Below are 144,179 nucleotides of genomic sequence, written 5' to 3'. Positions count from 1 at the left end.
GATTGCTGCTGCTGCCGTGCCTCATGATCTGCATCTCTCACGCCACTTTGAAACATTTAAAGTCTATACAGCAGCTGTCCTACTCTTTGTCTTTTATTTCCGGCCCCGGGCGTGGTTAAATCTTTTGGCACAAAGTCTCGTCTTGCGGGATGTGAGTTCTTGATATTTTTTAGTTTATAATTTAAAAACAGAATAAGAATCTGAAAATCTAACAACATCACATTAAAGTTCGATAAATTCTGAAAAGAATGATACCAAACATATACAGTGCATCCGGAAAGTATTCACAGCGCATCACTTTTTCCACATTTTGTTATGTTACAGCCTTATTCCAAAATGGATTAAATTCATTTTTTTCCTCAGAATTCTACACACAACACCCCATAATGCAAACGTGAAAAAAATTTACTTGAGATTTTTGCAAATTTATTAAAAATAAAAAAATTGAGAAAGCACATGTACATAAGTATTCACAGCCTTTGCCATGAAGCTCAAAATTGAGCTCAGGTGCATCCTGTTTCCCCTGATCATCCTTGAGATGTTTCTCCAGCTTAATTGGAGTCCACCTGTGGTAAATTCAGTTGATTGGACATGATTTGGAAAGGCACATACCTCTCTATATAAGGTCTCACAGTTGACAGTTCAAGTCAGAGCACAAACCAAGCATGAAGTCAAAGGAATTGTCTGTAGACCTCCGAGACAGGATTGTCTCAAGGCGCAAATCTGGGGAAGGTTACAGAAAAATTTCTGCTGCTTTGAAGGTCCAAATGAGCACAGTGGTCTCCATCATCCATAAGTGGAAGACGTTCAAAACCACCAGGACTCTTCCTAGAGCTGGCCAGCCATCTAAACTGAGCGATCGGGGGACAAAAGGCCTTAGTCAGGGAGGTGACCAAGAACCCAATGGTCACTCTGTCAGAGCTCCAGAAGTCCTCTGTGGAGAGAGGAGAACCTTCCAGAAGGACAACCATCTCTGCAGCAATCCACCAATCAGGCCTATATGATAGAGTGGCCAGACGGAAGCCACTCCTTAGTAAAAGGCACATGGCAGCTTGCCTGGAGTTTGCCAAAAGGCACCTGAAGGACTCTCAGACCATGAGAAAGAAAATTCTCTGGTTTGATGAGACAAAGATTGAACTCTTTGGTGTGAATGCCAGGCGTCACTTTTGGTGGAAACCAGGCACCGCTCATCACCAGGCCAATACCATCTCTACAGTGAAGCATGGTGGTGGCAGCATCATGCTGTGGGGATGTTTTTCAGCGGCAGGAACTGGGAGACTACTCAGGATAAAGGGAAAGATGACTGCAGCTATGTACAGAGACATCCTGGATGAAAACCTGCTCCAGAGCGCTCTTGACCTCAGACTGGTTCATCTTTCAGCAGGACAACGACCCTAAGCACACAGCCAAGATATCAAAGGAGTGGCTTCATGACAACTCTGTGAATGTCCTTGAGTGGCCCAGCCAGAGCCCAGATTTGAATCCGATTGAACATCTCTGCAGAGATCTGCATGTGTGAAACTGGCCAAGGATAGGTGTGCCAAGCTTGTGGCATCATATTCAAAAAGACTTGAGGCTGTAATTGCTGACAAAGGTGCATCGACAAAGTATTGAGCAAAGGCTGTGAAAACTTGTGTACATGTGATTTCTTGGTTTTTTTTATTTTTAATAAATTTGCAAAAACCTCAAGTAAACTTTTTTCACATTGTCATTATGGGGTGTTGTGTGTAGAATTCTGAGGAAAAAAATGAATTTAATCTGTTTTGGAATAAGGCTGAAACATAACCAAATGTGGAAAAAGTGATGCGCTGTGAATACTTTCCAGATGCACTCTATATGTAGGTTTTAAAATAAACCCGATTTAAATTGTGACAAAAAATGTGACATAAAAATGTCATATAAAATTGTTGCACTTTTAGGCTTTGGATTTTGTATATATATAGTAGATATACGTGCCTTTTCTGACTCTGATAACAGAGTCACAGAATAGAGCACAGAGGATCAAGTGCATCAAATCCTTTTATTGCCTGTTTTCTAAATACTGTATAACGAAATCCAGTTTTTCAGTCTGATGAATTTAGTTGTATGAGCAATCTAAAATAAATAATGAACCAGAATATTTAAATTATGCCAAATAATGTGTAAAATACAGTATTTTTACATTGGTTATGAAGGCTCAAAATAAAAGTTTTGAAAAAGTTATCAACCAGTTCTTGAGACAGAATTACAAAACAAGCCTAACAATTAACAGAACTTGTAGTAAAATTATTTTCATTTATCTAATTATTCCTGCTACATACTGTGTTTAAAAATGTGAATGAATGCTCAATGGAAAGGCAAAATATAATTAAAATAATAAACATGATAAGCAGTTGGGCTTATTAACTCTATATATACTTAACATTAAATTTTTAATGCACACTATTTGGGAAACATTGTAAGTTAAACATTTCCAGCTGATGCAAACTGATTTTTTTAAAGCATTAAGATACAAAGCAGGATAAGTACAAGGACAAACAGAACACTAAATGGGATGAGATAACACAACATCATAACTTATTTATTCAGGACACATTTTCTCGCAGTCATTAGAAAGCTCAGTTCACCTGCTAAACAAAAACACAAACTCAATATGAAAATAAAATAGCCACTAAGGCAGTTTACCCCATAGTTGATGCATGAACATTGAAGAAAGGGAAATAATTAAAAAAAAAAAAGCTATGAAGGCTGCTTTTTTATTTCTATTGGTAATGTTTCAGCAGCTGAGAGCATGTGAAATGAATGGATGAGGACTTACACGCTGCACAGGTGTCTCACTTCCCATGTGATGTGAATTACCCAATAGTGTAGTTATTCGATGACTAACAAAGTATGAATATTTTCTGGGTGCAAGTTAAGTAGGCAAATATGTGCTTTGCAATGCGGTAGTCACTGCAGCTCTTATCTGTACGCCACCGCTGCTTGTCTACCCATGTACTATTTAGCAGAACAGAAAACATTTTATGGAATTTTGATTAGGAGGGACTGTTTTTTCCAGGGAGGCAGAAGAGACAATTGCAGATGCTGCATGTGCCACAACGGCCTTTTCATATGTTGTGTCATGTTTTATCTTTAGCTTCTTTACTGCTTGAATTGTCATCCTGGTTAAAATAAAACAATTTCCAACCTGTAGTGCTAACCCTACCTGTTCTGAATGCTTCTTCTTCTGATCCTTGCTCTGCTTTAATCACACTCAAGTCGACCAGGCAACATGGGTGAAGTCTATGCAGACACGCTTAGAAAGAGCACTGTAGATTTTGTGGATTTTTTTAACATTTAGAAGAAGATGTGAAAAATTAAAAGTACTGAGAATCTCGATATTGGCTTTTGCATATTGATTTTTATTAACAATCTAATGAAATCGAATTTTTAATATCATCAATTTCATCAACACAAATTTCCATTGAAGAGGATAACAATTTACTTTGAGATGTTGAGAAAATAGGCAGATGGAAAATTAGGTAAAAATCCTTCTTTATGACAACACTGCACCTCAAAAAATTGATAGTTTTCTCAAAAAGCTTGAGGCTTAGTTGCTGAAGAGAATTAGTGACTGAAATTGGTATGCCATTCTTATCAGTGTCCAGAGCCTAATGCATCAACAGACATGAATAATAAAACAATTTTGCTTATGTACTTGAGATATGCCTTTCAATATAATCTGCTTGAATATGTGTTGTACGCTATCATTATTGATTAACTCAAAACAGGATAAAATTTTTATAGCATTATCAGGTAAACTGGACTGGTGACACTATGTTGGAGTTTGCACAGAGGGGTTGTTTCCATGGCTGATGTGAACCTCTAAAGTGGCTACCGCCGCCCCAACCCGGCACAGACAGACACAGAGGCACAACTCCAAAGCACAAAGGGCTTTTTATTTTCTTTTTTCCCTTGGGGGAAATGTCTTCCCCGTCTCCCACAAGCACAACAACACAGACCCAAGCACAAGTACAATACTCAATACAATTCTACTTCTTTTCTTTCCCTTTCTTCTCTTTTCTTTTTCTTCTTCTTTTCCTCCAATCCTCCCGGCAAGCTTTGTCTCCCTCCTCCCAACTCTGGCTCCCCAAGTAGTGTCTGCTGGCCCCTTATATAAGGCACCCAGAAGTGCTCCAGGTGTTTGATGACCTATTTCTGGCAGCACTTCTGGATGTGGAGGAAGAGCTGACTCTAGGGGCTCAGCAGCAGCTGCAGCACCCCCTGATGGCACCCATGGATGCCAACAGGGCTGCACCAAACTCCAACTCCCATGAAGCCCTGCGGGAGTCCGAGGCACTGCTGCAACCCATGGGGCTGACATCTAGCACTCCAGAAAAGGTAACGCTCTGGACATGCTTGCTCCCCCAGTCCTACCTTCATGGAGGCGTCCGACACACTGGGTAGCTGTCTGGTTTAATTTCACATATTGAAAAATGTATCCCTAGAATGCGAGTTTATGTATTGTGTCATATGCCAGAGAGTGCTTTGCGCATAAAAACCTGTCTCCTGATCTTAACAGTGTACTGATATGATGCCTGAGTTTCCCCCAGCCGGCATTCTCTTGCGATTGTTGGGTCCCTAGGAGCCCATGAGTTCCATCTGCTCAGCATAGTCGATCTCCCCCTAAGTGCCATTCACCTACATACACAGCCTCTTCACCATAGTACTGTTCCGATTCCCTGATCCTGTTCCCTATCTCTCTTCTATCTATTCCTTTTCTCCTTTTGCTGTTATTCACATGCCTCTTTTATTCCCAGAGAATGTAGTTCTGCCAAGCAAACCACTGAGCCCTGATGAAGGATAGCTGCACCAACTGCTGGCAAGCATGTTAAATGCAATTTGAAAATTCCCTCATCAAGAATCTTTGCGGGCACACGGGTTTTCTCTCATGCATATACACTCATATAGTCTGTGCTGCCTCACTGTTTTTTCCAAAAACTCGCACCACAACAGAAGCCACTTTACAGCAACTGAATGTGGTGATTCAAACTGTGAACCACGTTAAAGCATGAGGACTAAACGTCTGCTTGTTTGAGCAGCCTTGTAGGGATATAAATGAAGAGAGCCAGCACTTGATTTTACATTATGAAATTTTGAAAAAATGGGTATCAATAATATATGCATTGAAATGTCATTTTTTTACTAGTTCTGTGTTGCTGATAATGAATATGATAATATTTTAATATTTGATTGTTTACCAATGTTCCTAGCCCTCTAACAGCCACTACCAGAAGGTTAAAAATGACAAATTTCAAACACAAGCATGTGGGGTATTGTTTTAGACTATTTCAAGGTCAGTGATTCATATTCAGATTCCTTTTATTGTCATTGGAGTTAGTACAATGAAACTGCAGCAATCCTAAGGTGCATTCACATAGGCATATGATGGTTTTTTTGATGCTATTCTAAGGAACTAGCCCTCTATGGAACTCTGGTAATTAAAGGGTTAAAAATGACAAATGTCTATTACAATTGAGACTATTTGGAGCTTAGATGTTTAAACTGAAGCACTCATTTTAATATTTCAAATATTTGACACAACTGGTCTTGTTTATTATGTGCTTCTACCTTATGGAATAGTTGATTACATTTCTTGTAAACAACTTGAATTAGGTGTTTTTTTTTACAGTGCCTAAAATCTCCATTGCTGTCTCCTCTTTGCTACCATCCTCTTTTCCTCACATATTTAACTTTGCTTGTTTTTTTTGCTTTGCACATACAGCATACAATATATCCCTCCAACATTAAACTATTAAAATTTATTTGGAAATGTGTCTTTTTTATATTGGATGTGTTTTTTGTTACATCCATCCATCCATCCATTTTCCAACCCGCTGAATCCGAACACAGGGTCACAGGGGTCTGCTGGAGCCAATCCCAGCCAACACACATAAAAATGGAAGATACTGCATTTTTAGTGAAAGAATCTGTGTTTAAGTCTGCAATTTTTTTTTCATTCTATCTTTTTCTAATAAGTCTGAGAGTGCATCCCATAACTGAGCCTACCTTTTTAATTTGCTTGTTGATTAGGCAGTCCCCTCTTAATATGATGTAACCAGCCCAGCACACAACAGCATAGAAAATTGCACTGGCCATCACAGAGATGTAGATAATGTAAACCAGGGGTCCTCAATCACAGTCATGGAGGGCCACAGTGGCTGCATCTTTTTGTGCTAACCCGGCTGCTTAATTAGAAAGCAATTCTTGCTAATAATTAAAGTTCATGGCTCGTTAGTGTTTTAACTCTGCTATGTCAGGTAATTCTCATATCCTAGATTTTCTTCCCCTTTTTATGTATATAATCTAAATGATTTGAAAATTAAAATGAATGAGTAATTCTCAGTCCTTCACTTTTTTCACTTCACTTTCCTTCCAAGTATTTAATTAAACCCTAGTGCATGATAAACACACATTGGGTGTAAATGGAAACAAGCTAAATGGAGAAATGCTGGTCGCTTTTGTCATTTGCATGCTGTTGCTAATTAGGAGCAATTAAAAAACAAGAATATAGCTGTTTAAGACTAAAATAAGCAATAAGGGTTCACAATCTTAACGAGTGTGACAGCTAAAGTGAAGCAGAAGTGTTACTTGAGCAATAAGTGCTTCTTATTAAGCAACTGGGTTGGAGCAAAAACCTGCAGCCACTGTGGCCCTCCAGGACTGTGATTGAGGACCCTTGATGTAAACGGTCTACGCAGATTAAAGGAGCACAGTCACCTGAAGAAATAAGAGTCTTCTCTGCCCTTTCAGGCCAGTCCAACCTGTCATTAATGTGGACCCCCAAGTATTTATAGGTGGGCACCACCTCTACATCCATTCCATGAACAGTGAGCAGACATAGAGGCTCTTTGATGCAGCAAGAAACATCAGTTCCTAGATGTCACCGATGTTAAGATGCAGACAATTCTCTTTGTGCAAAGATACAAACTTCTCCATCTGACTCTTATACTTTCTGTCATCCTCCTTATCAAAACACCTCATTAGGGCAGAATCATCTGAGAATTTCTGCAAGTGACATGTCCTGATGCTATGGTTCAAAGTGCACAGGTTGAATAGAAACAAGGGACAGGACTGGTCCTTGTGGTGCTCCAGAGTTGCTCACATCAGTATCAGAGACACGGTCCTTGAGTCTCACAAACTGTGGTCTGCTGGACAGATAGCCTGTTATGCAGGACACCATAGGCTCATCCACCTGAATATTTTGAACAGCAGAAGTATTGGGGTTTTCACATGCAACTCTGGCAAGTATATTTAAAACAGGATTTCCTAAACTTCAATTAACTAAATGTAGACAAGTAATAAGACACAAACTGTTCATGAAATGAGACTGACAAAACTTACTCATAGCAACAGGCAGGCTGCTGTCAGTCAGCTAACAATGGTTGTGCCATCAAAGCACATTGTAACCCTAATTTAACTTTTATTTTTAAGGACCTAAAAAATGTTAAAAGGAGAAAAAGTGGTAAATGATTGGAATTTCATTTATTTCCCAGAATCACATTAGTACAGCTATGGATTTGCTATGTTTATGTTGTCGCAACTGTTTTTGTGAATTTGTACAAAGAAGAGTTAATAAAATATATTGGAAAATTGCAATACTAAAATTTAAAAGGGTTATTTGCAGTTTTAAATGTCAGTTCTTCATACCTTAAAAAGGTTAAACATATAAAATGCTACAAAAATCAAACCACATTGTGACAAATCAGTAAAGTCTTACTAGGGAAAGAAATTAATTTTTTGTAACATATAATAGGAAAAAGCTCTGACAAGACATCAAGGCTATTACAGCAAATCCTTTAGGACCACCAACTTAAAAATAGCTATAATGTAATAAAAAAGAAGGTAGAATGAAAATTTGGAGAAATAGAAAGGTTTTACCTTTACTGCAAGTAGATATCAGATAAAAAGAAAATGTGATATTTTTCTGACCACCACCTATCTCTATTTGAGGTTAAGTAAAGGTAAACAGACACAAAAAGAGAAAGGAATATGGAAATTAAAAACCAAACACCATAAAGAATATAAAGTATAGCCAGCGGATATCCTCTCCTCAAAAGATTAGTATGCGACCCAGAGTAGTGAGTGGTAAAATTTTGTAGAATATAAAAGTAAAATTTTCTTTAAAAAAAAGGGGTCATGGAGTTATAAACAGCTAATAAAAAAACAAATAACTCCTAGCCATATTTAAGAAAAAAGTAGTTTTATAAAAATATTAAAAATAGCTAAAATGAAGAACAAAATCCTTTGGGAAAAATATTGAGTGAAAAATAAAATAATATAAAAGGTTTTGGAAATGGAAAATGTCATAAATTCCCAGGTAAGACCTCCCGCTGGAAAAATGCCAAAATCCGTTCCCTACGTCCTCACACAACCTTGAATCTCTTACTTCAGGGGTGATCAACGTTGGTCCTGGAGGGCTACAGTAGCTGCAGGTTTTTGGTCCATCTGAGTTGCTTAATTAAAACCAATTCTTGAAAATAACTGATCTTATTTACTTCCATAATCTTTTAGTGTTTTAACTGTGCCATTTCAGGTCATTCTTATACTGTAGATTTTTCCTTTCCAAGGATATCCACATGATTTGAAGCCTAGAATCCATAGATAATTCTCAATCCTTCAGTTTCCTTCTAAATATGTTATTAGATCAGATTAAATAAACTTGATTAATCCTGAAGGGAAGTTTAGTATATACAGCAGTTGAAACATAAAAAAATTAATTAATCAATCCAGATAGTTCATGATGAATATAAACAGGTGTAAATGGAAACAAGTTAGATGGAGAACTGCTGGTTCCTTTGTCATTTGCTAATAAGAAGCAATGAAAAACAGTGAGTGCAACTGTTTAAGACTTCTTCTTCTTCGTTCGGCTGCTCCGAATATACCCAGCATCCCTCCTCTGCACATGTCCAAACCAATGCAATCTCACCTCTCTGCTTTGTCTCCCAGCTGTTCAACCTGAGCCGACCCTCTAATGTACTCATTTCTAATCCTGTCTATCCTCTTCATGCTCAATGCAAATCTTAGTATCTTTAATTCTGCTACCTCCAGCTCTATCTCCTGCTTTCTGGTCAGTGCCACTGTCTCCAACACATATAACAAAGCTGTTCTCACTACCATCCTGTAGATCTTCCCTTTCACTCTTGCTAATACCCGTCTGTCACAAATTACTCCTGACACTCTTCTCCACCCATTCCACCCTGCCTGCACTGTCTTTTTCACCTCTCTTCCACAATCCCCACAATCCTACTCTGTACTGTTGATCCCAAGTATTTAAACTCATCCACCTTAGCCAACTCTATTCCCTGCATCCTCACCATTCCACTGAGCTCCCTCTCATTTACACACATGTATTCTGTCTTCTTCCTACTGACCTTCATTCCTCTCCTCTCTAGAGCATATCTCCACCTCTCCAGGGTCCCCTCAACCTGCTCCCTACTCTTGCTACAGATCATGATGTCATCAGCAAACATGATAGCCCAAGCGGATTCCTGTCTAATCTCATCTGTCAACCTGTCCATCACCATTGCAAATAAGAAAGGGCTCAGAGCAGATCACTGATGTAATCACACCTCCATGTTGAATACATCTGTCACTCCTACCTCAGACCACACCTCTGTCACACTTCCCTCGTACATATCCTGTACAACTCTTACATACTTCTCTGCCAATCCCGACTTCCTCATACAATATCACAACTCCTCTTGAGGCACCCTGTCATATGCTTTCTCCAGGTCCACAATGGCACAAAGCAACTCCTTCTGGCCTTCTCTATACTTCTTCATCAACAACCTCAGAACAAACATTGCACCTGTTGTGCTCTTTCTTGGCGTGAAACCATACTGCTGCTCACTAATCATCACCTCCCTTCTTAACCTAGCTTCCACTACTCTTTCCCATAACTTCATGCTGTGGCTCATCAATTCTTATCAACAGCCTACCGTAACTTGCTTTCTTTTTCTTCGGTTATATTCTTGAATAAAAGTGCATTTGCTTTGTTATACTTGCACCTTTTGTGTGAAAGTGTTTATTTGATATTTGGACTTCAGGCTTCACACAGCGTGCACTTCATGTCTACATTTTGTCAATTATTACTAAAACATGAAAAAGTTTTCTGTTGTAACAATGTGTTTACATAGATTGTTGTAGACACAGAACACACATGAAATGTATGTATTCCAAATGACAATGTATTATTTACCCTATAAAGCTCCAGGTACTTCACTCCAAGATAAACACTGAGCACAGAGAACCTTCTTTGCTAATTGAACTGCGGTAGTGGGCGGAGGAATGGGATACCAGGCTGCTTGCTGTTTGTGCTGATTGACACATTTACAACACAAAAGATGCTGACAGAGAGGTGCGAACTGATTTAAGGTAGGCCAGGATTACGAGTTTTTTCATAGGCTTTGGTAATGCTAGTGTTAGCACTAGAATTACCAGAGTCTACGAAAAAACTCGTAGATCCGGCCCACATTAAAACCGTTCTCATCTCTCTTTTGTCTTCTAAATGAGCCGATTAAGACGAGCCAGCAAGCAGCCGGCTATTCCATCCCCCACCGTCGCAGAACGTTCACTAAGTTTTCCCAGCTCATGCCTTGTTTGATTATCTGAGAGTGACTGAACTGCTAGAGTTTTAGAGTGGAAATAATAGATCGTTATTTGGAACACACGCATTTCATGCGTGTTCCATTTCTACAGTAATCTGTGTAAACACATTGTTAAAACAGAAACTTTTTCATATTTTAGTAATAAATGTTACAAAATGTGGCATACACTATAGCATTTGTGAAGCCTGACGTCCAAACATCAAATAAACACTTTCACAAAAGGTTCAACGATGCTACAACACCTTCCGTGGCGTAGCAGTAAGATTTGCTGACTTAGAGCTACAGCAGCCTTGCTGTGCATTACAGACCTGAGTTCAATTCCCCGCTGGGGAGGAAGTGTTTTTTTTTCTTTGTAACCTCAAACGGACATAAAATTTATAAATTGGTATGCACTGTAAATCGTTAAGTTTAAAATGTCGATCGCGGTTATTACTGTTGATTAATTCATACTTTGTTACTTAGTGTCAGAACAGGAGCTTATTCAGCTTATTCAGCTTCTGATCTGACTCTAACAGCGCCACAGTATAAATGCACACCCAATCTGACGCTGTTCGTTTTCAAATAATATTGTACTAGTGCGATTATGTTTTCTGATTGGTACTATTCGCGTCGTCATAAAATGATTTCTTCAAAACGTCACATATATTTGTCTCTTTCTTTTTTTAAAATGTGCGTTGATCACCGCCAGCATGTTGTAGCACACAGCAACTGGAACTGCATGTTCTTGCGCGCACTGAATAAGCGCACTGAATAAGACAGCACTATATGCAATCATCAGATTCAAATGTTAACAGTTCACAGTTCACACACACGCAAGGATCGTCTTTCTTACATTTACAACGTGTGTACCTGTTACAATGTACTCACTTCTCTCTATGCTGTGGTTTCTATTGCACACCTGAAAGAAAGACAATATATGTGAAAACATAATCGCACTAATGCAATATTATTTGAAAACGAACAGCATCAGATCGTTTGTGAATTTATGCTGGAACTGGAAATTCTCTGATGTGGAATCAGTTCTGTATGGTTGTGGGCGTGTGTGTGAGTGGTGGACATAACTGGGAATTGCTGTGAGTGTGAATGAATGAATAGAGCCGTGAATTACAGGTGCTTGATCAGTGTAATAAAAACCATAGCACAGAGAGGTGTGTACACTGCAACAAGTACACATGTAAATGTAGGAAGGGTGCTCCTTGGGTGAGCTATAGCGCGTCTTTATGTGAAAACAGCAGTGTCAGATGGGGAGTGTCTGATGATTGCATATAGTGCTGAAGTTAATACTCTTTACTATGCTTTCCTCTGCATGTCCTGGAGTACAAAAGAAACAGCATACAGCAACATGTGGGGACTGGCAAGATTGGGGGAAAAAAAATACGCGGTCGTATGTATTGTGATACAATGCAGAGCTATAGCGCGTCTTTATGTGAAAACAGCAGTGTCAGATGTGGTAGGAAGAATGAAAATTGAATAAAAAAAACAAAAACAAAGCTAACCTTTACAAATATCATAAATTACACTGGCTGTTACTGACTGAAATCAAATGTATCTTTTTATTCTAAAATAGTAAAAATAAGAGCAGTTCACTTCTCAAAAGGGAGTCGTGCAGGATCGAACTCGTGACCTGTTGATCGCCAGTCAGCAACTGATATTGTTGCGCCACAGCGGCAGTCATTGCAAGTAAGTATCAATGTCGCACACTAAGGCGGCTTTTTTTTCTGCAGTTGTATTTTTGAATAAAAGCGCACTTGTTCTGTTATATTTGTACCTTTCGTGAAAGTGTTTCCTTGATATTTGGACTTCAGGCTTCATACATTATATAGTTTATGCCTACATTTTGTCATTTACTACTAGAATATGAAAAAAGTTTCTGTTTTAAAAATGTGTTTACACAGATTACTGTAGAAACGGAACACAAATGAAATGCGTGTGTTCTAAATAACGATTTATTATTTCCACTCTAAAACTCCACTTCACTCCCAGATAATCAATCAAGGCATGAGCTGGGAGAAATTCGTGCACTTTCTAAGTCAGTGGGGGGATGGAATAGCCGGCTACTTGCAGCTTGTACATTTAGATGACAAAAGACGATGGCGGAGAAGTGCGAAAGGATTTAAGAAGCGATTTAAGGTGGGACGGATCTACAAGTTTTTTTGTGGGCTCTGGTAATTCTAGTGTTAAACAAATGCCTCTGAAGACTCTCCTCCTGTGCATATACCTGTACCTAAATTCTTATTGATGGAGCTTCAGTTCAGGGGTCTTTAATGGAACAAAGCTACTACCTCCATGTTCTATTGTAATTCATTATATTGATTGCTTCTACTGTTCCATACTGCATCTCTGACTTCTAACTTATTTACCCTTTTCCCTCTTGTTTTTACTCATTTAGATACCTTGCTGTATGGGTGTACTCAGTAGATGTGTACTTTAATGTTGTCACCTTAGATAAAAGTGTCTGCTAAAAGAATACATGTATTGTGGGATTTCTCATTGTAAATGCCTATGTTGATGGAAAACATATTTGTATCAATGTGAATGTGAATGATGGGGGCAATTCTGTTATTCTCCTCTTTTATAGAGTACAAATAACAGAATCATGAAGAAACTATCATCTTGATGTTTATTTATTATGTTTCTTTTATTGTGATCACCTTATAGTTATTAATCTACATACTTTATATAATAAGCACAACTGTAACATATAATAAACACATATATTAACCAACTTGACTATTCATGTATTACTATATATACACTTGGTTGTTTAGCCAGTCACCACAGTTGGTAGACAGAATGTTCAAATATCATTACAACTGTATAAACAGGAAACTTTTTCATATCATCAATGTGCAGGTTCAGATAGAAGCCTAAGTACGTATGTGAAATATTTAGTACAAACATCAATGTTTCCTCTTCTGTATTCTTGAAATAACAATTGATGCCATGCACATAATTACACATGTTGAGGACAAATTTCCAGGGTCTGACCACAACTCATGGGTTTGAATGGGGTAAGTTTCTATGCAAAGAACCTGTTACAAATCTTCGGTTGCATAACTGTATGTAAAAGTAATTAAGCATTGATTTCATTTGTCATGTAACTGAAGAAAACATTACTAATGCAGGCAGGCAATGTTTGACATTGGTCACTGTAATGATTAGAGCAACCAGGTACATGCACTTCACATCTTGGTGTTTAAATGTCTTTGATTTAATTTATATTGTAAGAATGGAATGCTGTGCTTACCTGAGTGCATATAACATTTTAAATAAGGTAACATCACCAGGGGTACATTTTGCACTACACAGTAATAATTTACACAAAGTTTACATCAATTTCACGAATTACCTCTTTTATATATTCACTCCATCAATGATATCCCTACATTCCATTTCCCTTTCCTTGGCAGCTCCTGCAGCTGTATTGCACCTACAGTGCATCCGGAAAGTATTCACAGCACATCACTTTTTCCACATTTTTTATGTTACAGCCTTATTCCAAAATGGATTAAATTCATTTTTTTCCTCAGAATTCTACACATAACACCCCATAATGACAATGTGAAAAAGGTTTACTTGAGATTTTTGCAAGTTTATTAAAAATAAAAAAATTGAGAAAGCACATGTACATAAGTATTCATAGCCTTTGCCATGAAGCTCAAAATTGAGCTCAGATGCATCCTGTTTCCTCTGATCATCCTTGAGATGTTTCTCCAGCTTAACTGGAGTCCACCTGTGGTAAATTCAGTTGATTGGACATGATTTGGAAAAGCACACACCTGTCTATATAAGGTCCCACAGTTGACAGCTCATGTCAGAGCACAAACCAAGCATGAAGTCAAAGGAATTGTCTGTAGACCTCCGAGACAGGATTGTCTCGAGGCACAAATCTGGGGAAGGTTACAGAAACATTTCTGCTGCTTTGAAGGTCCCAATGAGCACAGTGGCCTCCATCATCCATAAGTGGAAGAAGTTCAAAACCACCAGGACTCTTCCTAGAGCTGGCTGGCCATCTAAACTAAGCGATCGGGGGAGAAGGGCCTTAGTCAGGGAGGTGACCAAGAACCCGATGGTCACTCTGTCAGAGCTTCAGAGGTCCTCTGTGGAGAGAGGAGAACCTTCCAGAAGGACAACCATCTCTGCAGCAATCCACCAATCAGGCCTGTATGGCAGAGTGGCCAGACAGAAGCCACTCCTTAGTAAAAGGCACATGGCAGCCCGCCTGGAGTTTGCCAAAAGGCACCTGAAGGACTCTCAGACCATGAGAAAGAAAATTCTCTGGTCTGATGAGACAAAGATTGAACTCTTTAGTGTGAATGCCAGGTGTCACGTTTGGAAGAAACCTGGCACCATCCCTACAGTGAAGCATGCTGATGGCAGCATCATGCTGTGGGGATGTTTTTCAGCGGCAGGAACTGGGAGACTAGTCAGGATAAAGGGAAAGATGACTGCAGCAATGTACAGAGACATCCTGGATGAAAACCTGCTCCAGAGCGCTCTTGACCTCAGACTGGGGCGACGGTTCATCTTTCAGCAGGACAACAACCCTAAGCACACAGCGCTTCAGGACAACTCTGTGAATGTCCTTGAGTGGCCCAGCCAGAGCCCAGACTTGAATTCGATTGAAAATCTCTGGAGAGATCTTAAAATGGCTGTGCACCGACGCTTCCCATGACCTGATGGAGCTTGAGAGGTGCTGCAAAGAGGAATGGGTGAAACTGGCCAAGGATAGGTGTGCCAAGCTTGTGGCATCATATTCAAAAAGACTTGAGGCTGTAATTGCTGCCAAAGGTGCATCGACAAAGTATTGAGCAAAGGCTGTGAATACTTATGTACATGTGATTTCTCAATTTTTTTATTTTTAATAAATTTGCAAAAATCTCAAGTAAACTTTTTTCACGTTGTCATTATGGGGTGTTGTGAGTAAAATTCTGAGGGAAAAAATTAATTTAATCAATTTTGGAATAAGGCTATAACATAACAAAATGTGGAAAAAGTGATGCGCTGTGAATACTTTCCTGATGCACTGAACGTCAGAAGAAGTGCCAATAATCTTCATTTGCTTTCACCAGTACAACTTGCTCTGGTGCCAAGGAAGGATTTTTTCTCTCTGTTGGTCAGACTTGTAGACCTTTTTTTGTTGGATTTTCAGAGGTCAGGTTTTTAGGGATTTAAGGTTTGACATGAGCACATGTAAATCCAAATGAACCTATCAGGATTGCATGAGTGGATTAAAATTTGGTGTTCTAGAAGTGGATAATCCACTGATAAGAAATTGTGCTATAACAAACTGGGATTTGTTTGAAATCCAAGATTTTCTAACCTCCATTTTCCTACTATCTGTAGGGCTGACAGCAGCACATATACTGTATGCTATAATGATTTAGAGAGCTCATCAGAAATAGTGACAATTTGTTTCAACATAATTATTTTTCCAACCAGTGTGGATTTCTTCTGTTAAGAAGAATGTACAAGTCCTAATGTATTCCTCAGATGTGAAGACCTTTGTTGTAATAAAAGGAAAAAAGTCTTTAGTCTAAAATGGGGTTCATTTTTTTCTTTTTGCCATTATAATAGCCAAACAGCAACCCTGCAACTTATTACAAGCTTATGTTAATAGATTTGTGAGTGAAAAAGTAATAACGATGTGCTCCACTGGAGGCATGTACCAGTGTGTTAGCTACCCTGTCCTTTTTATAACCCAAAATGTGTTCTGTCTGACTAAAGAATAAACCTAAAACACTAAATCACAACAGTTATATCACTAGATTCTAAATCCAAATGCCAAAATCCATTAACAAAGTCAATATCAAAAACTTTAAAAGAGTGAACTAATGTAATCAGAATGAAAAAGGGTAAATCTTAAAGACTAAACAACTGACTAATCCAAGAGCCAAAACATCACAAAGTATGCAAGCATATTTATACAATCTCTGTGCTCCTTTTAAATGCAGGACTCCGTCATATATTTATTGAACACTAATTCACGTTACTGTGGTGTAATTATTGAACACTTCCGAGCACAGAGCAGGTATTATAGACTATGCAAAACCCCCAACTCCACCCCTACCATCTTCCTGGACAGCTCAGGTCTCACTCACAAGAGAAAAAACAATTAAAAAAACATACTAGTCTTATGAAAAATCTGTAAAGTATGTCTCGAGGGGTAGATGGACTCATAAAAGATGGTCAAAAAAACATGAAGGTAAGAGGACTCTGGATACACAGGAAAAATAGACTTAAAACCTTACGTATTACAACTCCCAACTCATTACAGCTTGCCTGTACAACTACCAGTAAAGAAAAGAGTTAAATAAGAGAGATCCATAACATTACTATGCACCGATTACAAAATCTAGAGGACAGTGGCAAACAGAATTAAAGGGAAGCTTGAGGAAATAATAAAAGATGACAAGATGTGCACCCTACTAGAAAGACATAATAAAACCAGCACTGTAATGCAGAGAAGACAACAGCATTTCTAAAGCCTTATTAAATCTTTTGATTTGGAAAAATGGTACAATGTAGTAAAACATGAGTATGCTTGATAGATTTTAAAATAAATGGCAGAAATTAATCCATTAGACCAAAGAATGCTATAATAAGTTAAAAAAAAATGGCGATCACAAATAGAGGAGTATGGCAACAATATCTACTGTTGGCAAACATTTTAAGTATAGAACCTCTGTTGTGAAAAAAAAGTATATATAGAAAATTTAGAAAGGATACAAATATCCAGATAAAATGTAAAAGAAGCTAACAATACTGTGTACATAGATGACTTAACAATTATTTTCCAGGGACACCACATCATTAAAATAAAGTATATCATAATTTTTTCATTAGTACTAAAACATGAAAAATGTTTACGTAGATTGTTGTAGACACGGAACACACATGAAATGCATGTGTTCCAAATAACGATATAGTATTTATAAAAGCAAAAGGTTGACTTCTCACTCTATACAACTCTAAGCAACTGACACGCAGGTAAACAGACTTGAGCTGAGAAAACTGTGCGGCGGTGGGGGAATGTGAAAGTAGGCTGCTTGCCGCTTATCGACACATTTACAGGACAAAAGACGCTGACGGAGAGGTGCGAAGGGATTTAAGGTGGGACGGATCTACAAGTTTTTTCGTAGGCTTTGGTAATTCTAGTGTTAATCATGAGGTTGAACTCAGAACATAAGTTCAGAAGGAGTAGTCCATTTGAGTTGACATTTCCAGCATCTTCCTTTCCAGTCACTCTTCCCCAGAGTTTGAAGTTTCTTCTGACTTGAGCATTGAAGTCTCCAAAGAGAGAAAGTTTGTCTTCTTTTGGAACAGAGAAGTCTTGATAGCAAAACCAACTCCAATCAGTCTTCTCAGCAGCTGGCTTTCTTTTCCAGATGTAGGTGTAGCCAGGTAATTGAGTTTTACTGATGGCTGCAATGTCGGTGTTGAATCTACTGAGTTCTTTAGTTGCAAATGCAGTTCTTCATGCAGGGCAGTTGGTTTCTGTCTCCTTTCAGTCAAGAAGGGGTTAATTGTTCCATTTGCCACAACAAGGCATAAATCCCAAGAGAGGATGATAAGTATCAACACTTCTGTTATGGTATTATCTACAAAGTTGGGAAATTAGTTACAAAGAGACGATTATTCTTCAGATACGATTCTTCTTACGTGTATTTCTTGATGTCATTACTTTCTATACTCTTTCAATGGATTTCAGAGCCTTTTCATACATTCAAAGTGAACAACATTTAGAATAACAACAGCAACACTCATTTCGATCTAATGTACCCTGACAGCTGCAGATTTTTTTATTAAGTTTAAGTTTAAGGATGTACTTTTTCCCCTGTGCTCTGTCCCATTAAATTGAGAAGAATGTGTAGCTAAACATTGTTAACTGAAAGAAGAAGAAATGATAATTCCCAGAATGCTGCTGTTAATGGGCAATTAGACTGCAAGCTGAGCCAACTGAGGAGAAAAACAAAACCAAAACATCACTAGCTGCATATTAGTTAAACTTGGTATTGATCTTGTTCTGCTGTTCACTGAGACAGCATTTACACCTGAAGGTCATCTCCAGTTAGTACTGTAATACGTGGTCTGGTCTTGGTCCTACCCAGTCTGTAACACTGACTGAGGCTAGGTTGCATAAAAAGTAATTTCAGAGACTGCTAAATTAACAAGGTATTTTTATACTCCTGATGCTCATAGCTTCTCTTAACTTTCTAACCCCTGATGGTACACTGAGCACCTGTAATGCAACCTGCAACTTTAATTCATAGAAAATATGTAAGAAAAAAATTGTTTAAGTCATTAAGTCTCAGATTGGCAGATTTTGATAATGCAGAAGTCTGAGGAGTTCAGACTGTTCAATCTAATAAATGGGACGTGTTAATTATTTGATGCATACAACTTTTTAGTATGTACTGTGAAAAGTGAACCTGTAAGATTCTGCACACATAAACATGCTTACATGTTTTAAACAAGTAAAGATAATGGAAGAAGCAGAGGCAAAATGCAATATTGGCACAAACCCCAAAAATCTTTTATTATACTCTATCTCAAAAGTTCACAAAAACACTTAAACAATTCTTTATAAAAGCAAACATAAAAAATGCATATTATGCGAATCTGATTTTGTTCTGTATGCTCTTTTTGTACTTTTCATATACGGTACCTACATATTGGTTCACGTTTTTGTAGGGGTTTCTCTTTCAAAAAACAGTGTGGGGCTTGGGGGAAAATGTGTGCATAAATTAATAAATTTCAGTATCCCATGACTTTTTTGTACTTCACACACTGCATCCATCCACCCATCTACTGAATCCTGCTCACAGGCTATAGACACACTCAAGGAAAGGCTTATGAGATACCTCTTGCTATTATTAAAATTCTTGCAATTTTCTCATACTGAAGTAAAATGTGCAGGAAACCAGTGGCCTCCAGTGCATTTCACTGAATGTCTGAATATTGTTTTTTGTTTTGTATTGATTAGTATTAGTCCTTTGTATAAAAACCACAAGTAATTTTGTTTTTTAAGCTAATAAAACTAGTTACTGAAAATATATCAGTGCCTTTGTTTTTTTATATTGTACAGTAATCCCTCCTCCATCGCGGGGGTTGCGTTCCAGAGCCACCCGCGAAATAAGAAAATCCGCGAAGTAGAAACCATATGTTTATATGGTTATTTTTATATTGTCATGCTTGGGTCACAGATTTGCGCAGAAACACAGGAGGTTTGTAGAGAGACAGGAACGTTATTCAAACACTGCAAACAAACATTTGTCTCTTTTTCAAAAGTTTAAACTGTGCTCCATGACAAGACAGAGATGACAGTTCTGTCTCACAATTAAAAGAATGCAAACATATCTTCCTCTTCAAAGGAGTGCGTGTCAGGAGCATAGAATGTCACATAGATAGAGAAAACAATCTCTAGCAAACAAATCAATAGGGCTGTTTGGCTTTTAAGTATGCGAAGCACCGCGGCACAAAGCTGTTGAAGGCGGCAGCTCACACCCCCTCCGTCAGGAGCAGGGAGAGAGAGAGAGAGAGAGAGAGAGAGACAGAGAGAGACAGAGTTTGTTTTTCAGTCAAAAATCAATACGTGCCCTTCGAGCTTTTAAGTATGCAAAGCACCGTGCAGCATGTCGTTTCAGGAAGCAGCTGCACAAAAGATAGCAATGTGAAGATAATCTTTCAGCATTTTTAGACGAGCGTCCGTATCGTCTAGGTGTGCGAACAGCCCCCCTGCTCAATCCCCATACGTCAGGATCAGAGAAAGTCAACGCAAGAGAGAGAGAAGAGTAAGCAATCTAGCTTCTCAGCCATCTGCCAATAGCATCCCTTGTATGAAATCAACTGGGTAAACCAACTGAGGAAGCATGTACCAGAAATTAAAAGACCCATTGTCCGCAGAAATCCGCGAACCAGCAAAAAATCCGCGATATATATTTAAATATGCTTACATATAAAATCCGCAATGGAGTGAAGCCGCGAAAGGCGAAGCGCGATATAGCGAGGGATCACTGTATATCATTGCTTTATTTTTTTACTATCAGAAAGTGTATCCTTCAATTGTTTAGAAAGACACTGTAAAAGAGGCACAATCAATTTTGTGTATCCCTGCCAAAAAGGACTATAGGCTGAGAATGGATCAAGAACAGCACTGATTTTCAAAAGCCTTTGTGAAAATGTATCTCTTAGGTCACTGCTATTGTGGGTTAATTATAATATGCCACACACTAAAAAATTCAAACAAGTATGTATTAAAGATTTTTAATTGCTAATTCTATGTTACACTGTAATGCTAGCTCATTGATTGCCCAGAAAGTAATATTTAAACCAAACACCAATATAACATTAACATTCTCAAACCTACTTAACTTAATTCATGGTTGCAGCTTTGGAACTATTTCTGGATTGGGTGCTGGCCCATCACTGAGCACCTTCAACTCACCTGAACATTTACAGACCATGGACTAATTTACCATCAATCATCCCAACACTCATCTTTGAGGTGTGACAGAAAAACCGAGGAGTACCTGGGAAAAAAAAAGGATTACATATGCAGAGAAAAAGTTCATTCTCCACACAGACTGAAACAAGTAACAATCCATTAAGCAACACTACTCTGAGATTTTCAACTGGTTTGTTGATATTCTCACATATATTTTTACACTCGGGTTAAAAAACCATTGGGAAATTAGAAATGGATGCCAGATTGCACTGCAGCTTTCCCAGCTGAGTAGGAACTCCCCATAGATAGACCTACTACTTTTTCAGGAACCCGAGTTTTAATTCCATCCCAATAATAAACACAATTTATGTATTAAATGTTTTTGATGAGCATGCAAACTGAGCGGTCACTACTAAAATCAATGTGGCAATGAACAAGTATGCAATCAGTTAGTATAATTAAAAATAATTTTCTGTCATGAGCTTACACAAATAAATTAAAATGAGAAAAAGGGAGGTTGGAAGTCTGTTCCTAAAAAAGGAAAAATTACATGCATGTATGTATGAAAGATACAGCGCTAATTTATATGGTTTCATTGCCACATCATATAAACAGAGTAAATATGACCTCTGTAGCTGATTTTACTTTTGAACACATTTTAAAAAATTAGTATTTCACAAATAATTATCAATGCTATACCTGTCCTATTTTTAACATTTTTTATACCACTAAACTATAGTAGAGAAGTATGTGGCAGTGGAATCCAGAAAGAAGTAGTTTCAACAGGCATGAGAATAGTTCAACAGTTGTGCCGCAGGCAGATGTGGGTTTGAACAGTAGGGCAACTGAAAAAAAAAATCTGCTGCCTTCTAAAAGACAGCTTGGGACATGGAAGGTTGGCAGAAACAGAAACTGACATTACAACACAACTTAAATATAAAATGTCCTTATCTTTCCTCCAACAGTTCTATTTATCTTTGACTATTTAAAAAGTAATATAATGAGATGCTGTCCAGATTCCTTTGTTCATTATCAAGTACTGTGTATAGCCCTGAATTAGCGAGAGACTGAGAGAGCATGTGGAGGGGATGAGGTTTGTGCAGGTTTGCAGCCCTTATAATTCTTTAAAGCAGAGGTGCCCAACCTTTTTCACCCCATTTACCCATGGCATCTTTTTCAAAGTAAATTTTCCCCCACCTTTTGTTCAGTAATTTGAGTTAATACTTCTACCATAATAAAGTAATTGTCAAAGGGTACGTTTTAAGATACTGTTTTTAACATTATTAGTTTAATTTCAAATAAAAATAATAAACACATAATAATATTATTTCGCTAATATAAAAACAACTAATGATGGGCAGATACTGCTATGCCAGAATGAAACCTGCTGAGTCGATGAGAATACATCAATCAGTGAGATGCCTGTTCCTGCTTTCCAACTACAATTTAGGATATTCTTGGTGCAGTTGTTGAAAGAGCAAGTCTCATGTTGTCTTTGGAAACTAACTGAGATCTTTGCTGCTTCAGCTTTTTTAAGCAAATTTGCCCCCTGAGTCGATGACATTAATCCCCTGGGGTTAAAATTACCCCCCCCCCCCCCCAGTTGAGAACCCCTGGTTTAAAAAAAGATAAATAGTTCAAGTTTCTTGACTGAGGAAAAGGGGTCATGTTATAACCAAGGAGATAAGACAATGCATTATTAATCTTCCATTACATCTCCATCATCTGTTTACCATAGGGCACTTAAAAGCTCCAACTACCTCATCAGTTCTTCTTTTCTTTAAAAATACTGTACAAATATTATCAATAATGTACTTCTCTCCACCAAGTAATAATTTACTGTATTTAGCACCTTTCACAGCATGCAGTGTTTAAAGCTTAGTTGTCCATTTAGCCTACAACACATATGGCACATAAAGTCATCTTCTATATTTTGTCCAGCTCTGCATGACAGTGCCATTATGATGCAGTGGTTAGCACTGAACCTTGGACTCTGTACTTTCTCCTTCTCGTTACCCAGCCTGGACTGTATGGTTCCTTTCAAAGACAAATAGCTTACATTGTCACATTAACAATATTACCTTAAACTGGCTAAGTGATAAATTACTATGCAAGATGATAAAAAGGGGGCTTTGGGGAAGATGTTGTCATTGCTTTAAAAATGAACGGAAAAATAAAGACAATAACGAAAGGGCTAGGGCCACCTCTCACTTATTTTTGCTTATATGCAGTATGTATAAGGTTATGAGCCTCAAGACGAAATGGCTCCAAACAAAAGACATCACAGTTGATTTTTTTCCTTTGTTCAAAGTGTATTTATTTAAAATCAGGTTTCCCTTAAAAGAAAACTGTTTAACATCTGCTGGTTCTTACAAAATCCTATCAATAAGATATTTCTGTCATTCTATTGAATATGTCACACCCATAGTGAATGTACTCAATCATTACCTATCTCTCTCCTCCATCATGTTGTCTGGTCCCTACAGTCTTCCCTCTCTTAAGTTTGACTATGTCCCCCACTGCTGCTTGTGGCATCTCCTGCAAGTAATATCACACTGTAATATACAAGCACTCAAACGGATACATTAACTGTCAAGTGATAAAGAATGTTTCTTGCAAATTTGGCCAATGGCGGTAAGTCACTCCAATTATCCTCAATAGAATTGCTTAAACACCTCAGAAATTTATGAAAGTCTTAATTATCCCACTCTGTTTTCCCATTGGCTTGTGGATGATAGCCTGAGATCAAGTTTACTGTATATGTCATTTTATCACAGAAAACCCTCCAAAACCTAATGGTAAACTGATGGTCTCAAGCTGTTATAATAGAGCACGGAAAGTTATGTAAACTATACCATACTGGTGACAAAGACCAGTGCTAATTCTTTCTGAAGGAAGTTTCTTACACAAAATGAAATGTGTATATTTGAAAAAAAAAATACACAAATTGTCATTAACCCTTTAGAAGAAGGGAGATCAGTGACAATGTCCATCAAGAGCACCTCCCATGAATGTGAAGGGCAAAGACTAGGTTGCAACAAATCTACAGGGAGACCCTGATTGGATTTTACCCTACAGCAAAGTTAACATGCCGAAATGTACTCTGTGATGTCTTTTTGTATGTTTTTCCATTTTAAATATTCTCATGTTAACCTAGAGTCTGTGACATTCTCAGTTGTCAGATAGTAAACCCCTTGACCCTTGTAATACCTTAAAACAAAGGTTTGGAGGAGCATACTCAATACCTTTAGCTAATGTGACAGTTGGAGGTTTTGTAGACTGGGCTTCTTGAATCACAGTTTCTAAATTATCTGATGTAGATGTGACAGTAACTCCTAGCAACTTTTCTGGGTGAATGATACATTTCTGATCAGACTGAACTTCACCTGGTTCATAAATGCAGCATAGAGCATCAGCTTGCTATTTCTCTTGGCAGATCTCTAAGACATTCTAAAACTGAAATGATTAAAGAATAAAGCTCAACAAGTTTGATGTGGATTTAGACATTTAATTGACTTCACATACATTACACTCTTATGATCAGTGTTGATTACAAATGAATAGTTAGCATCTTCTAGTAATCTGGTTTAATTCCCTGTAGTCTACAGTATACATGGTCTTAATCCTCCACTCTCTTTCTTAAAAAAGAAAAAATCATCCCCATTGGACAACAGGACAGAACCATAAACCAATTCTGTAATTTTTTTTTTTTGCTAATATACTCTTTCATAGCTTGGGTTTCAGAATGAGTTAATGCATAAACGTCACCCTTGGGGAGGTGCGCAATGCGCAAAAGATCAATGGCAGAGTCAAACTTGCAATGAGGGGGGAGTTCTTGTCAAAAACTGTTTCTAAATACATCCTCAATATCAGAATATTCAATTGGAAGGACATTACTTAGAGCACAAAAAACAGAATAGGCATCTGTAATTAAACATCAAGACACCCTTCCTTACAATTCTTACGCCAACCCTTAATCTCTTTATTTTCCCAATTTATTAGAAGATTGTGTTTGCACAGCCATGGGATTCCCAAAATGAGTTGAGAAATAAATGATGTAATGAAAAAAAAGGTCAATATCTATTTAGGAATCAACCCCAACTGCAACATTAGAGGTGTAGAAATGCATTTTAAAGACCATTTGCATCATACAGACCAATTTCACTCCTGAATAATGATGTTAAGATTCTCTCAAAAATTCTAGCTAGAAGGATGGAGAAAGTGCTGCCCTCAGTAATATCACAGGATCAAACTGGATTTATTAAAGGCCGACACCAATCTTCCAATCTCCAACGCCTGTTTAATGTAATATATTCACCAGCAAAATCAAACACCCCAGAGATATTACCATCATTAGATGCAGAAAAAGCATTTGATATGATTGAATGGAACTACCTTTTCACTGCATTGGAGATAGTTGGGTTTGGCCCGAATATTTGTGCATAGATCAAACTACTGTATACCAATCCAGAAGCTTCAGTTTGTATTAACAACATTTGTTCAGACTACTTTAAGCTAGAACGTGCTACCAAACAAGGATGTCCCTTGTCACCACTGCTGTTTGCAATTGCCACTGAACCACTGGCCGTTCACTGTTGAAATTCTTATCAGATAAAGGGGATTATCAGAGAAGGACTGGAACAGAAAATTTCTCTATATGCAGATGATATGGTTTTATATATATCAGACCCAGAAAACACTGTGCCTGCAGTTTTAACAGCACTCACAGAATTTCAAAAGATATCTGGTCTCAGAATTAATCTGAATAAAAGTATACTCTTTCCAGTGAATTCACAAGCATGTAATATTAGATTGGACACCCTACCTTTTACCATAGCAGATCAGTTTAAATACCTAGGAGTAAATATCACAAGTAAACATAAAGCTCTTTATCAACAAAATTTTGCCGTCTGCATGGAAAAAATTAAGTAAGACTTGCATAGATGGTCAACCCTTCATCTCAATCTAGCCGGAAGAATTAACGTTGTTAAGATGAATACCCTTCCTAAACTTCTTTTTTTATTTCAAAGCATTCCAATACATATCAATAAATCATTTTTTAAGCAATTAGATTCAACAATAACCTCATTCATTTGGAACTCAAAACACCCACATATCCGAAGAGCGATCCTACAAAGACCTCAGGCAGAAGGTGGCATGGCTTTACCTAATTTTCAGTTTTATTACTGGGCAGCAAACATACAAGCCAAAAACCTGGACACAAAAAAATGAACACACACAGGCTTGGTTCGCAATAGAAGTAAAATCCTGTAGTACTTCTTTATACTCCCTGCTCTGCGCTCCAATAAATGCAAGTTATCGCAATATACTAATAACCCAATTGTGCTTTACTCACTCAGAATATGGAACCAACTTAGAAAGCATTTTAAGATGGAAAATCTTTTATCCGTGGCACCACTGCAAGAGAATCACCTCTTTCAACCCTCGCAAACATATCCAGTTTTTAATACCTGGAAAAGTTTTGGGATTAAAATGCTCAGAGATCTTTATATACACAACATATTTGCATCTTTTGAACAATTACGTTCCAAATTCAACCTCCCAGCTACACATTTCTTTCACTATCTTCAAATTAGAAATTTTGTTAAACAGAAACTGCCCGATTTTCCTCACCTCGTACCCTCCACCATGCTGGAAAAAATACTGCTCAATTTCGAGGAATTAAACACTATTTCCGCATTATATAAAATCTTATTAGAGTCCCTACCTTTCAAAGACCCAAGAGGACATTGGGAAGAAGATCTCTTAATCAATATATCAAAAAAGGACTGGAAGGTAGCAAAGCAGAGAATTCACTCGAACTCCATATGCGCAATGCATAGAATTATTCAACTAAAAATTATATATCGAGCTCATCTGTCTCACTTAAAACTGTCCAAAATGTTTCCAGGGCAAGATCCAACCTGCGAATGCTGCAACCAAGCTCCTGCCTCACTGGGTGACATGTTTTGGGCCTGCACCAAACTAACATCATTTTGGACCAAAATTTTTAAGTGCCTTTCAGACAGCCTTGGTGTCACAATCCTTCCTAACCCATTAACAGCTGTGTTTGGTGTTGTTCCAGACGGACTTGAAGTGGAGAAGGACAAGCAAACGGTGATTGCATTCACTACACTTTTGGCACGCAGACTTATTTTGTTAAATTGGAAGAATCCTAACTCTCCTCTGATAAGTCAGTGGGAAACCGATGTTTTATATTATTTGAAATTGGAAAAAATCAAATTCTCAGTTAGAGGATCTGTACAGAATTTTTTCAAAACCTGGCAGGATATAATCAGTATTATTTTGGAATAAGAGAAATAACTATTAACGCATTTATTTCCCTTCTCCATTTTTTATTTACCTATATATATTTCTTCCTTTCTTTTGTTTATTGTTGCCTTATTAAAAAGCCCTAAGCAATTCTCCTTTGGCTAAGCTCTCCTTCTCAAGGGTGGGGTTTGATTTGTCTTCAATTCTTTTTTGTTATAAATTGGTCTATCTGTATGGAATGACTACAATAAAATTAATACATAAAATTAAAAAAAAAAAAATACTAAGAAACCAAGTTCTTCCCGCAGATTCCCACGTGACTTCCACTCCTTTCTTATATCTCTGCTTTCATCTCTAGTAAGGCACTTTGGTTCATCCTGTGTCCCCCATTTTCCTTTAAGTGCATTTATTTCTTTTGCTAGAGAATATATTACCAGACTCCAGTCAAACAATGCAGAAAAAACATCTGGAGTTTGTGATATGTTCAAATACAGAACATTATTTTTATTACTCTTGTTTATTTAGTAGTTTTCATACTCATTATTTCCTTAAACTTTTTAAAAATTATTTAAACCCCTTTTAGATATTGTATTTCTTGTACATTGTTATGGGGTTAATATACTATCCTTGACTATTTAAATATTTTTTTTCCATTTGTTAAATAATAGCCTTCTCCCCATCATTTTTTGATTTTTTTTTTCTCCTCAAACAATGACCAGGTGGCCTCTTGTATAAACCATGTGTGCGCACAAAAAATGTTGCGTACACCTGTTACCACGCTCACATAGCGATGTATAAAAACTAAACTTGGCATAGAGCCATGCACATTCTCATGCTAGCTCAATCCATTGGATACGCACGTTTTCGGCTTGGTTTTGCCGAGCATCAAAGCAGTGCTGCTGTTCCTGTGTGGTTTCTTTATTTTTTTGATTCACATCCCTGACACAGCTTTTTCAAATACACTGAATATAACCGCATATCATTTATAAGTTTAAGGCATCTGATTGTAATCATCCTGTAACAATATAATGGTCCACGGAATGACTATTCCAAATAACACAGCTGCTTTAGCCTTGTTACTTTCAGTCCACCACACTGAAGTCTATTTGAACTTCTCCCATTCGGCAAGTGCTTCAGAGCTTTTCCTGCATAAGCCTTGCAGTTCAGAAACAGTTTCATCCTAAGAGCTATAAATGTACTCAATCAGTCCATCAAGTGTTCCTGGTAGAACTGTTTGTACTTATAAGTACTGTAGCCACCGAAGTATAAGACGAGATCGAGCACAGGTAAAACACGTGCCGAAAGAAATCTCTCAGTCCAAAAGTTTGTTTTAAAAATATTTAGTGAAAGTTAAAAGCACATAATCCACACAAGAATAAAGAAAAAAGTAGTTACACATGTAGAATAAAAGACAAAAAAAGGGGAAAATATATCTTCTCTAAACTTAGCTTTTCTTGAGAAACTTTAGTTATTTCTGTACTTAAAATTTTTTTACTTCTTCTACTGTACGCTTTAAGCCCATTTAAGAAACACGTACTGATAGAGCACATAGATTTTAAGATTAAGTTTTCGACATGCTACTTTAATGACAAAATAAACTACGAGATTTAAGTGGACATTTTAACCTTTTTTCACTGTGTCCCTATTTTTGTTCTTTTCTCTGTACCCTAATGTGCTTTTGTATGACACTCAGATGGTGGGCAACGACTCGCCTTTTGCAGCAACTTTGATATCTGACCACTTCTTTTTAATTTTGGGCACTGTATGACTATCTGAACTTGAACTTTTGAGTTTCTCTGCACTCTATAACTCGATCGACTGCCTTTTTTTGTTTATACCACTATTAAGCTAAAAAATAATACCTTTTTTCTTCCCTCAACTTTGCATTTGCTGAATTTTTTTTTCACATGATTTTTTCAGTGTCTTTTAACCGAACACTGAAGGGAAAGGATTATTTATATTGATTTGCACATTAAAACATGCAAAATTCTGGGAGGAGTCGGGGTGGGGTGGCAGGCATGTGTACAAGTGTTACTTTTCATACTGACCAGGATTTATGTAGCGGTGGAAGTTGGCTTACGCATGGTTAAGTGCATCTGAATTTTTTGTGCGTAAGCACATTTCCACCTTTGTCCGTACACCATGTTTTAGTGTGATTTCTAGACATGAGGCCCTAGGTGTGGGATTTAAACTCGGGATACTGGACCTTTAGACAAATTGTGGTAATTAGTACATTTCAGGGATTATTAATGCAGAAACATGCAAGGGTGTATTTTAATAACATAACCATGAACCATGGTAGTAAAATCCTGCATAGACTCACAAAGTACTGTACATTCTAGTAGGATTATCATGAAATTCTCAACTTCAATGCAATATTCTGAAAAGTTTCAATATTCAGTATAATTTTTGATACGACTTGTGAGAGACTCACAAAAAACTGAAGATCATTTTTTTAAAGATAAACTATATAAAGGTAAGTAGATCTACTTTTGAGTGACTGCCTTGTTTAAAAGCCTCATAGATTGTCATACATACAAAAGTCAATAAAATTCCACAGAAGAACAGCTTTCTCTGAACATTAACAATAGTTTGAAGACTTTAACTTAATGAAAACAATATTGTTCTTGAGGCAGTACACTTGTTCAAAAGTCTCACATTGTCACACATTTACAAGTCTGTAAAATGCAAGTTGTGAATAAAGTAGTGCAGCCTTCTAAAAAGAATACTGTAGCCTAAAACAGTTCTTTCTGAAGCACGGGAGCAACGTGAGTAAACATTTAAGAGTAAGGGCCTAAGTATTGAAGGTAGATAAGCATATTTCATGTAATGATTTGTCCTTTAAATATCATTGGACAGAGTTTTTTGGTATCAAGAAACTAATTATTATTATTTTTAGTACTGCTACTACTACCACTACTTTTATTTTAATACACTTACATATCTCATTATCAATATGTTCCTGTTAGAGAATTTCAATTTATTACACAGTATGCACATCAAACTGGTTGAAGATAAAATTGAACCCATTCTAAAAAGTGGAATTATTCAGTACACTTTCAACAAACTTTTATGTTAGCTTTCAAAGAAAGAGCATCCAGCTAAATTGAAAATAGTTTGTAACACACCTTTTCATATAGAGTATAAAGTCATTATTTTGGCCCTGAAAATTGTCTCTTCTACAAAATGTTCAAATGTGCTGTGATTAACTGAACTTGAACTATGAACCTTTTTTCTATGAAAGTAAATCTTTACTCATTGGTGCTGTGTACCTATAGTAATAATTTATACTTTTATCTATTTTGTTTAGTTTTATACATATTTTTGTCTCAATATATGTAACACATTATTCTCTTTGATTAAAATGACTAGCTAGTTTGTAAATCAGGGACCTGGTGGGATATATCCATTCATGGGAAACTGGATACAGCACAAACAAACACTCTTAACATGGTAAGTTAAATATTTATATCCATCAGTATACAGAAAAGGTGCAGTATAACAGAACACTGAACCAAGAGTAATAGGTGAATTACGTGAAATTTAAAATTTTACTGGTATTTATTACATCAAATATATTTTACAAAAAGGTTTGTGTCCAACCCCAGTATTTTATCTCCAGGCATGCTTTCAAGTGGAGCAGGATAGATGGCAAAGCGCGTGCCTGAAACCACTGCAGGAAGGAAAGAGCAGGGCACTGCGATGTAAGAGGCTGCTGGTAGAAAGAAGACACGCTCAGAGAAAGAAAAACAGATGAAAGTTCACCGCACAACTTACTTGAAGAGGTGAACAAGCATCTAGCACAACATTGTTGCAAACACATACACATGTACAAGGAAAGGAATGTTTAAAATATTGACACAGCACCTGAGTAAAGGAAGATGTGGGGTGTGTGACTCAATGTCATTTTCTATTGATGGCCCCCCAAAAACGTAAACAATGTATGGATATGCCAACATGCCAGCGGTATAACACTGAAGTCCAGGCTGTTAGAGATCACCTTTAGACCAGACTTCAGGCTTGCAGACACTTCTTTACAGCTAAGCGGTGTCACACACGTGCAATTAGAAGGAAGCTGAGAGGACCAAGTGTAAGTAATTATCTGCCAGGCCATGGGGTGGCGGGGTGCACTAAACCTTCTTTTGTTGTCTCTGCAGGCCAAATATGGGAAAACCTACCTCATTCAACAACAACAATGTCATTTCCAGTTTTGGCACCCAGCAAGACGTCACTTCCGGTTCCGGCACCCAGAAAGACATCACTTCCAGTTTCCGACCTCAGATGACATCACTTCTGGTATCATCCTTTCAAGTCGCCACTAAATCAGTTCAGTCTGGAGCTCAACCTGTGCACATCAGTGCCTATCTCAAAACCCTTTTGTAGCCAGGAACAATATATGGGTGGCTGCCCCAAACCTTTCCAGTGTGTTGAGACTCATTCATTTAGAGCGGATAGAGCAGAGAAATGAGTTTTAAAGTTTTTGTATATTAGTGAGGACAGGTTACTTCCAATTTGTATAAACTCTTTGGGTAGAAGTAATCTGTGTTTGTGGGTGCTGTAGCAGTTAAGGCTTTTGTCCACCTCTTGAACCCTCAGGTACCACTCCAAACACCAGGTAATAGTACAATTCTTCTTTATTGTACAACAGTACAGTGCACCAAGCACCCTCCACTTCACACTACTCATATAAATCAACTCACAATAATACTCTTTCCTCCTTGCCCAGACATTTCGCCACCCTACCTCCCAGCTCAGCTCTGTGTACTGGGCTTTCCCAGAGTCCTTTATACACCCTGACCCGGAGGAGTTCTTGCCCAACAGTCCACAATTCCTTACTCCTTCCGGGTCAGGGTAAACAGTCCTTCTTCAACCTGGAAGCACGTCATCTCTCCTGCTCACGTGACCAGAACGTACTTCCAGGTTATAGGGCACACATAAGTCCATGGGCTTCCCGACAGCGACTCCCAGTGGTCCCCAAGGTATCCAGCAGGGCTGTGTATACAAAGTACATAGTCCATGAGGCCCTGCTGGAACCCGGGGCACGTCCATGCTGTTGGGAGAGCTCCTCAAGGCGGCCTGGGGGTGAGGGCCGGAACAGGAAGCCGGCAATCCACCACAGTGCTCACTTTTCATCATTGTCTGTGCATATTTTTTTCACTTTCACTTTTTGTTTTTGTTTTTGCTTTGTGAACTGTCTAAATAAGAAGGAATAAAAAAAGGTGTTTTGTTTATTTTTGTAGGATTTTTTCTCATCACGTTTTTCTTACTGTAATTATTGTGTACAGCACCTGCACTTTATTTTAATTGTTTTTGTTATGTTTATGTATTGAACGTATATATTTACTGTAAATAGTTATTGGTACATCTGGAATAAACCAGAATTCTGCTTTTTTTTCAGAACAGTCATCATTGTCTGTGTCTCTATTGTCCCTTCCTCTGGTCATTTGGTTATGACTCCAGGTGCCCAGAGTCTGAAATTGTGCAACATTACCATTTTATGGGGCACCACAAGAACTTGTTTCTGTTACTGCATTAACAAGATTAAAATACTATATGAAATACATAATTTCATTTTTACAATAAAAACCAAGTGTAACTAATTAAAGACTACGGGTGGCTGGCGCCCTGCCCAGGGTTTGTTTCCTGCCTTGCGCCCTGTGTTGGCTGGAATTGGCTCCAGCAGACCCCGTGACCCTGTAGTTAGGATATAGCAGGTTGGATAATGGATGGATGGAACTAATTAAAGATAAGAAATAGTATTCATTAAAACAATATGAGAGGTAGCTGTTTCAAAAGAGTGCTAAATTGACATACTTTTGGAAGTAGTAATATTTTTCAATGAAGAAGCCAATTAGTCTTTAACTGCAATGTTTAACATGTATCTTGTAAATTCTCTCTAACAAGACCTTTCCAAACTTCACATCGAATATGTAACTGTCATTCATCTAATTCAGAAGGCAGAACATAATGAGAGTTTAGAATGCACACAGTTCAAATTAGGTTGCTATTTGTCTACTGTCACAATTGATTGGAGCATTGTTGGTTTACAAAATAATACAAATAACATAGCTAGTTTGTTACTATATATACCAATAATTGCAATTGTAAAGAAAACAAGCCAACAAATTATGTCATTTTTCAACTATGACATATCTTATATATTGTTATTCAAAAACCCCTGCTGCCTTTGATTTGAGATAATTTTATTAGTATGAAAGGATTTGTTAAATTTTTGGAAACTTAATTAAAATTGCAGTTTTGTTAAAGAACATTTGGATAAATATCTTTTTCACAATTAAAATAAGTATGTAGTATACATTAATTGTTATACAGGGGAATGCATAGTATATCTTTCACACAGAACCTTTCATGAATTAACACTAGAATTACCAGAGCCTACGAAAAAACTCGTAGATCCGGCCCACCTTAAATCGCTTCTTAAAACCCTTCTCACCTCTCCGCCAGCGTCTTTTGTCATCTAAATGTACTGATAAAGACAGGCTGCCAGCAGCCGGCTATTCCATCCCCCCAACGACTTAGAACGTAAACAAGCTTTTCCCAGCTCATGCCTTGATTGATTATCTGGGAGTGAAGTGGAGTTTTAGAGTAGAAATAATAGATTGTTTATTTGGAACACACGCATTTCAAATGTGTTGCATTCTACAGTAATCTGTGTGAACACATTGTTAAAACAGAAACGGTTTACAATATTCCTAGTAGCAAATGACAAAGATGTAGGCATAAACTATATAATGTATGAAGCCTGAAGTCCAAATATCAAAGAAACACTTTCACAAAAGGTACAAAAAAAAAAGCCACCGCCAAAAAAAGCCGCCTTAGTGTGCGACTTTGACACACATTAGCTATCACTGCTTCCGTGGCGCAACAGTATCAGTCGCTGACTGGGAATCCAAAGGTCGTGAGTTCGATCCTGCACAACTGCATTTTGAGAAGTGTTCTTATTTTCATTATTTTAGAATAAAAAGATACATTTGATTTCAGTCTGTAACAGCCGGTGTAATTTATGATATTTGTAAAGGTTAGCTTTATTTTTTTTTTAAATTCACCTTTCATTGTCTCAGTCGCGTTCAGGATACTTCCCTACCACCCCCCACCTGACACTGCTGTTTTCACATAAAGACGCTCTATAGTTCTGCAGTGTATCACGATACATACGACCACGTGTTTTTTTCCCCCCAATATTGCCAGTCCCCACGTGTTGCTGTATGCTGTTTCTTTTGTACTCCAGGACATGCAGAGGAAAGCATAGTAAAGAGCAGTAACTTCAGCGCTATATGCAATCATCAGACACTCCCCATCTGATACTACTGTTTTCACATAAAGACGCGGTAAAGCTCTGCAGTGTACTGAAGTGTCTGCATGCACTTTTCGTGGCATTATACGTGTATTTTTTGAGCATGCCCATGTAGCTCAAACACAGGAACATATGTTGATGTAAAAGTATAACAAAACAAGTGCACTTTTATTCAAGACTATAACCGAAGAAAAAAGAAAGCAAGTTACAGTAGGCGGTTGATATGACAGCTTGCGTGGTGCAATGCTAAGAACTGCTGATTTCCATTCTGTGCTATATAACTGTTAACATTTGAATCTGATGATTGCATATAGCGCTGTCTTATTCAGTGTGCGCAAGAACATGCAGGTGGCCAGTTGCTGCGTGCTACAACGCACATTTTAAAAAAAGAAAGAGACAAATATATGTGACGTTTTGAAGAAATCATTTTATGACGCGAATAATACCAATCAGAAAACATCGTCGAAGTAATGCAATATTATTTGAAAACGAACAGCGTCAGATCAGGTGTGAAGTTATACTGGCGCTGTTTGAGTCAGATCAGAAGCTGAATAAGCAGAAAAAGCTCCTGTTCTGACTCTAAGTAAAAAAGCATGAATTAATCAACAGAAATAACCACGATTGACATTTTAAAGATAACGATTTACAGTGCATACCAATTTATAAATTCAATGTCCGTTTGAGGAAAAAAAAAAAAAAACACTTTCTTCAAAGCTGGGAATCAAACTCACGTCTCTGTAGCACGACAGGGCTGTTGTGCCCCAAGTCAGCAAACGTAGCGTTAAGCCACGGAAGCTGTTGTAGCAGCCTTGAACCTTTTGTGAAAATGTTTATTTGATGTTTGGACTTCAGGCTTCACAGATTCTATAGTTTATGCCTACATTTTGTAACATTTATTACTAAAATATGAAAAAGTTTCTGTTTTAGCAATGTGTTTACACAGATTACTGTAGAAACGGAACACGCATGAAATGCATGTATTCCAAATAGCAATCTATTATTTTCATTCTAAAACTCCAGCAGTTCAGTCACTCCTAGATAATCAAACAAGCCATGAGCTGGGAAAACTTAGTGAACGTTCTGCGACGGTGGGGGATGGAATAGCCGACTGCTCACTGCTCCTCTTAATCGGCACATTTAGAAGACAAAAGAGAGGTGAGAACGGTTTTAAGGTGGGCCGGATCTACGAGTTTTTTCGTAAACTCTGGTAATTCTAGTGTTAAAAAAAAAAAGAGAAACAAACAGTATTATAGTCACGTTTGTAAAATGTTAATATTAAGTGACTTAATTTGATCAATGGATGGAGTGGTAGCTCTGAGGCTAGTGATCTATACCGGCAATCGGAAGATTGATGGTTCAAATCCTGTAAACACCAGAAGTGGCTCTGCTCCATTGGGCAAACTTTAGGGTTGGTGGTAGGATCCAGCCACTGTAAAAAACTCACACTGTACCAGTGTGGTGCTGAGGAGCAGCCACACTCGGGTCCCAATCTGAGTAGTTTTTTGTGTGGTGGGTGTGGCAATGCACTATATAAGCACATGCCCCAACCTAATATGATCAAATGACCAGGCCAAATTCTTTCCTGTTTCCTGTTGTTTTTTTCTTTACTTTTTTCCAGGTTTTCTATAGCAATTTTTGTTGTACAGCTTTAATTTGCGACAAAAAAAAAAAAAACTTTAAAATTCCCTCTTAAATTTGCTATAAACATTCTTGCAACATCTTCTCTAATATTTGCTCATTTGCTTTTTTCAGTAGTCCATATCATATTTTCTGTATTCATAATATAATTTTCTTAATCATTTCCCACTATTCTGAATTTTTGTGTTATTACATATGTACAGATTTTAGCATTTTTTTAATATACTAGACATTTACAAGGAAGCAGCTGATTAATTTTCTAACACCAGAAAACACGATTGAGTCCCTTGAATCCTCATGAGAGATTCAGGTCATGTTGTACAGACAGGAACAAAAGTGCTAAAAATAACTTTTTATTATGAAGTGATCATTTATTATGTTAGGATATGTCAAAGTCACAGAGACAGCTTCAGACTTAAGGTCTGATCCAGCCTGCAATGGGAGGCTACTCTGTTGTAGGGAAATCAAATTCACATCCCTTCTTTCCCAACACAAGGCCAATTTACAGACTCAAATCAGCCCTGCCAGCATTTAGATATGGGAGGACACTAGAGCAGCCCAAAAAAACATACAGAGAATGGGCCTCCATTCAGTGATACAATGTTGATAGTAAAGTAAAATACCAAAAATCAATAAATTTACACCTGTTTTAAGAAAACAACACCGATTTCATCAGAATTAAATTCAAACAAATCAAAATTAACCAAGGCATATATCAAAAGTGTCGTGAGGATTTTGATCTAGGTTAATGTATTAAATATAAATGCAGTCATTCAGTAAAGGCCTGCTGTGTTTGACAATCCCTTGCCTAAAATGTCAGTCTGCCTGATATCAAAATTATTGATATGATTGCAATTTTAATACTAGAATCCCTGAAGCTTAAGATTGTTTTCATTGTCCCTGACCTCCTTAATACTAGAATCCCTGAAGCCTATGAAAAAATTTGTAATCCTGGGCCACCTTAAATTCCTTTGTACCTCTCCATTAGCGTGTTTTGTTTTGCAAATGTATCAAGCAGCAAGCAGCCTGCTATCCTGTTTCCCCCCCCCCCCCCCCCCCCCCCCCATTTCCTGACAGAGCTCAACTCAGGCAAAAAGTTTTCCCATCAGCTTGGCACTGCTAGATCTAAACACTACCGTGACGAATTGCTTGCATACTGAAGTGTTTTTAGCTGCAGGTGGAAGTCCCATTTTACTTATGGTGCCAAGTACAGTTATTTTGCAGTGCAGCAGTCCATTAGCCGGCGAAAGCGCTGTGAAGAAGCTGTCTGTTATTACTGTTCTGCCTTTGTCCAGTCTGATAGTGGTCACTGGACTTTGATTGCCGGTACAACAAATAGTTCTGAGCAGGCATGAATCACAGCACCAACTGTGGCCATCGCTGCTCTTGTGAAAAGAATGGAGATAAATGCCATCAACTCAGAGAAGGGGACGCAAGTTCGTTATACCATGTGAACGTCACTGAGAGAATAAAACTGAATAATAAAAAAAAAGTGAGTGATAACTTTTACAAGTAGCCAAAATTTACACCGGGTGTTACAGACTCAAATCAAATATATGTTTTTATTATATTATAGTACTAATAAGCTCACTACTCAAAATGCTGACACTCGGACTCGAACCGGCAACTATTTGGTTATAAGAATACATATCAACATGTTTATTTGATATTTGGACTAAAGTCTTCACACATTATACACTTCACGTCATTGCTAGTATAACATGGAAAAAGTTTCTGCTTTTGGTATGTGTTCAGCATTTCTGGCCTTACATTTCCTTTCATCCTGCAGTTACACAGGTCATTGTAGACACGGAACCCAAATGAAATGCATGTGTTCCAAATAACAATTTACTGTATTATTTACCCTATACAACTTCAGGCACCTCACACGCAGATAAAGAGCCTTGAGCTAGGAGAACTTTTTGCCTGAGTTGAGCACCGTCGGGACATGGTATAGCAGGCTGCTTGCGCTGACTGACACATTTACATAACAAAAAACGCTGATGGAGAGGTGGAAGGAATTTAAGGTAGCCCGGGACTATGAGTTTTTTCGTAGGCTTCAGGGATTCTAGTTTTAAATTTTCTTGACATACACCAAGAAGGTCGTAGCTCCTTATCACTGTGCTAACAACCCAGTTTTGTTTGTCAAATGTGTGGTTTAGCAGAATGCAGCCTGCTACACACCCCACCCCCATTCAGTCAGATGAAGGCGTCACCCTGCTGAAATCCTCACAGCTGAAGTTTTTGATGAAATGTTCATCTGGCGATGCGTTTGTGAGGAATTATATGCACAATGAAATATTGTAATATTTGTGCTCCGTGTCAACAATGATCTGTGTAAAAATAGAATGACAGAGGAAATGCAAGGCAAGAAATGCTGAACACACAGCTCAAAGAGAAAATGTTTTCATATGTTATAGTAATAACGATATAATTTTTACGTGAAGTGTGGGATGTGTGAAGCCTAAATATCAAAGAAACAAATTAACAAAAGGTGTAACAAAACAAGTATGCTTTTATTCAAGAGTAAAACCTAAGAAAAAGAAATTGCTCAATTAACATGTCCAACTATTAGTCTGTACAAAATAAAAGACGTTCACATACGTGCGTGTTTGATCATTTCATTTTCAACCAGTTGTCACAGTGTTAACGCTGCTCTGTTACGGATCTGCACAGATGGCACAGTGGATAAGCTACCGTTTAATAATGGCGAGGTAAAAGGATCAAATCCCGTGTCTTCTCTGTACCTACAGTGTTTGGCTAACAAACATATTTGTGTCTCTAATAATAACTCTGTGTCCAGTGAATTCACATGTTAACTTCATTGTCTGTCAGTCTTACTTCCACAAACCCCATCATGTCTTTGGCTCTGTCTATAAGTTCACAGTAACAAATAGCTTAATCTTCAGTTATCCTTGTTATTCTGGCAATAAGCAGCTTACTGTTCCAGATACGTGAATGCTCACTGTGAAACACAGGCATATAATGCCCACAGCACAGTACATATCGTTGAGTTGGAGGGCATGTCAAACACAAAGACTGCAGTCACTGAATCTCATTGCCTTGAGTATATCAGATCACTTGACTAGGAATTGCAGGGGACAACAGGTTATGTGATTCACTAACACGTTTTTCAGCACAGTTCCAAATTTCCAAATTGACAGCCAATTAACATGCTGCCTAATTGTGCAAATGTATTCCAATTATGATAAGTATACCCACAGCATTGTCCCGTCTTTTCTTGTTTCCATTCTGTCATAGTAAAACAAGCATGAGACACACAAGACTGTTGTCTGTCTGCATAGTCCAAAACACTTTTCTTTTCATTCAGTCCTTGTGGCCAAACTGTATGCTTCCTACTTCTGGATAAGTACTCTTTAATTCTCATCTCTCACCCACATAGGAGCCCAGCCTTAGGATTACAGGTTTGATTCTGTTGTGATGAGTTGTAGACCACTAAGACTGAATGGCTGGGGATGTCACAATACATAAACAGAGGTCATGGGCATGTGTAATGACTGTCCAAGTCTGACTAAGACTACAACTGAAAATTGCTGGAAAGGTTGTGCAGTATGACTCTTGGGTTTATAAGGTGGAAAATGTTTACAGTACATAAATAGTATAGCCATGTCACACACAGCAATAAGGAAAATAATATTCAAAGGTAGTCAAATGTAACTAAATTTAAAAATGTTATTTTTTCATATAGAATGGCAAAAGAAGAATATAAAGGGGAATTCATTAGCATCACCTTCCCATTTATAAAAATGCATTACATTCAAAGAAAATATACTTTGGCTAGAAGTACATTTCTAGATGCAGTAGGAGCAAATTAAATGGTTTCATGCACAGATGTATAGGGAATTGTTTTGAGTGTATATCTCATTTAGAATATATTGTTATTGTTACCTGCAAGTAACTGTAATTTCTTCATACTTGAAAAATGGTTGTCTTGCACACAGGATCATGACTTGCATAGATTTAAAACTGCTATGCTCAGGTGCTTTTGTAACAGTAAATTAATGGCTACATAATTTATTCTAGTGAAAATCAACTAGCATATTTGTATGAATGTGATCCAAAACCAGCTCTTTTTACAGATTGGTTTGGTCTATACAGATTGTAGCATGCATTCCATGAGCTTTACAGTCTGATTAAAGTATAAACAAGTGAAATTTCTTTTCCCAGGTGCTAAAATGTGTACTTTGTTGAGTCAACATTTCTTGATGCTTTTACACATTAATTGGTTATTGGACATACAGAAAGCAAAATGTGAAGACTAATTAAATAGAAAATGTCCTTGCAACATAATCAAAATGGAAATTCTGTCTAACTTTTTTAATGCTAAAGAAATTTAATAGGAAATTTGCATATTTTTTCAGAAACATTTTGAAGATAATTAGTTCTCTAAACTGAAATTGCATTTAACTCCTTCCCCAAGATGTGATCATAATCCAGATAAAACATCTAACTTATTAAAAAATGCATTTAAGAAATGATATTCATAATCTATATTTAAAAATATTTTAAATAAACAATATTTCTTTCAGGAATACATTTTACCACTACTATCACCACCAAGAGAAAAAGATTTAAGAGGACAACAAAATGGCTGAAATTTCATTCATTTCATTTTGTAGTGTTCCCAGTGTGTAAGATTATTTGCCTTCCCAAAGCTACTTCATCACATCCATTTGACTTTAGGACGAGAAGGATAAACATCTCCAGAAGAAAGTAAGAAGAGTCAAAACACACTTACTCACAGATGTTGAAAAGTGAAGCTTTCCTCCCTGTTCCTCAGAAAGCAGACACTTCTAATAAACTTAATATACACTACAGCAGAACAACCCAAAACACTTTTTTGATGTCTCCGTGCTATCATGTTGACTTAGAATGCTTTGACTACTAAAACAGCTATGATTTGTTTAATAGTTGCGTAACTAGTGTCTTTAAACACTTTAAACAATTTATTTATAATAAAGAGTCTAATTCTTTGCCCTTGTCTAACACTGATTTTGCTAAGTCAGGCCATGTTTCCTGCTTTTAAAAATGAATTACCCTTCTTTTAATATCTGAAGCAGATCAGGAAGGTTGTTGTAAACACTCATAAATCCTCAGATAAAGGTTAAATAAATGGCACATGCAACAATTCCCTTGAAAGAGAGAAGCAATCCTGCATACTATAACAATGTTTCTTTTGTTGTAATATCACTTTATATAAAAAATAGCCACATAAGGCATTCTTCCCCAGGATGTTTGACCTTAAGCATAGATGACCTTAAAGCAGTAGACCAAACTGAAGACAAAGTTATGATCTGTAGATATGTCTTTTTATTCTTGTACAAATTAACCTCTGGGTCTCTTTACACAGTTTAAATGCCTCTTTGGTATTGGTTAGGGGGCAATTTATATGTGTGTAACTGATCTTCAAAGAACACATACAGTACCCCACATGGAATACAAATAAAATGTGTTTTTGACATTACATAATAGTTTCAAATTAAAAGAAAATGGAGAAAATATACAAAATAACCTTTGAAGGTTTGCATAAAACTGGTATTAAAATGTTCCTTAATGTCCCAATTCCATGATGTGTCAAATACAGTTATTTATGGGAATGACTGCCAAGTAATATTGAAAACTTCAACTACTTTTGTACAAGATGGCTCGTCTTCTTTGTATAGGCCATAATTGTACCCATGTTTAATTTGAAAGACAGCAGGGTTTGAATTTAGCACTTTGACTAGTGGCCTACTAGAAATCAGTTTTACCCCACATGTTAAAAGGGTTCATATCAACAGCAGTGCTTCTAGTACCAGGGATTGGGATTGGGATTAGATAAAAGGATAAAATAATAGCTCTTTTAGTAGAATTGGCCATTTTAGGTTATTTGGTGGAAAAAGCACCAAAAATATATAATTGTAATTCAGTAAGTTTTACACTCATTGGTTTAAGGATTTGTATTTAAAGGTGTGTGGTTGGACTCATGTTTAAAATGTGCAAATTAGAACAGAGTGTGCAGTGGTTAATGCTGTGTGTAGTTATATTTTTCAACTGCTTTTGTTTCAATATGTTAATCATTGTTTATTTTTCTGTTCTGAATGCATTTTTACCAGACATTTACTTAAGTTTTTCTGAGGTTTTAAAAATCAGAGAATAGCATGGTATTACTGTTTGCATCCAATGCTTGGATGTGAAAATATTTTCTCTTTGACAGCATTTTGTTTATCAAAGGACACTACCATTTGGTGACACCTGTTGCTATCATGTAAAGTTGGGCTGCCATGGATCAGAAGGCACTTGATGTCATCAGTGCAATAAATTTTAAGCCAGCACCATGTGTTCCATAATGTCCAAGATTGTGGATTACATATACAAAACTTTCTGGTGTGTATTAAATCGTAAAGATCACCTGATGAGTAAGGCATGGTCAACAGGTGGAGAAAATATCAAGTGAAGGAGACAGGGTGTAATGCTTACTTAGTAAAATGTCATATGCTTTACTTTTCTAAGAAACATTGCTTACATTCCTAGGTGTTTATAACTTCCACTTTTCACTGTGCTGTAGCTGAACAGATTTTTCTAAAAACTCACTTCCACTCAGGTACTCAGAGAAATTCCCTACAAGGGTCTTTTTTTGGGAGCTTTTCCTTGACTTCTTAGAAAGTCAAGGCTAGGGGGCTGTAAAGAGTCAGGGCCTGTTAAAGCCCATTGGGGCACTTCTTGTGTGATTTTCAGCTATACAAAAATTAATTGTATTGTAATTAATGTAGTAATGTTTCAGAATGCAAATAAAAACTCTGCACTATTAGTTTGAAATTAATGTTGAATAAAGGCCAAACATACAGTATTTCTGCAATAAATATGGTAGTAAATATATCTCTGTATCTAATATCTAACCTGCAAAGGATACAGTATGTTTATATAAATATTACATAGGTTAAACGGCACTGAATAGACTTTGCATTTTGTATATTAAGATTTAAGCAGGTTAAATATGAAACATATTTGTTGTAGCAAGATTTAGAAGACCTTCATGCTTGCATTACTTTGTAACACACTTTCATTCTGATTAGGTGACAGATGACTGGAAATTATGCTAACCCAACCTGACACCCTCTTCTCTTTTTTTATGGAGGTGTTTTCCCTCTTCTTATGTTATTCTCTCTTAAAGCAGTATCCTGACCTTAACATAAGCATATTTAACTTGATTGCTGGCATAAATATTGGGGTACTCAAGGCAATAATCCTTTTTCAGTTCAGTTTTTATAATTGTTAGCAAATTGAATAATTCTTTATTGATAACAACTTTCTGTATTTGGTAAAACTTTGTAAATATGATTCCATAATAATCTTGATCATGATAAAATCTATTGTGAAGTTCAAAACAACATATTTGTAAGATTTCAGGGGCAGTAGGTGGATTGGTCCATCCATATTATAATAGTAGATGACTTTGTTAATTACGTTTCATCACAAATTATTTTCCTTATTGAAATCTGTTTTACTGCTATACACTCTGCAGCAGCTTTTTAGTAATTAAGACAAATTTCTTATTGTAACTATGAGAGACTGCAAACCACATGGAAAACAATTAACTGATCTTTCCCTGATATATGTTTAACAATATAACATTAACCAAGCCAGATTTTTAGAAAGTAGGCAAAATTTTCAAACAAAATTCAAACCTATATCCTCCAAATCATATTTTACGTTACTTAAATTACTGTATGTTACGCTTGCAATGAGCATACCAAAAGAAATATGATTGTACCACATTAAGTACCTACAAACAGGCCCCAAACATGATATTGGAAATTAGCTAACCTACAATTACAAAACCTTTCATCCAAATCCATTACATCTCTTGTAATTCAAGAGTAAGAAGACCCAGCTTGGCAGCAAAGGCAGCAAACATTCTATGAGGTGAATTCTCACTCTGAAATTACAGATGCTATTAGCATGAGAGCTAAGAGAAATGCCCTCTGGTTCAGATTCTTACTATTTATTCTGAAATTGCAAACTTCCAAAAATGTGTTCTGTCTGTTCTAATTATTTCCTGGTAATTAAATATGGCTTGTAGGTGTGGTGTAGCGGGTCCGCGGCTTCAAAAAAAAAAAAAAAGGCCAATGTTAAATCCATAGAGCCATGTCGCTCTCAGTGGGTATGATTGCATGACCGCAGGGAGTTAATGAGGTAGTTGTTCTCAATTGCTTCATTGGCTTCCTGCGGCGTGTGATTAAGGCGCTGCACCAACGGAGATGTGAGTGTATATATACGGGTCAGCACAAGGAAAAGGGGAAGAAATCAAGGAAAAGTAAAAAAAAAATCAAAAAGAGAGGTTAAAACACGTGAAAGGCAGTCTTAGAAGGACGATCTGGCCACCTGGAAGGAGGAGACAGAATACGAGCTGGGGCCCTGCGAAGGAGCATTGACTATGGCGCTCTTGGGGCTAGTTCGCCCCACTGAATATTCGGGTGGAGTGTGGCTTCCAAGGTGCAACCACGTGAGCCCGAAGGAAGAAGGGAGGAAAGCTGATCTCGGACAGTGTGGCCGTGATGCCTGGAGGCAGCCAAGATGGAGGTCGACCGAAAGGAGCTTGTGGCTGCTGAGTCTCCGCCAGCTACACGAGCAATGGGTGAGCCGGGGAGAATGAAAAGGAGGTGGGCTGAGGTCAGGAGGAGTTAGTCTGCATTTTAACCTTGAATTTTTAACGAATTTATTTATTGATTTTTATCCTCACTTTCACAATGATTTTTATAGATATTTATGTACTTTTAGAACACTGCACAATTGACACTTTTGTAGGTTTTACTTTTGTTTTGACTGGTTTTTAATAAAAGCACTTTGAGCACTTTTTCCACCATCCTCTGGTCTCATCAGTGAATTGTCCTCATATGTCAGCTCATTTCAGTCATAACTATCGACGGTGTGGGTTCAGCAGACTCCCATGTGGGAAGAGGGAGTCTGTAGGGGACCGACATTGTCTCAGTAGGTGGATTTGGAAAGTGGAGAATCCCAATTAATTATTTGATTTCTTGTAAATGGTTTCTAAAATAATGGTACATTTTGCTCACTTATTCTTTTAATTACCACAATGCCATTTTGATGAGCCTGTTGCCATGTAACAATATCCCGTGGCTAAGAGATGCGGCACTGGAAGTCATATCAAGTGATGTCATTAGCACAACAAAGTTTGAGGTCATGCATAATGGGTTACCTAATATTGCAGTGACAAGTCAAGAAAAATGACACCTTTTATTGGCTAACTAAAAAGATTACAATATGCAAGCTTTCGAGGCAACTCAGACCCCCCGCTTCAGGCAAGATGTAATACAGAAACTGGAATTCCCTATGTTTATATACACACTAGGACAAGTAACAACATTGGTAAATCTTTAAGTGAGACATCTTAAATGTAAAAAATTAATAGACCTCTTCAGACCAATATTGCAGATAATTTATAGCAAACCATTTTCATGTGTTCTGACATTTTAAAAGGCTTGCTTTGATGATTATTTTTGATTATCATTTTTTTTGTCTTGGTGAAAGGAAAAAATTGTTCTGGTTTTTACCTTTCTTTATCCTTTAACTAACATATATCTCCGGATTATTTTTCCTACCATTATTTTATATCCCGGAAGAACAAAATCCATCCATCCATCCATCCATTTTCCAACCCGCTGAATCCGAACACAGGGTCACGGGGGTCTGCTGGAGCCAATCCCAGCCAACACAGGGCACAAGGCAGGGAACCAATCCTGGGCAGGGTGCCAACCCACCGCAGAAGAACAAAATCTTGAAACATTAAAAAAAGATGTTCTTTTTGAATAAATATATTTCCTAATAAAACAACAGCAGGATTTACAAGATAGAAAACAAATTGCAGAGTTTAAACAAGAGAAAGCAGCCAGGTAGAAAATTAAACTGTTACTACTGTGGTGAAATAGGTATTTTCTTTTAAACTCTTGTCTTAATTAGTTTATTTGTGTCATTTTAGATCTGGTAAAGTAGGTTCTAGTAGTTAAACCCTGTCCATTAGGTGAAGAGGCTCCAGTTTTCTTGGGAACATGAACAATGCAGGATGATTTCCACAGGACTGGCATTTTCTGAAGCCTTGGGAACAGACAGAACAAGCAACAAAGGACAACACAAAGCTGGTTGGCACAGGCCTTAAGAACTCAAGGACTGACTCCGTCTGGTCCTGCAGATTTCCCTGTGTGTTGCTTCCTCAGTTGTCTGTTGTTCTTCAGTTATGGACAGCCCACACTGATGGTCAAAGGTGGACTTGACTAATCACTGGCCTTTCTATCTGATGTGGTAGGAGTTGTTGATGTAGTAGGGATAACGTGGGGAGACTGGTCATTGTAAGAAGCTGGCAGTGGGAGGGAAACTCTGTTAAAGATTGTGTTGCAGGAAAAAAAATGTATGTATTGTTCTATTTGTAAAAGATCTCAATGTCCATTGTATTCCATTAAAACTTGAATCCAGAATTTTTTCTATTGATGGAAATCCTTTAGGTACATAGGTCTTAGAAAAAAGTAACATCTAGATTATCTATACAAGTGGCTGCTTTACACTAAGTATTTGTGTCATTCTTTATTTTTTTCCTCATCACTATTTGATTTTGAGCTTCCCATAGCTGGTTAATCAAAAGCCATTTATCAACTGTAGGTAAAGAAATACTTTGATGCAATGACTGTAAATTTAAGTGTGTGATACCAATCTCACCCCTACATTTAAGTGTTGTATGGTATAATTACTACCCTGGTGTGATTTTCAAGATGTATTCAACAAGCAAATGGTGGTTTACATTGTGTTGATTATAGAGAATTAAATAAAATAACAGTGAAGAATAATTATCCACTTTCCCTAATATCTTCTTTGTTAAATCAAGTGATTGGGTCAACTAATTTCATGAAATTGGACTTATGACAGGCATATGATCTTATTCATATCACAGAAGGGAATGAGTGGAAGACCGCTTTTAATATCGCCACAAGGCACTATGAATATAAGCATAACACCAAATGGGTTGACTAATGCTTCAGTAGTCATTCAAAATTTTGTGAATTGCATTTTTAGAGATATCCACAGTATTAATGTTTTGGTGGACGACAACGGTTGATTTTTAAAATAGTTACAAGAGCCATATCTATCAAGTTGGAGAAGTTCTTAAGAGACTCAGAAATAGCAAATTGTTCATCAAACTTGAGGCTGTGTTATTCTTAGGCTATGAAATTTCTAGAAAAGGTCTTGATAGGAATCTAACTAAAGTAATGGCTGTTGTGAATTGGAAACCCCTGGATATTATCAAACAGATACAAAGATATGTTGATTTTGCCAATTATTATATTTGATTTATTAAAACTTTAGCACAAATTATTTATCCAAAATTTTCCTTAAGAAAGAAGTGTCATAAGAAATTTCTCTGGACCACTGAAGTCTAAGAGTCTTTTGACAAGCTCAAAGCAGCTATTTATGTCTGCTAAAATTCTATGTAAATTTTGAGTACTCAAGCATTGCTGTAGGGGCTAATTTATCCTTGAAATTTAATGGAAATTTACACCCTTTTGCAGTCTTTTCTAAAAACTTCTCTTTAGTGGTACATAATTATGATGTTGAAAATAGAGAATTTAATAGAGAATTATTAAATTGGCACTCGAGGAATGAAGACATTTGTTGTTACTCGTCATAAAAAACAAATTTATTTGAAAGCAGAAAAACGTATGAATGCTAGATAAGCAAAGTGGTCTTTTCTTCGATCATTTCAAAATTGTTATTTCATTTAGACTTGGAATTAAAATGGAAAAGCTGATACATTATTAAAAATATGAGAAGGCTATAGTGACTCCAGAAAAATGCTTTACCTTCTGAAAGGTTTTTGGCACTACTCAAATCATTAACCCTGCATACCTAATAAGCATAATTTCTTTCACAAATTTTGGTCCATAAGAGACAAGGTGTTGAGCAGGTAGGTCTTTGGAGCAACTGAACTTTTGGGGAGAAGTGTTAGATTGGTGTCACTGGAAACATTTTTTATGCAATTGAATAAAGCAAACTATGGAATACAAAAATACTTCTGGTGGCAGAATATGTTTCAGGATATACGTGTTTACATACTAATACGCACTGTTTATGTTTGCATGAAACCAGTTTCTGGTCTCCCTACTAGATTATTGTAATTCTTTCCACCTACCAATAAACCTTGGGAGTCCATCAGTATGGATTTTATCATAGACCTTCCTCTTTCAGAGCAGTTCAACATTACCCTAGTTATTGCAGACCAGTTTTCAAAGGGTACCCATTTTATCCCTTTAAGTAAGCACCCTAGAACTTAAAAAAACAAACTCAAATTTTCAGGCTGCATGGCTTCTCAGAATTATTCTGTACCGAGGTCCTCAATTTATCTCCTATTTTTGGAAATTTGTTTTTGGAATAAGATTGGTTATACCCTTGTCCTCACTTCAGGTAATCATCCTAAGGCTAATGGGGAGACTGAAAGAGTAAGCAGAGATTTAAAGAAATTCTTTCATTACATTATTTATTCTTTTAGGGGTAAGTGGAGTTCTGTGCAGCCTATTGCCTAATTTGTTCACAGTATTCTGTACCACTCAACTGCTAAAATGTCACAATCATTATGGGTTTAAACCCAATTTCTTGGAGTTGGTCTCCATCTCTCTTTCCAGTCTGATTGGATTATTTTACTAGATTGAGAGGTATCTGGAAGCTAGTTATGCAGAATCTGGGGACCACTGCAAAGCGAATTTGCAGATCACAAATCTCAAAGCTACTGAGCTTTGCATTGTGCAGATTGTACTACGTGAGAAAACCTGAGGGTTCCATTCTGTACGCTGGCTCCTCACTTTCTAGGTCCATACACCATCTTGAATCTGATATTTCCCATTACCTATAAATTTGCTTAAGCAGTCAAGTTAAAAAATCAGCGTATATTCTACTGTTCCAAGTTGAAGGCAGTGCATTCTAGTCCTTATTTTCATTCTGTTACACTTTTATTGTTAATTTGAGTTTGAGGTGCATCTTATTCTAGATTATACCAGAGGGGTTCTTCTGATATATCTGATACATTGAAAGGGTTATGGTTCAAAAAAATATTCTTGGGTACTTTTAGGGATTGTTGTGCTTCTTGATTACTCCTTTCCTTTCTTCTTCAATTCTTGGATAAAACTGATGAGAGTAAGGAGGTGGGCTCTATTATAATTTTGCAAACTACAAAAACTACAAGATAGAAACTAGGTAACAAAATTGATAAAGTATTACCATGTATTACATCTCATATTCAGTCTAGGTTAACACTAGAATTACCAGAGTCTACGAAAAAACTCGTAGATCCGGCCCACCTTAAAACCATTCGCAGCTCTCTTTTGTCTTATAAATGTGCCGATTAAGATGAGCCAGCAAGCAGCCGGCTATTCCATCCCCCACCGTCGCAGAACGTTCACTAAGTTTTCCCAGCTCTTGCCTTGTTTGATTATCTGGGAGTGACTGAACTGCTAGAGTTTTAGAGTGGAAATAATAGATCGCTATTTGGAACACACACAGTTCATGTGTGTTCCATTTCTACAGCAATCTGTGTAAACACATTTTTAAACCAGAAACGTTTTTCATATTTTAGTAGTAAATGACAAAATGTAGGCATAAACAATATAATGTATGAAGCCTGAAGTCCAAAGATCAAGTAAAAACACTTTCACAAAAGGTTCAAGAGTTATACAACAGCTTCTGTGGCGCAGCGGTAAGATTTGCTGACTTGTAATCGAGAGTCCCCGGTTCGATCCCCACACACTCCTATATTTGCCGTTTCAGTAGTGAGCTCCTCTTTTTGTTAATATTATACAGTACACACATAAATTTGGTTTGCGTCTGTAACACACAGTGTGCATTTATAGGACTTGTAAAAGTTACTGTTTTTTTTGTATTTTTATTCTCTCTAAATCACGATCACGATACATACTACCGCCCCAAACAACCCCCATAGGGATCTGACGCTGTTATTTTTTATTTGAAATGGAATAACTGGAGATGTGAGTGGTGTTTTGAGACAATGGAACTGGACATTCTCTCAACTGGAGGGATAAAAGCTGACACACAAACGCTGGCGAATCTGCCTTCTTCGTATCTCACCGTCACTTGATTTTTTTTATTCGGTTTTATTGAATGTTCCTGCTCATGCTGAATTAGAGTGCAGCTTATGGTGAATGATGTCAAAACAACAAAAAAACACAGACGTAGGTATATATGATATTTGGAATTATTCGTTTTATGACCTGTATAGTACATTTCGGAAAACTTTGTGGCACGGATGCAACATTATTCATATTATTCATATTCATTCGCATAACATCTTGCATTTTGTAATCAGTGAATGCGTATTTTTTTTTCCCGATCTTGCCAGTCCCCACATGTTGCTGTATGCTGTTTCTTTTGTACTCCAGGACATGCAGAGGATAGAATAGTACAGAGCAGTAAGTTCAGCGCTATATGCAATAATCAGATTCAAATGTTAACAGTTCACACACACGCAAGGATAGTCTTTCCTACATTTACAACGTGTGTACCTGTTACAATGTACATGCTTCTCTCTATGCTGTGGTTCCTATTGCACACCTGAAAGAAAGAGACAATATATGTGAAAACATCATCGCACTAATGCAATATTATTTGAAAACGAACAGCGTCAGATCGGGTGCGGATTTATGTTGGCGCTATTACTGAAAGAAAAAAAGATCAACATATGCGTTGATCCAGCAGAACTGAATAAGCGCACGCGCTCTAACATCCCCACCCCCGATCTGACTCTAAGAAACAGTGCAAGTACAGACGCAAACCAAGTGTGATCAAGATTTCCCGGTTCGATCCCCACTCACTCCTATATTTGCCGTTTTCAGCACTGAATAAGCTCACACACTCTAACATCACCCCCAGAAAAGAGCAGCTTACTACTGAAAATGGCAAATATAGGAGTGAGTGGGGATTGAACTGGGGACTCTCGATTACAAGTCAGCAAATTTTACCGCTACGCCACAGAAGCTGTTGTATCATTCGTGAACCTTTTGTGAAAGTGTTTTTACTTGATCTTTGGACTTCAGGCTTCATACATTATATAGTCTATGCCTACATTTTGTCATTTACTACTAAAACATGAAAAACGTTTCTGTTTTAAAAATGTGTTTACACAGATTGCTGTAGAAATGGAACACACATGAACTGTGTGTGTTCCAAATAGCGATCTATTATTTCCACTCTAAAACTCTAGCAGTTCAGTCACTCCCAGATAATCAAACAAGGCAAGAGCTGGGAAAACTTAGTGAACGTTCTGTGACGGTGGGGGATGGAATAGCCGGCTGCTTGCTGTCTCGTCTTAATCGGCACATTTATAAGACAAAAGAGAGCTGCGAATGGTTTTAAGGTGGGCCGGATCTACGAGTTTTTTCATAGACTCTGGTAATTCTAGTGTTAATAAAGGGCAGATTATGATGGCAATGCAATATACACACTATCTGCACTTGAGTTAGTAAACTAATGCTATGTTTTGACACAGGAAAAACATTAGACAGTTTTATAGGTCCAAATTTTTTGCTAAATTGCATGGCTCCAATCCTAAAATAACTGAATATATTGGTTATGCCACTTGAAGTGACAGCAGCAATTCACTAGTGCAGAGTTTCTTAAACTAGGGGTTGCAGTCCCATTTGGGTCTTGGGAATGTTTGTAATGAGTTGACAAATTATTGTGTAAAATTAGGTGAGTTAATCTAAGTGTGAATTCTGTTGCCAGTGGTATACCACACTATGTTTAGCATACTGTTTATTGCAGTAGTATACAATATGAAATGTAGCCTATAAACAATACAGTTGACACCTTACAAACAGCTTTCATTTGTATGGTATGAAAAAATTATTAATTATCCTGTGTGGTAGATTGCCGGCTTCCTATTCTGGCCCTCTCCCCCAGGCCGCCAGGAGGAGCTCTCCCAACAGCATGGACGTGCCCCGAGTTCCAGCAGGGCCTCATGGACTATGTAGTTTTTATACACAGCCCTGCTGGATACCTTGGGGACCACTGGGAGTCGCTGTCAGGAAGCCCGGGGACTCGTATGTGCCCTATAACCTGGAAGTACGTCCTGGTCACGTGAGCAGGAGAGATGACGTGCATCCAGGTTGAAGATAAGGACTGTTTACCCTAACCCGGAAGGAATAAGGAATTATGGGTTTTGGACAGGAACCACTTCCGGGTCAGGGGATATAAAAGGACTCTGAGAAAGCCCAGACATTGAGCTGAGCTGGGAGGTAGGGTGGCGAAGTTGTCCCCGGAGGACAGGAGAGCGGTGGGACAGAAGATACACCGTTCCCCCAAGGTTCTCTGGGGGGCCTAGACAACACAGCCAAGGTCAGACTGACGTGTCCTCCTGGAGGTGGACGTCCCTCGCGGGGCTGGACGCTCCGCCCCAGTGGTCGTCGCTAAGGGGGGGGAATTGTGGTAGATTGCCGGCTTCCTATTCCGGCCCTAACCCCCAGGCCGCCAGGAGGAGCTCTCCCAACAGCATGGGCATGCCCTGAGTCCCAGCAGGGCCTCATGGACTATGTAGTTTTTATACACAGCCCTGCTGGATACTTTGGGGACCACTGGGAGTCGCTGTCGGGAAGCCCGGGGACTCGCATGTGCCCTATAACCTGGAAGTACATCCTGGTCACGTGAGCAGGAGAGATGACGTGCTTCCAGGTTGAAGATAAGGACTGTTTACCCTGACCCGGAAGGAATAAGGAATTGTGGGTTTTGGACAGGAACCACTTCCAGGTCAGGGGATATAAAAGGACTCTGAGAAAGCCCAGACATTGAGCTGAGCTGGGAGGTAGGGTGGCGAAGTGTCTGGGCGAGGAGGAGAGAGTATTATTGTTAGTGATTGTGATTATATGAGTAGTGTGGAGTGGAGGGTGCTTTGTGCACGTGATTGTACAATAAAGAAGAATTGTACTTTTACCTGGTGTTTGGAGTGGTACCTGAGGGTTCAAGAGGTGGACAAAAGCCTTAACTGCTACACCTGAAAACAAAATGTGATATAGTCAATCTAAGGTGACTGACAAACAAAGACTTATCTAAGAAAGGGAGACAGAGGAGGAATAAAACATATAGAAATTTGTGTTGTAATAAAAGTTATGGGTGCAACACAAGGATGTGACAATTTTCGGGGTGTTGTGGGAGGTGAAACAATATGGTGGGGATATATATATATAGTGCCGCGGCAGTGTGTACTATGTCTGAAAGAGAGACGCTAACAGCCCTTTATTTTCCTTCAAGAACCCCTCACTTCAAAGAAATCAAACTGTCATCTCACAAATACAGACCTTACACCACATGGCTGCATAAACAAACCCTATAATTCAATTATGACACAGTGCCACATATATAACATTAACAGCAAAGAAATGCAAGTATGCAGCAGGCTTATGAGTAAAGACAGTGAGGCAACCCAAATCTGTAAAGAATCCTGGCTATTTTGGTTATGGTGAGGTTACCTGCAAGATTTGTATGACATTTTTATCAAAGACAGAAAATACCATGGCAAGAAACAGAGCTAGCCCCATCAGATTTTTCCTCTTTTGTGTAACATTAAAGCAAACATTAGGCAGCACATATTTGACATACTGAAAAATGAGGTTGACAGAATCCACAAGGGGCATTTGAGAGTCACCATAGCCATTGGCAGTAGTGGTAGGTGGACAAGGATCATGAAACTAAAAAGCTGTTTATATGTGTATATATTTAAGAGGGACAGCAGTGTCCAACAAGAGGGGAATGTTCGCACCGTTTAAGCTGGTTGTGCATGACTTGAAAGCTGCTGGTCATGAAATCATTTTGGGAATCATAGTTGCAGTATATCCCTGTGCACTAATGGGAGAAGAACAACATCTCAGCAAAGTGGTTCCACAGCTGTAACAGGTTTGGCCATGTGCTGGGCAGCTTTGAGCACTGGCTGTGTGAGATTGTGACCTACAGTTTCCACAGTATTGCTGATGTTGTTCAGAACACCTGCGTTGCACGAGCTGCACTATCTGTTCTTTGTTTGTTGAGCTGATTTTGGACACTGTGGAATTGACAGCCCGCAAGTGCTGCATACAACTGCTTGATGCAGTGGCAGGATTAGAGCACAAACAGATGCAGTTTCCATGCTGAATGCAAATGCAACTGATTTTAGTAATGCCTAATCATCCTTTTCAAGTAAAAGACTTTCTCAGACTTTAGCATTGCTAGTGCATTTGATTAGCTGGTCCTGGGTCATCTCATCCTGTAATGCCCTGGACTTGCAAGAGCTAGCCAGTCCCCTCAAGATTATGACATACTGATGCATAGTCTCACCTGGAAGGCTACAGCACTGTCAGAAAATAAATCTCCGTAGTAGAGCACTTTGTTGGGCAGAGAAGTGACCATTCAAAAGTGCAACTGCAGCATCATAAGTGTCAGCCATTCCTAAAGTTCCAAGCACTCGCTGCCCTTCCACTCCCAGGCAGTGAACTAGAAGTCCCCAGTAGTATTTCTTGAAACACCTTTGCAGAATATTCATTGGCTGAAAGTCCTCTGTGTTAGTGTGTCAGAGAAAAGGATGTGGAGCATTGTTCATAATGGCACTTAGTATTATTTCAACTCTCTCCTTTGTCACTACCTGCAGGGGGTCCAGAAGGCATCCTATTGACTTTGCTCTTTTAATGAACTTGTTGATTTGGTGGGTAGAGGTCATTTAAAAAATTTTATTTAAAAAGAAAATGTGTTATTTAAGACGAAATAAATAAGCAGTGTTGTAAGTGACTAATCATACAAAGAAAATGCATTTCTCTCAGCTCACCATGTGGAACATCCTGTTAAAGTGGTAACTTCATTCAGATTTGAATGTTTGATCTGTAATATTGTACCATTACAAAGTTTTGGAGGGTTTAGATCAAAAGCAATACTGTATACATTGAAACGTAGTTTACTTTGACTTATTTCATACAGCATTGACTTTTGCAGGCTTCACATTTACATGGCACATGCACTGAATTGAATGCTTTAATAGGCGTGTACGATTATGGCATAATTAATAATTGACAATTATTGCCTTTGATATTCTAATTGCGATTATTAATTTCTATTAACAGTATAATGAAAAATACACCTTGTCTTGTCAACTGCATATTCTACTGTATATGGTCTTTATACTCAGTACAGTACAACCATCATTGTGCAGGAAACCACTGAAAACATTAATATGAAATTGTTAAACACTGGAAAAGTTAAAAATTTGGTGTTTAATAATGTTTCTATTTGCAACAATTAAGATACAGCACACTTAAAAAAATCTATGCTACTATTTTTAATAAAGTAAATACATAGGTTACTGATAAACAAATATTTTTATAACAAAATTTAAATAATAAAATCAATAATAAAAAAAAAAATTATAATAAAATGTAAATAATAGGGTGGCACGGTGGCACAGTGGTAGCACTGCTACCTCGCAGTTAGGGGACCCGGGTTTGCTTCCCGGGTTCTCCCTGCATGGAGTTTGCATGTTCTCCCTGTTTCTGCGTGACTTTCCTCCGGGTACTCCAATTTCCTCCCACAGTCCAAAGACATGCAGGTTAGGTGGAATGGCGATTCTAAATTGTCCCTAGTGTGTGCTTAGTGTGTGGGTATGTGTGTGTGTGCCCTGCGGTGGGCTGGCGCCCTGCCCGGGGTTTGTTTCCTGCCTTGCGCCCTGTGTCGGCTGGGATTGGCTCCAGCAGACCCCCGTGACCCTGTAGTTAGAATATAGCGGGTTGGATAATGGATGGATATATAAAGTGCTACTTGTTTAAAGAACCATTTTGATTTTCATCTGTCATTTGGAATACAGGGAATGCACAGTGACTTTGGAAGTTCTCTTACCCTGACTGTTGGTCATTTTTTAAAACCTTCATCTCACACAGTTTTTTTCAAGCCTTGTCTTTTGATAAACAAAACATGATTACTACTGTTATCTGATTTTACTTTTGATATCCTGCTATATACAGATAAGCGTTAGTGTAAACAATTAAGGATTATCTGTGTCGCAGATGTAACGTTATTGGGTCTTGGTGCTGCTTGCTCAGCTTTCATGCACTCTTCATAATAGACTAAGGTTGAATTTTAAATGGCCATATAAATGTTTACTTGCAGTGATTTAACAGAGTTTCTATAGTACATTTTTGAAAACAAAATATTTAAAATTGCAGATTATTCTCTTCAGTTTGGCACTAAAATGTCTAAAAAGTGTCAGGTGATATAGGTTCAACATTACGTATACTCAATTTTTATGAAAGCTGTTGCAGAAAGAAAAGAAATACATTCACATTTTTAAAAAGATATTGTCTGGGATCACACTCCAAAAAAAACATTTACCATATAGTATGTAGTTAGCCCTATGAGGTGAATGCCTCTGTATATGCAAAGCAGTACTTGAGCAGGACATACAGTACATAAGGGTTGGTATCCTATGTATTAAGCCGATGTATTAACATGAAGAGCAAGAAGCACAGAGTAGTAAATTCAATTGTTCTGACACAATTTCTGTGGCTTCTCCATTAGAATTTGAGCACCAAAATCTAAGGCTGACCATTGTCCCTTCAACTTTGCAGCACAGCTATTGAGACATGACGTGGGGAGAAGCACCTAACCATGAACACTCTTATGTTCCAGAAGGACAGCTGACACAATACCCCACTGCAAAAGTGCACAGTGCTCACTTTTATATCACATTAGATGGAGACAGCACGTAGAGTTGCCCGGGTAAGTAATGTTAAGTTCTGGGCATGTTCTGTGTCTTTTCAGATGTTTTACTTTCTCTGAGCTAGCAGGTGGCAGTGGTGTGCAGACTGTACTATAGTGGACAGAAAAAAAAAACTGGGACCACAGGTTGAAAATTTTGAGTTCCAAAGTTTTCTATATTTCCTACATGGTCCTAGAGAGCAACTATCAGTGAAATGTTAGTTCAAGAAAACTATATATACTCTGATGAATTTGATTGTGGATGAAGTACTCTAAAAGGCTTTAATATGTCTTACGTTCTTTTTAATGCCTTTGTATCTGTCTGAGTAACCAGCAAAAGATATGTACATTTTTTTAGTATGGACTCCAACAAAACATATCTCATTACAATGATTATACACTGCTTTATATAACTGAGTTTCAATCCTGCTTCAGCTTGTGCTTTAGGCAAAGGATGAATTTCATAAAATTTCCAGTTTCACAATCAAAATAAGTAAAAGAATACCCTTAAAATGTTTCTGTTTATGCAAGTTGAAAAATTATTTTTCTCGTTTCTCTCAATCTCATCTAGGACTTGAGCCTAATCAGGGTCCCAGTAACCCATTCAAACTAAATAATTAAAATTTATGAAAATAAATATACTACCCAAATTCCTTTGTGTGTTTCATTGTTTCCCTACGTAAATAAATGAATACATCTTCATTTGCCATGTTAACTGGAATTGGAAAAGATGGCAATCAAGACAATTGATATGGTCACCACTTTAACTTGGCTTTATATAAGTCAGGAGTACGCTGTGGTCTTATGTATCCCACTAGACTGAATGTTATAAGTAGAGATCAAATATACATGTTTAATACACCTGAAGAAGCAAAGAAGGATGTGAAGAATAATCCTGGAGTCTGAATAAACACTGAAATTACAGGAGGGGAAGTAAAAAAGAAAGGCAGAGAAAAAGGAAAAATAGAAAAGAGAGCATATTATAATGCTGTTAAGTCAGGCATAGCCTTTGGTCTTATGCAGTGTTATGTATGCTTTTAAACTGCTTGTGACAACAGGAGATCAAATATACACATCTGAGGAAACCAAGAAAGCCTTGAAATTCAAATCACAGACTAAGCAGATAAAGTAGGAACATCCTTAAAGAAATAAGCTATGAATAAAAAGGCAAAAGAAAGTTTTTTTTTCTTTTTCTGAGTGACACAATTTCAGATATGACCAGTGGCACTACCGACACTTTATTACAACAATATATTAATATTAACTCTTTTAGGGCTTTTTTTCTGTTTTGGCCCAGGAATGAATATTTTTTCAAAATATATAAACATAAAATATTTATTTATGACAAATGTCACTCTGTTTTATGTTCCTTGAGCCTCCACAGTATGTGAATTCAAATATTTATTACATACCTATTCGTCACATCATTCATAAGCTGAAAGACACTTTCTGGAGAAAAGTCATGTAGTTGAGTGGCTGGTAATCCATAGTGTCTTTTGATAAAGTCTGGTAGCCAGCTTGCCTTGCACAAACCTATGTCTATGTAGTCCTCCCAGGCAAACATTGCCGTAGGCGTGTCAGCTACACAAGTGTGTTCAGCACTATGATCAGCTGGGAACCGATCAGCTGGAGACTGATCACCTGATGCAGGTACATGACTTTTGTTTTCCATTTCCAGATCACCTGTATGAAAATCATAGTATGATAAGTCAGATTCAGTAATAATACACAAAAAAATGCATATAGTATTCCTTTGCGCATTCACTTCACTCCCTCGCCAGATGTCGATGCCATTTTAGATGTTGTTTACTCTTCACTATTCTTGCACGCACAGGGATTCAAGGTCAAATCAACAAAGCTAACCTTCCTTCTAGCAAAAAAGTCTACCTATAATGTAATGGCGAGGTTTGTCGATGCTTACAGCTGATTACCACCCTCTACCCCTGGATGTTGACATCGCCTTCAAACCCTATGTGTTGACTTATCAGCACTAAAAAAGTTAAAGAATAATTCTCTCTGATATTTGTGGTAGAAATTTAATTGACATAAATAATCACCGCAAGAACCAGGCAGGATGAAGTGTGCCATCTCTTTTTATTTCTTTTTGCGAAAATGGAGATCCTTGCAGCTAACAGAATAGCAGAAGGGATGGTCCCCGAGCAAAGGTGCAGTGTCTTATTTATATCCACTTACGGTACTCAGTCAGTCATTTTCTAACCTGCTTAGTCCTGAACAGGGTCATGGAGGATCTGCTGGAGCCTATCCCAGCTAACATAGGGCACATTACAGGAACAAACCCTGGACAGTACGCCAGTCCATTGCAGGGCAAACACACATACACAAACCAAACAGATTTGTATGTTACAATTATACAGTATAATATAAAATAATTAATCTTATTGGCAACAAAAATAAGGCACATTGATCACACAATAAGGCTCCACTGATTTGTTAAACCACAAAACCTATTAGCTGGTGTCACACATGTGCGCATAGGAGGAAGCTGAATGAACCAAATGAAGGTAATTCTTTGCCAGGCCAGTGGGTTGGTGGGTGCACTAAACCTTCCTCTGTTATTTGTACAGACAGAATATGGGAAATTCTGCCTGATTCATCCCTAACGACACCACTTCCGGTTCCAGCTCCAAGGATGATGTTACTTCTGGTTCTGGGCCCAAGAACATCACTTCTCGTTCCGGACCTTGATGATATGACTTCTGGTTCCCTGCCTTAAAAGACCAGCCAACTTCCATGTACCTCAGTTCACTCTTGGACTCCAATCTATACACATTAGTGTGATTTTCATAACCCTTTTGTGGCCAGGGATAATATACAGGTGGCAGCCTCAAACCTTTTTTTGTATGTGTTGAGGCTGGTTCTTTCAACTGGCCATGTGCTGCTTGCCTCAAATTTCTTACTCTAATTGGTTAAAACCTCATTCCTCCTGCATCTTGCAGCTTGTGCTGCACATAGGCACACACATCCGTTCACAATCATTTTGTTGTACAGGCATGTGCAGCATCTCATTTTGCCTGGTCAGCTTGAGGGCTGCGTGTATGAGATTTATAGCCCACTCATTCTCCAGAGCTATTTGAAGCTGTGTATGCATCATCTGGCTTTGTCTGCCTAGACCCCTGTTCTTGGCCTCAGAAGTTTGAAGCAGGGTTTTGTGCTTTCTTTCACATATTATTGACAAAAACTAGTTTATTTTCTGCATTTCTGTTATAGTTGCAGTTCCTGGCATAGAAATTATAGGCAAATGCACAAAAACTCTCCAGTCCCCCACACTGTGTGCACATCGCTCCACACTACGTTATTGCGTCAAAACAGCTGTCATATTCATGCCTACAGCTGAGCATCTCTTACACTGTTCTGCAGCTCGACTACTACAGCTACCAGATGAACAGTACAGAGCCCAAGAAGGATTACCTTTCTTAAATTCTATCACTGTACAGGTCAGTGAAGTGACATGTAATAAAATGCTTGCATATTCTCCTGTTTCCTTCAAACGGATATGGAACACTACCCTGGAAAAAGATATAAAGTGCAAAGCCAGTAGTTTTGACTGATTTACAGTTAAATTACTAAATCAGTAGATTAAAAAAATAAATAATAAAAACTACATTTGTAACACATTAAGTTTGTTTAGTCTTTATCTGGACATGACCTGTCATTGATGGAAGTGGGGGAGGGGGGTGAGTTGGTGACAAAGCCTAGGTGATGTATTCATTATAATAGCTTAAAAACTTTATTGAACAGTGAATATTATCATAAATGATTATTGAAATGTAAAAAACAATTGCTACTACTTCACCCACACAAGGTATCCCTCAAGGGTCAGTTCTAGGTCCAATTATGCTCCCATTAGGGGAGATTATTTGTCGGTATGGTTTAAGCTTCCACTGCTATGCCGATGACACACAACTTTATGTAAGTGTTAATGCAACTGCAACATCTTCATCTGGTGCACTGACTGATTGCATTTGGGAAATCAATCATTGGATGACAGATAATTTTTTACGACTTAATCCTGATAAAACAGAAATTTTATTAGTTGGTACCAGATTTGTCCTCTCTACCCTTCGTGGGCTAAAAATTGACGTCGATGAGATCCTGGTTGAACCCTCAGCATCAGTCCGTAATTTGGGTGTCATCTTTGATCATCTTCTTACTTTTCAACCACACATTAGCTCAATAGTACAGACAGCTTTTTTCATCTTCGCAAAATTGCTTTTCTGCATTTTTTTCCTCAGTGTGAAGGATACTGAAACACTCATTCACGCTTTCATCACTACCCGTCTGGACTATTGCAATGCTTTGTTTTATGGCCTCCCGACTAAATGTATCAATAGATTACAATATGTTCAGAATTCTCCTGCTCGTCTACTTACAAACACTAAAAAATCTGCTCACATCACTCCTGTCCTCTATGATTTACTTTGGTTACCAGTCTTTTTAAGAATCAAATATAAAATTATTCTTCTCACCTTTAAAGCCCTTCATGGTTTAGCCCCTCATCATCTGTCTAAGCTGCTGCTTCCTTACACTCCTGCTCGTGCATTAAGATCATCAGACATTAACTTACTTACTGTACCTAAATACAGTTTAGTAACTATGGGTGAAAGAGCTTTCAGTGTGATAGCCCCTAAAATTTGGAATGCTCTTCCTCTCAGCCTTTGCGAGGAAAAATCTATTATTCATTTCAAACTCCTGTTAAAAACACATCTTTTCAATGAGTATTATTCATTTTCTTGTATGTAATTTCTATAGTCTTGCTAATGTTTTTATTGAATTGTAAAGTGTCCTTGAGTGTATGAAAGGTGCTACATATATAAAACTTATTATTATTATTAAAAGCCATCTGGCTTTTTTACAGTAAAAGTAAGGAAGGAGAAGAAAAATGAGTGATAGATTAATGTATGTCATGTCATGGCATCATCGTCAATATTTTTATGTTGGATTTTTAAATTAGTTACAGTAGTGCTAAATGAAAATAGGACCCTTAGCTACAGTAGTTCAAGTTACACAATGTTACATATCCTATTATGTATAATACACCTGAAGCTTTGTTTAAAATGTTGCCAGTGGGCCACAGGAAAAAGTCTAAGCTATAAATTGAGTGGATTTGCTCTTTCCTTCTTGATTACATTGATTTAGCAGAAGGCATCCTCGGTTTTCACTCAGAGGTTTATAGCTATATATATTAAAGATGGCGCCGACTGGTGTGGCTGGCCGTCTGCTTGTCTCTCTAGTCTTTGTTTTAACTTTGTTTTTATGTTTTAGTTTTTCCCAACGGCCACTGTCCTATGGTCGTGAGTCTTTACTAAACATATTTTCTGGCTTGCTTTCCTCTCAATTTTCATCTCCTGGTTGGATTTTTTGTGAACCTCCACCTTTGTTTTATTCATCTCCTAACTTCTTCACCTGGACGCCGGTGTTCACCTGTATCAATGAATTGAATGCCCCTCGGAGACACAAACGCACCCGCCGCCGTTGTGGAAAAAGAGCCAGAATTGCCGTTAAACAACGCCGACTCAAGTCCCAGAGCTTTGATTCCCGATGCCTGCGAGTCGTTTATGACCCATCTTCACCTGCTCAGGACTCCATCACTGGTTCATGGGCGCTGGACACCGGATTAAATTTCTCAATTTCAAGACAGCATCACTTTTCCTCAGCCTGCAATCGAGTAGTAAACACTGCTAATCTTCGCACGCTCACCTGTGCTCATCCTGCAACGAGCTCTTCTACATCTATCAAGGCTGCTCTCTTGAATGTGAGATCAGTGTCTAATAAAACTTTTATTCTGCAAGACTTTATTACCTCAAATAATCTGGATGTCTTCTTCATCACTGAGACTTGGATTTTAAATGGTGACTTTTCATTAGGTTACTCGTTTTTAAACTCTCCTAGCCTGACTCGTCGTGGGGGGGGGGGGGGTGTGGGGGGGGGGGGGCATTGCCACTATTTTTAAAAGTATGTTCTTGTGTCGGAGCCTTACAAGGGGTCCGTTTAGCAGCTTTGAACTTCCACTTTTCGAAGTGTGCAGCTCCCCTTCTCTACTGTTTGTCGTAGTTTATAGACCTCCTGTTATTAATGATACTTTCATTTCTGAATTCTCTGATCTCTTGGCTGATATCACCCTCTCTCTTGACAAAGTTCTTATTGTTGGTGATTTCAACATTCACGTTTGTTGTCAATCGAAACCTTTGGTCAATGACTTCTTATCACTATTGAACTCATTTGATTTTATACAGCATATTAATACGCCAACCCACTCTCTCGGTCACACCCTCGATCTCGTTCTAACTCGTGATATTTCAGTGAATAATATTGATTTATGTGATGTTTCTTTTACTGATCATTTTTCTATAATGATGGACCTGAATATTACTGTCAATGTCCCTACTAATAGCTGTTCCCCACGCTGCTCGCGCTTTTTAAATTCTTCTATTATATGTGATTTTAAAACCATTTTCTCTAGTCTTTATGTGCATGTTCAAAATAATGGTATCGATGATTCTGTTGTAAAATTTAATTCCTCCTGTAAAACGATTTTAGACTCAATTGCTCCGCCCAAGATTCGCAGTAATAAGGGTAGACCTGCTCCCTGGCTAAATGAAAATACACGATCACTGCGCCGTGCCTGTCGAACTGCTGAACGGCGTCGGAAAAAAGATGGACTGATTGTCTCTAAACAGAGTTTTAGGACTTCTCTTTTCAATTTCCAGGCTGAAGTTAAGATAACGAAACAAAATTTCTTTGCTGAATTAGTATCCCGTCATTCAAAGAATCCTAGGGTCTTATTTAATTCAATTAATGCGGCCATTCACCCCCACTCTGTGATGGGATCAAATAGCATTGTTCATTCATGTGACCAGTTTCTATCATTCTTTGTCAGCAAAATCGATACTATCCGCCATGGCATTGTTCAAACGGGCTATGAACTTTCTACTGTTAATCATGACATTGTCTTAGAATCCTTTGATCTAGTCTCACCCTCACAGCTAAAAAGAACTATTGACACCCTTAAACCAGCCCTCAGTCCTCTTGATATTATACCACCACGTCTCTTAGTGGAAGCCTTTGATGTGTTGGGCCCACCCTTATTAGCCATCTTCAATGATTCTATTAGTTCGGGGGTTGTGCCCTCATTTTTTAAACATGCTGCAGTCCGTCCCTGTCTTAAAAAGGCAGAATTAGACCCTGGAGTTTTAGCTAATTTTCGTCCAATTTCCCAACTGCAATTTCTGGCTAAAATTCTAGAAAGAATTATTTATAATCAATTGGTTGATCACCTTAACTCCAATAATTTATTTGAGATCTACCAATCTGGCTTTAGGTGTTATCATAATGTTGAAACGGCACTCCTGAAAGTGATCAACGACATCTCTATTATTACTGACTCAGGTGATGCGGCAGTCCTTCTCCTCCTTGACCTGTCTGCTGCCTTTGACACAATTGACCATGGAATATTGCTGATGCGGCTTGAACATCTTGTTGGGCTTAAAGGGGCTGCTCTTAACTGGTTCAGGTCATATCTAACTTGTAGACACTTTTCAGTGACTTTTAATTCCTCTTCTTCATCTACTGCACCTCTTTAGTATGGTGTTCCTCAGGGATCCATTTTGGGTCCTATTTTATTCTCCATATACCTTCATCCTATTGGAGCAATTTTTAGGAAATTTAACATTGCTTTTCACTGCTATGCTGATGATACTCAGGTTTATATTCCTGTCTGCAACTCTACAACAAATCAACTCCACAACTGTCTGTCTGAATTAAGATCCTGGATGGCTAATAACTTTATTGATCTAAATCAAAATAAAACGGAGGTGCTTATGGTGCATCCATCAGCTAAAGCCCAAATTGGTCTTGGTCTTCTCGGTTCTTTCTCTGTCTTTTCCAAACCTCAAGTCCGCAATCTTGGTGTTACCTTTGATAGTAACCTCTCTTTTGAGAAACAAGTAAATTCTGTAGTCAAGAGTTGCTTTTTCCAACTTCGTCTATTAGGTAAGATCAAGCCTTTTTTATCTTCTAGGGATCTTGAGATAGCTACTCATGCGTTTATTTTTTCTCGCCTCGATTACTGCAACTCGCTGTATTCTGGGATTAACAAATCCTTGATACACAGGTTACAGTTGGTCCAAAATGCTGCCGCTCGTTTTCTGGTTGGGGCAAGAAAGTATGACTCTGTCTCTCCTATTTTGGCTTCTTTACACTGGCTGCCTGTCAGTTTTCGAATTGATTTTAAAATCTTGTTGCTAGTTTTTAAATCTTTACATGGGCTTGCTCCTGCCTATTTATCTGAACTGTGTGTTTTACATCAGCCATCTAGAGTGCTTAGATCTTCTGGTCAGCTGTCTCTGGTTGTCCCTCGTACCAAGTGTAAAACCAAGGGGGACAGGGCTTTTGCAGCTGTTGCACCTCGCCTGTGGAACTCTTTACCTCATCATATAAAGGAGTCGTCTACAATTGAATTGTTTAAAACAAGATTAAAGACTCATTTCTACTCACTTGCATTCAGTGACCTTCAGTAATACTGATGGCTTCCTCTTTGTGATTATATTACATTTCTTCTATTTTTTTTTATGTATATAACATTTTCTATTATGTATTTTATGTTCATATATTTTATTTATGTTTTATGTTAATTTGTTCTATTTTTGTAAAGCACTTTGGTCACAGCATTACTATGTTGTTTTAAATGTGCTATATAAATAAATTGATATTGACATTGACATAGTGTGGACCACCAGGGGGCATACCAGCCACTCTACCTGACACAGACAAGCACGGACACAAGTGCAGGTACAACACACCTTTATTTTTTTATGTGGGAACAGCTTCCCACCCTTACAGCACAGTTGCTTCTTTCTTTCTTTCTTTCTTTCTCTTTCTTTCTTTCTTTCTTTCTTTCTTTCTTTCTTTCTTTCTTTCTTTTCTCACCACAACTCCTCCTCCTCCTCCAGCAGGTTTGGTCCTCTTCCACTCAACCCTGGCCTCTGGAGTATTAGCTGCTGACTCCTTTTATAAGGCACCCGGAAGTGCCAGGTGCTTGTTGACCCAGTTCCAGCAGCACTTCCGGGTGTGGCGGAGATGCTGCAATTAAGGGCTCCGCAGCTCTTCAGGTGCCCTCTGACGGTGACCACGAGCCGAAGCAGGGTGAAGCTTCTAAGCTCTAAACCCGTGGCTGTACAGCAAGCCACAGCAGCTTCCCTCTAGTGTCCTGGGGCCGGTAGTGCCCAGAACACCATCTTCCTCCAGTCCTTCCACAGAGGGGCGTCCCAGACAGGGAAGGGTAACAGCCATCCATCACGCTGCCCCTATTATAGGTATTTGACTTTCATATGTTTCCTTATATTACATGTTCCATTTAATATAATACATCCCTCAAAAATCAACCCTGTTGAAACTCAGCATGCACATTACAGTGAATTAAATTCAGTCACTAAAATAGGTTTACCTGAACTTTGCAGAATAATTACTCAACTGAAACCTTCCACTTGTGTCCTTGACCAGGTCTTAAAGGGCATTTTCAAAGGAGTTTCTGGTGTGCTAATGGACAGTGTACTTGACATAGTTAACTCTTCATTAGATACTGGTGTCTTTCCTAATACTCTAAAGACTGCAGTAGTAAAATCTTTGCTCAAGAACAATAATCTTCACTATTCTAATTGTTTTTGACAAATTTAGACCTGTCTCTGAACTGCCTTTTTAAGTAAATTTTAGAAAAAGCACCTTTCCAGCACTTAAATGATTACTTGAAAAAAAATTCTATTTTCTGTCAGGTTTTAAAGAAACTGCATTGGTTAAAGTAGTAACTGATTTATTGGTTAATGTGGACACAGCCTACATACCTGTTCTTGTTCTCTTGGCCTTGAGTACACCATTTGACACCATTGACCACGGTAGTCTCATACATTGTCTTAGACAATAGGTAGGTCTCTCTGGTATAGCCCTAAATTGGTTTGTATCCTACTTAACAGGTGGACAGTTCATTGTTTTTTGTTGTGATTGTAGTTCGGGGATCCAGAATACTTTAAATGGGGTAATGAAAAGATCTATTCTGGACCTGCTGTTATTTTTAATCTACATGCTCCAGATTGGGCCAGATTATCTTAAAATACAATGTGAACTACCACAGCTATGCAGATGACACACAGCCTTACTTACTTATAGCACCTGATGTCCTTCAAAGCTCTGTGCCCACCGATCCAGTTTCTTACTTGCAACTCAGTATGGATGAGTAATAATTTCCTCAAGTTCAACAAGGAAAAAAAATCTTACTTTATGACAAAAATGAAAAAAGTGAGCATCTTAGAAATAAACTTGATTACTTGACATTAAAAGTCAAAGGTATAAGTAAAGAATTCAGGTGTTGTTATGGATTCTGACCTAAACTTCAAATTGCATATTAACCATATTACTAGAACTGCATTGTTTCTTTTAAGGAACACTGCAAAAGTTAGACTTCTTATATCATTTCAAGATGCTGAGGAATTAATTCACCCTTTTGTTTTTAGCCAACTAGATTACTGTAACATACTCCTAACTGGACTACCTAATAAAAACATCAGTCAACTGCAGTTGCAAGCAATGTAACCAGTACAATAAAATTTGAACCTCAGTTTTAGCATCATTACATTGGTCACCTGTGCCATTTACAATTGATTTAAACATATTATTAACTTAATAGTATACTCTAAAGAATCTTGCTCCTTTTTATATTTTGGAGTGAATGTCATCTTATATTCCCAGTTGTAATCTTAGATTTCTGAGCACTAGTTTGGTTATTATTATTGTTAGTGAGGTGGCCTGGCCATTTGCTGTTATGCACCCAAAACATGAAATACTTTACCAGTAGAGATATGCCAGGAAATTTCATGGAACAATTTTGTAAACTCCTAAAACCCCACTTTTTTAGTTTGGCTTTTTCATGACTATATTTTAGTTTCACTTACTTATTATATATTGTGACTGTAGATGGCGATATACCAACGCTCAACCCGACACAGACAGGCATGGGAGGCACACTGCTAAAAACACAAGTGCTTTTATTTTTCTTCACTCATGAAGAATGTCTTCCCCGTTCCCACAATTCCACAACACACAGTCCAAAGCACAATACTGCACAATACCCTCTTCTCTCTACCTCTACCACTCCTCTCTGGCAAGCTTCATCCACTACCACCAGACTCTGGCTTTCAGAGTAGTGGCTGCTGGCTCCTTTCATAACGCACCTGGATGTGCTCCAGGTGCTTGATGACCTGTTTCCGGCAGCACTTCCGGGTGTGGCAGAAGAGCTGCTCTGTAGGGCTCAGCAGCAGCTACAGCACTCCATGGTGGCACCCACGGATCCCAACAGGGCTGCACCAAACTCCAACTCCCATGAAGCCCTGCTGCAGTCCTAGGCACTGCTGCAACCCAGGGGGCCTGCCATCTAGCATTCCGAGGGAGGTACAGTCCTGACCAGGCATGCTCCCATGGTCAATACAGTGAAGAGGCATCCCAGCTGGACAAGGACCCCGGCCGTCTGTGACAATATGTATAAAGGTTTCATATACTTCATGGATTTGCAAATCATTAAATAATCTCAACTTTTCTCAGTTTTCTTTTCCAGTTTTAAAAATCTAGCACATCTGGGCAAAGGATTGTGCAGCCACCTGTAATGCTGGGTCGAAGGTGGATGCTCCAACTGTTGACGACTGGATGAAGCTTAAAAGTAATAAGGAACTGCTAAGCACATTTATGTTAGATAGAATACCCAGCGGAGGCTGTGTGCTGTTTAGGCCTGGAACACCCCTGTAGATCTTTTTTCCTTCAACATCTTGCCAGCTGATTTTTTTAACCTCCTCTGCAATCTGACCATTGCATCATTATCATTATAGACTTAAAAACAGATATCAGTAAGAATGCTGCTTCATTCAGCATTGTTTAAGTATGTATTGATTTATTCTTATTTACTATTTTTGGTTTTTCATTTAATTCTTCATATACTCATTTTTTCTAATTTGTTGGTTTTCTTTTTGTCTTGCAGCGTTTCTCTTTAACCTTTTGTAAATCACTTTGAGCTTAGTATCTTTTATGAAAATCCGCTATAGAAATATATTTATTTGTTGTTGTTATTCCTCACTGCGGTGGGTTGGCACCCTGCCCGGGATTGGTTCCTGTCTTACGTCCTGTGTTGGCTGGGATTGGCTCCAGCAGACCCCCGTGACCCTGTGTTAGGAGATAGCAGGTTGGATAATGGATGGATGGATGGTTGTTATTCCTCATTCACATTAAAGTTTGGCATGCAGGATGACATTTTGCAATAACCTTGTTGCAAGTTGAAGCAACTATGTTAGCAAAAAAAAAACACCTTGTCTATAATGCAAAAGCAAATCAGAAAAAGCTGGAATGGTAAGGAAAATGAAAAAAAAAAAAAAACAGTGATACTTTAATTTGACTTGCATTTCATTGCAGGCAGTATGAATCCAACATATATCATGTTTTGTCTGGTCAACCTCATTTCATCTGTTAATATACATTTATTCCTGTATTTCAGACCTACAGCACATTCCAAAAAAAGCTGGGACGGGGCAAATTAGGACCAGTAGTGAGGAAAAAAAATTAAATAATGATGTGATTTCAAACAAGTATCCATGAAAGGCTGAGTCTTTTAGGAGCAAAGTTTGTTTGTTGACATATACATGAGATTATTGAAATGTTTGAAAACAATGTTTCTCAAAGAAAGATTAGAAGGAGTTTTTTTATATTTCTCCCTGTATTGTGATATCTTAAAGTACTTTACTTACCCATTATCATAACCTTTTGAATTGCAAAAATTCTCACCCACACGCCATAACTCATAAGATTGTACCTTATTTGGGTTATAATTTGAGAAAAAAAACAAGTATCTCTACTAAGAACAATCTGAAACTTCTTTATGAATTTGCCAAGAATTTATTAATCCTTTTCTAAAATAAACAAGCAGTTCCTCTGTTTACTATTTTTATATCTCAACTAGGGGGTTCACCCCCTGCTCACTTCTCTTGCCAACACCCCGGCCTGCGCTAAGTGCCAGCCACTTCACATCTCTACCACTCACATTGTGAAGAGGGTGGGCTGAACGCACCCCAAGGAGACGCGGTCGCTCCTCCGAAACCCCCTCTTAAACGGCGATATAATGGGAAACAAATACAGTTTTTTTTTTACCTCCTCTTTGCTCGATCAGCTGCTGGATTGCTGTTGCTGCATCTCACATGGTGCTTCAAACATTTAAAAGCCTGTACAGCAGCTGTCCTACTCTGTCTTTTATTTCCGGCTCTGGGCATGGTTAAATCTCTTGGCACAAAGTGTTGTCTCGTGGGACGTAAGTTCTTGATATTTATTAGTTTACAGGTATAATTTAAAAACAGAATAGGAATCTGAAAATCTAACAACATCACATTAAAGTTCGATAAATTCTGAAAAGAATGATACAAACATACATATGTAGGTTTTAAAATAAGATTTAAAGCATGCCAAAAAAACGTGACATAAAAACGTCACATAAAATCGTTGCACTTTTAGGCTTAGGATTTTATATATATAGAGCAGATATACTGTATATGAGGGTATACTTCAGTTTCCTGACCTAATGCAGCATATTGTATGTAACCCAGTGTCTAATTTGCTGTCCATATTAGGACATAACCCTCCTAGACTGCTGTCATTTTTGCTGCTCATTTTAAAAGGTTTTATATCAGTTGTTAAGAAGGAAGCTGACTATGGATAAATTTCAACATAGATTAAGAACTGTTTCTTTACACAGAGGTCTGTAGGCATACTTGTAAAACTATGAAATAGTGAAATTTAAAGAAGACCTTCAAATTTTGACTTAACAATAGGAATAGGATACGGATGGCTTTTTTTTAATGAACATAGCACTGTAGGTTCTTATCATGCAGACATAGGATTCAGCTAACTATGATTTTGTAATAGGAAAAGTGAATTCACAAAATTATAAGGAAGAGTAAAATGCCAACATGTTCAAATAAGGACTAAAACTTTTATTTATTATGCTAAATAAATGTAATTTGTGTAAAAGAGAAGCAATACATGCTATTGTGAAGATAATTCCAGAAGTATAGGGTATGAGACTAAGATATTATCAAATGAAAACATAACAGATCTTACTTAATGGGTAACAATATACATTATGAGAATGACAATTATTGTGAGCTTTTGAAATTAATCTTACACAATAAAAATGATTAGGAGAATGACAGTAACTCAGTGAAGACTGATAAAGGAAATGTTAAAAGGCATGTAAAGGATGACAGTGCTAGATAATATCCCATAATGAAGGCCTTCTGGTCAGACTGAGAGTTGAGAAAGAAGACGTAATAGAAAAAACAGTCACACCCATCTACAAATAGACTCTTAGGTGTTTTGTTTTTAAATAATCCAACAGTCATTTCTAAATGGTATTATTTCGAGTACGCAAAATACTGAGAAAAAGCAGTGAGACACTCCCTCAGAAAACTTGGTATGTGTGCATATTATAGATAGATAGATTATTAATCCCCAAGGGGAAATTCACATTATATAAGTATACAGTACATAAATATGGAAAATAGTTCACATGGGATATTAAGTTTAACAGAAAGGCTTCAAGCTGTGTTGAACAATTATTTGCCTATGAATAGCAAACATTTTGCACAAAGCCATTGAAAAAGGTTGTTGTTGGATTGTACAGTTCCTTCAAACAACAGTGAACTAAATAAAAGTAATAATAAAAGTATAGATGCCCCTTACTGAGTGTTTCATGCTGGGAAGTTTGAGATAGTAATTTCTCTATACAAACCTTAGTAATTGGGATCTTTCAGCCAGAAAATTCAATATATTGAGAATCAGCCATTCAGGAAATCTAAGGGCTTGTGTATTCTCCCTGGAGAGAGAAGTAGCACAGTTAGACATTTAGCTGTTTCTCACATTGTATAATGTGTCTAATTACCAGTTCAATTCCATCAATTTCTTTCAACATGTGAAAACATGTAAATTGAAAAAAGGAGCCATGTTATTAAAACAAGTCACACACTCTGGTCCATATTTGTTTTGTAATAAGGTGCAAATTGCACTGCTCCCAAAGAGCAGAAACATATGCACAGTATAGAATCTACTGATCACCCCTGGAAAAAGATTCAAGAAACTCTATTGTATTATAATAATACTTTTGTTGCTTATTGGCTTCACTGATATATGTTTAAAGTGGCCACAACACCACAACTGTCACAAATGAAACTTTGCATTTTTATTATTATTGGATTTTCACTAATTTGACTTTTCTCCTGAATAAACAAGCACAGCCTTTGGTGTTAATGGTGTGTGTTTGCTTTACTTTACTACTTTTGAATAACCTTTAAGTTTAAAAGCTTACAATACAAGTTATGTTAAAATGATGTAATTATACATAATAGCATACTGAATGGACAGTATTATGAACGATATTCTAAGATATTATAGAGTGAACAGTTTATTGAAATAATGAAATGAAGAAAGCATATCATTGTGTCCAAAACATTTTCAAAGATTTGTGTTTATAGAAATAACGTCTGAGTGACTTCTGTAATTATATTACAAAATTAATGACTTATTATCAATAGCCACATTGTAGGGAAACTAAAAAACTGCAATTCACATTAACAAGTAAACAAAAGGCCCTGTGATTTAATATCTAGAAAAGGTGCAATATTTCCGAATTCTAATTCACTTTGCTTTATGCATGGATGACAGACAAGTTTGCACTTCCCTTACTCTTATCATCCATATTACTAACCTAGAATGGTAAACCGGAAGGCACGTACACAGGTACACGGCGATGGGACCATGAGACATAGTGCGCAGGCGCCTACAGAGCGCATCTCATAAACTGCAAGTGAAGTCTGATCCACCGCGAACGAAGGAGTCACGGCCCAAAAACGAAAGAGCTCAACTAACGTGAATAAGAAATGAAGCAACAACGCGCCCATAGCTAATGACTAACGACACAGCCACACAAAAAAGAGGATTCTGCGCTGCACCTCAGAGTCAAATGGAAGAGGCTACGGAGGCCCCACAGGTCCACAAAGATAGTACGGAAGGCGCGGGAAAGTACGAAAGGCGCAGGTGCCTATAACTCGCTTCTGAACTAAATGTCCACACTACACAGCATGGTCCACGCGCTTCTAACACACCGCAAGCATAAACACGACATAGTACAGAAACCCCACAGATCCGGACTCCACAACATATGCGAATCACATTACAGTAATACAATATTAAGCACTTTACACATGGACAACTGTATGTAGCCCTCTCAAGAGAGTACAGAACCCTACACGTCCACACTACAGAGCATAGTCAAACCCAACAGAGTACGGAAGGTGCAGGCGCTTACAATGCGCTTCGAAAGCACCGCGAGCAAAAACCAGAGATAGTACAGAAGCCCCAAAGATCCAGACTCCACAGCATATGTGAATCACATTACAGTAATACAATACTATAACACACAGTCAAACCAGAGAATGTACGGAGTCCCCAAACGTCCACAAAACACAGCATAGTCAAACCCGAGATAGTATGGAGGGCGCATGCGCCTATACACTGCAAGCGAAGGAGCCACGGCTCAGAAACGAAAGAGCTCAACTAACGGAAATAAGTAATTTTAACAGTACGTGCGATTATCCAGCCGGATTACCACAACACAGTCTTAACCGACTTTATGTGGCCTTCTCAAGAAGGCGCCTACAACGCGCTTCTGAACTAAACGTCCACACTACACAGCATGGTCCGGGTAATGAGAATAAGCGAACTCTCCGTATTAAACGTGCGGCATCCTCACACGTCCAAACCATATAGCATATGTGAATCACATCACAGTGATGCATAATTAACAGTACAACCACAGAAAATGCTCCGTATTAACAGTAACTGCAATTATCCATATTACTAACGGTAGACAACGGATAACTAATGGAGTCACGGTCACGGCTCCAGCTCCAAAACGACAACACGCCTCTCAAACAGCAGAGGCAATAGATAAACGGCAAAGAAAGGAATCGACAAACAGCCGCTAAACAATTCCACCAATTAGCTGACAACGCATTCTGTAATGCGTCCACTATTAATGAACATTCATTAGGATTAATGAATATCATTTACTGTCATTGTCATTGTCATTCACTTAACTTCCCTGAAGAAACAACTGGCAATACAACTAATGAGTTTACACGTTGTTGTCAAAGGGGTCAGGTTAGACTGCCTCGTTTAGATGAATATCCTGAATATCTATGGATGTTTCTAACTAACAATGTACCCGAAAGTAAAAACTTTATGGACTGCATTAGATCCTACAATAGTTAATTTGCTTTTGCATCTACCGGGGTAAATATCAGGCCACCAGCTGGCAATGGCCCATACTGCTTTCGCGTATGTGGACAAATATTACATCAGATTGGAACAGTGCACCCTGAGCCAAATCACGAACGCAAATATGCACAGATCTACGTGTTAGATCCAGATGACGCAATCTATCAACGATTTTACTACAAATGTTGTGTATAAAGAAATATTCCAATAGATCTTTCTAATGTGCCATGCTATGGGTTCTTTACTTCCTTTGTTCGTCATCTACACCTTTACACTCCAATATATCTCATACATTCATCAATGTATTTCGGGTTACCCAACACCGGGGGTTAGCGAGCGAAGCGAGCAGGAGGCAGAGCCCCCTTGTTGCTATTTAATTCATTACAGCCTCCATTCTTTCAAATTCTTTCAGTGAAGAAGAACATAATTGTACTCAGCCAAGTAGGTCATCATTCTTACTTCAAACATTGCATTTTCTAAATTGTGTACTTTTTCTAGTTTTATTCTTTCTATTTCTGATATATTAATAAGAACATAGAACTGAAACTTTTAACCCTATGTAGAAAACACATTGTTAACTGTATTCCAGTTTTTTTCCAATGAAAGCTATTTACAGTATTTTAATTTCTGTTCATCTGTTAACTCCCAGGACAATCTGGCTCTTTTATTTCTTTTTAGAAATGTATTCATTCCATTTTTGAATAAAAATAAGTGTTTTTTTTATCACAAGTGCTAACATGCATTGTCATACATTGTAGTAATTTAATACCTTAATTTTAAAATTCTGGCTCATTATGAGTTTTTTGCAAACATTTCTGGCATATAATTTGTATTTTAAAGCATTCACATAATTTTTAATGTTTTACAAATAACAGACATTCATTTATCAAACAGATGTAATGACCTATTACTTGTGATGCTAAAGATCTGCAAGTTTGATGCCATGCTGATAATCTATGGTGTCATACATTAGTTACTTGTGATACTGATACAAGATGAGTTATGCACAATGCAGCATTACAGTTTGAAGCACAAAAGCAACAAACATAATACGTACATGAGCATTCCAGGGAGATAGTCCTAAATCATTTTGGTCTTCCAGAATATTTTTTTCAAAGGTGCTTAGATCCAAAGTCAGCAGTTTCTTACATAAAGCAGAATTCTTTACTGGGACAAGTACAATAAATTTGAGCAGCCTGCTAAAATCAGCATTTGGGTGCACTGCTGTAGTCTGTGAATAACTACTTGGGTGTTCCAGTAAAAATGAATTATTTTTGATATGTAAAACAGTAGGCACAATGGCTGTGTTTAGTGTTGATATGTCAGAGATCCAGGTTCAATACATCATATGTATGGAGTTTACCTATTCTTCATATCTACTGTGGTTCACTGCCACATCTCAAGGATTTCTGTTAGTTGGTATGTTAGTTGGTGATTCAAAACTGGCTTCCTAAGACTAGATGGTGAAGGTATGACTGTGAAGTTAAGAAAGTAGCTATAATAAATGGATGGATACATAAATTATAACTAAAATTAACCTGGATTTTAAAAAATCATTAATGTTATTTAAAAGGTCATTCATGATAGAAATGTGCTTTTCTTTAGATTTAATTCATGTTTTTCTTTGTGTCTACTTAGGATTAATGTACAATTATTGCAGCTGTATGGTCACTATAACCTTTGAATTGCGCGGTTAATAGGCAAAAAGCGTATAAGCTTCTAGTGTGCCTGAGATATGGCCTTGACCAGAAGAGAAGCTGACATGAAATAATAGTACAGGTCTTAAAAACAATGCTGAATGTATAGAATGCTGGTCAAGAACTCCTAATTAATGATGTTCTAATACTGAAAAATGTCTGTAGTTATTAATTCAATAAAAGTTTTCAAGGAGAGCTGCATCAGGTAATTTTATTAAGATACCATGTATTCATTTGAATCAGTCACAAGATTTTGTCTCATTTGTGCAGAAATTCATTATTTCAAACAGATACTAAAGTTTAATACGGAAATATAATCTTATCTGCGGTGGGTTGGCACCCTGCCCGGGAATTGGTTCCTGCCTTGTGCCCTGTGTTGGCTGGGATTGGCTCCAGCAGACCCCCGTGACCCTGTGTTTGGATTCAGCGGGTTGGAAAATGGATGGATGGATGGATGTAATCTTACTTATGCTAATATATAGATGCTTAATATTCACTGATAATGATCTATGTAAAATTTTTAAAAATCTAAAACGCTGAACAAAGTTGTTTTTTTCATATATCCAAATTTACATGTACAGATATGTCCTCAAAGTCCTATGTTTCACAAGGGTGGGACTGTTTACCTAAATGATGAACTACTACTACCTGCCGACTATGAAACAGTGCTAGACAGGATGATATATTGTGGTATAGTCACTATTTGTCAACTGCCAGTGAAGATAGCCCTGACTAGTGTATGCATTAAAATGCTTGCTATTTATACAGCCAGAACCCATTCAGATGATGGCACAGTTGAGGTGAAATTTTTTACGCTTTTGCTTTTCCTAAAGGACACAGTCTTTTTTTTCTCTCTCAGCTTAATGATAAGCTGTGGATAGTGAATATGAGACTGTCAAATAATATATTTTATTAACTTGCAAATAATCACTATGCTTTCAACGTAAATTTGACAAAGACCTTAACTGGATACAGACCTGATTTCTTCTGAATGCTGGGATTTGCATGAGTTTTCAAGTGCCATGCAACTTATGTATTGCCTCTTCTGATGGACAACTGAGTAGTCTTTATATTTAAGGCAAATAGTCAACTGGTGAGTTCATATGCTCCGTTTTACTTTAATACTTATGTTAGTAAGAAAAATGATAAAATCCACAAACAGTTTTGAGTTCAAAAAGTAATTTACTGTACATTACATCTGATTAAAACACTGTTTAAAAACGATCTTAAGAACATGCACTTTGCAAAAATTAATCATCTTACATTAATATCCATTGCAAAGAAGCAACATATAGCTACTGTTTAGTATAAAGTACATTAGGCTGAAGTAAATAAAATAAAATGCATTTACATATAAAGGACAGGGTAGCTATCAACATTTTAGCTAACTTTCCAGATTCGTTGATGGTTTTTTTTTATACTTTCCTTTTTTATTATTTTATTTTATTTGAAGAAAATAGCAGAATTCATCTCAAAACCTGAGAGAAAGAGAAGAAAGCCAACAGCATGGGCAAAAAAAGAAAAACAAAGGAGGGAAAATGTCCTTTTATCTACTCAATATATATAAAATTCTAAGCCTAAAAGTGCAATGATTTTATGTGACATTTTCATGTCACATTTTTTGTCACGTTTTAAATCGGGCTTATTTTAAAACCTACATATATATGTTTGGTATCATTCTTTTCAGAATTTATCGAACTTTAATGTGATGTTGTTAGATTTTCAGATTCTTATTCTGTTTTTAAATTATAAAATAAAATATCAAGAAAGTCATGGTTTTTAATATCAAGAAAGTCATGGTTTTTGATTTTGATTGAGTAAACTTTCTTTCACATGAACAAACTATTAATAAAAAAAATATCTATTCATAACACCAATGTTTGTATTTAGGTGATTTAGTGAGCTGAAGGTTGAGTTACGCCACAACTGGGGGTTGGGCACCAAAAGTGCCAGGGGGGCTTGCCTCCCTAGTTCCGATATTAATGCTTATTCTAAAATTGTATTAATTAAATCTTGTGATAGTTTTAAAAAGTTTTGATGTAGTGTAGAACTTATAAAAGGTGGGATGGGATTCTTAGAGTTAAGCAAGATAAGTCTACTTGCTAATAGTGTGGTATAGGCAATTACATTAAATTTTTCCTTCTCCAGTTTAAGCCCATCAGGGAGTACACCAAACATTGGTGTTAATGGGTTAGAAGGGAGTGTGACACTGAGGCTGTCTGATAAGGATTCAAAGATTTTTGTCCAAAATGATGTTAGTTTGGTGCACATGTGGCCCAGTCTGGCACATGTGGCACAGTGATTCTGGAGCTTCTGTAGATTTCAATGCTTGCAGGTTGGATCTTGCCCTGGATAAATTTTGGACAATTTTAAACAAGATAAATGTGATTGATGAAAGATTTTAAGTTGAATGATTGAATGTTTTGTGCATATGGAGCTAGAGTGTATGCTACATATACACGGCTGCTTTCCAGTCCTTTTTTGAGATATTTTCCCATCACAACCTAGGATATTTGAAAGGAAGATATGATTTTGTATATGGTTGAGATGCTGTCTGAGTCTTCAAGACTGATCAATATTTCTCCTGGAACAGAAATTGGTGGAAGGTGTTGAAAATTGGGTAGGTTTCTTTTAGCAAAATATCTGATTTAAAAGTATTGGAAAAATTGTGCTGCTGGAAAGTTAAATTTAAAGTACAATTGTTTATAAGATGAAAAAACATTATCTATACAGTATACAGTTTGCTAAGTGTTTTAATCCCAAAAGTTTTCCAAAGATTAAATACTGTGGAGGCTTGAGAGAACTGAAAAAGATCATTATCATGAAGAGAATCAACAGATAAAAGCTTCTCTGCTTTAAAGTGCAAACCTGCATTGGTTCCATATTCTGAGTGATGGACAATTGGATTATTGGTTTATTTACAATAATTACCGTATCGGCCCGAATTTAACACGGCCCCCAATTTTTTCATGAAGATTTTAGAAAAAAAAATCCGAATTTAACGCGATCCATTCATTTTTCATAAAAGAATTCAAAGAAAATAAAATTCAATCAGATAATCATTTATTTAATAGGTAATATGACAAGTTACATTCATGTCAATAAAATTAAGTAGTAATGTAGAACAAAATTAATAGTATTAGGTAAGTTACAAGATATCTACCGTAAGTGAAAGAAAGATGAAAAAGGAAATATTTATTCAGAATCAGAACTGTTTTCAGAATCAGAACTCTTTGTTGTCGCATTGTTATAGTCAGTATGCTCGTTCACGCTTTCAGTCTCCCACAAAATATCATCTTCAGTCCCATTTAAATTACAGTAATCCCTCCTCCATCGCGGGGGTTGCGTTCCAGAGCCACCCGCGAAATAAGAAAATCCGCGAAGTAGAAACCATATGTTTATATGGTTATTTTTATATTGTCATGCTTGGGTCACAGATTTGCGCAGAAACACAGGAGGTTGTAGAGAGACAGGAACGTTATTCAAACACTGCAAACAAACATTTGTCTCTTTTTCAAAAGTTTAAACTGTGCTCCATGACAAGACAGAGATGACAGTTCTGTCTCACAATTAAAAGAATGCAAACATATCTTCCTCTTCAAAAGAAACAGAGAGGAAAGCAAACAAATCAATAGGGCTGTTTGGCTTAAGTATGCGAAGCACCCGCCGGTACAAAGCTGTTGAAGGCGGCAGCTCACACCCCCCTCCATCAGGAGCAGAGAGAGAGAGAAAAACAAAGTCAAAAATCAATACGTGCCCTTTGAGCTTTTAAGTATGCGAAGCACCGTGCAGCATACTTAAAAGCTGCACACAGAAGGTAGCAACGTGAAGATAATCTTTCAGCATTTTTAGACGAGCGTCCCGTATCGTCTAGGTGTGCGAACAGCCCCCCTGCTCACACCCCCTATGTCAGGATCACAGATAGTCAGCGCAAGAGAGAGAGAAAGAAAAGTAAGTTGGGTAGCTTCTCAGCCATCTGCCAATAGCGTCCCTTGTATGAAATCAACTGGGCAAACCAACTGAGGAAGAATGTACCAGAAATTAAAAGACCCATTGTCCTCAGAAATCCGCGAACCAGAAAAAAATCCGCGATATATATTTAAATATGCTTACATATAAAATCCGCGATAGAGTGAAGCCGCGAAAGGCGAAGTGCTATATAGCGAGGGATCACTGTATTGGAAATGCAGCATTTCTTGAAACCTTTAACTACTGATTCAGGTTTGATCTTCTGCCAGGCGGTCGCAACCCATTTTCCTAAAAGTGACACTGAGGGTTTTTTATTTTTCCTGTAGGTGTTAATGGGAGATTGCCTGCTAATAGCCAATTGTTGTATTCTTTTCTTAAGTTATCTTTAAACGGTTTATTAACCACCACATCCAAGACTTGCAGCTAGGATGTCATACCACCTGGTATTATTACAAGATCAGAATTCAATGTTTCAATTTTTTCCTTAACACCTGACGTGAGGTGGCCTCGAAATGCATCAAGGACTAGCATGGAGCTAGTGTTTCTCAGAGAACCTGGCCGTTTTCCCCATATCACATTCAACCAGTCTAATACCAATTCCTCTGTCATCCAACCTTTTTCTTGGACCCGGAAAATGATTCCTGGATGCAGCTTTTCTTTGGGCATTGTTTTACGTTTCCATATAACATAAGGTCGAAGTTTTTGTTCATCAGCAGTAACAGCAAGCATAGCAGTAATTCTGGACTTTTCGTAACCAGTTGACTTCAATAAGACCGATTTTTCACCTTTCTTATTTACCGTAAAGTTGGAAGGCATGTCAAAATGGACAGGTGTTTGTTCTGCATTTCCGATATTTCCAAGATTGTAGTTGCGCTTTTTGCGTAATGTTATAATATGCCTTTGAAAATTCAACAATTTTTCACTAAAGTCACCAGGAAGTTTTTGCACGAGAGTTGTCCGCCGTAGTCGTGATAAACCGTTCCTTTTCATCGTTCTTTTACACCAACCCATACTTGCTTTAAAGTCCGTTTTAGGGATGTTTAAATTAGCAGCCTCTTCTAATGCTTTAAATTTTATAACTTCACGGGATATTGGGAATCCTTCATTTCGCTTTTCTATTACGAATTTTACCACTCGCTGCTCAACTTCTTTAAACCTTCCTATTTTGGGTCCACTAAAAGATTTTCTTGAGGAATTTGCATTCATATATTTCATTAAAGGACATTTACTTCTGGAACTCCGTATTTCCTTGAAGCTCTCATGTTGTTCGTTCTCTCTGCCTCGTTTGCAACCATAATCTTAAAATTCATATCGTAGGATCTCCTGGTACCTTTATTTATTTGTCTCTTTGATGAGCCTTTTTTCTCAACACTACTATTATAACTCGCGCTCATTTTTTATGGGCAATAAAGAACCCGCTGCTAGAGCAAACATGCAAATTACTACTATAACAGTTGCGAGAGATGTGGACTACACTTACCTGTGACTCATAGACACAATAGCCACTTGCTGGCGTATGCCGGACGCGCGCCAGAATCGAAATGCTCAAAACCAGCGATTCCACCGGAGCTAGAAACTCTCGTGCAGTCTCGTGTACTCGAACCGATCCGAACTATACTGAATGCGGCACGCGTGACTCACGCGACCAACACACTGGTTGGTTGGAGGCATAAGCGTACTAATAAGAAGGGTTGTTACATTGAATTGCCTAGTCCTCAAATTTAACGTGAGTCCACTTTTGAACGGGAAATATTTAGTCAAAAAAGGTTGCGTTGTATTCGGGCCAATACGGTAGTATTTACTGTGGCACAAAGCAGGACATAGAGTATAAAGAAGTACAGCAAGATTTTATTTTTTTTTATCATTTTTATTATTTTTTTTTTCTTCATTGTTGAGAAGAGATTCACACCGGGGAGAAGAGCTTGCACAACTCTTAAGTTCAACTTCAAGTTTATTTGTCATTCCAGCTTGTTATGTGCTTGTTACAGAGTATAGCATTCTTATTGCCTGTGGAAAGAAACTACTGCACATTTTGGCTGGTCTTGATTTTATAGGAGCAATATCTCACTGGCTATCTTGAAATGAGTGCATGAGAGTTGGTGTTAAGCTCTTACTACCCCAGAAGGTTATCAGAAGCTTTTAAGTGGTTGAATCTACAGTATATGGCTGTCACTGTGTCGGCAGATGAAAATCTGCTGTTTTACCGTTCTCTGTCTGCTTTGACAACAAAATTTTCCACAAAAAAAAGTTTTGTTTAAAAAGAACAGTTACATTCCAACCTTCTACTAAAAGGTAAACCAGACAGCAGTGTGCCCTGTCCTATTATTTTTACAAGATGATGGGAGATACACAAGGAATAAGTATTTCCTCAGTCGGCCACTCAGTTGTCAGTGCTTGAGAACCTTAATTCTCTATTTGTACAAGAAGCAAAGGATTTCCTTACCTGAGATGGACTGACATCCTCTCCTTGGATTCCTGCCTTGTATAGGATGTTTATTGGGATAGGATCTGGCTTTCCCTTTGCCTTTTCCTGGTTTAGAAAATGGATGAATGGATTTCTTCCCCTTAATCTGTAAATCTATCAAGACAGGAATGTTGTTGGGAAGTGTCCGGGAGCAAAACACAATGTATCAGAGGTTTGCATCAGTCTAGTGTCAGTACAGTATTCTCCGAAAATATTTGTTCTGCCATAATAACTAATCTACAATTTATACCTACTTTACTCATTAATAAGCTATCCTCCCAGGGCTCTTCCACTTTTGTTACTAGTACAGACATTTCACATTCCTCATATGGTTGCCTTTGCGCAATTTCCCTTGTCCCTTAATGTAATCGATCATAATTAACACTAGAGTTACCAAAGCCTACGAAAAAACTTGTAAACCCGGCCCACCTTAAATCCCTTTGCACTTCTCCATCAGTGTCTTGTCTTGTAAATGTGTTGATCAAGACAAGCAGAAAGCAGCCTACTATTCCATCCCCCCACCATCGTAGAATGGCCACAAAGTTCTCTCTGTTCCAGCCTTCATTATCTGGGAGTGAAGTGCTGGAGTTTTAGAATGGAAATAATAGATTGTTACTTGGAACACATGCATTTCATGTGTGTTCCGTTTCTACAATAATCTGTGTAAACACATCATTAAAACAGAAACATTTTTCATATTTTAGTAATAAATGACAAAATGTAGACATAAACTATATAATGTGTAAAGCCTGAAGTACAAAGATCAAATAAACACTCACAAAAGATTCAAGGATGATGCAACAGTTTCCGCTGCGCTGTGGTAAGAATTGCTGACTTACAGTATAATCAAGAGTCTCCCAGTTCGATCATGACTGCCTCGTATATTTACCATTTTGAGTAGTGAGCTGCTGTTATTGTTAATATTATACAATAAACACATACATTTGATTTGCATCTGTAACAGCCGCTGTAAATGTATAATACTTGTAAAAGTTACTGGTTTTTTTTTTTTTACTTTTATTCTCTCAGTCATGATCACGATACAACACCCACCCCCCAGGGATCGGACACTGTTACTTTTTATCTGAAGCAGGGAATAACTGTAGACGTGAGTGGTGTTTTGAGACAATCAAACTGGGAATTCTCTGATCTGGATGGATAAAATTTGACACACAAACGCTGGCGAATCTGCCTTATTCGTATCTCATTTTTTTATTAAATTTTATTGAGTGTTCACGCTGAATTAGTATGCTCCTTATGGTCCATGATGTCAAAGCTGCACTGACAAAAAAACAGAGACATAGGTATATATGATATTTGGAATTATTCATTTTATGATCTGTATAGTACATTTTGGAAAACATTGTGGCACGGATGCAACATTATTCATATTATTCATATTCATTCACGTACCTTCTTGCACTTGTAATCAGTGACCGCATTTTTTTTTCCCCCATCTTGCCCAGTCTGCACAGGACTCCAGGACATGCAGAGGAAAGAATGTTCTTCTGCAGGGTGAGCCATGAACACTCTTCTTTTCTCAGTGGACCCTGTACATGCCTTGCACAGTACATTTATCTAATGTATCATTAAAATGTACAGTCACACTTAATACAGGAAACACCATCTTTTTGAATTTCACATTTCCCTAAAATAATCAAAACTGTGTCAACTAAGTTTTATTTTTTTATTTATCAAGTTTAATTCTTGATTATTTACTAATGGGCAGGTTAATGGGGCTGATGATGAAGTAGTTGCAGCCTTTCAGCATTTACTGTTGTGAATCTGATGGGAAAAAAAAAAAACATGCTGCCACATGATGTTAACAGGAGTTCGAAGACTGCTGCTATAGTGAAAACATTTACCTGTCTGTTGGGTTTAACAGGGCAACAGCGTCCCCAACTGTTTGACATTGGCGTGGTTGGCAGGATTTCTGGCTGTCAGCTGTGGTCAGAAACCATTCAAATATAACATGAATGCTAACCCGACAGACAGCGCTGTGACACAAGGGGCCGGACACAAACCTTCACCTTAATTCCGACCGTCATTGGAAAGAGTAAGACAAAGCAGATCGGTGGTGTTGTGCTCGGAAGTGTTGGTGTCAATAGGGAGACGAAGAGAGGCAACTGTCTTCAGGAAAAAAAGCCTACTGGATCAAAACGTCCAGGATGAGGTACGTGCCAGGGAAAAACTTGGGAATTGGTTTGAATTATTAAACTTTGTTCCATGTACGTACATCAGACAAAGAAGATCCGGAGTGCTGGCGAGCAGCCAAAAACTATCCCGAGGATGAAGAACGCCTTCTTGACTGACTTCCAGGTGATGACAAAAGTTTGCACCCATTCGCTGAAATGGCACACGTGACCTGCTCTACGGAATTCTGGGAAGGAGAAGGTCAACATCGTCCCGCTGGTGAGGTCTTTGATTACCTGACGGACTCGACCTCCCAGAAGGGGAAGGGGGAGGCAAGCAAAGCACTGCCCACCATGTAGGAAGGTAAGAAGGTATGGGGTATGAATGAACGGTCCGCTGCTAAATTAAACCAGGCAGATTGCAGTCGGATGGTAGCCATGCCCCAGAACTGTAATTCAGAATCAGAATATCTTTATTGTCATTGTAACAAATACAACAAAATTAGGTGCAGTCCCTATGGTGTCAAAATATGAATAAAATTTAATTAAACAAAGGATAAAAGATAAGAAGAAATAAGGTAGAACACAAACATTCAACATAAAGCCTTAATTGCACATGAATACTATTGCACAATATGTCATCTATTGCACTGTTGCATTGGAGGTGATTAGGTGCCATTCAGTGCCCTAATAGCAACAGGGTAGAAACTGTTATTCAGTCTATTAGTCTTTGTTTTGATGCTCCTATCTTTTGCCTAATGGCAACAGTTGGAACATGTCATGAGCGGGGTGTGAGGAGTCTTTTAAGATATTTTTTGCCTTCCTGAGGCAGCGAAAGCTGTGCTGTTCATCCAGAGAGGGTAAAGTACAGCTGATGATCTGCTGAAGTGGTTTCCTCTGCGCTGTTGTGCAGCTGGAAAACCTCACGCAGAGGCAGTAGCACAGGATACTCTCGATAGAGCAGTGATAGAAGGACACCAGCAGTTTTGGGGGGATGTTATGTTTCCTGAGGACTCAAAGGAAATAAAGTCTCCGCTGAGCCTTCTTCGCCAGCACACCCCAGGACAGGTCTTCCATTATGTGGACTCCCAGGAAGCGGAAGTCTGACCCTCTCCACATAGTCCCCTCCGATGTAGAGTGGTTTGATGTGTGTTTTCTTTATCCTGAAGTCCACTACAAGTAGCAGATACAGTAATTGTTTATGCGCTTTTGACACATCACTCATCAGATGCTCACAGTTGAAAAAGGGAAAAAAAAAAAACAAAAAAAAAATCCTGTTTTCACTATGCACTGTTCTCTTTCTCTCTTCTTGCTTTGTTTTTCATTTTCCAGGACATATTCATGTTTCATTCATGTTAAAATTTTTATGAAAAGAATTTTTCTAAACAACAATGTACATCAGAGGAAACAGCCATAAGTGGCTGGCAGTACAATAATGTTGTGATCTTGAATTACCACAGGCTGACCAAGATTTTCACAGTCAGAAAAAACTTTTTTATCATGACTTGCAAGTCTGAAAGCCTCAAATCTGCTTTCAAAATCAGACAGTACATGAGTGTCCAGAACTTACATCTAACTTTAAAAAGTGAGCACAGTGGCAGCTTTCTATCTATCTTCTTCATGACACTGTAACATCTTTCTTAAAACACTAACATTCTTCATGACAGTGTTCTGTGTTACCTTACTTTCAGATTTTTTTTCTGCTGGGTCAGTTCCTAATTTAAATTCAGTTTAGAAGTTGTGATAAATTGTGCTGCACAAAAAAAAATGAAATCCAACACTGCATTTTAAGCCTAAATTATATATGGATGTGATCAATATATGAAACAACATTAAACCTTTTGAGAAAACCAATGGTCATTGCTGGCCATACTTAACATTTTTTGAATATGGATGACACAGGCCACATTAAAATGGTCCACAGGCCTTGAGTTTGACATCTCTGATTTAAGCCTATTTGAGTGATGCTTATAGTCAGCCTCTAGCAATTTATTCAAAACCCAGAGTCTTTCCTAGCAACATTGAATGAACGATCCAATCAAAATTTAAATATTTTGATCTGGTCAGCTGGGTGCAAGTTAACTTTATGACTAAAACAATGAAGTAACAAAAATAAAGTAATGTAAACAGTAAGCAAATAGACACCAGTGTCACCTGTTGAATAGATGCATTTCTCGTCTTTTTGCACTTTCAGGCATTCTTCTTGTGAATCAAAAATACTGTGGGCTTAGTAATCCCATCCCTTCATGCCCCTCCCACCCATTCCCTCCAAACACCTCCACACACTGCAGGTACATTCTGAGGGCCATGGCTACTGTACTGTATATCAGCTACGGATATAGATGCATTTAAACACAAAATGACAGGCAGTAAAAGCAAACAAAAAGCTGAATACAATATACCATTCAATATAATGAGAAAATAATAAAAAGTTACAGGGTAAAGAAGATTATTATTATTATTATTATTATGCACATTGCATTAGTCCACACTAGCGCCAATATATTTGAGAACACAGTTACTGTATGTACTCACGTATAAGTCGGGTCTTGAAACCTGAAAAATCGATCTTAAAATCAGACCCCGACTTATACACCCGTTCAAAAACGCAACACTTAATTATTTTTTTTTTAATCTTCTTGCCTCCTCCAATCTCACATCAGCTTCTCAGACGCATTGAATTTTGTTGCAGCAGCGCAGTTACCAACTTCTTTCGCTAATTCAGTGTTTAAAACCAGCTTCATATTTTCTTCTGAGTGAATGCTCCATCATAGATAAGAGATGCTTTTATGATAAAGGTGTATGAGAGTGTGAGATACAAAAAACACAAATCAGTGCAAACATTGCTTTGGAATATTTTGGGTATTACTGTGTGGTCACGTAGGCACGATACATAGAAAAAAAAGGCAGAGTGCTCTGCGGTTACTCTCTCAGGTGGGCGTTAGCATATCATAATCTCTTGGACCAATAGCATGAGTTTTCCACATTCAACTTATACGACTGACATTATAAAATACCAGAAATTATATGGTAAAATCAAATCCCGACTTATCTGCAGGAGAACTTATCAGTGAGGATATACAGTATTTTTTTAAAAGCCTTCCATCCAATCTAGCACTTTAGATCATTTTCTAAAAGTTAATAAGCCACAGTGAAAAGTAAACAATAGGGAAATCTTTCTTATTATACATGCACAGTTTGTCAGGAAGGATGTTGTTTGTTTACAGAGCTACCCAAATTGAATCAAAATGTCAAAAGAATGAGGAAAAACAAAAATGACTGCTTTGTTCAGATAGATGAGGTTACAAATGAGTATGATATGTGCCCTTCCATCTCCCATATAATCCTTAAGCAAGCAGAAGACCAAGAGACAACTAGGTATGCACACACCCACACACACACTGCATTTGGCATAACTGAGTTGTGTTTGTGTGTGAGTGTTCTCACCCTGCAATGGGCTGGCACCCTGTCTGGTGGTCGTTCCTTCCTTGCACCTGATGCTTGCTAGTAGAGGCTTCAGCTTCTCAGCGACCCTGCTCAGGGTAAGTAGATTTGAAAATGGTTACAGAGCTTCAGAAGTCCTCTGCTTTGATGGGAGAACCTGCCAAAAGGACAACCATCTCAGCAGAACTCCATCAATGAGGCTTTAATGGTATGTTATATAGCGGGTCTGCGGCTCAGAAGGAAAGGCCAGTTTTAAATATAATAATCGCTGCACTCGCAACTTAAAGAGGGGGTGTGGTAGTGTGGCTGGAGCGGTTCTCGGGCGCGATATAGGCTTGGGTGTTTCTGCACTGAAGTGCACAGGTGTCGGATCGCTCATGCCCGTAATTGATGCCAGAGGCTGCTAATTGTCGCCCCATGTCCCCATTATAAATAGGAGAAGCGTGAGTGTGGAAGGGACAGAAGAGACGGAGATTGAGAGGAAGAAAAAGAAGGCAGGAGGCGAAGAAGCCAGTGCAGGAGTGAGCGAGAGCAGGCTCGGTGTAATAATGAGAGGCAGCTGGGAAGCAAGCCCTAGCAGGGTGTTTGGCCAGCAATCGGGGGCAGATGGATTGGGTCACTTCTGCTGAGATTTTCAGAGGAGCAGGAGTGACCACGATCGAGGACAGCTGCCACATAAGGCAGCGGGAGTCAGAGGCTTGTGAGATTGAAGCCCCAGCGTGAGTGCTCTGGTCACTGGGGAACCTGAGTCTGAGTTCTAATTTTTTAACCACATACAGTACTGCGGGTGAACAAAATGAACTAAAAAAAAATAAGCCTTTAACTCAATTGATGATCTAGGTGTTGGCATATCCCATGAAGCATCAAAGAAATGACAAACACAATCAATGATTGAAGGGTTTGGAAGGTTGGAGACTACAATGTAACAACGGGTGTCAGCGGACCTGATGAGCTTTAACTCCCAATAACACCTGCACTGTAGTTTAATAACAGATGTGTCGCACAGTTATAACTGTAAGTATCCAACTCAACCCCCCTTGTCCTTGCCTGGACAATCAAATCAAAATGTCAATCAAACCTTGTAATCAGTGACATTTCACAATCAGGATTTGCACAAAAATCAATAATAGACCTCACCCTTCTCTAGGGATACAAGGTACAAATTTTATTCTCTTAAAAAATGTATTTGCCTTTACAGACGCTCCGCCCGCTGCAAGGAACCCATGAGAATGAGGTCTACTTTGTTCAATTTATAGTTAGAGATTTTAGGAATACAGATGATTGATTAATTTTTAGCTTGGATCATAACATTTGAATCGTGTACAGAAAGTTTTACATTGTTTTGACTTTAAACAAACATATCAACGACTACATGAAGCAAGTAGTAACAAAACGTATTTCAATGTGATGCAGATTTGTCTGTGCTGTCAGTTAATATTAATGCATTGTATTCATAAACAGCTGTCTATCCACAGCTCAGCTGAACTGACTTACTACAGCAGACATTTAGAGCAATTGTTTTTCTTAATATAACCCCTGTCACTAAATGATATGCAATGAAGAGATGCCTAGTCTACACCTAAACATAGAAGGTGACTTAAAGACTGCTAGCCCAAGCTGCAACACCAACAACAACATTTGTTTATATGGAACATTTTCATACAAAGGTGTAGCTCAAAGTGTTTTACAAGATGAAGAAAGAAGAGTTTATATGAAGCAAAAATAAGATTAGGCAATACTAAGCAGCAAAACATAAAGTAAGGTCAGATGGCCAAGAGGACAGAAAAAAAAAATTCCAGATGTGTTGGAGAAAAAAAAAATCTGCTAGGGTTCCAAGGCCAAGAGACGGCCCAGCCCCTTACTGGGCATTCTACCTAACGTAAATGATCTAAATCAGTCCTCATGGTTTTCAGGCTGTGAAAGATTTTGATGATTTATGGACTGCATGTTGTCCTGATCAGATGGTAGTGGTGCAGATCACCACCACAGAAAAACAACAGCAGAGAACAGTAGGGATTAGTACAGAATGCGGAGCTTTGATGAAAATGATCATTCAATGCACATATAGTTTACCAGGGACACACTAACATGTAGATATGAGAAAGCCATGTTAAAATAATGAGTTTTTAGCATTTTTTTTTAATGCTCCACTGTATTATCCTGGCGAATTTCTATCAGTAAACTATTCCAGATTTTAGGTGCATAACAGGCCCGGCCTTAGGCATAGGCGAAGTAGGCGACCGCCTAGGGCCCCGGGCCCCGGATCGACGGTGGCCAGGCCCCCGGCCCGCCCCTCCCCTCGCAATGCATTCCAAAAGTTTCAAATATCCCAAAAAATAAAAAAGGACAAAAAAAACTAAAAAAAAGAAAAAATACAAAAAAACTAAGCTGGGCTTAGCTACATACCGCCACGTGGTTCCCAGTGGAAACAGTTCAAACTGGCTAAATTGTAGCAGCTAACTACTCCGGGCGAAAAAGGGACGCAGGGTGATGACCTCGTAACGTTACAAGAAAACGTCTCCTTGGTCTAATTTTCACGCATTTCGCAGAGCTTCCAGGGGGGCTCTGGACCCCCCTTTCGCCTAGGGCCCCATAATACCTAAGACCGGGCCTGTGCATAACAGCAGAAGGCTGCCTCACCACTTCTTTTAAGTTTAACTCTGTCGCAGCAGGCTGGGGGCCAGACCCAGCCGGGATGCCTGGAAGACCGGGAGGCAGTTTACACGTCCCCCGGGCCCTGGAAAAGGAGGGGACCACGGGGACCGAGCCAGGAGGCTCAAACCTATAGGGGCCCGTGGCCACCGCCAGGGGGTGCCCTGAGTGTCATGGAGCCTGGGAAACCTGCACTTCTGCCACACCTGGGAACGTGGAAGAAGGACCTTCCAGGGACGCCCAGATTGCTTCCAGGTGCAAGGGCAGCACTTTCGCCACACCAGGAAGTGCTGCCGGAAGAACATCATGAAGCACCTGGAGCACATCCGGGTGGAAATAAAAGGGGCCGCCTTCCTACATTCGGAGAGCTAGTGTCAGGAGCGGGAGCAGCATGAAACTCCTGTGAGGAGAGAAAAGGCAGCCCACGGAGACTGAGAGAGAAGCCCGTGAGGAGGGTGATTGGTGCAGGGAGCACTGTGTGCTGTGTGGGACTTATTTGTAATAATCAATGTGTGTTTTGTGTAAAGTGCTGGTGTTAGTCTGATGGTATACGGACCCAGGCTCACAACTCTCAGACATTCTTTCAAAGATCTAAGGTTACGACTTGGAGTGTAAGGTGACAGGAATTCCAAAACATAGGACAAAGCGAGATTATTTAAGGCTTTGTAAACCATTAGCAGTATTTTAAAGTCAATTGCATGGGTAACCAATGTAAGGACATCAAAACTGGAGAGATGTGCTCAGATATTCTTTTTCCTAGTGAGACTCTGGCAGCGGCGGCACGGTGGCGCAGTGGGTAGCGCTGCTGCCTCGCAGTTGGGAGACCTGGGGACCCGGGTTCGCTTCCCGGGTCCTCCCTGCGTGGAGTTTGCATGTTCTCCCCGTGTCTGCGTGGGTTTCCTCCGGGCGCTCCGGTTTCCTCCCACAGTCCAAAGACATGCTGGTTAGGTGGATTGGCGATTCTAAATTGGCCCTAGTGTGTGCTTGGTGTGTGGGTGTATTTGTGTGTGTGTCCTGCGGTGGGTTGGCACCCTGCCCGGGATTGGTTCCTGCCTTGTGCCCTGTGTTGGCTGGGATTGGCTCCAGCAGACCCCCGTGACCCTGTGTTCGGATTCAGCGGGTTGGAAAATGGATGGATGGATGGACTCTGGCAGCTCCATTATGCACTCATACCAATAATTTTATAATAATTTTTTTGTATTTATATAGCGCTTTTCTCACTACTCAAAGTGCTTAGCAATTGCATGTTAAGGGCCTTGCTTAAGGGCCCAACAGAGCAGAGTCCATATTGGCATTTACGGGATTCGAACCGGCAACCTTCCGATTGCCAGTGCAGCTCCCTAGCCTCAGAGCCACCACTCCGCCCTACCAACCAATTGATATCTTTCTTGGGTAATCCTGAAAGAAATGCAATACTGTAAAAAGTAATTTTTCAGTTTATTGCAAAGTAATAAGTGATCTAACTTTTGCTATATTCCTTAAGTGAAAAAATGCTGCCCTAATAATCTGATTAATGTGTTATTTAAAATTTAGGTCAGAGTCAATAATTACCCCTAAATTCTTTACCTCCATCTTGACTTTTAAGCCTAGTGGATTAAGTTTAAAAGAGAGCAAAAGAGATGAACACTGACTCATGTGACAATTATAAATCACAGGTAACTTGTGCTACTACATTTTATGAGAAATTTATGATAGCCACAGTGACGATGATGGCCTTCTTGATAGTGATAGTAAGGAGGACATATGAGGAATAATTGATGAATGAGTAAACTGATAGGCAGTGGTTTGTAGCTTCATGCAAAGAGTATAAAAGTAGAATTGAAAAGGATTGTTTATGATGCTCCTGCAAGAGCAAGAGTGAAATGCATCAAGCAGTTCTCAAGTTATTACGGAATGAAAGATGTGCTCAAAAAGGAAAATGGCTTACTTTTGACTCTTCTGCATATATTTTGAAAAAGTACTCTTGTTATGTTTTCTCAAAACCATAATAATTCAATAGTTTGAAAATGAATAGATAGTTGGGTGGGAGTGTGACAGATTTCCGTGTATAAGAAAATTTTCAGTATGAATTTAATTTGTTAAACTGAATACAGATAAAAACAGACAGCTCTGCAGTGGATCTGCAGTTGACACACCTAGAACTGAAAACCAAACTACTGTGAACTTACTAATATGTGAGTACCTTCATTTTTGTTTGATATGCATGATTACAGATGAGAATTCTCCCATCACAATGCAGTATGTAAATATTTATTCATTGTTTTAGTTTCTTCAGAAAATTTCATTCAACGATTAAGTACGCTGTGGTTGAATTTACTGAAGAAAGTTCAGTTGAAGTGATTCTGTCTCAGTGGATTGTGCAAACCTCAACGGTAAGTACCAGAAAACATTATGAAATTCAAATTTTCGACTGAACATCTTGTACATCAAGAAAAATTCATGTCACTTTTTGTTCATTTTTGTGCTGACCTGGAGTACTCTGCAAATAAGATGGTGTCAATTGACATAAGCATATGGAAATTTGTGAATGGAACACTTTGAATTGATTGTACAGTATTTCAAAATGTTTACTTTTCATTCATTTTTTGTGTGTACCTCTTATTCTTCATTTATACCTTGATTGACATTTTCAGGCTAAGGAAGCACTTGCCATTCACATATGCCAGTCAAACAGCAGGGCATTGTGAAATTTCCTGCACAAAACCGTGGAAAAGCCAACTAATAAAGATTTTTAAAGAAACTGGCAAATCACAGTTTTTAAGCTGGTGACATTTATCATATTTATTACTTTTAGTTCTTTAAAATCAACTAATTTGTTTTTTTTAGAGACATACAATGATGCTGTTGCTTTGTTCAAGTAAGCATGTTTGAGGTCCAACCTTGAGACTGAGCAGATCAATAGTCGGAGAAAAGTGGTAAAGCCTGCACATTTTAGGAAAGATATGGATGACAACAGCCATGGTGATCCATAAGAATCTTTCACATATCTTTCATGCAAGATTGAGGTGTGATTAAAATAAGTACTTTTTGAAAAGTCCGGAACAAATTAAAAAATAACCAATGATCTGCATTTGAAAAATTCTCGGAATTAAAATAAATTAATCATAACACAATGTAAATGTATACAGGTTGGCTCTAGCAGCCACAACATCCTTGAACTGGGAATAGACGATAACATGACCAGGATAAGCAGTGCAAAGTGGTGTGTGATTTTATTAAACAAAAGTCAAACAAAACATATTCAAATTCCATAAGGGCAAATTGTGTAGCACTTCAATAAATAATCCAATAAATACTTTCATAAAAACAAGCACTCATCCATGACAGTAAAATTCAGTCAATAAATAAATCCATGAATAAAAAATAGACGAAAAACCATACAGATATCTGGTTCCTTTTTTTTCCCCTATCTCCACATATATCACCTTCCATTCTCTTTTCCATACTCTTTTCCTTTCACATTTTTTCTCCCTACTCCTCTCTCATGCTTTTCTTATACCTCCATGTGTTAGCTCCACCCTGTTCAACACAGATTGAGCTCATCCTTACAGTCCTAGGAGCAAAGCACAAGTTATAGCTTCAGATACCTGGCAGCTTGTAGCCCCCAATCCTGCACACAGCAAATTCTTTGAAGGTTCCAAAATGGTTGTTGGATAACATTCCTAGATAATATTCTAGAAATGGATAAAACAACTTTCTGTTTTAACATTAGAGTATCATTCCAGTAAATTAGAAGTAACCTTCAGATGTCGTAATAGGTTAATTTCTTTGCAGGGAATTGCTGCCAATGGTGCATCTACAAAGTACTGAATTAAGGGTCTGAATACTTACAGTATATGAATGAGAGATTTCAATTTTTGATTTTTAAACATGTTTTCACTGTCTCATTACAGGTTACTGATTGTAGATTGATGGGAAAAAATGGCAAAATCATTCATTTAAAATTAAACCTATAACACAATAAAGTGTGCAGAAAGCAAAGGGGTCTGGGTCCAGTGTGTCTGTCAATCAAATACTACACTGTCTTATGGGACTAGGGAAGACACAAATCCTTTAAGACTTTTCTGTCTGAACTTGCCAGAGTTACATGAGTTGCCTGACATCTAAGCTACCACCAAGAAATAACAGGTTTATATAATTTTTTTTAATATCTTTGGTTTGTCTTATTCAAGGTTCCCTTTTTAAAAAACCGTCTGCCACTTCTCTGCTTAAAATTACTGTAATAGAAATCACAATCAACAAACTCATAAATAAAAAAAGTGTTTGTATATGGGAAAAATATGCTGAAAGTTAAGAAGTGTTCATAAGTGATATGGGAGATTCATATGTAAACAGCACATATTCTAGCACTAGCCTGAAACAGTGAGATAAATTGCTTTACCCACTTCACTCTTCTAGGAGACTTGTGGGTGCTCACATAAAAAAAAAACTAGATTGTTGCAAGCCACAGTGAAATTACATGCTGACTGCATGATCAGTGCTTCATAACAATACCATTTGGAGGCTATCATGGATAATGTGAACAATGAATGATACCTAGAGCCAAAATTACAGGATGACAAAAAATAATAAAAAAAAACTAAAAAGATAACACACAAAACATGTTCGAACAGTTATAGAAGCTGAAATCAAGGATAGTCTTATTAGAAAAACAAGGTTTCTTAGAAAATAAAAGCTACTATACCACTTAGAAGTCAATAATATACAATGTCATCCATAATGTTTGGGACAAAGACACATTTTACCTTGATTTACCCCTCTGCTCTACAGTTTAAAACTACAAATCAAACGATTCAGACATGATTAAAGTGCATATTGCAGACTTTAATTTAAGGGAATTTGTTTATGTTTCAATAACACCATGTAGAAATTACAGTACTTTTTCTATATGGTCCCAATGGAATTCACTTTTTTAAGGTGTTAATTAAACACAAATGAGTTAAAATTATGGAGTTAGATCAAAAGTCAATGCCACATTATGCATGCTACAAATGCATATTACAGTTTTTATACAACTAATGTGTTTGGCAAATGTGTCAGCCTAGTCTATGCATACCCAATGTATTTTGTAAATACTGTGTGGTCACGTGACATTTGGTCACGTTCATTTGTGGTATTGGGTTCAGAAAAATGTCGGTGAGTTAAAGGAAGGATTTGTAGAAGGTAAGGCAGTCCCTGGCACATCTAACCAATCAGAGTAATTATTGGCTAACTAAAGCTCATCTATCTTCTAACATGGGGCTGTTCACTAAAGTCAAATCACAAAAGGACTTAACATTTATGTCATCTATTTATATATTAAAATTGAGATGTCACACGTTTTCCAATTCATATCAGAAATTCCATTAACACATTTTTTAATTTAATGTATTGTGAGGTTTCTGAAGTCTTTTTGGAGTTGTGCACTTGGATTGATGGTGGACTTTTCATCTGTTCCGATTTGCTTGTCAAAACCAAGTCCTCAGCAGTATGAAATGCAGTACGCAGATGACAATGCCATACAAGGCCACTCCAGAGAAGTACTTCAAAGTATAATTGACTCCTGGGTCTCTCCATATTAAGCTTAATTTCTGGAAATAAAACTGCATCAAAATGCAGATACTCAATCGACTTCCACCAAATGAGTTTGACTAAGAAAGAACCACCAAGATCCTATTTTCCTCTTGGAACATTTGACTGATTTCCCATACCTTGCTAGCATCCTCACTACTAACCAATAGAATTTGTTCTGCTTTCTGGGCAAGCTGTGTCATCTTTTCAGTAACTATGGTTTCAGTAACTATGGTTTGCAGACAGAGATTAAGCTAGCGGTTTATCGTGCAGTAGCAATCAGCACACCCTTGTATGCCTCCATAACTTGGACAGCATATTGCCAACATCTGAAAACTCCTGAAACATTCCATCAAAGCAAGCTTTGCTTTATTTTTGGAGTTAGCACCACCTGTATTGAGACAATAAATTTCTAACATCAACTGCTATGGGCTAGCCACGCCATCTGAATACCCGAAACTCAGCCTATATGCTGAGCTGCTGAAAGCAGGGTATGGGGAAGACAGCTCAAGAGATTTAAAGAACCCCTAAATAACAATCTCATTACCTGAGGGATCTCCTCTAAAAAACTGGAGGTTCATGCCAATGGCTGCTTACCCCAGAGGAAAACTTCAATAATTGGCTGCCATGACTTTGAAAGCTGATGGATGAAAGTAGGGGAACATCAAAGAGAAAGAAGAAAAACTTGACTAGCAATGGTCAAGGGTATCAACTGACCTTCCAGTGTGCAAAATGTCCTAGGAAAGTTCGATCACGTTTAGGTTTGTGCAGCTATCTCAAAAACCTCGAGGTAGAAGAAAAGTGAAGGAAATTTCTGAGTCCACTTCTCAAGTCAAGAAAGGTCTACGACGGCAATACTAGTCATTCATTATGCGCCTAACTTCTTCTAATAGCAGAATTAATCCAACAGTCACTGAAGAGTATGAAACACCTAGTCAGAGGTAGGAATTTATTTGTAAAGAATGTCTAATTTGCAGTACAACACAAGATCCATATTATACATATTGTGAAAGATCTCATATCAGAGCTGGAGGACACCCTCAAAGCCAGAAGTTCTAATGTGTATTTCAGGGGAGATTGGGTTGTTGTTTTTAAAATGTAATTATATTTTTCTTTAGCTTCTGTAACAGTGCATTTCACAAAAATTCACACAATGCACAAAATTTGATTTGGTAACTCTACTACACTACAAAGGAGTACAGCACGGAAGAAACTGGCAGCATCTTTCAACGTGCACTTTCCAAACTAATGAACAAGTGATTTCTTAAAGACACCTATTGTGTGTCTTTTTATTGAACATTAATGGTGAAATGTATGTTGATTCATATTTTTCTATTTCTTATATTCTGCAAAATAAATATTTCCATGCATTGTTTGTCTTTTTCCATAGAACTGAGTTAAATATATTTGTTTCATTATCATGATAAGCAGTCCAAATGTAAATATAAAATATGGTTCATATATTTTTTCAATGGCATATTAGTTTTTATTCATATTTGTAACAGTCTGTCTGATGTGTGCGGAATTCAACATTACCTACCATATTAAATCAATTAAACCTGCTCACAAAGTGGTCTAAGTTAGTAAGCAATTTATATCCCTTTCTCCGACTCCAAGAAGCACACTGTAACTGCAATTAGTCTTAGGTTTAGTGCACTGCTAGTCTGCAGTTCTGGTGCACACTGCAACAGTACTTAACCCGAAAGTTGTCTTGCTACTATAAATACTTACTAAGATCAGATCAGCACAGGATTATTCTGAGCTCATAGAACACTGCAGCTGACCCACTGTGATGAATTTAATGTTAGAAGAGGACATTACAAAGGCTAATTGACATCTGGTGGGTAGCACAATAAAAAAGGGAGAAAACACCAAGGTAACTGTCAAAGTGATTGTGTCCCTTATATCATTCAGTACTAAAATGCAACTGTAACCCTACCTTCAAAAAAACCCCATCTGTGTTCACATATACTGCTGTGCCATCATGGGAAGTAATTTCTTCCTGCATTTAATTGGGACAGAGAGAGAAATGGTTACTACTTTACTTATATCAACGATGTTTGCATAGTTTCTGTATCTGAACTGCTGCCACTTGTGGTGTTCACATTTGCTTTTTACAGAGTTTGAAGGGGCAGGGCTCCACAAAAATTACTTCTTCCGTGGGAAGCTATGACACAAATAAAAAAAATAAATCTTTTTGAAAACAGTTAAGTACCCTTGCAAATAAACAGTGATAAAAAATACAATAAAATCTCTCATCCACATCCATCTATTATTGCAGAATCCCTCTTAGTCTTAGTGTATAGTCTAGTACAGCGATTTTCAACTGGTGTGTCGCACTGCAAGAGTTATTTAAATAAATTAATTAAAAACTTCTTTAAAGACATAACGCAAAAGATGTTTACAACACAAATTCTATACCATTTTATATGATTTATATGTCATTATTTTAATAATATACATATATGTGAAATGGGGAACAAAAAGCAATGAATGTATAATTTCATGCATTTATAACCAATTTACAAGTCAAACTTGTTAAAAATGTGTATATTAAAAATTGTTTTGTATAATCAATGTGAACATGTACTTCAATAATATACAAGTTATGTTTGTATTGCGCGTGCGCCATACTGTGTGATTATTCCAATGAATGCGTCTTACTGTCAAGCACATTGAGTGTTCCTATTTACTCCCCACTACGCTGCGTCTGAATTTGATTATGCATACAGATGTATACAAGTATTTGCACCTGATACATTTTACCATTGTACACTATGTCCTTGGGTGACATGCGTAATTTTCACTGCAGCAATTTTTCTAAACATAGCAGCATTATCAGTGCTGTACAGAAGTGCATTAGGGTCACAAAGATGACAAAATATAGGGACACAATGAAGAGAAAAATGTCTATTTTGAGATTAAATCAAAAGTTAATTTTGAATTTAATCTCCAAATAGACCTTTTTTTCTTCACTGTGTCCCTATCTTTTTTTTTTCTTCTTTGTGTCCCTAATACGCTTCTGTAGTGGCGAGATTTATTGTGTATCAAATATTTTCAGTTTGCATGCGTAGAAACTTACAAATAGTGAAATGGTTAAAATTGTGTAAGATTTATTTCATTTCAGTGGTTTAGTTTTGGATTTTTGACAAGTGTGTCAACAAATAATTTCAAGTAATATCCATATTTTCTTTAGACTGGTAAGAGTTTTTTATATTATTTTTTAAACTTTTGTTTTTATTTTTATTCAATAGCACCCCATTTAACACTGGACAGATTTCTAATAAAAAAAACAAAAATTAGAAGACATTGAAGAAAGTGATGTTAGTATGTTGAGTGCTGCATTGCCCGGCACATCAGCACCTAATACCTCTTCTAGTATCTTAATTGGCTAAACTAAAAATTATTGCTTTGTCATTACGACAAAGATTTTTTGCCATTTGGCCTTATATCCAGTGAAAAAAATCCACCACCAGTTTGTGGCAAAAAATTAGCAAACCAAGCTATGGTTCCGAGTAAATTAAAAAGACATCTGCAATCTGAGCATTTTCACTTGTGTGAAAACCCAGTTGAATATTTCAAAAGACTTGTACTGGATAAGACTCATCAAGCAAAAAGATGGACTAAATTTGTAACAGTAGCAGAAGTACGAGTTGGTCTCGTCCATTATAGGAGATGGACATCTGAAGCAGAGCTCTGCTAGCAGCGGCTTTATTTTCCCACGTATTTCATATATTTAGAGGTATCCTGTATTTAACCCGACCAAGGAACTTCCACTACAATATACAAGCATGAGTAACAAGAAGAAAAGTCAGAAAGAACCGGAAAAGAAACTTAAAGCTGCATGGTATGCAAGAGTGCAAGGTATGGCCTCTCAGAGACTGACCTGGAACAGGCAGACGAATGTGCAGATTTCCTAGGACCCCGCTCCATTGTATCGTCTCCAGTCAAGAGTGAAAATGGGAGCGAAGGTGCAAGTGATACAGGTCGCGATGGATCGCCGATTTCTGAGGATCATTCGAGACTAGAAAAGGATGTGCAAGATGTGCTCTCATCTACTCATCGCGAGCCCGCAGCACCTGCTGTAACAGGAGCTGCATTTCCACTCGTGGAGCACGAAATCCGAAATGAACTGTCCGAACTGAAAGAGATGATCGCTACACTGGCCACTGCCATGGCTACGGCCATAAATGAGCTTAAAAAGGATAACAAGAATGAGCTTAAGAAGTCTAACATTGAGCTTAAGAAGGATAACAAAGACCGGGAAACCTGTTTATTTAAACGTTTTGATGTACCTTTAAAAGCATGTTGGAGAAATTAGAGGAACACATTGAAGAAAATAGATCCAAACTGAAAAAACTTGCCGACCAGATGAATGACGTTACAGATCAGCTGGATGACGTTAAGCAGGCATTCACGGCTCGAGTTGAAACAGCGGAACAATTGCCGTCTAACGCCGATGAAAAAGCTACAGCAGCAAATTCCGAATGCAAAAAACTCGGAGACAGACTTGCGGCCCTGGAAGATAGGTGCAGAAGAAATAATATAAGAATTGAGGGTATACCTGAGAAACAAGAAAGCTCAAACCCAGTGAAATTTGCAGTAGAATTACTCTCTAAAATAATTGGAGATGATTTTAAACTCGACACTGAGATAGCAGCAGCTTATCGCATATACAGATCAAGCACCTTTAAACCTAGGTCTTTTATTGTCCGCTTCAAGCGATTACGATATAAGCTTGATGTGATGGCACTTCTCAGACACAAGCAAGAGATTATATTTGAAAATAATCTTATTCGTATTTTCCCCCGACTTCTCACCATTAACAGCTGCAAAACGCGCAGCCTACTTTAACATTAAAAAGTTGCTACAGAAAGCCGATATCAAATACAGGCTCTTGTATCCCGCCAAACTGAAAGTGGAAGTTCAAGACCAATATTATGTATTTTCAAGCAAGGAGGAAGCTGAAAAGGAACTAAAGAAGCTGTTTCCAACACTCTTTTGAAAGTTAATAAGGAGCCATATTCTGTCAAGGCATGGGAAGGACCTATCATCTGCTGTCGGATCCACATTTAAAGAGACTGGTATTATAATTATATATCCTGTAAGAGCCATTTTCCTTGTTCTATAAGATTCACGAATATTTCTTAGATGATGATGCATAAATAATGGGAGGTTCTTATAACCCCCGTAAATAGAATCTTAGTGGTATATTCTTACCATTTCTAACAGCTTGGAGTAAACATTATTCTTCAGTCAGCTAGTGATAGCCTTGCCTTGTATAAGGTGTAGAGGCATACGGTTTTTAACCATGATCGCACGTCACTGTGCCTGGGCACTTGCCTATGTGCCAACCGGCTTACGAGCCTTTTGAGTGTGTGAAGCAAATATGGACTTAACAGCACTTAATTTATGTGTTGTGCCGTACGTAAAGCGTTCAGAAGAAGAAGCTAAGAACCTTTAAGTAGAGAAAAAGAAATTAACCTTTAAGTAGAGAAGAAGAAACGTGACCGCACGTAACAGTGCTCGATGGCCTACGGGCTCTTTGAATGTGAGATATAACAAGTAAAGAAAACTTGTTTACTTAAGTACCGCACCGTACGCCAAGGCGTACAGAAGAAGAAATTAAGAACCTTTAAGTATAGAAATAACTAAAGTCTTTCAAGTGAAGCTAAGTTTAAAGAAGATACATTTTTCCTTTTTTTTTTTGCCTTTTATTCTATGTGTGTAACTATTTTTTCTTTTATTCTTGCGTGGACTATTTGCTTTTACCTTTCACTAAATACCTTTAAAACGAACTCTTGGACTCTGAGAATTCTTTTGACACGCGTCTTACCCGTGCCGGATGACACCTTATATATTTCAGCAGCTACACATCCTTTTCTTTACTTGGACACTATATGTTTATGTCTTAATTACAGTTATAGATGTGAGTGTGTGGAAGTAATTAAAGTAGGGTTTGTTTTTTTTGTTTTTTGTTTTTTTTTTACTACCTTAAAGTAGACTGTTTAACATCATACTCTTGGTTTATTGCTATTTCTACTATTATATTAGGATTTACTATGTTTATTCTAGACTACTTTTTAAAATCATTCCCAGGGTTCATTCTTTTATTATCTTAATATCTTAAAACTGCTGAAGATTATTTTAAGCTTAAAGACTTTTAATGATTATAATTTTGGCAGATAGTATTTAGAATTCAGCTGCAATAGATATCTCTTTGTTTTAATTCTCAAACGCCGCTGCAGGGTGGGGTTTGTTTTGTTTTGGACGTGCTCTGTCTCTTTGTATGTCAGAGGACTGGGACATTGCTAAGTGGGATCAAGCCTCATGTGGGGAGGCAAAATGGGGGGGAGGGGGGATAAAAGGGGGAGAGAAGGAGAGCAGGCTATATCTAATCTATTCTTCTAATCCTTATAACTATAAATATCAATGCAACAATAGGCTAAAATGCAATAACTCATGGGGGAATTTTGAAATTAAGATTAAAACTGCCTCACTACCAGTTAAGACTATAAAATGACATTAAAAACTCAAAATCAATGTCTCCATGATGGGACAGTTAACTTTGTGAGCTGGAATGTTAAAGGCCTGAATCACGAATTATAGAGAAAGAAAGTATGCTCTCACCTAACAGGCTTAAACGCTAAAATAGTATTTTTACAGGAGACCCACTTACTAAGCAAGGATCAGTTCAGACTACAAAAAGACTGGACTGGCCAAATGTTCCATTCTAGCTTTATAAAGAAAACTAGAGGGGTGGGAATTCTCATACACAGAACAGTTCCATTTGTAGCATCAGATGTAGTATCGGACCCTGAAGGGAGATATGTGATGGTCATGGGCAACTTATTTAACAGTAAAATGATTTTGATAAATGTTTATGCACCCAATGTCGATGATAAGGAATTCATGCAAAATCTATTTGCATCCATTCCCAATGTGAACACTCATAAAATTATAATGGCTGGGGACTTTAATTGTGTTTTAAATCGACTCTTAGATAGGAGTCCTGTGACAGGGGGACAACATCTAACACTGCAAAGACAATTACACAGTTTTTAACTGAACACAACTTATCAGTCCCCTGGAGGTTTCTTAACCCAAACTCAAGAACATATTCGTTCTACTCACCAGTGCATCATAGCTACTCAAGAACTGATTATTTTTTTTATAGGTAATAATTTCCTACCTACGGTTACATCGTGCAAATACTATACAATTATTATCTCCGACCATGCCCCTCTCGTCTTGGAGCTAAAATCATTAAGCCCCTCACACTCACCTCGTAGATGGCGTCTTAACCCTCTTCTATTAGCAGAAGAAAACTGCACAGAATTTATATCCAAACAAATCAGCTTCTTCCTAGAGACAAACACACACACAGAGGTTTCTGCAGGAACACTCTGGGAAACTCTAAAGGCCTTCTTAAGAGGACAGATTATTTTATATCTTTCCCACAGAAATAAATTAGAAACCAAGAAAGTGTCAGAGCTAAGAAGCGAAATTACTAGAATAGATGAAGAACAAGCCAGGCGTCCAAGTGAAGCTCTTCACAGGAAAAGGCAGGCCCTGCATACAGAACTCAACATCTTAACAACTAAAGAAACTGAACAACTTATTTATAAGTCAAGACATCATTACTATGAACACGGAGAAAAAGCTAATAAGCTTTTAGCTCAACAAATTCACAAACAAGAAGTTCGCAATGCAATACCAGTAATCACCAACACGAATGGAGAAGAAATCATTGACCATAAAAATATAATGCACGCATTTAGAGATTATTATAAATCCTTATATTCTACTGAGTTCAAAGAAGACAACACACAATCTAATGCATTTCTGGATACATTACAGCCACCACAAATAGATGCTTTAAGTGCCGAGGAACTGGATAAACCTCTGACACTATCAGAATTACTAGATGCTATAAAGTCACTTCAACGTGGGAAATCAGCAGGCCCTGATGGTTACCCCGTAGAATTTTATAAGAAATTCTCCACTCAGTTAGCTCCCCTCTTATTGGCAACATTTACAGAAGCTAGAGACAACCAAATACTACCTCAAACATTTTGTCAAGCATTAATCACCGTCTTTCCTAAACAAAATAAGGACTTGTTACAATGTGCATCATACAGACCAATTTCACTCCTGAATAATGATGTTAAGATACTCTCAAAAATTCTAGCTAGAAGGATGGAGAAAGTGCTGCCCTCGGTAATATCACAGGATCAAATTGGATTTATTAACTCTTTTAGGGTGGATGTCGACTTTTGTCGACAGGAGGGGTTGAGGGCAAATGTCGACAAAAGTCAACATCCAGGGATAGAGGGCGACAATCAGCTGTTAGTGGCGACAAAACTCACTGTCACGTCACAGGCATTCCCTCTGTGCTTGGAGGAATGCTAGACTCATTGACTCAGCAACTTATCCTTGCGTGTACATGAGTTGCGAAATGTAAACAAAGGCAAGATGGCATCGACATGTCACAAGGGAGCAAAGTGAGTGCAGAAAAGAAAACACTCGGCAGACGATGTTTTGCGCATTATCACGGAGTCGGACTCTGATTTTTCAGATCGGATTTCATTGACAGTGATCAGGAGATCGAGCAAGAGAGTGAGAAGCCAGCATCAGCTGATCGAACACCAGCCAATGCCGCGCCAGCCGATGCATCTACGGCAAGGTTCGCGTGGGAGGAATACATAGACATTGATCCGTGGGAGCCGAACTGGTTACCGGACTTCACAAGATGGCACGGCTTGCTGTTGGACACGACAGATCACCAGCTGCTGGACTACTTCAGGCTGCTCTTTCCTGATGCTGCTTTTCAGCTACTGTCAGACGAGACAAACAGGTAGGCAGAGAAATTTTTTGAATCGTGGGCTGCGTTTGCATCACATTCTCGTTTTTCAAAGTGGAAACCCACAACAAAAGACGAGATGAAGGGTGTTGTGGCATTACAAATAGAGATGGAACAGAACTGGTGATATAACTTCAGGGAGCACTGGTACAAACGTGCTTTGTCCCTTGTTGGCTTTGGACAGGTTATGCAGCATGATGATAGGTACGTGATGCTGCAAAGTTTTATTCACTTATGTAATAAACAGAAGCAAATCCCAAGAGGTGAGCCAGGCTATAACGCCATGCATAAAGTTCAGCCCCTGCTTGACATTGTGGAACCAACATAGAAGCAATTTTATCATTCTGGCCGTGATTCGTCTGTGCATGAATCTATGATAAAATAAAAGGGATGCCTTTTTTTCTGCAAATATATGCCAGACAAGCCCACAAAGTATGGCATAAAGGATTTTGAACTTGCAGAAGCAAACACTGGTTTCTGCCTGAAAGTAATTACATATACAGGAAAGTATTTCTTTCAAAGAGAGAACTGTCCCTTGACAAGTCAGGTTGTGCTGGAGCTGCTTCAGGGCTATAAACATTTGGGTCATGTTCTGTACATTTGGACAATTTTTATACATGCCCAGTGTAGCTGCTGAAATATAAGGTGTCATCAGGCACAGGTAAGACACGTGTCAAAAGAATTCTCAGAGTTCAAGAGTTCGTTTTAAAGGTATTTAGTGAAAGTTAAAAGCGAATAATCCAAACAAGAATTATAGTAACACACATAGAATAAAAGACAAAAAAAGGAAAAAATGTATCTTTTATAAACTTAGCTTTTCTTGAAAGACTTTAGTTATTTCTATACTTAAAGATTCTTAATTTCTTCTTCTGTACGCCTTAGCGTACGGTGCGGTACTTAAATAAACAAGTTTTCTTTACTTGTTATTTCTCACATTCAAAGAGCCCGTAGGCCATCGAGCACTGTTACGTGCGGTCACGGTTAAAAACCGTATGCCTCTACACCTTATACAAGGCAAGGCTGTCACTAACTAACTGAAGAATAATGTTTACTCCAAGCTGTTAGAAATGGCAAGAATATACTAATACGATTCTATTTACGGGGGTTATAGGAACCTCCCATAGATTATGCATTGTCATCTAAGAAATATTCATGAATCTTATAGAACAAGGAAAATGGCTCTTACACCCAGAATTGTTCATGGAGCTAGAGAGCAGAGGAATTGGAGCTTGTGGCTCAGTGAGGGTGAACAGGAGACACATGGCTTCACAGTTGAAGCCAGACAGGCTGAAGATGAAAAGAGGTGACAATAGGGTTTTCACGTGGGCAGAAAACTTGGTGGCAGTGGCATGGCACAATGGCAAACGGGTGACTTGTCTCTCTACAGTACACACTAAAAATATATGTGAGAAAGTGCAGCAACAGACAATTGAAAAGTAGGCACCAAAGCAACACATATTGTAAGAAGTGCAATGCGTCAATAACTGAAATTGGCTGCTTTGAGCGAGATCAGACTTTGCAGGACTTTGCTATGTAAAATGTATGTGATATGTATGTGAAATCATAGAGTATGCAGGCTCATACAACATGCAAGACAGTAACATTTGTCAAAAGTAAATATTTTTTGTTGATTTGACATGTTAAAAAATTGCTTTGTGTTCTTTTTTAAAAAATGTTAGTTTTTGGAAAAATATTCAGCCCTGAGAGAAAAAAAACAAAAAAAAAATTAGCCCTAAAAGAGTTAAAGGCTGACACCTATCTTCCAATCTCCGACGCCTGTTTAATGTAATATATTCACCAGCAAAATCAAACACCCCAGAGATATTACTATCATTAGACACAGAAAAAGCATTTGATATGATTGAATGGAACTACCTTTTCACTGCATTGGAGAAATTTGGGTTTGGCCCGAATATTTGTGCTTGGATTAAACTACTGTATACCAGTCCAGAAGCTTCAGTTTGTATTAATAAAATTTGCTCAGACTACTTTAAGCTAGAACGTGGTACCAGACAAGGATGTCCCTTGTCACCACTGCTGTTTGCAATCGCCATTGAACCACTGGCAGTTCACTGTCGAAAATTCTTATCAGATAAAGGGGATTATCAGAGAAGGACTGGAACAGAAAATTTCTTTATATGCAGATGATATGGTTTTATATATATCAGACCCAGAAAACACTGTGCCTGCAGTTTTAACAGCACTCACAGAATTTCAAAAAATATCTGGTCTCAGAATTAATCTGAATAAAAGTATACTCTTTCCAGTGAATTCACAAGCATATAATATTAGATTGGACACCCTACCTTTTACCATAGCAGATCAGTTTAAATACCTAGGGGTAATATCACAAGTAAACATAAAGCTCTTTATCAACAAAATTTTGCCGTCTGTATGGAAAAAATTAAGCAAGACTTGCATAGATGGTCAACCCTTCATCTCACTCTAGCCGGAAGAATTAACGTTGTTAAGATGAATATCCTTCCTAAACTTCTTTTTTTATTTCAAAACATTCCAATATATATCAATAAATCGTTTTTTAAGCAATTAGATTCAACAATAACCTCATTCATTTGGAACTCAAAACACCCACGTATCCGAAGAGCGACCCTACAAAGACCACAGGCAGAAGGTGGCATGGCTTTACCTAATTTCCAGTTTTATTACTGGGCAGCAAACATACAAGCCATAAAAACCTGGACACAAATAAATGAACATACACAGGCTTGGTCCGCAAAAGTAAAATCCTGTAGTACTTCTTTATACTCCCTGCTCTGCACTCCAATAAATGCAAGTGATCGCAAATATACTAATAACCCAATTGTGCTTTACTCACTCAGAATATGGAACCAACTTAGAAAACATTTTAAGATGGAAAATCTTTTATCGGTGGCACCTCTGCAAGAGAATCACCTCTTTCAACCCTCGCAAACATATCCAGTTTTTAATACCTGGAAAAGTTTTGTGATTAAAATGCTCAGAGATCTTTATTTAGACAACATATTTGCATCTTTTCAACAATTACGTTCCAAATTCAACCTCCTAGCTACACATTTCTTTCACTATCTTCAAATTAGAAATTTTGTTAAACAGAAACTGCCCGATTTTCCTCACCTCGTACCCTCCACCATGCTGGAAAAAATACTGCTCAGTTTCGAGGAATTAAACACCATTTCCGCATTATATAAAATCTTATTAGAGTCCCTACCTTTCAAAGACCCAAGAGGACATTGGGAAGAAGATCTCTTAATCAATATATCAGAAAAGGAGTGGAAGGTAGCAAAGCAGAGAATTCACTCGAGCTCCATATGCACAAAGCATAGAATTATTCAACTAAAAATTATATATCGAGCTCATCTGTCTCGCTTAAAACTGTCCAAAATGTTTCCTTGGCAAGATCCAACCTGTGAACGCTGCAACCAAGCTCCTGCCTCACTGGGTCACATGTTTTGGGCCTGCACCAAACTAACATCATTTTGGACCAAAATTTTTAAGTGCCTTTCAGACAGCCTTGGGGTCACAATCCCTCCTAACCCATTAACAGCTGTGTTCGGTGTTCTTCCAGACGGACTTGAAGTGGAGAAGGACAAGCAAACGTTGATTGTATTCACTACGCTTTTGGCACGCAGACTTATTTTGTTAAATTGGAAGAATCCTAACTCTCCTCTGATAAGTCAGTGGGAAACCAATGTTTTATATTATTTGAAATTGGAAAAAATCAAATTCTCAGTTAGAGGATCTGTACAGAATTTTTTTCAAAACCTGGCAGGATCTAATCAATATTATTTTAGAATAAGAGAAATAACTATTACCGCATTTATTTCCCTTCTCCATTTTTTATTTACCTATATATATATTTTTTCCTTTCTTTTGTTTATTGTTGCCTTATTAAAAAGCCCTAAGCAATTCTCCTTTGGCTAAGCTCTCCTTCTCAAGGGTGGGGTTTGATTTGTCTTCAATTCTTTTTTGTTATAAATTAATCTATTTGTATGGAATGATTACAATAAAATTAATTAATAAAATTTAAAAAAGAAAAAAAAGAAGTACTAGGGTGTTGTACCGTGTTAGCCATGATGGATGTAATGAGAAGTCAAGCAAAATGACACCTTTTATTGGCTAACTAAAAAGATTACAATATGCAAGCTTTCGAGGCAACTTAGGCCCCTTCTTCAGGCAAGATGTAATAGGCTTGAGTTGCCTCGAAAGCTTGCATATTGTAGTCTTTTTAATTAGTCAATAAAAGATGTAATTTGGTTGACTTCTCATAACAGTATCAGAAAAAGTGCAAGAAGCAAGTTATGCAATCACAGAAATTGTTGCTAAACAATGAAATATTACACAAATGCAGTATCTGTAATTTTACAATCATGTTGTATAATTGTACATATTATGTTTGGCGAAGAATTCTTGCATTGGTATTTACAGTATATGGATGGTGCCCACTCTATGTCAGGAAGTGTAAAAGGATTTGTTATACTGGCTCAAAAAAGAATCCTAGAATTATTTTTACTCATTGTTTTCTTCACAGAGAATACTAGTGTCAAATCATTTGTACCTGAGCTGATAAAAGTACTAGATGAGATTGTCAAAATGATTAATTATATAAAAAAGCAGGCTGTTACAATCGAGACTGTTTGTAGCACTATGTTCCTCAATGGGAGCTTCTCACACAAAGTTGTTATTACATACAGATGTTAAGTGGTTATCTAGTGGTCAAGTTCTATCAAGATTTTATGAACTAAAAGGGGAAGTTCTAACTTTTTTGACAATTCAACAGTCTGAATTAGCTGATTTTCTTGGTGATAAGCTTTGGTGCAATAAGGTTGCATTTCTTTGTTGATTTGTATCAAACTTTGAACACACTTAATAAAAGTATGCAAAGAGATTGTGAAAACATTCTTATTTCCACCAACAAAAGTAACACTTTCAAAGAAAAATGAATGCTTTCAGAAGAAAGAATCAGAAGAGAAAATGCAGTAGAAATGTTTGAGCTAATGAAAAGGTGCAAACTGGATGGAAATCCTATAGATCAAATTTTACACACTTTAAGATTACTTAGTGCAAATATTGAAAAATATTTTCATCCACTTGACATATAATTCTTGGATTGGATAAGAGATCTGTTTGTCTTAAGTGCATGCAAATTGGCAAATTTAAAGATTACAGAAGAGGATGAGTTAACAGAGATAAGAAATGACAGTGGATTCAAACTTAAACATTCAACAACAGGTACTACTTTATTTTGGTTATCTCCTAAAAGTTAATTTCCCAATATTACAAATAGCAATAGAAGCACTTCTTCCTTTCTCCGTGTCATATTTGTGTGAATCACGTTTTTCTGTAATGAGTAATATTAAGAATAAAAATAGGTCGCGGCTGGAAACCCTGGATGAAGATTTAAGAGTGTGCCTGTCCAAAATTTTAGGCATTCTAAAACAATGTCAAGCTCAGATATCTCATTAAATACTAACTGCAAGTAAATTAGAAGAAAATAATAGATAAAAGTGGTTTTAAATAATGTTAGTATTTTTTATTACAAGGTATCATAAATAAATAGTTTAAAAAGATTTTTTAAAAAGCCACTTTGGAGCAAAAAGGAGAGGTAATTACTATTATTATTATTATTATTTTTTTTTTTGTAAATCAATCAAAATTATACCTTTTTTTGTCAGATCAGCAAAATATATAATATATTTTTGGTGTGCCACAGAATTTTAGTAATTAGTTTATATTTGCCATGAGATAAAAAAGGTTGACAATATTCGGCTCCAGTGCAAACAAAAAAAACTCCTTTTCCTGGTCTTTAAGCAAGTTTCACAAATCCCCTCTGATTCACAATTCATTCACTCTTTTCTTTTTACGTGAAGATGTCAACAAAGTGAGAAAGACCTGCCAACAACCTGAAAATCACTATAACCAAATAGAAAATGAAATATAACCCAAGAAGAGCATCATGCAGGTACTCTACCCCAACTTTTATTCCCTCTTCATCTCACAATGGTCAGTGATAGCCAGCATGCATGGTGCCTTGTACACACACAACACTTCAAACTAAATGGCATTTACATACAACCGCACCCGCCAGTCCACTACACCAGCCTCCTTGCAACTTACTATATTGCCGGCCTGCTACTACATTAATAGAGGCTGACGCATGACAAACAAACTAGTGAAGCCCCCAAGACTAGCTGCCTGTTACCTTTTCCATTGTGCCTTGGCATCATCAGCACAGTGCTACCCGACTAGCCACGAACTCCACTGAAGGTTAAAGCCCATTGTGTAATTCTACAATTGTAAATTGTTTACCACCAGGTACACTAACCTGCAGGCAGATAAAATATTAAAAAAAAAATAATTGTGCATCTGGAACACTGGAAACTGCCTGCAAAGTTAACTAATTTCAGTACAACATTACCGTGAGGTATCAGGCCTCCATCTACTTTGATACACCTGATTCAACAACTGTTGAAGTACTGCTCATCTCAGTCAGAGGTAATTTTATTCTTCTGGAGTGATAAACCTCTGCAGGTTTTGCTGCTTCAGAGATCTGTCCTCTGCTGTGTACATCGCAGATATGTTCCTACCATCCCTCTATATCATATCTGCTCATAAGCCAGGTGATACAGTGTCCAAAAAAATCCTGTAGTTCATATACATCATAATAAACCCGGAATTCACATTTACTTACTTCAGGAGGCTTCTCAAAAGTTAGGTCCTTAAGCATGCTGCCAAAGGGATCTGAGGAATTCTCTTCATCTGCATTACAAAGCACATTACTCCATATCTTTGTATATATTGTATGCAGAAAAAAATTAGAAATCATCAAACTTTATTAAGTATTTTAATCCAGGGGTTGCCAAGTCCGGCCCTGGAGGACCACCGTGGCTGCAGGTTTTCATTCTAACCCTTTTTAATTGAGTGCCCTGTTTGTGCTGTTAAGTAACTTCTTGTGAATTCATTTTAATTGAATTTCTTGTTTAAGATTTGTGTTCCTGAATTTCTTCATCGTTCCTCTGAATTGCTTTATTTCTTTCCTTAAATGGCACCCAAACAGAAATGAAATGAGAAGTGAGTGAGCCAACAGAAGACCATCTAAGTGAGGGCCTCAAACTCCAATCAATTTCACTCCAACCAGCTGCTTAATGAGGTGCCAATTCTTGTCATTAATTAAACCAGTTCTTTAATTTCGTGGCTTGTTGCTGCTCTGATTGTGCAATAGCAGACATTTCCGAAATTGTTGATTTTCTCATTCTAAGAACACTGTTCAAATGTTTTCATGAACTGAGCAGATCAACATTCCTGAGACCTTCATCTTTCTTTATTTTCAGGTATTACATGATGGACACCAGTTGTTTTGGCTCATTTTGTATCTCATTATTGTTTGGCTGCTAATTAAGGAAAAAGAAACAATTAAGGGGTCTGAGTCTTCAAGTGCAAATCAATTAAAATGAGTACAAAAGAAGTTAATTAGCAGCAAAAACAGGTCACTCATTCAGAAAAGGGTTAGAATTAAAACCTGCAGGACTGGAGTTGGCAGCCCCTGTTTTAATCTACTCAGTCATTGTCACAATTATAAAAATAAAATTGTAGATTCATGTTAGTTTTGTTTGTTTGAGTATCATATACTTCAGTCATACACCCTTCTATCTTTTATCAAGTCTGGTTAATTCAGTTCAGGGTCACAGGTTCGAGCCTCTTCTGAAAATATAAGGCGCATGGCTGAAAACCCTGGATAAGATGACTGTCTATTGCAAGTAGTATTTGTGCACTAGCCACTCAATTATATGGGGCAAGTGTGGAGTTGCCATAAGTTGGACAATGTGAGAATGTCATAATTGTAAAGAGACAGCCAGGATTTGAACCTGTGTTAATAGAAAACTGCTTATTTTAAATTACTATTTTTAATTTATTATTATTGTTTTCATTAATAATACTAATAAGATGGTATAGTGTTACTGACTTCATAAACGGTTCCACAACTAAAACTATTATTACTTCAAGGATTGCTGTTTAATATTTTTAAATTTAAATATAAATGATTGAGATTTACTAATACATATACAATTGATGAATATTACTAGATGAAAGATTATTTGATTACTTAATATTATTTTTTATGTTTTAGTTGTGCTAAGTCAGCCCACATTCATGGATTATGTATTTTATTTTCACTTTATTGGGCCAGTGACATTAAAATAATCCTTAAATTCTAATATCTCCTTTAATACTCTTCCCTATAATATCTATATTATATATTATATCATTTATTAATAAAGTATCTATCTATCTATCTATCTATCTATCTATCTATCTATCTATCTATCTATCTATCTAATACTCTTCCCTATAATATGCCAATAGTAAGAACCAATACAAAAATTTTGTTAATGCTATGGAAATTTATTTCACCCTCTTTACAGTAAAAGTAAAAAAAAATTACATTATGGGTAATTGAGTGCTGCTAGTTTTGATATCTCAGCAAATACAAAGTGCCTTGCCAGATGTGAATGCTTTCTGAAATCAAGAAAGTACAGATAAGTGATCCATTTTATGATGCGATTAGTAAAATCGCTGTAGGATTTGTGCAGAAACTGCCATTGCTCCTGATTAAAATCAACTGTACAAATTCTTTACTCCCAGAAAAAAAAGAAAAAAACACATATATTAAAGAGATAAAAAGGAAAAAAAAACATGAGAAGTTTTAGGAAAATGCAAAGCAAAGTCCTTAAATTCTATACTCATATACTAAAAAATATACTAAATATAATGTGATATGGGTATTTTTAATAGTACCTGTGTACTTTTGGAATTTGTTTATAAATGGATAATAATTTCAATGTGTATAAAATCATTTCTGTTACCTGGTGTGCAAAGAACACACATAGCAGCATGTTCTTACACAAGCCATTTTAGAAATATCAAAGCACTACTGCCGTGTAAAAACTCCTCACCAAGAGTTAGGACCCAAGATGAATTTAAAGGCATTATATTTAGTTTATGGTTTATAATTAATAAATTGTGATAAATATTTTGAAGTAGGATACTGAATGTCTTCTGTGGCTTATGAATATGTACTGTAAAGAAACTGAAATGGAATGAGACAGTAAGATCAACTTATTATGCGTTAGGTGAAGAATGCAGATAAACTGTCAGACAAATGCATGCCTTTTAGTCAGTTATTAGTATCTAATGGTTTTATCTCTTAAGGCATTGATTTGTCCTTGTGCACATCAGCAATGCCATTAATCTCTGTCATAAACAACTGCTAATTGAGCAAAGAAAAAAGTATCACGGATATTTTGTTACAGTAGAAGACTCCTTGTAACAGTGGTGCAATTTTGCTTTTGCTAAAAGGTTTGAGAACAGGTCTGTATATATCAACTTATCAAATTCGATATTATAGAAAATAATACATGAATGTATTGAGATTGTGCCACCTCTAATTTCAAAAGTCAACCAAAATCAACTAATTCCTGCAGATTTCTTATTGCTAGACAATCCTTTCTTTGTTAAATTGTAATATTCCTAGTTTGTAGAACAAAACTGGGCATTGCTAAGTTTTTCAGACTTTCAATGGCACTCAAGGCTTTCTCTTTGAAAAAGAGCAGTCTAAAATGAGAATCAGAAAGTCAATTCATCTGCCCCTACCAATACTCAAGAATATACTATTTTAAAGCTACAATATACAAACTTATCAGCTTTCTTTCTGAGTTTAATATGATAACAAGAGATGTCAGGTTTGAGAGAAGGTGTAGCTTCTGATGACTGGATCAAGGTCTGTTTCCAGTTAGACAGCCAGCACCTGCATATAAATTTGGTATTTGTCCATCAGTATGAAAAGGATTCAGGCCACAGCTATAAGCCTGAAAATGAATTATCCTTTTAAACCTTTAATGCTTTTTTGTCTGAAAGAATCATTGTAGACATGCTAATTAATCTTTTGATTAAGTGCATGCATTTCTTTGGTCTCTTTGGAGCAGGAAACTAACCCATTCTCTTTGGCACTACAATAGACTTTCTGTTGGCAAGAGAGCTACTTTCTGCAGAGCTTTGAAGCTTAATGCCATGAACTAGCTTCTCTAAGCTTAAGCTATGTGCAAGTGCTTGTGCCCAGTCCAGGAAGACTGAGAAGCAGCAATGTTTCAAAAAGGGAACTTTAGCACTTAAACTCTTGTATCAGAAAAAGCCACACTTATCCCAATGAATTTGCAGAGGATTTGACAAAGAGCCTAACAACAAGGTGATAAAGACAACATCAGATCATGAACAAAGGATTATAAGGCAAAGATAAAGAGTGTACTCCAGTGTAGGCAAAGTTGTTCACTTTTACCCTGAGTAACTTAAACATTGTGAAAAAACTGATAAAGTTGGGGAGAGGAGTGTTTGAGTAACTTCTGTACTGTACATTCAGCCAAGATGTTCAGGATAAATATTATGCTAAATACCAAATGCAGGTACATTAGAAATATTTAGGTTCACATAATAATTGATTTTGTGTTTGTACTAAATAATTTGTTACCTCACCAATGCTTTAAAATATAGTACTAATATGTTGCACTTACTGTATACCTATTTGCAGTCATAATTTGTAAGGTCAGAAATATGCACACACTGGGGCTCACAATTTTTCTTTTTTGAATCCACGTTGGTCGCCTTCTAAAAATTAATGACAAAGAAACACGTTGGCAACAGATCACATTTAAACAAACTTACTTCAGTTTGAAGTTTTGGATTTTTGATTACTCTGTTAATTATTAGTTTTAACTTCAGCAATACTGGTATTATTTAAAACAATCAGCAAGACACCCCTCAAGGGATGCCAAATTAGAATAGGTTGAGTGAGGGATCTCTGTTTCACTTTCTGGCTGGGGCACCAGAATTTTAATGAGATCTGTATTTTAATGCTTTCACTTTCTCTGTTGTAGAACATGACTGAAGAGTTACTTTTACATTGTATTATTGAAAATTACAATTTATTTATAACACAACAAAAGATGAATATATGAAAATATATGCCGTATATAGTATTGCTGTATATGTATATGAATATATATTGATGAAAAACAATAACAAACAACAGGGCGGCACAGTGGCGCAGTGGGTAGCACTGCTGCCTCGCAGTTAGGAGACCTGGGTTCACTTCCCGGGTCCTCTGTGCGTGGAGTTTGCATGTTCTCCCCGTGTCTGCCTGGGTTTCCTCTCACAGTCCAAAGACATGCAGGTTAGGTGCATTGGCAATTCTAAATTGTGTGGGTGTGTGTGTGCGTGCCCTGCGGTGGGCTGGTGCCCTGCCCGGGGTTTGTTTCCTGCCTTGCGCCCTGTGTTGGCTGGGATTGACTCCAGCAGACACCCGTGACCATGTAGTTAGGATATAGCGGGTTGGATAATGGATGGATGGAATAACAAACAACACAAAACATATAATTACAAAAGCTAAGTTGATTTTTTCTTGCCTACAGAAAAGGCACATAACTAATGAGTTCAATCTCTTGGTTTAGATAAATCTTTTTTCTCTCTTATAGAAAAAAATCACATAACTTGAATTCTGATGTTTCAAGTCAAGTGTTCAAGATGGATAAGGTCTTTAGCTAGGCTGCTTGTGTTTGCACTCTAACATTCATTTATTCACAGCTAGTCTCTATGCTGGCTCAAATCTCCCACTCCTTCAAAGGAGATTTTTTTGAGAAATGCTGTGAGAGATGCTGCTCTACACTTTCTTACAGGAGTTAGGAAGAAGCTTATTAACAGCTAGAGCTTATCCTATACAAGATTATTACCTTTCAGATTACAGTGACACCAATACCATAATACATTATCTGGCTTTGTCCTACCTATAGGTAGGACAAAGGCAGATAAGTAGTAGTTTTCAGAATTGCAATAGCAATTGTAGTAATTGTACTAATGGTTTGAGGTAAGCAACACTTTGTTCCTGGATGGCTTTCTCCAGACACATGGAGGAATCTTCAGTGTGCTTTCTTTATTTTGTCTCAGGAGCTCATCTCCTTCTTCACCTTTGGTCACACCTTCTGCTTGCTGGCGATAATGCAGTTTCTCTGCAAGGGTTTTACACACACAATGTCCTTGATTGGCAACAAAATTACGCCTGCTGTGTCAACTGAAGATCAGTCAGTTCCTTTCATTAGCAACACGTGGCTTTTACGTATACAGTCTTCATCTCTTTGGGCACTTACTATCTTAGCAAGGTTTGGACTAATGGAAGCCCTGGTCCAACTACCAGCCTTGGTTATGCTTTTGGAGCAAAATTGGTCACTCTAGCTTCTTTATGGCCAGGCACATGGTGAGATGGGAGAAGGAACCAATCAGCTGAGGCCTTACAAAGGTTGTTAGAGGAAGGTATAGAGGTCTTTACATTGGTTTCCTGGGTCCTCTTGATTGACCTCATGTGCAAAGTTCTGTCCATCAGTTTACTCATAATTGAGTTATGATTCTTTGTCTTAGTCTTGTATTGATCATGTTATCAGATAAGCCATGGAGTTTGCGTTCCACAGAGGGACCCTGTCAGGCAAACTGAGAGTTTCTAGCTTGCATTAACACTAGAATCCCTGAAGCCTAAGAAAAAACTCATAATCCTGGCCCACCTTAAATCCCTTCGCACCTCTCCATCAGCGTCTTTTGTTCTATAAATGCATCGATCAGCACAATCAGCCTGCTGTCCCATCCCCTGCCTTGACTGAGCTGAACTCAGGCAAAAGGCTCCCCCAGCTCAACCCAAGGCACTTTATCTATGTGTGAGGCTGCTGGCGTTGTATAGGGTAAATAACACAGTAAAACGTTATTTGGAATAGAAGCATTTCATGTGTGTTCCATGTCTACAAAGATCTGGGAAAGTGTAGGATGAAAGGAAATGTGAGGCAAGAAATGCTGAACACATACCTAAAGCAGAAAATTTTTCCATGTTATACTAATAATGACGTGAAGTGTATAATGTGTGAAGACTTTAGTCTAAATATCAACTAAACACTTGCGCTTTTATTCAAGAATATAACCAAAGAAAAAAAACAAAACATTTGATTTACATGTTGCTGTCAATGAGTTAAAAACCCAAGCTCATTGCTGGTACAACAAATAGTTCTGAGCAGGTATCAGCCATAGCCTCCACTGTGGTCATCGCAGCTCTTGTGAAAAGAATGGAGGTAAACACCATCAACTCAGAGAGGGAGAGGGAAGTTCATTGTACCATGTAAATATCACTGAGAGAGTAAAACTGAATTCTATGAGCAACAGTAACAGCTTTTAGCATGTATGAGATGGTATTAAAACTGATCCACAGGGAGCCAGTGTGAGTGTAGGCTTCTTAAAAAGCCCAGTTCATCCCAAAATGAACCTTTTACCATTATCTACTTATCCTCCTGCTATATTATGTTTATTTTTCATGAGTTGTAAAAAATCTAGTCAGCAATATACCAAAAAACTGGCCATAATCCACTTAATTTTTCATCTTTTCCTTAAAATAGCAAGCAGGTGGTTACAAGGATGAATAGATAATGCTATAAGTTTTGTTTTGCTCAAATGATCCCTTTAAGACTTCTCACCCAGGTTTATACTTATTTGATTAATAGGGTATACCAAAAAATTGAGACCCCACTAGCTCTCCATGGATCAAGATCCATATCCCTGACCTGACAGTTACAGTAAAGAGAAGTTTTAGAAAAACATTAAAAATCATCAGCATCCTCCATCTGAAATGTAATTTTTTTTAACAAAAAAAAAAAAAAAACTGTCTTTCCATGTGTGTAAATAATTGTAATTGTAAGAAAAATAATGTCACTGTAACAATGCAGAACTGCATTACCAGTACCCCACAAACATTTTATGACAGTATTCTGTGTTTCAGTGGGATAAACTGGCATCCGTTCCTCCTGTAAGATGGCAATGGATAGGAGTCAATCAAATTATTAATATGCAAACAATTCATCATATTGTTCTTATTTTTTACAGGGTATAAATGTAGGGATTTAGCCATTAATACCCTTGTCAAAATAAACATCAGAGTCGTTCTTGACACAAATGACAACAAGTTCACCAAACTCCAAAACATTATCATTCTTGACTTTTCCTGTATCATAGTTCCTTAAACTATGTGCATAATAACCGTGGCATTTCACTCTGTAAATCCCAATTGTCCAAAAATCACATTTTATCATTTCACCATAAATATCACAGTAAAATGGAGAGGAATCTTTTACTACAAAACTAGGAGGCACTTGAATCCAACAGAAAGATAACCTTGAAATACCTGATGCCCTTCAGTGAGTGTAACACATACATTTTTAAAGTATTTCCAATGCTGAGCACATCTTTTAAAATAACTATGCTTACTCTCAAATCACCTTGTCCACAACCTAGTCGAAATCAATGCAGGGTAGTGTCTCAAGAATTATGCTTTGGCTTCAATGTACTGTTTGGAAACAATGTTTTACTGGACTCCAGATACTATTGCTGACTGTATTAATTAATTAATACTTACAGTTTTCAAAATAGCTCAAGATTAGGCTCTTGCACTGAGAATTATTTTTTGAATATTTAAATGAATTACCTTAATAAGTTAGAATTCTTTACACAATACTATAACATTACACTTCAACCTCTTAATTTCAGCTCAGATTGCAAGAATGACTGCATGTGTGTTGGTGTATAAAGATCAAGGGTAAAATAATTACACTTTTAGAAATATTTTGTAATTAATTAAGCATTAATTTTAAAAAACCTACAGTTAAAATTGCACTGCGTGTATTTACACACACACACACACAAGAGATACATATGTACTGTACATATTTTTATATATATATATATATATATATATATATATATATATATATATATATATATACACACACATTTATATGTGTAAAACCATCATGAATTACAGAAAAGAAATTCTGTATATATTTGACTGTAGGTAATCAGTTTTGTGAGACACTGTCATTGGCTTGGTGAAATGAATACTGAAGAACATTATGATTCCTTTACAGATTTGATCCTTTAGAAAGGCCCATTTAATTGAATTTACTCTTTCAAGTCTTTTGATTCATTTAAATTATCTCTTCACAACTATGGGCAGCATGGTGGCATAGTGGTAGCCCTGCTGGGGGTTCTTGTCCCAGGTCATCCCAGTGTGGAGTCTGCATGTTCTTGTGTCTGTGTGGGTTTCCTCTGGATGCTCTGCTTTCCTCCCACAGTCCAAAGATATGCAGGTTAGGTGAATTGGCGATGCTAAATTGGCCCTAGTGTGTGGTTGATGGGTGTGTGTGTGTATTGTATGTGTTTGCCCTGTGATGGACTGGCCCTGTGTCCTTCGATGCTGTTGAGGACTAAGCAAGTTAGAAATGACTGACTGACTTCACCACCATGCCTGGTTCTGGAGCAGGGAGTGATTAGTCCCCTTTGGAAAAATATAAACAATAAATTGATGCCATAGAGAATCAATATATATATATATATATATATATATATATATATATATATATATATATATATATATATATATATATAATATATATTATATATATATATATATATATATATATATATATATATATATATTGATTATACTGTATATTACACAGGGCGGCATGGTGGCGCAGTGGGTAGCGCTGCTGCCTCGCAGTTGGGAGATCTGGTGACCTGGGTTCGATTCCCGGGTCCTCCCTGCGTGGAGTTTGCATGTTCTCCCCGTGTCTGCGTGGGTTTCCTCCGGGCGCTCCGGTTTCCTCCCACAGTCCAAAGACATGCAGGTTAGGTGGATTGGCGATTCTAAATTGGCCCTAGTGTGTGCTTGGTGTGTGGGTGTGTTTGTCCTGCGGTGGGTTGGCACCCTGCCCAGGTTTGTTTCCTGCCTTGTGCCCTGTGTTGGCTGGGATTGGCTCCAGCAGACCCCCGTGACCCTGTGTTCGGATTCAGCGGGTTGGCAGATGGATGGATGGATGGTATATTACACATTTATATCACATGTGAGAGGTCAACCAAGAGCTGTTAACATACCCCCATTTCCTTTTCTCCCTTTTGAAAAATAAGTGAAAGAGAATTTTGCAAGTTTGAACTCAAAAGAAACAGTGAACTCATGCAGTTAATTTATAGGTCGTGAGGTCCAGGTTTTTCGAGTGAACAAGAGTTCTGTGACTAATCCAAAGATAATGATTCAGTTCGTACATGAAAGAATCAGTGAACATTACTTGCTGAGTGTAGAAAGTGACACAAAAAAGTCTGCAGTAGGATGAATATCTCAATGATGTAAGTTAAAATAATAATTGTATAATTTTCAGTTTTGTGTGTCTGTAGTTTAACTTGTTGAATCCACAAAGGGGAACACAATGTATTCATATTTACTATTGTTAATATATAGAAGCCTCCGCAACATTAACTGTACAAAAAACCCGATTACTGAAATACACTCAATATAAACATGCTCAAATGATCGTGAAAATTGTGAAACAGATGGGCAGAACTTGCACATGCAATTTAAACATCTACCAGCAAAAAGGAAAAATGCTGAGTACATCATGCATCCACCCAAGCACTAGTGTTATACTTAACTGAGTTAATTTGCTTTTGCCTGCGAATTGATCTGTAGGACCCACTGAGAAGAATCATTCAAAAAGAAAATCAGAAATATGCACTACTCCAGTGGACGAGTAGCATAAGAAAGAAACTCATTTACCATAGTCAGCTGAGAGATCTTAGTAAAAAAAGTGATTTTTTTTCTATAAAAGGCTAGTAAACATTATTTCACCAATCAAAATGTACATACACTGTGTTTGTGTGTGTTTACCTCCACATGTTACCTAACTTACTGAAGCTAAGATGTTGCAACATCTTTGGAGTTGACCTCAGACAGGGATGTGCAGTTATAAGGGGTGGAGCTAGATGGAGAAGCTGGTCATAAAAGCAGCCTGTGGAGAGTGTGGAGATAGAGGAAAATAAAGCGCTTGAACAGTGTCACAATTCTATCTCCTCTGCAAAGTCCTTTTGCATGAATGTGTTGCTGCTAATAAGCTTTGGAAATAATCCTGGTCTGGACTTGCTTGTGGCTTGGGGAAAAAAATGAGTGCAGATAGTGTTGTCACTAACTCAAATCGAGTGATGTGAGATACAGATAGTGTTAAGGTACAAGTAAAAGATGCAGTTGAGGAGAAACTGCAGTGGCAGAAGTGGTGCTGGAAGATGGCTAAGGAAGAAGACAACAGTTCTGACTGTGTTTTGCAAATAGTCCTTTTAAGTGCTTCCATCAACATGATCTATAAGGCTAGTTCAGTTCTTCTGTTCGCTACCCTTCTCAGTCATTACAGTATTTACCTACCTAAAAAAATTACAACTCTGTTTTCTATATTTCAGTGAACAATGCTAATTTGATGAATAATGTCACATCTACTCACCAAATAAGAGAAATGAAGCAACCATCACCTTCATTAGAGTAGATTCATTTAAAGTGTTAACGTGAGTATTTTTAAAACGTAAACCTATTAATTCAATAAGCCAAGCTTAAAATTTATGGATTTAATTTCTAAAATTTGTTTTTTTTAATGATATTGCAACATTTTACTCTAACATAACACATTTTATGGTGAAAAAACAAACAACCGTAACATATTTATCATGTAAAATATACGTAAAAATATATTAAAATACAATGTATCATATTTTTTTTTACCATTTATCATTTTACATTTTTTACTGTTGTTATTTACATTTTTAAACAGTAAAATTTACAGACATTTTTTAATAGTGGAGACTTATACATTTTTAAACTTAATTGATAATTTTGTGGAATTTCTTAGATTTTCCAACATAGGCAACATAGTTTTTCTGATTATTTTATATAGTAAAAACTGTACCAGTGGAGCAATATGAGGATGGACTACTGGCACAGAAACTTAAAGAACCACTGTTATATGGGTGTGAAAAGTAGAGAAGGTATATGGCAAAATAGACTATACTTTGGAAGACAAAAATGGAAATAATTCTACAATAATAATGTAAAACTATACCATGTGAGACATAAGATTTAAAGGAGGTTGGATTCTTTCAACTAGATAGAAGGAATGGAAGGCGAGGGAGGATAACTGATTTTTACAGAGGAAATAAATTAATTTTTGCTAATATATTACAGAAGTAGTAAAAAGAACGCTGGTATTCTACCAGGGCAGATGCAGATACCGACCATACTCTGGTTGCAATAATGGTAAGAGTAAGGCTCAAGAAAATTAAAGGAAATAATAGGCCAGAGACACAGGACTTTGAAACCTGAAAAAGTTGAAAGAAGAAACACTGGAGAAAATAATATTAGAAGTGGATCAATACTTTGAAGATACAGAAAGGAATCAGAAAGAGAGGAGTGATGAGAAATGGAAACAAATTAAAGTAGCAATAACTACAAGTGGATTGAACAAAATGAAATTAAGAGGAAAAAGATTAAGAAACCATGGATCACAGAGGCTATGATAAGACAGATTGATGAGAAATGAAGACGGAAGAACTGTGGAACAAAATGAATGAACAATTATAAGTGAGCAAAAAATAAACTGAGAAGAAGGTGTAACAGATGAGCCTTTTGTCCACCTCTTGAACCCTCAGGTACCACTCTTCAGACCAGGTGAAAGTACAATAACTATTTATTTCGTTATTATAATGTGCACAAAGCACCGTCCACTCCACACTCATATAAACAATAATCTCTCTCTTTAAACCAATACCTCCTCGCCCAGACACTTAGCCCACCTTCCTCCCAGCTCAGCTCAGTGTCTGGGCTTACCCAGAGTCCTTTTATAGCCCCTGACCCGGAAGTGGTTCCAAGCCAAACCCACAAGTCCGTTTTCCTTCCGGGTCAGGAAAAACAGTCCTTTTCTTCATCCCGGGAGCACGTCGCTTCTTCCAGTCACGTGACTGAGATGTACTCCCGGGATATAGGGCATGCCAGAGCCCACTAGCCCCCCTACAGTGGCCCCCAAGGTATCCAGCAGGGCTGTGTCACAACACTACAAAGTCCATGAGGCCCTGCTGGAACTCGGGGCACCAATATGCTGTCCGGAGGGCTCCTCCTAGCGGCCTGGGGGTGGCGACCGGAGTCCATAGCCGGTCGTCTATCACAAAGGACAAAATAAATGGCCAAGATCTTGAATCCCTGGAGGAACAACGGAAAATTATTTAACGTGCACAAAAGTGACAAACATCACAAAAATCTTTAGCAACAGTACACAATGTAATACTACAATGATCGACAATAATAAGTATAAACCACTAACAAAAAGTCACAAAGTGAAGGAAATATCGAAAAAATATGTAGACGAATTGTATCATGCTACTAATAAACCAACAAAAGAAGAGATGAGAACTGAAGGAGACAGAGGAAGTTGATGGAGATAAGTTTAGACCAGAATTGTTTTAGGAAAGAAATAGAACATGGAATGAAACAACTGACAAATGAAAACGAAACAAGGATAGACATCAAACCAGCAGAAATTATTAAAAATCTGGTTGAAAAAGGAAAACAACTACAAAGACTGTACAAGAAAGTATACGAAGAAGGAGAATGACCAGATAACTTTAGAGAAGCAGTGTTAATACCAATATTGAAAAGACAAATGCAAGAAATTGTGAAGACAATAGAACAATACACTTAATAAGACATGCATCAAAGGTTGTGTTAAAGTTGACAGCAAAAGGATTAGAAACAAAAGCAGAAAATCATATGGAAGAAGATCGATTTTGATTCATGAAAGGGAGGGGAATGAGAGAGCAATTGAACAAGCTACCAGACTGCTGAGGATACTGAGTGAAAGAAGTGTAGCATATAATAAAGATTTATATGTCTGTTTTGTGAACCTGGAGAAAGCACTTGATCAAGTAAACTGGGAAAAACTGCTAATAATATTCAGAGATATAGAAGTACAGTAGACTGGCGGGACATATATTGGACTAACAGCGGCATGCCAAATAGGAAGAGGTAATGAACAGGGATACTCCCTATCTCAATCCTGTTTAACATCTATATTGAGAGAATAATTAAAGTCCTAACAAAAAAGTTGGGGTGAAAATTGCAGGAAGATTTTTGGATGATAAAGCTATGACATCAAGCAATGAAGTAGGCCTACAACAACTAATGAACACAGATAGAAAAAAACAAGTGATGTGCAAAACAAAGGAAAGAAGAATGAAACAGGTAATAAAAACTGGAGAACACATCTTAGAAGAAGTAGACAGTAAATGTAATTTCCTGATGAGCCAGGGATTGGTACTGTTCTATGATCCTCTCTCTCTTTCTCCCTCTGTAGATTGGGGGACTGATGTATAAATGGTGCGTATGTACAAAAATATTGTGCACACTCATTGCTAAGGTCACGTCAAAATACTGTATATATAAAAACTAAACTTACCGTAATGCCTCGCACATTTTCACAATAGCCTCAGATCATACGTATGCACGTTATTGCTCAGTTTTGTAAATGAGTGGCACCCAGCATCAAAGCAGTGCTACTGTTTCAGTGTGATTTCCTTGTGGCTTTATCAAATGCACCGATATAAATTGTATATTGTATACAAATTTAAAGCTCTTAATTGAAATCAATCTGTAATAATATAATGGTGCATGGCCAAACTATTCCAACTACCATGGCTGCTTTAGCGTTGTTAGAAGACATTGTGAATGGAAGAATTAAAAGAGAGTGTGTATTTAGAGATCATAATGATTTCTTGTTCCATGATGATGACTGGCTTCTAAGTCAATTTAGATTTCCAAGAGCAATCCTCTTGGAGTTGTGTACTGAACTAGACCTGGCTTTACAAAAGCATGGTTTGAGGAATTGTGCTCTACCTGTTCCTTTGAAAGTTCTGTCCATCCTCAGGTTTTTAGCCACAGGAGCTTTTCAATGTGAACTGGCTGACCAATCGAGTATTTCTCAGTCATCACTGAATCTCACCATGCCATCTCTATGGGATCGTATTGCCCACTTGTCATCCAGATATATAAAATTTCTTTACACTGTGGTTGATTGGGCAATCATCAAAGCACAATTCGCAGAAACATCCAGTTTTCCAAATTTAATCAGAACAATTAACTACATGCACATTTCAAAGAATTAATTTGCTGAAGTAAACAGTAGGGGTGGCACAGTGGCGCTGCTGCCTCGCAGTAAGGAGACCTGGGTTTGCTTCCCGGGTCCTCCCTGTGTGGAGTTTGCATGTTCTCCCCGTGTGTGCGTGGGTTTCCTCCCATAGTCCAAAGACATGCAGGTCAGGTGCATTGGCGATTCTAAATTGTCCCTAGTGTGTGCTTGGTGTGTGGGTGTGTGTGTGTGTGTGTGTGTGTCCTGCAGTGGGTTGGCGCCCTGCCCGGGATTGGTTCCTGCCTTGCGCCCTGTGTTGGCAAGGATTGGCTCCAGCAGACCCCCGTGACCCTGTGTTCGGATTCAGCGGGTTAGAAAATGGATGGATGGAAGTAAATAGTTAGCATTTCCACTCTATTAATGTGAAAATTATCTGTGAAGTGATAATGCATATCATTAATGTTGTGGCAAGATATATACTATAAGTGTCTCACCAGTAATTGCAGCAGCTTGCTGCTCAAACAGTGTGAGCCCCGGAATTCTATTACCCTCTCTAGTGGTGTTGACACTCAGACGGTGGGCTGTGACGTGCCTTTTATCATTGACTTTGATAACTGACCACTTCTTTTTTAATTCAGACACTGTGTGACTTTCTGAACTTGAACTTTTGAGTGCCTCTGCCACGCTGTGCCAGTTCATCAATTTCCTTTTGTTGCTTATACAACTGGTTAAGCTACAAAATAGTCTATTTTTCCTTGCCTCCACTTTATTCAGCAGGACCTCCATTTCGCATTTGCTGAAATTCTATTTTACACATGCTTTTGACATTGTCTTTTAACAAAACACTGAACAGAAGGGGCTATTTATATTTATTTGCATATTCAAATAGGCAAAATTCTGGGAGGAGTCGGGCTGGGGATGTAGGCTCGTGAATGTGCATTAAAAGTCACCTTGATTGTGATATACTGTATAAAGGGAAAATGCACAGAACTGTGCTTGCATCTGAGTTTTTTTTGTGTGTACGCACATTTCTAGTTTTGTCCATATGCCATGCTTTAGTGTGAATTCTACGCAAGTTATTATACATGAGGCCTCAGGTGATTAATGACCCCATCATAACTGATGTCATCTACGGTGTCCGTTCCAGGACATGTCCATTCCTACCATCCTCCTTCATAAACAGGCAAACTAGGTACCTACTTGGCTTCTGTTATGACTCCTGTCTATAAAGACATCACTGAAGCTAATTGCAAACTGTCAGATTATAAGGGGGTTACCAGGGTGGTACCCCAGATCTTTATTCATGTTCTTTTCATTTTACAATGTGTCAATGGATGGAAGAAGTGAAAGAGAAATAAAAATACATACAGCAATGGGAAAAGAAGTCTTCAATTCAAAAAGAACACTGAAGAATTAAAGCAGTAGTATGGAAGAGAGACATGGACAAGGAACAGTGAGGGGATATTGGAAGCATATGAGCTCTGACTATGGAGAAGGATGGAAAAGATAATTTGGATGGTGTGGTGTATGGCCCTTGCCTGGCTGGGGCGCTTTCATGCTGGAATGACCGGGGGAAGGAGCGTTTCCAGAGTAGTACCTCCCCTGGAACACTAGGTGGCAGCCCCCCTGGGTTGCAGTGATGCCTCAGACTCCCACAGGGCACCACGGGAGTTGGAGTTGGATACAGCCCTGTTGGGATCCGTGGGTGCTGCCAGGGGGTGCTTTAGCAGCTGCTGAGCCCTTTTGGACAGTTCTTCCACCACACCCAGAAGTGCTGCCGGAAGTGGAACAATGAGCACCTGGAGTGGGTGCCTTATAAAAGAGGCCAGCTGACACTACTTGACGAGCCAGAGTCAAAAGAGAAAAGAGAAAGAGAAGAAAAGAATCGTGTTGTGCCTGTGTGCTTGGGGACTGAATTATACTTCTGGGGAACAGGGAAGACATTTCCCACAAGGGAAAAAAATAAAAATAAAAACACTTGTGCATCTTGAAGTTGTGTCCCATGCCTATCTGTGTCAGGTTGGGGCGGCAGTGCCCACCAGGTGGTCCACAATGGATAATTTATCTAATGGAAAAAGTCCATTTGGTGAAGAATGCAACAAAACTGGATGGGACATGTATTAATAGGAGAAACATTGCTAAAAATAGTACTGGAGGGTAAACTGAAAGGAAATAAGTCACGAGGAAGGACAAGTTAGGGAATGGTATATAATCTGAAAGATGGAAAATCATACCAAGAAACACAAAGAAGAGAAAAACACAGCATACAATGGAGAAACTGGTGATCAAAAGACCTGCCAAAAGTGGTGTGAAAAACTATTTGCCCCCTTCCTGATTTCTTATTCTTTTGCATGTTTGTCACACAAAATGTTTCTGATCATCAAACACATTTAACCATTAGTCAAATATAACACAAGTAAACACAAAATGCAGTTTTTAAATGATGGTTTTTATTATTTAGGGAGAAAAAAAATCCAAATCTACATGGCCCTGTGTGAAAAAGTAATTGCCCCCTTGTTAAAAAATAACCTAACTGTGGTGTATCACACCTGAGTTCAATTTCCGTAGCCACCCCCAGGCCTGATTACTGCCACACCTGTTTCAATCAAGAAATCACTTAAATAGGAGCTGCCTGACACAGAGAAGTAGACCAAAAGCACCTCAAAAGCTAGACATCATGCCAAGATCCAAAGAAATTCAGGAACAAATGAGAACAGAAGTAATTGAGATCTATCAGTCTGGTAAAGGTTATAAAGCCATTTCTAAAGCTTTGGGACTCCAGCGAACCACAGTGAGAGCCATTATCCACAAATGGCAAAAACATGGAACAGTGGTGAACCTTCCCAGGAGTGGCCGGCCGACCAAAATTACCCCAAGAGCGCAGAGACGACTCATCCGAGAGGTCACAAAAGACCCCAGGACAACGTCTAAAGAACTGCAGGCCTCACTTGCCTCAATTAAGGTCAGTGTTCACGACTCCACCATAAGAAAGAGACTGGGCAAAAACGGCCTGCATGGCAGATTTCCAAGACGCAAACCACTGTTAAGCAAAAAGAACATTAGGGCTCGTCTCAATTTTGCTAAGAAACATCTCAATGATTGCCAAGACTTTTGGGAAAATACCTTGTGGACTGATGAGTCAAAAGTTGAACTTTTTGGAAGGCAAATGTCCCGTTACATCTGGCGTAAAAGGAACACAGCATTTCAGAAAAAGAACATCATACCAACAGTAAAATATGGTGGTGGTAGTGTGATGGTCTGGGGTTGTTTTGCTGCTTCAGGACCTGGAAGGCTTGCTGTGATAGATGGAACCATGAATTCTACTGTCTACCAAAAAATCCTGAAGGAGAATGTCCGGCCATCTGTTCGTCAACTCAAGCTGAAGCGATCTTGGGTGCTGCAACAGGACAATGACCCAAAACACACCAGCAAATCCACCTCTGAATGGCTGAAGAAAAACAAACTGAAGACTTTGGAGTGGCCTAGTCAAAGTCCTGACCTGAATCCAATTGAGATGCTATGGCATGACCTTAAAAAGGCGGTTCATGCTAGAAAACCCTCAAATAAAGCTGAATTACAACAATTTTGCAAAGATGAGTGGGCCAAAATTCCTCCAGAGCGCTGTAAAAGACTCATTGCAAGTTATCGCAAACGCTTGATTGCAGTTATTGCTGCTAAGGGTGGCCCAACCAGTTATTAGGTTCAGGGGGCAATTACTTTTTCACACAGGGCCATGTAGGTTTGGATTTTTTTTTCTCCCTAAATAATAAAAACCACCATTTACAAACTGCATTTTGTGTTTACTTGTGTTATATTTGACTAATGGTTAAATGTGTTTGATGATCAGAAACATTTTGTGTGACAAACATGCAAAAGAATAAGAAATCAGGAAGGGGGCAAATAGTTTTTCACACCACTGTAGCAGATAACTAAAGAGAAAAGAGATACTAGTGGAGTCATGGACATTTTAAAAGGAGTCATTGTAATGTATTTTAATGATGGTTGAGGATCACAGCTTTAAAATGCTCTTGAGTTACCAATGAAATCTGTAACAAAATTTAAGTTATTCCATTTAGAAGCACTTTTGAGTCAGGTATATTCACCGATGGAGTGAAAATAAATTTCCTACATTGATGTGAAAATAATGAAGAGCAGCACTCTTCCTTATGCAAACCTTGCTGTCAGAACACATGTCAAAAGTAGGTGAAAATGGTCAGAACCACTTTATCATACATAAGGAAATAGAAGAATTAATCAGATTTCTACAAAGAAAACAGTTAAATATCTAAGGGTAATGAATCTGCTGAGTGTTAGTAGGATTTAATACAAATTGTTAGAATAATCATTATTGGCCTAAGTAGAAGTCTGTTTATACTTAGGTACATGGCTAATAATCAAATTGTGCATTATAGGGATTCATTCATTTTTCTTTTAGGACAATAATAAAATGTTTTTGTCTAAACAAAAAGAGTAATCAGTTTTCCTTTGGCTAGAATAGAACTCTTTATGCATTGTTGGAGATAACAGATGCTCCTTCACAGATGAACAACAAACCAGTGCATTGAAGCACTTATTAGTTAGTGAGTCAGTTCTGACAGATTGTGCCGTATTCCCAAATCCCCTTTAAAAGGGCCTCAAAATTTTTAATTATCATACCTCAACGTACTGTACGTGGAGCATCTGCAGTCTTTAGGTCAGATAATCATGAAAGGTCATGATACCATACTTTTAAACTGTAATAATATAACTTGACATTTTTCTTCTGTTTCTTACTTTATTGCTTATTTTATTTTATTTTGATATTTAATTCAGCACGTAGGTTTCTACTTTGTGGAATTTGTCTTGTAAAGCTCTGAAAGAAAACTGAATATGTGCAAAATGTGTTTTCATATCATTCTAAAACTAGGATCAGATAAGGAAAAGACATAAATGATTGTGTTTATAACTATCTGCACAATTATTATGCAATGGATATCTAAAATTAGGAAAGTAAATGTGGAATTTGGTATGAGATATCAATTATGCCGTACCTGACAATGACTGACAATTTTCATATCTGTGTAGGAAATCACATTTTCTTTTCTTTTCCTTTCAACGAAGATGAGATGATCAAACTATGAAAACTGTCACTACAGCTACTCAGTGTTTTTGCTTGCTGCTTAGAATAAACACAAAGAACACAAAATGAAACCACAGAAATTGTCTAGGTAATTAAAAATAACAAAATAGTTTAGTTATTCAGTAAGTAGCAAGAATAAGCATGCATCCTATTATTCATCTAAGCAATTATTTAAATTATAATTATGTATTTCACAACCACATCCTGAAAGCTGAGAGATACAGCTTTATTCAAAGAATGCCTTTTATTTTCTACTTCCTCACATACACACACTTAACCCCACAAAGTTCAAATTTGTGAAAACCCTACTTTTTTGAGTTTTTTCTTTCTGTTTTGTTTTTTTATACTAAACATTAAGGAAACTCATATTGCAGAATACAATCATATTGGCCATTTCATGATTTCAGCTAAATGTGAAATAAGTGCTTTAGTACTAATGTATACGATTAAACAGGTCTAAATAAAAACAAATAAATTTTACAGTTATTTGTTTTCAAATGCTGCAACATAAATTTCTACATACTTTAAACGTTAAACACTGATATTCAATTATTTTTAGTAACACTTTTCATAAACGACATGAGATGGTTGGCATCTGGGTTGAGATGGATGTTTCCTTATCTCTTTTAAGTTGAGTGGCAACATATTTAAAGATGATCAGATTTTGCGCCCCAGAGAAAAGAATGCTGGCATTTTTGATTTAAAAAGAGAAGGGCAGATTTTCATCAGGCAATTTTATAATCAGATATGGCTTGAAATAAAAAAATTAGTTCTGATTTAATTTGATATTAAATTGGTCTTCTAAGCCATTGCATAGGAAGAGAGGAATGGCAGCTGCATGTATTGAAATAAAGTGATTATATTTTTTATTTTTTATGCAGGAAAAATAACCATATCTGTGAGCAGCAGGTGCCAAACATGAGAGTGAAAGCAAAGTATTGACAGTGGGCAACCCCAACTAATGTGCAAGACATTCAGAAATGGCAGTTGACAAGACAACTAGTAAAAGAGTGCAATATAAAACCTTTACCATATTACTAACTAATGCACCAAAGTCCACATGGTCAAATACTTGCCAGGGATGCATCCAATTTAAGTGGTCAATTGTCATTTTAGAATCAAATGATAACAGACCAGAAAGATTGAAAACAGAAAGTGGAAGTAATAATGAAGTCGAGTTGATGACAGAAATGATAAATGACCAAATGAAATCTATTAAATATGATTTGGTGATGATGAAGTAATCTGGCAAAGTTTTTAACCCAGGCAAAGTGAATCTACGGAGCGTTAGTGTTAGGGGATGGCATTTGCCATCCCAGCTCCCAGGGTATTAAAATATAATAAAAAAATTTATACAGCACTCAGTAAGCATACTGACTAAAATCAGACAAAAGCAAGCACAGAAATTTGAAATAAAAAGAGTCATAAACCCACATGTGTGGAAGCTGTCACTTTTCCTTATTCTTGCATAATCTCCTCAGATTACACACATTGTATCATGTAACCTGAAAGTGTATGGGATTCATGCTAGTTTGCATTTCATTTCATTACAACCCTGTGCTGGCTGAGTTTGGCTCCAGCAGACCCCCGTGACCCTGTATTAGGATATAGCGGGTTGGAAAATGACTGACTGACTATAAAACTAATGCTATTAATAGTGCATTTCCTAGTTGAAAGCTTGGGTTTATCGGCAGCTAGCAAACTAGTTAGGCTTCGGTATATTAGTACTGGCTCATACATTTTGCCATCAAGTCAAGTCAAGTCAAGTCGGGAGCATGCACTGGTACAGTGCGTTGCCACACCCACTACACGATGAAACAACTCGAGATCCTGATTGGCAACCCCCCAGGAAGACACGTGGTCCAGTCTCACCCTCTGGAAATGACCCTCTATCTGCCGCAGCCAGGTGTTATGTGGGCAACCCCTTGGCCTGGTCCAGCCACTCGGGTCCCCAACAACGAGGATCTTACAAGCTGGATCACCCTCGGTGAGATGTGCCACATGGCTGTAGTGCCTTAACTGACGCTCCCTCACAATGCAGGTAATGTGCCTCATTCGGGACTCCATTAGCAACCGCTCATTCGACACAAAGTCAAACCAACAGTACGAAAGGAGTACAGTCTTTGTCTCAGGTAATGCCATGCTCAATATAAAATGTTCTCCTTTCGCATGTTTGGAGATATATGGCCATATAAGGATGTGATACTGGACATCCATTCTAATATAGTTTTCCTATAAACATTAGCTGGTAAATATAATCTTCTACCATTTAGAAGATTTAAAATATAAAGGAAGTTTCCAATGATTCCTTATTGCATCTTGCCTCCTTCTGTTGGTTATGCCATATTCTTGTTTAACATGTAAAAAGTATGATATTATAGGCCTATCTATTGTAGGTAGAACTATCTTTGTTAGTAAGTTAACAGACACAACTTTGTTTTTAAATGACAGGTTCCAAATTAAAAAAATGCAAAGAGATGATTAATCAGTTTTCATTAACCTCAGGTCTGTTTTCAAATATTTACAAGTGTGAACTTCACTTTATAAAAACACATACAGATTCAGTAACTTCAAATATCCCTTTTAAGAGCAAAGTAAAAAAGTTTGTCATCATATTACACAAGATCACAGTGAAAAAGTATCAGAAAATTGTAATCCTTTAATCAAATCTGTAAAGCAAACGTTTACTCCTTGGTTATTAAGAGATTTGTTAATATCTGCAAAATGCTTGGTAGCCAAAATGGAGTGTGTCAGCTTACTTATGCTGTCTTAGCATTAGAGGTACCATAGGAATGTTTTAAAATACAGTATATGTGCTCATCTTCAGAAATTTGTGGAGAAATAAAACTCATTATATTAAAAAAATGTTTTGATAAATACATCATGATCTGGTGGCCTGAATGCTTTAGATTTCTCCACAACTAACTACACCTTTGAAATAAATCCTGCCTATGTCACTTTACCCAATTATTTCTCCACCTCTGTTATTTTCTACATTTTCTTCACAGATGTAACTGTAATATATCAAAGATCCCATAAATGCTACTGAGCTGGCCTTTACCATACAAACATCTGCACTGCATAATAATACAGATGCACAGTTTAAAAATGTAACGTTTGAAAAAGTTAGTTTGACAAAGCTATATCGGTTAGTTGATTGATTAGTAATGATGAACATTTGAATTTCCATCCATCCATCCATCCCGCTATATCCTAACACAGGGTCACGTGGGTCTGCTGGAGCCAATCCCAGCCAACATAGGGTGCAAGGCAGGAACAAACCCCGGGCCAGCCCACCACAGGGCACACACACCCACCCACACACCAAGCACACACTAGGGACAATTTAGAATCGCCAATGCACCTAACCTGCATGTCTTTGGACTGTGGGAGGAAACCGGAGCACCTGGAGGAAACCCACACAGACACGTGGAGAACATGCAAACTCCACGCAGGGAGCACCCGGGAAGCAAACCCGGGTCTCCTAACTGCAAGGCAGCAGTTTTGACATGTGTTCTGAATTTTATTTCTTTGAAATTCTAAAGGAAAAACTCAATGGTTGCCTATTTAAATTTTAAAAACATTTTCAGTACATTGAGCCAGAATGCCTTAATATGTGTAAAAGCAATAAATAAATGCATAAGGAATGCTCTATTGAGAGACTCTCCTTCTACACCCAGCGGTGTTTCTGCATGAAATAATTTGTTTAAAAATATTCAATGGTAATACACTAGTCTTATAAGAAAGAAATTTTTACTCATAAACAAAGTGAAGGAGGTACCAAAAACTGCATAGATGTTACCCAATTAAAAAATATCTTGGTAAATGGAAAACTGATTTAGAGGCATTCTTTTCGTTCTCAAAAAACAAAACAAAACACTTTTGCACCTGTTTTGGGAATTTTGTTTTACAGAGAGTTTTTCGGATTGATGTAAACACCACGTTTAATAGGATAATAACTTATTTATGTTTGAAATCTGAAACTGTGCTTTTTGGCACAAGTCATAATGATCTTTTTGATGAAAGTGCATTATTTGTTCTTAACGTATTAGCACTATTAGAAAAATATCTCATTTAGACCAACAAATTTACAGATCAGAAACCACATTTTCTTGTGAACAGAGTCTATTTACCTCAGTATATTGAAACCTTGACATCAAGTACTACTGTAAAGCTATTAAAACCTGTCAGAAATTTGAAACTGAGGTTTACATTTTATGTATATCGTACTCCAAAACAAAAGAAGAGTTGAAGCACCAGATGGTGTTTCCCATTTAATGTTGGGATTATAGTAGATAATAAACTGAAAACAACCAGAACTTTGATATTACATACTGTATGATGTAACTTTGGATGCTCATTTCTCTGGGATTTCCATTTCGCAGATCTCCTGGCCAAGACTGACAGCGACTTGGAGGATTAAGTGATTTTATTTTTTAATAAATTTGCAAAAACCTCAAGTAAACTTTTTTCACGTTGTCATTATGGGGTGTTGTGTGTAGAATTCTGAGGAAAAAAATGAATTTAATCCATTTTGGAATAAGGCTGTAACATAACAAAATGTGGAAAAAGTGATGCACTGTGAATACTTTCCGGATGCACTGTATCTTACTTGCAGATAGATCTTAAATAGCCCCTCCTACATTATTTGTGCACAGCATCTGGTTACTTCAAATCATCCATCCATCCATTATCCAACCCGCTATATCCTAACTACAGGGTCACGGGGGTCTGCTGGAGCCAATCCCAGCCAACACAAGGCGCAAGGCAGGAAACAAACCCTGGGCAGGGTACCATCCCACTGCAGGGCACACAAACCCACACACCAAGCACACACTAGGGACAATCTCAGATTGCCAATGCACCTAACCTGCATGTCTTTGGACTGTGGGAGGAAACCGGAGCACCCGGAGGAAACCCATGCAGAAACGGGGAGAACAAGCAAACTCCACGCAGGGAGGACCCGGGAAGCGAACCCAGGTCTCCTTACTGCGAGGCAGCAGCGCTACCACTGACTGTTATTTTGATAATCTAATAACAGCAATTAAAAAATACTTTGATCCTTGTGTCAAGTGTAATGAACTATTAGTGGACTGGCAATTTGTTTGACCCTTTACCAGTTATTAATAGTTTCTGACTGCACACAGTTACACAATGTACTTCCGCCTGCAGCACACAATATATGTTAAGCAAGACCTCTCCAGACTACTAATGCACCAATCAGCTGTATATTCAAGGAATATTTTTCCTTTTTTGTCTCTGTACATTGCCTGATTTTTTAGACCCGACTTTTAAACTCTCCCCTGTAGAAAAATACATTTCTACCTTAAGTCCAAATCTGTTCTATTTAAGACAATTCTGTACCCAATTTTATTTTATGACATGTCAAGAATCTCTGTTGCTCATAATTCTATAAACTTTTGTATTGCTTGTGTTAACTAATTAAAAGAATTGGTATAACATAGTTTTGTCTCCTGAAGTTCCAGTATGTAACATGCACTTCTTTTCCAGTGTTTTCCTTCGTCTATTTGGTATTGAAGAAGGTTGCCAATTCTTTTGCTAAATTGAGAGCACAGACATCATTGCAGTTGACATCAGGTTTTTTAATGGTCCAATGGGTACCTCACCTCTGTCATTATTGTTTAATTCACTATATTTTGAGCCCAGATATTTTTCCTTTTGGCACAATGTAATCCTAGCATCAATGTACAGAAATGCTTCACTGTGCCATGATGAGAAAGTCCTGTGAACATAAACAAGATAAACTAGGCACAGAAGAATAGAGATATATCCTAAGGAAAATCTGTGACTTCAGAGAAATATTCCTTCAGCAGGACAGTGTAGCAAAAGGTATGGTATGTACTACACAATGAAAGAAACACGGAGAATATCAAATTTGTGCTGGAGTTTAGACTAAGTCTAGACATCAGTCCAATAAACAACAAGATGTAAATAGCATTTATAGGAGTTCAATTTTACAATTTACCAATTTCATTCATTAAGCATGACAAAAGACTGAGCAATTTTCAATAGAAAAACAATTTTGCATGAAAACTTTACTGACAAGACTTCCAAATCTGTTGGAGCCGTCCTGAAACATTAGCAATTCTAAATTTATCCAGAGGATCTTCTATAAATTATTTACTCTATTTTTTTTTTTTTTTTTTTGCATATTTTGTGTTAAAATAAATTGGAAAGGATCTGTATAATGTTGTTTTTGCTTTGACAACACAGAAGTGTGTCTGTAAGTAAATAGTAGATCGATTCTGATTTATCACTGGGAAATACACAATAATAAGAAATCAAAATTATTTATTGTAACATGATTAGATGTGAAATACTTAAGTAGAAACAGGCTGGGTTGATAGGCAACTATAATTAACCCAGTGTGGGTGAGTGTGGGTGAATGCATGTCTGTGTCCTTTATGAACCAGCACCCCATTTTGTGTTAGATCCTGTTATGTGTCGAATGCTACAGGGAGAGTCTCCAGGTCCCACTTAAAATATGTTGCAATAATCATGTTTAGAAAAAGTGTATTACTTATATACATTCATAACAAATTCAGTATGTGTTATTGAATCAATTGAATATTTTTCTAAACAAAATATATTTTAAAAATAAGCTTAAATATAGTATTTTTGGAGGAGACTCTAGCAATGTAATATCAATGGAAAGATGTAATATACAAGATTTCTGGCATGAAATAAAGAAGGGTATGAGTAATATTTTCTTAATCTTATCTGTTTAACAATATTCACATTAAAAAGATAAAATTGTAGCATCAATAAGCAGTTAGAAAATTTGTCCTGTAGTGGATTGCACAGGACTTCAGCTGGCTGAACAACTCTCCTTTCACAAAGTTTTTGAAAATCAATTAGATATGTTAAATTTTAGGTACTATTTCTGCTTATAAATTAGTTTGAGGCTGTCAGATACAATTAAAGTTTTCTAAAAAACACACAACATTTTCTGTGCCAGATTACTAGAACTCATTAGATGTAACTGCCACATGCAAGCACATACCAGATTCATTTAATGTGTTCCTAAGTCTGAGAACAAAAGTTGCCCATCTGTCACACCATGTGGGCTTTAATCATTTTGCTGGGTTGCAGTGCATAGCAGAACTTCAGCATCTGTGAAAGTCTGTCAGGCTTTCTTTAAGTTTAACCATAGATAAAATATTAAAAATCCTGTATGGATTATTGGTTTTTCAGTTTTTTATGTATTTACTGCATTTATTTATTGTTAGTTTTCTGTCTATATTTATTTTTAAAATTTTTATTTTAATTTGAATATTATAGTGAGGGAAGAAATGCAAAACTTGCTTGGTAAACCTTTATTATATTTACAGCTGGAAAAAACAAAGCAGCCATACAAATAGTAGCAAGTGCGCAGACTTTTTAACTTTCAGATTTGTCTTTACAGTATCATGTTTTCTATAAAGCTAATACATATATATATGTAGTATATGTATATATATATATATATAATAAAATGTTCAAACGCAAAATATTTCATAACTACTATCTATCTAATCGTCTATATAAATTTTAGTCATATGACAATTTTTTTTTTTCAGTGAACAAGTACAACAGAGAATACTGTCATTATGAAGCTTTACAAGTTTTTAAATCTACTGTGTATTGAAACATTTCATTTTCAAAAGTTAATCCAATATATTCTTTCACAAAACGTTAAATATAGTGGATTCAGAAAGTATCGAGACCCCTTCACTTTCTGTACACTTTGTTGTGTCGCAGCAGATTTAAATTTAAATATTTACATTTGATATCTTGGTCTATCAATCTGCAATCAATAACTCATTATGTCAAAATGAAAGCATGTGTTTAGAAAGATTTGCATATTCCTTTAAAATGACAAACTAAAATCATCCATTCATGCATTCAGACCCTTAATTCAATATTTTATAAAAAGACTTTTGGCAGCAATTACTGTTTTGAGTCTCCTTGGTTATGGCTTTATAAGCTTAACAATCTGAATTTGGGCAATTTATCCCATTTTCTCAAGCTCCTTTAGATTACATGAAGAGTGTCTATAAACTATCATCTTCAGGTCTCTCCACACTCCACAGTTATTCTATTGGGTTTAAGACTGGGCCAATCAAGGCCAATCAGAAACTTGTCCCTAAGCCACTCTTGTATTGTCCTGTCTAAGGTTGCATGCTCTGTGGAGTAGGTTTTATTCAGATACTTCTCTGTATTTGGCTGCATTCATCCTTCCCTCAATTCTTACCTGTCTCCCTGTCCGTACTGCTTCTAAGTACCCAAAAGCATAATAGTGCTGTCTTTAGTGGGGGCACTTGCTCCCTGGGACAGAAGTATGCGATATGTATCGTCTACAATAATCTTAATTGTTTACTGAATCTTAATTGTGAACTGAAAATATCGAGTATGTCATTCACTTTGCAAAAAACAATCAAAAAGACGCCCTGAGAATCTACACGTTCACTATCTCATGTAACCTGTCTCATGTAAAGTGAGTGCATAGGTGTGCACAGTCAGCTCACCAGAAGAACGTAGCCCTGTAGTTGTCAGGAAAAAAAAAAAATCTGTTAGAATGAATTACATAATAGATTCGAACAGATTACTTATATTTATGTTAGAAGCATATTCCTATTGGGCATGTTTTATTTTGCAAGCTGTCTTGTTTGGGGGTCCTTGATTCTAAAGCACTTTATTAACTTTCATTATTTAAAACACTTGTACAGATTCCTGCCTCCTCACCCCGCTTTATCCTGCCCCAACTCATGTATAAAGTATGTACAATAATGACAACAATGTTAAAGCATGCGGCATGGTGGCGCAGTGGTAGCGCTGCTGCCTCGCAGTTAGGAGACCCAGGTTTGCTTCCCGGGTCCTCCCTGCGTGGAGTTTGCATGTTCTCCCCGTGTCTGCGTGTGTTTCCTCCGGGCGCTCTGGTTTCCTTCCACAGTCCAAAGACATGCAGGTTAGGTGGATTGGCGATTCTAAATTGTCCCTAGTGTGTGCTTGGTGTGTGGGTGTGTTTGAGTGTGTCCTGCAGTGGGTTGGCACCCTGCCCGGGATTGGTTCCTGCCTTGTGCCCTGTGTTGGCTGGGATTGGCTCCAGCAGACCCCCGTGACCCTGTGTTCAGATTCAGCGGGTTGGAAAATGGATGGATGTTAAAGCAATGATGAAGTAGAAGGACGACGCTATGCCTGCCATTAAATCCCAACCGTTCTATTCAAACCGATCTATACAGTACATTTGAAACAACCACGTTTGGGTGAAAAAGAAAAAAAAGTCTTTTGGCAGCTGTTTGAAAAAAACACAACAATTCAGAAGAAACGCAAACTATATTAGCAAAACACACTCTCTACTGTCTAAATTCATGCTGCCTTTTTTGGAAACATTCAATTTTTCTAACATGTAATGCTCTGTCTTTTCCTTAAAAATTACTTCTATTAATTTACCTGTAAAGCATGTTAAGCTTACTTGCATATAGTTGTTTGGAATCATCCAATCACCTCTTTTACATAACAGGATAATATTTGTTGGCTTTTGATTCCACATAGTATAAACTTAAGAAAAATGTAAGTTCAAAGCAGTACTTTAAATTCTAGTTTCCTTATTGTTTGTAATACACTTCATTTACTCCTTGACAATTCTTTACTACTAAAATATTGAAGGAATCTTTTTGGGTTAACCCTCACCTTTTCTGCAGTATTTCACTCCCACTGCCTTTTAGCTTTACTAATATCTTTTTTACCATTGCTCTCATAAAGCCTAAAGTTAGAGGTGAAATTATTAGCCTTAATAATTATTCGCCTTATACACCTTATAGCCTTATTTTTTTTTAACTCCCTACTTATCTTCTACAGAGTTTTCTTCAGTTCTCTTATGCTACTAAATATGTAAAATACTTTCAAACCTGCCCCACATCTTCTCAACAGCCTCCATACTTAAAAGTCTAATCAAATTACCTTATTTAGGCTTTGCCACATGCGCTCAAAAATTAAACTTAACAGTATTAGCTTTTCAGTATGAACTCTGCTAAAACACTATGAAATGTATTATATTATGGTAACTATGTCTTAATGGTGTAATCATATCTATCCCTTCTATCATATCTTTTGGTGCTTTAATATATTGAGTTATAGCACACCCCTAAAACAAAGCCTTTATTACTAACGCCTTCGAGTCAATTCTAAACATCCTCACTTACACATTGCCCATCATCTATTTGAAGAAGACTTGCATTTAAATCCTGTATAGGTAAATGTTAACTGCCCCACCTTTTCGGTTTTGCTATCTTTCCTAAATTTTTCCACATTTTGTTATGTTACAGCCTTATTCCAAAATGGATTAAATTCATTTTTTTCCTCAGAATTCTACACACAACACCCCATAATGACAACGTGAAAAAAGTTTACTTGAGATTTTTGCAAATTTATTAAAAATAAAAAAATTGAAAAAGCACATGTACATAAGTATTCACAGCCTTTACCATGAAGCTCAAAATTGAGCTCAGATGCATCCTGTTTCCCCTGATCATCCTTGAGATGTTTCTGCAGCTTAATTGGAGTCCACCTGTGGTAAATTCAGTTGACTGGACATGATTTGGAAAGGCACACACCTGTCTATATAAGGTCCCACAGTTGACAGTTCATGTCAGAGCACAAACCAAGCGTGAAGTCAAAGGAATTGTCTGTAGACCTCCGAGACAGGATTGTCTCGAGGCACAAATCTGGGGAAGGTTACAGAAAAATTTCTGCTGCTTTGAAGATCCCAATGAGCAACAGTGGCCTCCATCATCCTTAAGTGGAAGAAGTTCGAAACCACCAGAACTCTTCCTAGAGCTGGCCGGCCATCTAAACTGAGCGATCAGGGGAGAAGGGCCTTAGTCAAGGAGGTGACCAAGAACCCGATGGTCACTCTGTCAGAGCTCCAGAGGTCCTCTGTGGAGAGAGGAGAACCTTCCAGAAGGACAACCATCTCTGCAGCAATCTACCAATCAGGCCTGTATGGTAGAATGGCCAGACGGAAGCCACTCCTTAGTAAAAGGCACATGGCAGCCCGCCTGGAGTTTGCCAAAAGGCACCTGAAGGACTCTCAGACCATGAGAAAAAAAATTCTCTGGTCTGATGAGACAAAGATTGAACTCTTTGGTGTGAATGCCAGGCGTCATGTTTGGAGGAAACCAGGCACCGCTCATCACCAGGCCAATACCATCCCTACAGTGAAGCATGGTGGTGGCAGCATCATGCTGTGGGGATGTTTTTCAGCGGCAGGGACTGGGAGACTAGTCAGGATAAAGGGAAAGATGACTGCAGCAGTGTACAGAGACATCCTGGATGAAAACCTGCTCCAGAGCGCTCTTGACCTCAGACTGGGGCGACGGTTCCTCTTTCAGCAGGGCAACGACCCTAAGCACACAGCCAAGATATCAAAGGAGTGGCTTCAGGACAACTCTGTGAATGTCCTTGAGTGGCCCAGCCAGAGCCCAGAGTTGAATCCGATTGAACATCTCTGGAGAGATCTTAAAATGGCTGTGCACCGACGCTTCCTATCCAACCTAATAGAGCTTGAGAGGTGCTGCAAAGAGGAATGGGCGAAACTGTCCAAGGATAGGTGTGTCAAGCTTGTGGCATCATATTCAAAAAGACTTGAGGCTGTAATTGCTGCCAAAGTATTGAGCAAAGGCTGTGAATACTTATGTACATGTGATTTCTCAGTTTTTTTATTTTTAATAAATTTGCAAAAACCTCAAGTAAACTTTTTTCACATTGTCATTATGGGGGTGTTGTATGTAGAATTCTGAGGAAAAAAATGAATTTAATCCATTTTGGAATAAGGCTGTAACATAACAAAATGTGGAAAAAGTGATGCGCTGTGAATACACTCCGGATGCACTGTATCTTACTTGCAGATAGATCTTAAATAGCCCCTCCTACATTATTTGTGCACAGCATCTGGTTACTTCAAGTCATCCATCCATCCATTATCCAACCCGCTATATCCTATATATATATACTGCGGTGGGTTGGCACCCGTCCCAGGATTGGTTCCTGCCTTGTGCCCTGTGTTGGCTGGGATTGGCTCCAGCAGACCCCCGTGACCCTGTGTTTGGATTCCGCGGGTTGGAAAATATATATACTTCTCAAAAAAAAATTAAAGGAACACTTTTTAATCAAAGTATAGCATCAAATCAATGAAACTTCCAGAATATTGATCTGGTCAGTTAAGTAGCAGAGGGGGTTGTTAATCAGTTTCAGCTGCTTTGGTGTTAATGAAATTAACAACAGGGGCACTAGAGGGGCAACAATGAGACGACCTCCTAAACAGGAATGGTTTAACAGGTGGAGGCCACTGACATTTTTCCCTCCTCATCTTTTCTGACTGTTTTTTCACTAGTTTTGCATTTGGCTACAGTCAGTGTCACTACTGGTACAATGAGGCGATACCTGGACCCGACAGAGGTTGCACAGGTAATCCAACTCCTCCAGAATGGCACATTAATATGTGCCATTGCCAAGTTTGCTATGCACCCCAGCATAGTCTCAAGGGCATGGAAGAGATTCCAAGAGACAGGCAGTTACTCAAGGAGAGTTGGACAGGGCCATAGAAGGTTCTTAACCCATCAGCAGGACTGGTAACTGCTCCTTTGGGCAGGGAGGAACAGGATGAGCACTGCCAGAGCCCTACAAATGACCTCCAGCAGGCCACTGGTGTGAATGTCTCTGACCAAACAATCAGAAACAGACTTCATGAGGGTGGCTGGAGGGCTTGACA

The sequence above is a fragment of the Erpetoichthys calabaricus genome, chromosome 8 (assembly GCF_900747795.2).
Source record: "Erpetoichthys calabaricus chromosome 8, fErpCal1.3, whole genome shotgun sequence".
Taxonomy (NCBI): domain Eukaryota; kingdom Metazoa; phylum Chordata; class Cladistia; order Polypteriformes; family Polypteridae; genus Erpetoichthys; species Erpetoichthys calabaricus.
Note: the sequence above shows the minus strand (reverse complement) of the source record.